The 141,324-nt window shown below is 32.6% G+C and overlaps 19 protein-coding genes and 1 long non-coding RNA gene across 24 annotated transcripts; 6 read left to right on the top strand and 14 right to left on the bottom strand.

Moving 5' to 3' along the window:
- Positions 1-2,560: 2,560 nt before the first annotated feature.
- Positions 2,561-6,344, bottom strand: LOC130654894 (A disintegrin and metalloproteinase with thrombospondin motifs adt-1-like). Its single transcript, XM_057457545.1, has 8 exons — positions 6,241-6,344; positions 5,970-6,077; positions 5,451-5,607; positions 4,525-4,781; positions 4,114-4,296; positions 3,610-3,756; positions 2,929-3,102; positions 2,561-2,666 (listed from the first exon to the last, which is right to left on the bottom strand). The coding sequence occupies exons 2-8, from the start codon at positions 6,043-6,045 to the stop codon at positions 2,653-2,655; spliced, it is 1,008 nt and encodes a 335-aa protein (XP_057313528.1). The 5' UTR covers positions 6,046-6,077; positions 6,241-6,344; the 3' UTR covers positions 2,561-2,652.
- Positions 6,345-10,124: 3,780 nt separating this feature from the next.
- LOC130655940 (uncharacterized) lies at positions 10,125-11,594 on the bottom strand. Its single transcript, XR_008984792.1, has 3 exons — positions 11,561-11,594; positions 11,400-11,447; positions 10,125-11,182 (listed from the first exon to the last, which is right to left on the bottom strand). It is a non-coding gene; the product is annotated as an uncharacterized LOC130655940 (long non-coding RNA).
- Positions 11,595-36,743: 25,149 nt separating this feature from the next.
- LOC130653609 (N(4)-(Beta-N-acetylglucosaminyl)-L-asparaginase-like) lies at positions 36,744-47,007 on the bottom strand. The gene is made up of 12 exons (XM_057456130.1): positions 46,739-47,007; positions 45,974-46,079; positions 45,717-45,764; positions 44,968-45,080; positions 43,232-43,292; positions 43,041-43,092; positions 42,833-42,885; positions 42,377-42,435; positions 42,173-42,248; positions 41,977-42,084; positions 41,239-41,372; positions 36,744-37,527 (listed from the first exon to the last, which is right to left on the bottom strand). Exons 1-12 carry the CDS (start codon positions 46,851-46,853, stop codon positions 37,433-37,435), a joined length of 1,020 nt encoding a protein of 339 aa, XP_057312113.1. The 5' UTR covers positions 46,854-47,007; the 3' UTR covers positions 36,744-37,432.
- LOC130653608 (uncharacterized) lies at positions 37,848-40,741 on the top strand. 2 transcript variants are annotated; one of them, XM_057456129.1, is made up of 4 exons: positions 37,848-38,014; positions 38,432-38,759; positions 39,164-39,438; positions 40,087-40,741. In XM_057456129.1, exons 1-4 carry the CDS (start codon positions 37,954-37,956, stop codon positions 40,734-40,736), a joined length of 1,314 nt encoding a protein of 437 aa, XP_057312112.1. In that variant the 5' UTR covers positions 37,848-37,953; the 3' UTR covers positions 40,737-40,741. The 2 variants fall into 2 exon arrangements, with proteins under 2 accessions (XP_057312112.1, XP_057312111.1); XM_057456128.1 differs by having other exon boundaries at positions 37,850-38,026.
- An 80-nt stretch (positions 47,008-47,087) lies between the features above and the next one.
- Positions 47,088-49,646, bottom strand: LOC130653607 (pyruvate dehydrogenase [acetyl-transferring]-phosphatase 2, mitochondrial-like). The gene is made up of 2 exons (XM_057456127.1): positions 48,779-49,646; positions 47,088-48,536 (listed from the first exon to the last, which is right to left on the bottom strand). Exons 1-2 carry the CDS (start codon positions 49,608-49,610, stop codon positions 47,914-47,916), a joined length of 1,455 nt encoding a protein of 484 aa, XP_057312110.1. The 5' UTR covers positions 49,611-49,646; the 3' UTR covers positions 47,088-47,913.
- Positions 49,647-50,123: 477 nt separating this feature from the next.
- LOC130653610 (synapse differentiation-inducing gene protein 1-like) lies at positions 50,124-56,926 on the bottom strand. Of its 2 annotated transcripts, none has more exons than XM_057456131.1 (4): positions 56,769-56,925; positions 56,356-56,492; positions 50,880-51,014; positions 50,124-50,717 (listed from the first exon to the last, which is right to left on the bottom strand). In XM_057456131.1, the coding sequence occupies exons 1-4, from the start codon at positions 56,794-56,796 to the stop codon at positions 50,553-50,555; spliced, it is 465 nt and encodes a 154-aa protein (XP_057312114.1). In that variant the 5' UTR covers positions 56,797-56,925; the 3' UTR covers positions 50,124-50,552. The 2 variants fall into 2 exon arrangements, with proteins under 2 accessions (XP_057312114.1, XP_057312115.1); XM_057456132.1 differs by lacking the exons at positions 50,124-50,717; positions 50,880-51,014 and adding exons at positions 51,686-53,444; positions 54,502-54,642 and having other exon boundaries at positions 56,769-56,926.
- A 9,448-nt stretch (positions 56,927-66,374) lies between these two features.
- LOC130655016 (uncharacterized) lies at positions 66,375-68,143 on the top strand. The gene is made up of 3 exons (XM_057457718.1): positions 66,375-66,522; positions 66,607-66,816; positions 68,020-68,143. Exons 1-3 carry the CDS (start codon positions 66,432-66,434, stop codon positions 68,058-68,060), a joined length of 342 nt encoding a protein of 113 aa, XP_057313701.1. The 5' UTR covers positions 66,375-66,431; the 3' UTR covers positions 68,061-68,143.
- Positions 68,144-69,747: 1,604 nt separating this feature from the next.
- On the top strand, positions 69,748-71,614 carry LOC130655017 (uncharacterized). The gene is made up of 3 exons (XM_057457719.1): positions 69,748-70,719; positions 70,927-70,968; positions 71,062-71,614. Exons 1-3 carry the CDS (start codon positions 70,621-70,623, stop codon positions 71,281-71,283), a joined length of 363 nt encoding a protein of 120 aa, XP_057313702.1. The 5' UTR covers positions 69,748-70,620; the 3' UTR covers positions 71,284-71,614.
- LOC130655004 (coiled-coil domain-containing protein 57-like) lies at positions 71,341-88,207 on the bottom strand. The gene is made up of 15 exons (XM_057457707.1): positions 87,790-88,207; positions 87,467-87,582; positions 87,238-87,373; positions 86,857-87,089; positions 85,267-85,467; positions 83,921-84,079; positions 83,620-83,782; positions 82,701-82,854; positions 82,367-82,510; positions 81,980-82,153; positions 81,091-81,392; positions 73,645-73,714; positions 73,287-73,418; positions 72,306-72,488; positions 71,341-71,869 (listed from the first exon to the last, which is right to left on the bottom strand). Exons 1-15 carry the CDS (start codon positions 88,159-88,161, stop codon positions 71,595-71,597), a joined length of 2,814 nt encoding a protein of 937 aa, XP_057313690.1. The 5' UTR covers positions 88,162-88,207; the 3' UTR covers positions 71,341-71,594.
- On the top strand, positions 74,565-80,516 carry LOC130655003 (atrial natriuretic peptide receptor 1-like). Of its 2 annotated transcripts, none has more exons than XM_057457706.1 (6): positions 74,565-75,357; positions 75,756-76,042; positions 76,378-76,792; positions 77,295-79,004; positions 79,458-79,594; positions 80,072-80,516. In XM_057457706.1, exons 1-6 carry the CDS (start codon positions 74,742-74,744, stop codon positions 80,342-80,344), a joined length of 3,438 nt encoding a protein of 1,145 aa, XP_057313689.1. In that variant the 5' UTR covers positions 74,565-74,741; the 3' UTR covers positions 80,345-80,516. The 2 variants fall into 2 exon arrangements, with proteins under 2 accessions (XP_057313689.1, XP_057313688.1); XM_057457705.1 differs by having other exon boundaries at positions 74,567-75,357; positions 79,404-79,594.
- A 116-nt stretch (positions 88,208-88,323) lies between the features above and the next one.
- LOC130655005 (histone-lysine N-methyltransferase SMYD3-like) lies at positions 88,324-92,351 on the bottom strand. Its single transcript, XM_057457708.1, has 4 exons — positions 91,616-92,351; positions 90,711-91,016; positions 90,215-90,565; positions 88,324-89,094 (listed from the first exon to the last, which is right to left on the bottom strand). The coding sequence occupies exons 1-4, from the start codon at positions 92,190-92,192 to the stop codon at positions 88,895-88,897; spliced, it is 1,434 nt and encodes a 477-aa protein (XP_057313691.1). The 5' UTR covers positions 92,193-92,351; the 3' UTR covers positions 88,324-88,894.
- Position 92,352: 1 nt separating this feature from the next.
- LOC130655013 (phosphomevalonate kinase-like) lies at positions 92,353-93,227 on the bottom strand. Its single transcript, XM_057457716.1, has one exon. It carries the CDS (start codon positions 92,959-92,961, stop codon positions 92,371-92,373), a length of 591 nt encoding a protein of 196 aa, XP_057313699.1. The 5' UTR covers positions 92,962-93,227; the 3' UTR covers positions 92,353-92,370.
- A 153-nt stretch (positions 93,228-93,380) lies between these two features.
- On the bottom strand, positions 93,381-94,893 carry LOC130655014 (phosphomevalonate kinase-like). Its single transcript, XM_057457717.1, has one exon. It carries the CDS (start codon positions 94,299-94,301, stop codon positions 93,714-93,716), a length of 588 nt encoding a protein of 195 aa, XP_057313700.1. The 5' UTR covers positions 94,302-94,893; the 3' UTR covers positions 93,381-93,713.
- Positions 94,894-95,542: 649 nt separating this feature from the next.
- On the bottom strand, positions 95,543-96,891 carry LOC130655009 (set1/Ash2 histone methyltransferase complex subunit ASH2-like). The gene has a single exon (XM_057457712.1). It carries the CDS (start codon positions 96,753-96,755, stop codon positions 95,649-95,651), a length of 1,107 nt encoding a protein of 368 aa, XP_057313695.1. The 5' UTR covers positions 96,756-96,891; the 3' UTR covers positions 95,543-95,648.
- Positions 96,892-97,026: 135 nt separating this feature from the next.
- On the bottom strand, positions 97,027-98,971 carry LOC130655010 (probable tRNA(His) guanylyltransferase). The gene is made up of 2 exons (XM_057457713.1): positions 98,842-98,971; positions 97,027-98,643 (listed from the first exon to the last, which is right to left on the bottom strand). The coding sequence occupies exon 2, from the start codon at positions 98,621-98,623 to the stop codon at positions 97,835-97,837; it is 789 nt and encodes a 262-aa protein (XP_057313696.1). The 5' UTR covers positions 98,624-98,643; positions 98,842-98,971; the 3' UTR covers positions 97,027-97,834.
- Positions 98,972-99,346: 375 nt separating this feature from the next.
- LOC130655012 (kinetochore protein Spc24-like) lies at positions 99,347-100,620 on the bottom strand. The gene has a single exon (XM_057457715.1). It carries the CDS (start codon positions 100,433-100,435, stop codon positions 99,824-99,826), a length of 612 nt encoding a protein of 203 aa, XP_057313698.1. The 5' UTR covers positions 100,436-100,620; the 3' UTR covers positions 99,347-99,823.
- Positions 100,621-101,229: 609 nt separating this feature from the next.
- LOC130655006 (uncharacterized) lies at positions 101,230-108,170 on the bottom strand. Of its 2 annotated transcripts, none has more exons than XM_057457709.1 (6): positions 107,385-108,170; positions 107,142-107,285; positions 106,773-106,906; positions 104,317-104,412; positions 103,876-104,022; positions 101,230-102,043 (listed from the first exon to the last, which is right to left on the bottom strand). In XM_057457709.1, exons 1-6 carry the CDS (start codon positions 107,470-107,472, stop codon positions 101,462-101,464), a joined length of 1,191 nt encoding a protein of 396 aa, XP_057313692.1. In that variant the 5' UTR covers positions 107,473-108,170; the 3' UTR covers positions 101,230-101,461. The 2 variants fall into 2 exon arrangements, with proteins under 2 accessions (XP_057313692.1, XP_057313693.1); XM_057457710.1 differs by having other exon boundaries at positions 107,142-107,279; positions 107,385-108,162.
- An 8,154-nt stretch (positions 108,171-116,324) lies between these two features.
- LOC130655011 (vesicle-associated membrane protein 7-like) lies at positions 116,325-121,297 on the top strand. Its single transcript, XM_057457714.1, has 8 exons — positions 116,325-116,520; positions 116,809-116,866; positions 117,489-117,538; positions 118,021-118,108; positions 118,182-118,278; positions 118,549-118,616; positions 119,331-119,423; positions 119,881-121,297. The coding sequence occupies exons 1-8, from the start codon at positions 116,375-116,377 to the stop codon at positions 119,944-119,946; spliced, it is 666 nt and encodes a 221-aa protein (XP_057313697.1). The 5' UTR covers positions 116,325-116,374; the 3' UTR covers positions 119,947-121,297.
- Positions 121,298-121,618: 321 nt separating this feature from the next.
- LOC130655018 (uncharacterized) lies at positions 121,619-124,697 on the top strand. The gene is made up of 2 exons (XM_057457720.1): positions 121,619-122,380; positions 123,668-124,697. Exons 1-2 carry the CDS (start codon positions 122,376-122,378, stop codon positions 124,011-124,013), a joined length of 351 nt encoding a protein of 116 aa, XP_057313703.1. The 5' UTR covers positions 121,619-122,375; the 3' UTR covers positions 124,014-124,697.
- A 1,180-nt stretch (positions 124,698-125,877) lies between these two features.
- LOC130655007 (uncharacterized) lies at positions 125,878-132,475 on the bottom strand. The gene is made up of 5 exons (XM_057457711.1): positions 132,317-132,475; positions 129,438-129,900; positions 127,484-127,636; positions 126,844-127,030; positions 125,878-126,165 (listed from the first exon to the last, which is right to left on the bottom strand). The coding sequence occupies exons 1-5, from the start codon at positions 132,443-132,445 to the stop codon at positions 125,952-125,954; spliced, it is 1,146 nt and encodes a 381-aa protein (XP_057313694.1). The 5' UTR covers positions 132,446-132,475; the 3' UTR covers positions 125,878-125,951.
- Positions 132,476-141,324: the final 8,849 nt, after the last annotated feature.

Below are 141,324 nucleotides of genomic sequence, written 5' to 3'. Positions count from 1 at the left end.
TGTAAAAAGTAAGTAGCCAGTTTCAATACCAAACAATCGAGCAAATTGATGATATGATTAAAAACTCTTTACCCGCGTCCACTGTGACGGCTGCACTGTTTTGAAATGGCACAAAAAAGTGCAGAATGAAAATAAATTGACGATTTAGTGCAAAGTTTCCGTATATTGTGCACTTTTGTAATATTAAGCACATCTTGAACAAAAGTGGCCATACACAAAGAAGGGTCGAAACTTTTAACATATTAGCTGCGATAGAAATGCGATAAGTTACGAGTATACATACTTTCCGGTGATAATGCGTTTTAAAAGCATAATTGAGCATTTTATAAAACGCAAATGCGAGTTTTTGTTTAGTTTTTTTGGTCCGTTGGTGGAGACATATTCTTTAGCTGGTAACATCAACTTAAGTTATTGATATAAGCACAGAAACATTGCAATATCCAAGAGAAAAAAGTGTTCTTCGTTGAACAAAGTTATCAGTAAAGCACACAGGAATTTTACAACATTTATTATCGCAAGATAAGGTGTTTTCTAACGAGGGTCAATTTGAGTATACCTTTATTAGTCACTTGCAGACGATTTAGGCTTTTTTACGGGCCATTTGCCGATTAATTATTCATATTCCTTGTTGAGTTTATAAAGTAGATACCAACTGGATATCTGGATATCTGTTTTGTGGCCTAACAAAAGTTTAATATCGAACGATCTTAAATTTTTACTTCCATGGTGACTTAGGAAGAGCAACTGAAGAAGAGCATGTCTCTAGCCGGGCAGCAAAAAAAAAAAAAAAAAGAGAATTGAAAAATCTCAACCACAAAGTTTGAACCAGGACCTCTTTGCTTTCTAAGCAGGAAATTTACCCATTCGGCCACCAATCACTCGCACCAGCGCGCTAAATTTAATGCTGTTTTTCTTTTTTTTAAATATCTAATTTTTTTAAATCCGTTACCCACAAAATTAATATAAGAAATCCTATCAAAATTGATTTGGACAATGCTCAAATGTAGGTGGTTTTTCTGTTTAATAGCCTTTTTATGCTTTAAGGATTTATTTTTGAAGAATTCTCCTTAGCGAAATCTGAAGCATGCATCAAGTACTCAAAGAGTTTTGATTTGTTTTCACAGCTTTAAGGGGGATTTTCACGAAGCGAATTGAACGGCGAATTCGACGGCGAATTGTATCTGAGCATGCGCAGTTTTGTTTGTTTTGATTTTGCATCGAACTGCGCATGCTCAGATACAATTCGCGGTCGAATTCGCCGTTCAATTTGCTTCGTGAAAATCTTTCTAATAATAAACCAAGTGAAGGTATGATCCGTGTTAGATTTGATTGTTAATATTTCTGAAAACACATACAAAAAAACGAGGTTTTTCAATACACATTTCTCAGAAAATTGATAAAAGTTCCGTAGTTTAAAAAAGGTTTTTATAAAATTCTTGTGCTTTGCAGATATAGTCCAAAAATTTGTAAATCTAACCTCTATTTATCTACTAAAAAAGGTATTGCCTTCAAATTTACAGGACCAAAAGCAAATTTTCAAAAACACCTAGCACCATTCGCCATTTTAAGATATCCAGGTTTTACACGATTGTCGGGATCTTGCGTCGAGTCACGACAATAATTAATCATATATAGTTCTATATAATCTTCTTCTTGTTTATAAACAACTTAATAAAGCTCACTATTTACTTCGCAAACGTAGAATCACTTCTTGTCTGACAGAAGGCGGCCTCGATCTCTATACGTCACCATTCGCTCACGTAATAACTGCACAGCAGCCGAGCTCACGCGGCAGATCACGTGATCAGCGAAATAACTCGCGACACGATAAGAATATCAAAGCAAAATAGACACCATAGAAAGTCTCATTTTTATAGTAATTATAAAATTGATATACTAAGTTATTAAAACTACTATCCATCAAAATTACAGCTTTTAGTATGTCATAAAAGAAAAAAAAACAGTAAACTATAAACTTGTGATAATCTCAGCACAAATTAATTGATTTTAAGTTGAAATCAAAAAGAATCAGGACATCGAATTAATCATGGGTCCAAAATTTATAGAATAATTTCCCTTGATGAAATATAGTTGTGTTGGGAGTTTAAAGTTCGGAGGATAATCCTAACGAAAGTTATTATATTTTCTAAATATAGGGATTTAATTAAAATTTAAGGGACTGTTTCGAGTTATGACTAACATCCAATGCTCTGAGAGCTATGGAACCTTAAATTTGCCATGCAAGACGTTACACTGAAATCTATATCCAGCAATACTAACAAACATAACCCTTGGTAGACGTAAGTATGACTCTTCTTTATTAATGTTTTATATTATTTTACTTAAGAAAATCCGCACTAATTTTTTTTCTACTAAAATCACGCATACACGCTTTTTTTGCAAGCAGCACAAAATTTTAAATGAGGATCAATGTTGCTTAACTTTCCATATTTTACAGGATCCACTCTTGCTTATTTGTTGCTTTGGACTATCTACTCCAGACGCCAAAACTTACTCAGTTAGGCTGGTGCTGGGACTTGCTGATGAATAAACACAAGAGTTATAACAAATTGCATGTTTTTGTGTAGTTGTATAGATTTAGTACAATTATTATTTCGTTAATGGTTCTGTACTGTGAAATGCATCATCTATTTACTGACCATTCACTAAAAATAACAGAATACATTACTATTTTTCACGTAGTGGGTTGAAATATAATTATCTTGTTAACCCCATTTATCTTAAAATTTCCTAGGTAAAGCTTGCGTGGCCAAATAATATCACATTGGCAGTATACAAAATTTTATCGGTCGGTAAGTTCACCGACAATATATCATTAGTTCTTTTAATAATATCTAATCTCGGTATCACACAATTAGAGATGTGTTAGAAAGCTGTGGGTATTTATAATATTTTACACGGTCCTACCTGGACAATCCTGTAAATTGCAGATCATCTCGTCCTGCTCATAATCTGCACATAGTTTTCCTTCCAATTTTAACCTATCAGAGTTGCAGAATCTTTTTCTATATCTTTTCCCATCGCCACATGATTGTGAACAAGCTGACCAGTTGGACCAATGTACTCCAATCGGGAAAACGTCTACAAGTATGAGACAACAACGTTAAACAATCAGTTAAAGTCATGTTAAAATCAATTTCATTTTCAATTTGCAGAAATGTATCAATTACATAGCTCTGGGTCCTGATAGGGTTTTTTCATTATATAGCCTTCGTATATATGTATTCAAGCATCAGTACATCAAATTCACCAAGAAAAGGAAACAAAATTTAAGCATCACTCCGGTACCATTTCGTGAAGTAGAAAAATAAAATTTGCAGGAAAGGCACTGTTAAACCGTGCTGGTAAAAGTTATATGATGTGACGAATTGATTAATAAAATACAAAAGGGACAATTGTAGCAAGTTGTTTTATAAATAACGAATCTCCATTACGTTTAATTTGGATTATTGAGTCTATTATTGGCTGAAATGGACCAATGTTATTGTGTAGTGTAAAAATAGATTCATTTAATTTTATATTTAAAAGAATGGTGAGAATCATAACTGGTACTAATTTGGGAATTAAAAAAACGTTAACATTCAATACCTGAGCAGTCATGAGTATTACATTCTCTAATTTCAGATTCTGACCCAACACATCGTGTTCTTGCTGAATTACAACCCATAGTTCTTATGGTAAATCCAGAATTACACGATTTTGAGCATGGTGTCCAGTTTGACCAAACTGTTGGTTCTAAAGTGCATTCGTAAAAAATGATAATGAATGTCTCTTAACCAGTGGATGGCGAAGTGGGGTGGAAAATTGATTGAAATTTTGTGAGGGTGGGAGTAAAGGTAGAAAAACGAAAACATGAATATTGTAAGGAAAAGCCTTTGTGGTAGCTTTTTCAGTCAGATGGCATATCACTGCGGTGCATCATCGTTTCTGATTCTCTTTCTCAGACTTCTGGCATTCCGATATGCTGTTTTATTTTCATTATAGCCAGACTAGTTGAAGAAGTTGAACACTCAGCTTATCTCAATAGTCTTCGAATCATGCGTGGAATAAAATTATATTTTATGGGTTTTCACAGGAAGAAATACAACTTACTATCACATTGAACCATTTTACATGGCCTACTTTCTGTGTAAGGACCAATTTCACTGCAATCTTTCGCTCCTTCTCCTTTAGGTTCAGGATTATTACATTTCCTTTCTCTAATCTCGACTCCAACATTACATTCCGACGAACAATCACCAAACTCAGACCATTCCGAAAATCCACCATCAACAACTAAAATAAGGAACTTTGCGAATTATATTTTCATTTTAGGGGGGAAATGACCACAATGAGTCAATGTGAATTTTATGTTTTAGGTACATCTCAATGTTACAGCTCAATGTTAATATTTTGCGTAGTAAAACGTAAGCATCATAAAAATCATAAAAGCAGCCTTGCATATAAACATCGATTTTCTTAGAGAAGTTCACTATATTGACAAGTTTCTCTTCTACAACGCACCTTTCTCTGATTCATAGGTAATCTCGTATACATATTCTCCAAGATGAGTACCAGCGCATTCTTTTTCAATGCTGTTACATTTGGCGTATTCTCCATTAATGCAATGGACATGACTTGATTTCTCCGTCATATCTTCTTCTCGCATTTGCTCATGTAGTGCGAGAATATCATTACCACCGTAACATTCTCCGTAAAAGCGTATACCAAAATATTTTAGGTTAAGTTTACGGGCCTTCTCTGAACAGCGACAAGCCAAACTAAACAATAAACTTTTATCTATATAAATCTAAAAAACGTTTATTTGTAATGAGACTATGAGACTGTAACTAATTTATTTTACCATTTCCATTTTAATCGGTAAAGCGATGTTTATCTGCATCCGAATGGAAATAACGACATTAAAATTAAAGGCCTTTTGCGTATAAGTTAATCTTTTAAGAACAACAACATATGCAGTTACTTTGACTTAGAAATTGGACATTCCGAATTATTTTTTAAAAGGAACCTGTAGCCGTTCCTTAACTCGCCCTATTTCTGGTCAGACGCGTTTCCATGTTAAAATTGTTTGATCAAAAGTGCTCTTCAAACACAAAACGCTTAAATAGTCAAAGAACTTTTATATCGAAATTTCGTAGACAAACCAAGTATAATGTTTATATTATAAAATGGTTTAATATCGTGATAGTTTGTGCGTAACATTATTCTCTTGACAATTTTCGTGTCTAACATCCAACAAAAAATTATGAAATTCAATTTTCGGGAATACTAACTAGCGGGCGTACTTTCTTGTCACGTGATTATTGTGGAAATCGTGAATCAATTCAGAGATTTGGCCTGAATGCGAAGAAATAAATACTATCGAGGCAGCATTAGGTCAATATAGACCATTTCATGCACTAACAAGCAGAAAATATATAGTAATGAACCTGTGTAGTGAGAGAGCATAGCTCCTCCAATCAATTAAATGACCAGTAGAATATTTTGATGCAATATCTCGATCACTGACCAGAAACTGTGTCAATAATTTATGCACGTTCTCATAGCAACCAATCTGAACGTAATCTCGTATACAGGTAACATGTTCTAAACAAATGCATAAATTATGAACGTTGCAACATGTTGGCCTGCTGCGATCTTTTAAACATTATAAGTAAATGGGTTGCACCAAAATATTAAAAAAAATCCATGTTGGAAAGAGCAAGCCTTATGAATCAAAGTTTGGCTAACATTTTCAATTTGCTTGACCAAGATGATGATGCTATTAAATGACGATAAGGTAGTTTTAGAAAAAATTATTTAATATAATTTTTACCTAACGCTATTTTAACATATGTGGAAATTTTAAAGGCATATCTTGGAAGTGCCATAATCTCCCACAATGAAACGAGGATCATGAAAATACGGCGGTAACAAAGATTTTGACTTAAATAAAATATGTGAAATACCTTTAGTTTTTCCATTAATAGCAACTGTTAATGACATCAGAACGGTATGATAACATATAATCTTAAACATTTTCATAACATTCTTCGAAGAAGCTCTGTCCTTATGAACTGCAAGAAAAGAAACATATCAAGATCATTTTCAATATATTTGGTTTGTTTAATGTTCCTATATATTGGAATGTTTCCACGTAGAAAATACAAAATATTTCTTTTTAATTACAGTGAAAGTATGTAAAATAATAAATAAAAACAATATCAAATCTCTACTTACCCTAAACGACTACTCTTCTTGAACTAAACTTTGTTTAATAGCTGAATTAAAACAGTTTTAAAAGCAACTGCCGTAACGCTCTTAGTTTTTACATTATGATCTCCTGAGATACTAACGAGCAAAGCTACGGCAGTTGACTCTACCGTATTATTGTTGTTTCTTGAAGTGATTTTCACATTTGCTTTGTTCAATAAAAAATGGGGTTTAATTTCTACGTAATCTCGAGTAGGCGTTTTTCGAGTATAAAATTTAGTGATTGGAATCATCTTCGGCATACTGTGAGCAGTCAACTTAAGTATTCGTACCTTTTTACAATTCCTAATACTATAAAATATTATATAATTGCAACTCAGTTTGCAACAACAATTTTCTTTCGAACTTCTATACTCCTTTATATTAACACAACTTTTAAGAAACATTCTTAGCACAGGGATCGTTTTTTCTGTTTAACTTCGACTGTTTAGTCGGCTGTGATGTAAACATTTTAAGACCTATGACCTTGCTAAGATTACATATTTGATTCTTATGCCGACTCCAGAATAAAAACATTGGGTTATCCCGGGCCAAAGGGGATAGAGTTTATCTATATTTCTAGAAGAAACCGTAAAGATAGGTAAAAGATTCTATGTCACTCAGGCAGTTTACAGGAAGGGTGGGCGGGTCTTCTGAAACGCACGAATAGAATTAACTTGTGAGAAGAAATAGGTTGAAAAGTTGTATTCAAGCATGCGCTATTAGGCGCATGCGTATTTTGCCTCGATTACTACGAAAATAAGTTACAATAACAAAATTATGGAACTCACCTTGGGCTTTCCTATATGTTCCCTCTCCATGTTTTTATTCTGTCAATAAATCCAAAAAATAAAATGGTAGGAACTGACAAATCCTTGGTTATCTTTTAGAACTGCTGAACAGAATCACTTGATGATGCTTCATAGCCCGAGTGCGAGTGACCGAATAATTAACACAGGAACATAATTAATAAAAAAATCAGATACTGTACTTGTTGCAATCAAAACACAGTATCGCAGCAGCCAAACAAACTTTTACACGGGATCCGTTTTTGCCCCACCTAGGAGATTTAAGTGTTATCTCTGCGCTATCATGGGGGACGCAGAATATCCGCAAAAGATAACTGAAATTTTTGCCAAATTTACTCTTTTCTCTACTAATTTTTTGTTGATATAGTTGTATGAAAAGGATAACTTTTATTTTAAACCGTGGTTTGTTTTAAAAATATATCTTTTCCGCTATTTTTTTATAAAAATAGTAGCCGACATAAAGTGACTATGTTGCTGAAGTCAGCAAAAAGTCACCAAATTTTGTGCAAGCGACTAATATTTCTTACGAATAAAAATATTTGCCAAGACGATCTTTTACCCCGTAATATATCCTTTGATAGTCCTCTTAAAAATTGCTACATGATATTTTATATAACAACATTTTTTCCTTTCAAATTCTTATTCTTCTAGAGAGGCAAGGGAAGGAGAAAAATTCGTTAAAAAATTTAGAAGTGTATCATTACGTCGTCTCTATAATAATAGCCGTCGTCTGTCTGTCTCTGCGCGGACCCCCCGCTGAGTTAGAAAATCATGTTACGGAAACACGAATATCAAATGCGATATATTTTTATCCATTTTGTGGCGACGGGTAAATATAAAGGACGGGCGAACCCGTGGATTTTTCACGGGCTTAACGACTAGTTATAAATAAAAGTCGCATACGACATAATCTTTATTAAAAGAAATCCCAGTAGAGCTCTGCCACAGTTCAATATGACCTCATACATAAGTCGGAAAACTATATGCAGAAAAAAATACAATTACATTATTTGCACGGTTATTAACAAAAACTTATTTCGTCAGAATTTCGATCTAGTTGGTACTTTAAATATAATGGCTTTACATACGTAATTATAAAGTCACTATGTCTAAAAAAAATTAGTTACGGTTTACTTTTGATTTGTTTTGGTTTTATATTCTTCCGCAGTGCAGTAAGTGTTTACAAAATTTGTAACAATTTCGTATCGACGATTTCCCATGCGACGTAATGATTTTGCATTGAGAATAATGGTCATGCCCGCGCATTCTGGTAGCTAAAAAGATAAACAACAGACCACACTAATTTACCGCAATCACTATTAAAGCCTCTTTGTCTCTGAAGATACATAAATAATTTATAAATTTAATAGTTATTTTACTCGATACGATCCTGCTATTTTACCTACCACTTAAAAATTTGTACTCTTTTCTCAACTAAATACTTATTTTTTGTTGATTTTTGATCATTCCCTTATTAATGTATTATGAACTAAAAGGCTTCAGAAATTTAGAGATTTTTTTTAGTTTACATTTTTAGTTTATATTGTATATGAAAAAGATAATATTTTTATCTTATACCCTGTTTACTTTGAATAATATTTTTTCCGATATTTTTTTTATAAAAATAGTAGTCGACATAAAGGATGAAGTTCAGTCGGCAAAAAAGTCACCTAATTTTAGGCAAGTGACTATTATTTCAAACGAGTAAAAATATTTGCAAACACGATCTTTTACCCGTAAGATATCCTTTGGTAGATCTCATTAAAATTGCTACATTATATTTTGTACAACGGCATTTTTTCCTTTCAAATTCTTATTCTTGTTCTTCTAGAGAGATCTATTTTCATGTAACCGAGTAAAATGTTCAAAGTATATTGGATTGACGGTAGAGTTTGTCTTCTAAATGAACTTGTTTCGAGGTGCACAGAAGATTAATGCTGCTAAACATAATGCAATGATAAACGGTCCTGTGGTAAAGGCCGGTTTCCATACAGCTACATTTTGCGCCCAGTCGTAAAATGCGCCGCAATTTTTATCACATATACCGAACCATTTCCATTTAGCGATTTTTGCTCACGTGTTTTTTGCAAAAAATGGCTGATGTAAACTGACGATATTTGTTGCTGCAAAATTTGAGAGTAGTCCTAGCAATATTTTTATGGCGTAGAAATAAACAACGTTGTAAAATACGTAAGAAAAACATGTGGATGAGACGACTTTCCATAGAAAGAAGAATCAAAGGACTATACAACGTTTTGCTTGTGGATTTAATGTCGTCAGATCACGAGTAGTCTTTTTAAGTTCGTTTACAATGGTGTTTCTTTGTGCCTCCACAGACTCATTAATGTTATTTTGTTTTTCATCTACTTCACTTGTTTGATATATATTCTGATTCTCTACATTCATTTGGCTTGACAAAAATTTAACACAGAAACGAGATGTTGCTAACCATATTGAAATGATCTAATTAAAAATTCTTTCGTAATTCATGTAGATTGCTACCATTTGATTGGCTGTTAAGCTGAAGCGCAAAATGTAGCTCGCCAAAAGTAGAGCCTGTTCAACTTTTTTTAAATCGCCCCAGCGCATGCAAAAGCGGCATTATTCTGATAATGCGCATGCGTAGATCAAAAGTCACGGCGCTTTTTACGACTGGGCGCAAAATGCAGTTGTATGGAAACCGGCCTTAAGGAAAGGAGAAAAATTATTTTAAAAAAAGTAGAAGTGCATCATTACTTAGTAATAATTAAAAGCCGCATACGACATAATTCTTAATAAAAGAAGTTCTAATAAAACTTTGCTATAGTTACAAAGTGACCTCATACATTAGTCGGAAATATTCATGCTGAGGAAAATACAAATAAATTATTTGCGTTGCACGGTTAAAAAGAATTTAATTCATTGTGGTTACCTTATACGTATTACCTTACAACGATTTTTCACTTGCGTCATTCCTTTCAAAACGAAACTTACTAAAACGGGAAAGTAGCAAAAATATTAATCTTTGTAAAGTAAAAATGACAGGCTGAATAAAGTAGTCATTTTTAACACATCATTCAGGAATGAAATGTACAATAAAAATTACTACAGTTAAAAACGTCAAAGTATTAAAAATTATTTCGAAAGTCAAATTACGTAAGCAATTTAAAAAAAAAAACTGTAAAAACCTACAAATTATATCAAAGATATGCAGAAACGGTAATGAGCAACTTCCTATAAAGTAAATTCTTCCTGTTCTCCTATGTGTCAGTTCTAGTTCAGTCACAGTCATTTTAAATGACCTTAGCCTTAACTTTTATGTTTTATACTTCTTTTATAGTTGAAAAGAGGCTCCCCATAAAACACGTTATTTCTTCATTAGATAGACGCACTTTGATATACTCGTCGTAGGTTTCAAGTATGTTAGTCGTTACTGGCGTCAGCATGAGCTTTTCTTGAATTCTTCGACCTGTACGTCGTTTGACAAAGGCTATTTCATATGGCAGATGGGTTGGAAAGTGCAACGTTCAAACACTTGGAAGTTGTGTACCTGATTGCGTATTTGCACTTATTGGTCATACATTAAAGCCTTTGTTAAAATTTAAGAAATAACCAAAGACGGTTATTCTCTCTACAGTTTTAAGCAGGATTGTAGTGAGGGTTGTTTTTTATATAAAGTTAAACTTTATGATTTTTTTTATCTTTAGCTAATAACAACATAAGAAAATCCTACAAAAATTAAACTAAGGTGTTCAGGGCGCTGGGGAAGACCCATAAAACTGATGGGAAAAGTACCCCAGAGCTTTTACTCCTAATTACACACCCTAACCAGAGTTATCGTGTGGATACAATTCTGTTAAGTTCTTGCATTTACTGAAAAAGAGATAGTCGAACTATTTTGTTATCCAAATAAATTGTACAATATTGACTTCAATACTCTCTTCAAATGTCCGACAAGTGTTTTCTCAAATAGTCAGAAAATTGTTGTTAGAATCGTGAAGCATAGACAACATTTTCTGACAGCAACACAAATTTGCACTTTTCTTCAACCAGTAACTTTTCAGTGACTCTTTCCCTTTTTGTATTGCTTAGTGGATATTTCTTACATATTCGTGCAGCTACCTTCTTTCTGGCTCCGTAACCTGAAACAATGAACAGCATCTAACTATATTTTGTGGAAGGGAAGAATTTTAAGTTTCCTTGCACTTGGAATTTAGCGAAAAATGAAATCCTTAAGGTCAAAGATATGTGAAAAAAAACAAGAATAAATGGAAAAGTAAGGAGCTGAATATCAGCTGCAAGTTCTGCTTGTCCTTATAAAGAAATATTTTTACTGACTAAAGATCTTTAATAACTTACTTGGCAGCGTTTTGCATTTTTTGAAAAAATCTTTCTGTTTTTGAAACTCTAAAACAAAGAAAAGAAAACCCTTTTGTGGTTATTGTACTTTTGTAGTTGTGTTTTTATTAACAGATAAATAAATTTTTTTTCTCAAAGAGAATAAACTTTCTGAAACTTACTTTGAAGTGTTTGTAACATAACCTCCAACTCGCATCGACCTGTAAAAAGTAACATAAACGCAGTTATTAAAGAATGAAACGACATAAATGAAATGACTGCTAAAAACTAAATTTACAGCAGATGACAAAGAAACTGGCATGTTAACATACCTTGTTATACAAATGTAATTATTTTGAGCACAGAAGCAAATTTAACTATTTTACCATGACATTTAAAGATGACATTTGATGCAACAGACGAGGGATACTACAGTTAAAAACGTCAAAGTATTAAAAATTATTTCGAAAGTCAAATTACGTAAGCAATTTAAAAAAAAACTGTAAAAACCTACAAATTATATCAAAGATATGCAGAAACGGTAATGAGCAACTTCCTATTAAGTAAATTCTTCCTGTTCTCATATGTGTCAGTTCTAGTTCAGTCACAGTCATTTTAAATGACCTTAGCCTTAACTTTTATGTTTTATACTTCTTTTATAGTTGAAAAGAGGCTCCCCATAAAACTCGCATCGACCTGTAAAAAGTAACATAAACGCAGTTATTAAAGAATGAAACGACATAAATGAAATGATTGCTAAAAACTAAATTTACAGCGGATGACAAAGAAACTAAGGCTGGCATGTTAACATACCTTGTTATACAAATGTAATTATTTTGAGCACAGAAGAACTTAACTATTTTAACAAGACATTTAAGGATGACATTTGATGCAACAGACGAGGGATAGATAAACACACTCACTTGGGGCCGAGGTGACTATACTCAAAGACTTTCCACTAGGTAACGATGTAACCGTAAATTATATTTAAAATCCAAGACGAAAATGAAAATATTTGGTAAACTCTTGGTCCTGACAGAGAAAAGAAATGTAGATAAATATATTTAGCGCGTCACTTTTTAAATATAGCTAGTCTATGTTGAAAAAAACATTGTTTTTGCGAGCATATTATTGCCAATTAAATCCCAAAATTTTAAAATTCGTCCAGTTAGTTAGTGTTATTATTCCTAATTAAAAGACAACACGATAATTACTTCTTTGTCGAAGTTAAAATACATGCTCTTTGTGCCCAAATCGTCTGTCAATCGCAGCTGGTATCCCCAACAACCTAAAAGAAACAAAATCCACAAATTTTTGTAGAAATGTTGTTATGTACAGTTTTCCAACATAAAAGGGTTTTTATATGCATGATAGACAGCTAATCCGAGGCCCGCAACGACCAACTATTTTATTTAGACTAAAAGCAGTTAAGATTAGTTAATTAAGTCAGTTAATTTCCTCATTCGAAGGGGTTGTCCTCCTTTTGTGCTCAAATAGTAAGATTCATAGCATACTTCATACTTGCCTTCACTGCAAAAAATGGCCAGGCTACAAATAAAACTTCCTTCAAGGAAACAAATTTAAGGGACTTTAAATTAATAAAGGAGATGAAAATAGTTTGACCGCACTTAGCATATAGAAATTAAATTTTTGTAAATCTTTAGGCTTGATTTACCATTATCATGATTCACAAAACACCGTCTCAATAATCTCTGTTTGAAGTCACTTCAGCTTTAACTCTATTCGGAGTGATTATCAAAATTTAGGAACTGCTAGACAGATGGAAATAACTTTTCAAAGCGGAAAGGATTGATCTTATTCTTTCGGTCTTGGTCAATGGCGTAGGTTTCGTTTCAACATCATAAAAAAGTGCATTAAAAACAAAATCGAGGAATACTTTAATCGTAAAATAATGGTATTACCTTCCAAACTATTTCAAACTAAATTAACAAATTTAATTACGGGTCTTCAAACTATTAAAGACACGTGAAATAATTTTAAAAGCCAAGAGCAACTGCATGTGGGAGAATTAAAAAGGTAGCATTTTAAAGAGAACTGATCTGTTTGAAAAAATACTTTTCTATCTAAAACTGTTTTTTAATAATCTCTACCCTTTTAAACCAATGGAAATAAATGAGCATCAAAAAACTCAACGCACATACGTGGATAAACACCCTTATGGACTTTATCATTGGACATTGCTTACTAAGAGCACAACACACAAAATATTCTCAACTATTTAAATTATTTTATTTCATCACGTAGTGTATTCTAGCCAATCAAATGTAAAAACGCACAAAACAACTTTTTGCTAATGGCCAATTCTTTGGGGAAAACGACATAAAAATTCTCTAGTCAAATTGGATTATGATTATGAGAAAAGAATCTTTTACGAGCTTATGTCACAATTTTTCTTTAGTTTTTGACTTTAATTAACAGCATCCCTATAAATTGATTATACTATTGTATAAATGTCTCATTAAAAACTGCGTTTCAGCATTTCCAGACTGTAATTTGAGTCTTTTATTTGAATATTTCGCATACTTATGCAGATTGTCAGTGCTGGCTGTTGATGATGGAGAGAATCAATTCATTGATTCTCCATCAACAAAAGTAACTAGTAATAATAACAACCTTACATATTCTTGATTACAATTACATTCCAATTTTTTCCATCACTATATATGGCATATATTCCCCACATTTTTTTTATTTCCTGTGCGCAGCTTAGATAATACATGCCACATTCTGCCAACTGTTTCAGCTCCTTAGGTGTTACTTCTTTTTCTTCACAAGAAAATTAAAGAAATATGTGGATGTAACGTAAGGAACATTACTTTGAGTGCAGAGACCTCTTCGAATGAACCATATTAACAGTTTCTACGGACATAATGCTCTTGAGATGATGAACGTGAATCATTTCAAGGATCGAACCTCACAACGTATTTTCTAATTTTTATTACCTGTTTCATAAAATTAAAATAAATTGAGAATAATTTTTTTACGCACATTAAGTGAGTTAAGAATTCATAAACTGTCGCGAATCAAGGCTCTTAGAGATTTCGCGAATTTAGTTAAAATTAAAAAAAAAGTTTAAAATAGCGAATTTTCAAAATTACCTGAGTTCACATGAGTCTCTAAGAACGAGCTCTTTCTGCATATTCTTGGTACATCAAATTCCAAAAATATGCGTAATAGAAATGCTTAACAGCCTTATCTAATAATGAAGTTCTAAATAGCTAAAGTATTTTTACTTTATGGAATGATACTATGGGCTCTATGCTATCATTCTATAAATTTCCTTACACCAAAAATATTATATTGGCAAAATTGAAATTTTATGCTGTATGATAGAGTTTAATGTGAGGTAATAAATTAATTGTATAAAAAAAATTAAACACCTTTGAATATTTTCTTCTCTGATATATCATGTCTTTCTTTACCCTAAATGTACATTGATTGGTATTAAACAGCTACACTGCAATCTCACCTACCTCTACAAGAATTGTGATGAATCATTAACCTATAATAGGATACATACTGAAATAAAAAGTTACTTACAATAAACCTAGGTGACGAAATTGCAATTTTAAGAAGAACAAGAAATATTTGAATCAGCTTGTTAGCCATCTTGTTTGATCTAAAGTATATAGTGAATGAATTGAACGTAAATTAGGTTATAAGATGTACATATAGAATGATCACACCGAACAGGAGAGAAACTAATATATTTTAAGGATAAGGATAATATTTTAGGAAAGTCAAAGAAATTAAAAGGCACTGGAATATACGTCAATAATCAATACTCTGCTGCAACGATTCAAATTAGAGAAGATTTCTGTAGAGAAATAAAAACCAAAAGATAAAATTGTAAATATGCTACCATTTTGCATTTCATTTGAAGGGATTTGTTGTTGCCGTGGATAATGTGCATTGTTTAATCAATAAAGCTGTTGACATTCACCGGTAAAAACAGTCATTTTTTGCTTTCTCCTTATATATTCCATATATGTCCTACATTTGTCCTTATATATCATTCTCCTAATTCATACAATATTTTTGAACATTTTAAGAATTATTCATTTTCCACACTACATCTCAACTCTAGAAGCATGCAAAATAATCTCAGTTGAACACTTTCTTCGCACACTAAGTATAAAAATACTACACAGCAAAGAACATCATTGTGACCGTAATATACAATTAATTTACAGGACCAATTAATAATTTTAGTTAATTGACCCTATTATGATAAGAAATAAGAACGCCAACAAACCAGTATATCTCGTAGAAGATCATAATCTAACACATTTGATTATGAAACAAACAAAAACATTCAGTTTTTTTTAACTTAATATTTTAGAGCGGGTATATTCCTCTTATAAATAAGCCAACCCAGATAACTAAACAAAATGCTACAGTAATTGACCACATCATAACAAATTCAATTTGCGACAAAAAACGTTATTCAGAAACATGTCATAACGCAACTACAAAGGAACGTTTGCGAATAAGGCATGTAAAAGTTTCTTAGAGATTTTCTTGACAATCTAAGAAGTAATTACTTTCCTTCGAAACTTGTAAATTGTAAAACCATCTTTGGTGGCTGAAGTATTTAACAATTTTTTACTGAAGCAGGACTAACCCTGTCATCAAAAATTGGTCATAGTGTCAAAACCTTTTAAATCGTGTTTCTCATGTCATAATAATAAAATGGGGAAAAAAGGTAAGTGAGGAGGGACTAGAAACCACCTTTTATTATCTGCAAGTCAATAGAAGTCCTCTCTTCTTTCCTTTTTTCAAACTTCTTTATCTCCTCCAATGTTCTCTTTCCCATTTGGTCACTGAGCTCCTTTATTGTTCTACCCGCGCTATAATTAGAGAAAAGTCCAACCTTTGCCGCGCTAAAATAGAGAAAAATCATTAACACGTAAAATAGAGGCCGCGTAGATAATTAAAGAAATGGCGGTAATCTTTTGTATAACAAACAATTTGGTTTCCAAGCTGGTTGTTCAACTGATCACGCAATCATTCAGTTGAATCGAGATATATTTCACGCTGATAATAAGAATAAATTTTCAATAGGGGTATTTCGCAGCAAGGTATTTGATACAGTCAACCATGTGATTCTATTAGATAAACTAAGATGTAATGGCATAAGAAGTACATGTCCCACATCGTTCAGGAACTGCTTTTTTAACAGAAAAAAATTTATGTTTTGGAATAAAAAAAGACTAACTACTTAATTAAGGTTAATTGCTAACTACAGGTTAATTACATGTCGAGACCTCAAGGATTGATTTTAGGACCACTGTCGTTTCTTATTTACACAAATGATGTGTTTAGAGCATCCAGAGTTTCAAATTCAATTTTATTTGTTGATGATACAAATTCATTCTTCACCCATAAAGATATAAAACTAACACTGTATTAACTGATTGGTTTAAAACGAGTAAATTATCCCTGAACAATTCAAAAACTGTTCATGCACTCAGTAAAAAAATGATATCCCTCCTACGTTACTTGAATTAGTTATTGAGTGTGTTAAACATGAAAACAAATACTTGATGCAATTTCTTGGAACTGGACAGAAATTTACCTTGAGAAGAACATATTAAACTAACTGAAAACAAACCAATTTTGCTTTATATAAAATTGTTTTAAGAAGCATATATTTTTCATTTTTACGTCATTATTTAAATTATGCAAACCATAGTTCATAAGAAAAAGAGATAGTCTGGTAATTCCGGGCCGTCCATAATGTGTTCCTATTGTTCACAAGCAGATATGTTTCTTAAATCGGGGTGGCCAGTTTAAAACTGCACGGAATTATCAATAATGGCTGCCCATGGGGGGGATTTCTTTGGTGAAGATGATTTTGATGCAATCTTGGCTGTTATTGATTAAGATTTATTAGAGAAAAATCGTGATTTAACTAAAGAATTATCCGAAATTGTTTAAGAAATAGTTGACGACCCTTCTGAAAGCTGTTTTTCCTGTGATATATGCTCCAAAACATGCAAAACACAACGGGGACTCACAAGACACCGAAATGCGAAACATCGTCAGCCACAAAACCAGTTAAATGACGACAGCCTCACTACTGCTGAAACCAAGCTCCATCCGTTATACTTTAAGAAGTACACCCAATTAAGTGCAAGTAAACTTTCTAAAGATGAATGCTATAGTGAGAAGACCAGAAATGAATTTGTCAATTATGTTATTACAAACAACGATACAAACTTTTCCTATAGTTTTGTCAGAGATGTGATTGGTAGTTTTAAAGGCGATGCTGAAAAGTTTTATCCGGCCTTCTATAAATCTGTGTCTGAAAATATTGTTTTCAGAAATTTATCAAATCGAAGCTCTATTCTCCTTGGTTTTGAAGTGGCTAATCACGTACTTGCTCATCTCACCAATTCAACTGTAAAAGAAAACACTGTAGAATTTCCTTCCCATGTGAATTTTTCACCCAAAGAAAGAAACATAATTCAATATCTAAGTGGTTATGTACTTAGTACCCTATATCGTCGCATTAGGAGATCAAAAAAATCAAGAAGTATGCTTGGAGTTCAAAGTTTGGACATCTTATTAGCTGGAAAGTCATGTCTTGTGGAAGACGATAAAAATTCTGATTTAGTAAATATGAAGGACAGAGGAGGGTTATGGTCAGTAACCGATGATGTTTTCAGAATTTTTTGTTGTGCAGAACTTGAAGTTCGTGCTGCAACTGCTAATTTTCACCATACAATTGATAGTAAGAAAATTGTTTCAGACCTGCTTGAGAACCCTGTTGTGCTTTGTAATTACAACAAAATAACATCACACTCAACCGAAAAAGTCACAAAAGAATTAGCAATGAACTTACTTGAGCATCTCATCATGCTTTATGTTCGTGTTCGTGTTTTTTCATTTGTGAAAGATAAATGTGAGCTGCACAAAATTGCATCAAAACAGAAAAAAGCTCGATCTCTACGCACTGAAATCAAGAAATCTTCAAGCAATCTTTCAGATGGACATTGACACTAAGAGTTCAGAACAGTGACTATAAACCTGTTGCAACTGCTATTTTTATAGCAACAAATTTTAAAACAATATTATTTTGGCACATGGTATAATAAATAATTATGGAAGTCTACAAAAAGGTCCAGGTAGTGTATATAGGTTTTAAGGTATTTCAAAATATTTTTTATTAATGTTTGTGTTAAGCAGAAATACAGTGCTTGTTCTTGCTTATTAAGCCAATTTAATGTTTTTTATAAATGTGTGGCTATAAAAATAACTGTTTTTAGTTTCTTCTTTCTTCCAAGTGTGTTTAATTGCTCTTACGGCATGGCACAGTTTCAATATCAATTTCATGACAGTTACCAGCTATGGGTCGGAAAATCTTTTGCGTTCTAATTGTGTTGTCGTTATAACCAAAATCACGGATTGATGGGTTATCTTTCCTATGACCAATTGCACGTTGACGACCAAAGTAGTTTTCAAGGGGATCTTGACAAAATCTTTCTGTCAGTACATATGGAACTCCATTATTAATTAAAAACTGGATTAATTCAACAGTAGAATGGACAGTGATTTTGATTCCTTGGTAGGTTTGCCGTGAATTAAACATATTTGCTCTAGCATTATCCGTAAAATTACCAGGCCTATCAGCAATTGAATCCTTCCATGTTTTGAAATATCCTAGAAATGTTTCGGTCAACCATAAGAATCTTTCATCATCAACAGATGTGTACGGTTTAAGAAATGGTTTACGTTTAATTGCTGTTCTTTGGTATTCTTGACGTTAAGACAGTCAAAAAATTGGTCGAACATATTACACCATTTGGCAGTTGCATTAGCTTCTGGTGGTCCATACAATTGAAGAGCGTTAAAGACAGATTCGCTTAACACTTGTGCTGCCAGACGTACATTCATGACTGAATATGGTGTGAGCTTGATATGGTCATTTGTTATTTTAGGAACAAGATGTAATCCACAGTCTAAGTCATCAAGGAATAACTTTGAAATATGGTTCCAGGTGATATAACTTCCATCATTCCACATACTTCTGGTACATCTTCCTGCAAGAGAATTACTCAGGCAATTGCGGGCTGTTAGTGTGGTGGATCTGAGATGAAGTAGATGTACCGTTCCTCATCCGCCATAACATTCAAAGTGCGGTATGTTACGTCCACTCCTGCATTAATGTCAGCTACATGGGTCATGTTTAGGTGCATATGGTACATTCGTCGGTTTGGAGATGCTCCATCACTTGTGACACCAACAACTTTTATGCCACATTTTTCCTCCAGTATGCCAACCGCTTTCCAAAAGAGAGGAAACAATTGAATTGATGTGACATTGGTAGTAGCAAAATTTGCAAATGAAAATTTGAAAGGATTTACATTGCTTCTCACAAGAAAAACTAAGACATGAGATGCAATTTCATCAACCTTTTTCAACGCAACATAATTTAGATCAATATCACCAAGGTCAACAAAACCGATAAGATCACCATTATGCTTATCCCACACAAGACTTTCTTGAATTTTCATTTCATCCATTAATAATATTGCATATTTCTCATGTGGTTGGAATTTGGAGACCATATTACACAATTCCTGGATAACGTCTTTGTTAAAACCTTGCTTTGGACGAATATAGTTCTTATAGTTCCTTAAACGACGTCTACTAGGGAGTACCAAGAAACCACTGTCTTTCTTATCGTCAACACGAATCTCATCATAAAAGGCGGGGAATTTTGCAGCTAAACTCAAGCAGTAACGAATGATCATAGGATGATAGCGAACACCAGTTTTCGATGATGATAAATATTTCTGCTGCTCTTCCCAAAAAAATTTCATGAATGGTGGTATCTTGCGATTAGTTGTTGACATAATTTTTATGAAATCATCACCAAGACTTTTTTGGACTGGAACTGCACAAGTGGAAATTTCATCTTGCATTTTCTTTAACTCTTCCTTTAATTCTTTATTTTCCAACCGGTGATTTTGAAGGGTTTTTATGATTCGGTCTGGAGAAGTCATGGAAATTGGTGCTTTAAGTTTGGCAGGTGAAATTGTCCCTTTTCCTTTTCAAACTTAGGCTTTCTTTTGACTCCGACCTAACACATTCCAAGCATTTTTCAGAAGAAGGTGGAATAAGAACTATGCAATTTGGAGATCGATACTATTTGCTTTGATGAAAAGGTTCACTAGTACTATCCTTGATGTTAAATACTTTTGGAACACAGTGCTCAAGACAGCTACCAGCAAAGTGGTTTGTCAAACCTGGGCATAATTTCAAATCCATAATTAATCTTGTTAAATATGTGATTGTAATAAGTTTTAGTGATTGAGAATAAATGTCGTGTTTTGCAGGAACAGACCATAATAAAACACGAACAGTAAAAACAAGATTATTATCAACATATATCTCATACTTTGGAACTGAGTGGATAGCATCATGACAGGCAAAAGAAGCACAATCACTTGTATAGGTAAAACTCCAACCGACTAATTTCAATAACTGAGTTTTAGAAATAAAATCTGTAAATGACTTGTACTGATCAGTAATGACATTTTCCACTGGTTCAATTTTTTTCTGCAAAATTGATTGTGCTGATTGACGAGGCTTAGAAGACGTGGAGGATGAAGGAAAACTTTTGATAGGAAGGTTTATTGTGGGGATAGCACCGGGAACAAGTGTGGTTCTGCTAGAGTGGTTACGATTCATTTGATCTTCGCTGAAGTGCTTTTCACAAATATATATTTTCTTTCTTTGAATTCTATCCCTTAGAGCATGATCAACTTCCCTATCTCTTATCACAACATCAACTAACTTTTCTCTCCACGACTTGTCAAATTGATTCTCACCAGCAGGAACTTTATAAATAGATAGACCTTTATATTTAGCCCTTCGTGAAACTGTGCAACCGTATATAGAGCAATTTTCGCCAGGCATGTTGAAAATAATTCTGTTTAAATGTTTGTTAATCCTATGTTGTTTACAGTAACTAACCACTTAAATGCGCCATTTTTCAACACGAGCGTGCAGTCAAAGCACTGGGTACGAGGTATATTCTGCTAACAAAAACATAAACAATAGAGCCGCGCGATTCACCAGACTATCTCTTTTTCTTATGACTATGTGCAAACGTTTCTTGAGGTAGCACTAATATACCAGTTTTTTAAAAAAACGCATAATCAGCAAAGACTTACCAGTAGAATTATGTTACGACAGAAAAAGTATTCCAATTCTACACCATTGCTAAAAGTAACTAGTTATTCCTAATATACGCCAGCAAAACATAATTGCAAGTCCTTATCTTTATGTATAAGATTGAAAATTTAATAGCACCAATATACTTACCACGCTGTTTGAGAAAGTTCAACATAAATATCCAACTAGATGATTTTCAAGTAATAATTTTGTTTGGTCAAAAATCATGATCTTTAACATTTCATTAATATTTTTAATTGTCAATTTCTAATTGAAAGTTCATTTAATGACGGCTATTTAAGATGGAATATGATAAGACTGCATAGTCTTCTACTTCTTTTTTTTATTGAATATAAATATATCTATTCATTAAAAATAATTACAATTTAATTAAAATATTTAAAATATAAATAGAGTAAGGTTAAAAAAAACTTTATTGTCAAAGGCTATGAGTCCCACGAGTGTTTGACTGAATAGAAGAGAAGTGCGCATTGGTGACTAAATAAAATAAAAACTTTACATTCTGGCATCTACACAGGCAAGATCAAAATCATTAACCACCTCTGTGTTCAACTTGGTATTCAAGGATCCAGAACCTCTAAGGCAAAGCAAAGCAGATTTCATTATTACGAAGGTGAGTTTACATCTCATCCAAGTCATTATTTTATCGTATTGTTCGCCGGATTTCTGTAAAAAATTTTCTGCAACAAATTTGTGAAATACAGAACATTCTTTGCCCATTCGCTCGTTTATGGAAAAGAAAAGTGGGGTGAATGTGCCATGTTCGTTATCTAATACACGCTGACTGTATTTACGTTTCTTTTCAGCTTCATGCTTCTTTTATATCTTACTAAGTCTTCTACTTGCCCCTTCTATTTCAATGTACAAGATACGTAACATTTTATACATAATTTTAATGCAGCCGTATGTCATTTTTGGCGAAAAAGAGAAGAAGAAAAAATTTTAATTTTTGCATTTATTAGCAGTAGTATTTAAAGTTTAGTCAATACAAAAAAGCAATTTTAAAGCTGAACTCCTGTTAAATGGACAAGGTAATTTCATATGAGAGAGCTTGGGTTGTTGGACTGGCTTTTTTTTGAAAAATTTTGGTCGATGATTTTGCATGAAGTCATGCAGTGGATATATGCGAGGTATCGTATTAAGTAGTTTTAATAAAACATGCAAGACGTATTTAGACCTTTAGCAATTCCGTTTGATGTTTTAAACATTAAAAATGGATATTAATAATTGGTCATTATGATTATTATTAATAACAGCAATTGTGTCTTATCACCTAGTTGATAAGGTCATATTTTTTGTACAATTAGAAGAATTTTTAATTTCTATAGTTTAAAAACCAATGGAAGTTTTTTTTAAAAAACAAAAAATAGTTAGCTAGACGACTTTTGAAGTTGCTTTACATAAAACCAATTTCATATAACATGCTTTTTCTGCAGGAGTAAAATTGCTAGAAGGCAAAAGTCTATTCTGAACAACGAAATGCCCAAATAAAAACACTGTCGCATATATTTGTCAGCAATTGGCATAATTAAACTTTAAAATCTATTATATTAATACGAAAATTATGTCTGTCCGTCTGTGAACGGCAAAGTCGATTATATTTTCTACAATTTTCTTTAAAAGCGCCTACAAAAGATCCTTTTTCAAAAAGTTCTGTTGACTAACACAAATCATGTGATATGAAATAAAGCAGTTTGAATAGGTGTGAATTGTATTCTTAAAAACCACAAGGAATGTAATTGCGCTGCTCTAAATAATAAATGCACGGACAATGTCACGGGCAATACACCAATTCGACATCTCCTAGGACTGTGTCAGAAAAAGTGTCCGGGAGAGTTACTTCCAGCGCCTTTAGTAGTTTTGCTCAAGCTGCGAAAAGTTGTTGTTATTTTTAGTTGCAGCTTTCATTTCAAGTTATCAGTTTGCCATGGATTACGAAATGGTTATCAAAATTAGCGTGGGTGAGTTAAAAATGTTTAAAAATTTGTGGTTTAAAGGTTTTAGGTAGAAAGCCTGGGTTGGCAGCTAGAGTATTTGTTGCTGCTTAGGCCTATATTTCACTTGTTAAAACAGCACGGGAGGTAGAAGATCAACTTATGCAAGAATCAAGCCAAATTCCTACATGGTGAGGTACAACCTCTTGATTCAAATTATTTATAATCTAGCTGGTTTTGTGAAACTGATGGTATTACTCAGTGGACTTGCATAACGTACCCTGTGGCTTCAATTCCAACGAGCTCAGCACTACGAATTTGAACGATTATAAGAACTCAGTTATTTTAATATGGGATGGTTTGTAAATGCTAATTATGACGCATTGATTGATCATCAGCAAATTGTGTTTTAAAAGCAGATTGTAGACAGTCAGAGAAAATAAATAATGCATCTCATAAACTTTGGATATGTGTCAAGAAAAGCACAACAGAACGGCATGTAATAACCATGTTTAGCGTCAATAATGCCCACTTTAGTCAATACGTAATCATTTATTTTATTTTAGCCAGAGTGACATTTTAGGTGTAGCTACATTTGCTTGAAACTTCATTTTCCTTCGGAATCATTTAGGATCACTTTTTTCGCTTATACGTGAAACTGACAATTTTAAGGAAAAATGAATAAAAAAATGATAAAATGGAAAGTTACATTACCAAGAGGCATGCAGATCTTCGAGTGCATTTACTTAGTTTATATCCTGACACCAAGACAAATGTTTTGAAATGATATGAAATATATCTGAGCAAATGAATTGATATAAACAATATAAATATTTTAAAAATTAGGCCACGAACACCATCACTAATTTGTAGTAAATACAATGAACTTTTCCTTGTTTATTTGGCAAAAATTATTTCTAATAAATTTGTAACTCGTTTACAAGCATTACACTACGTGTTGGAAACAATACGTAGACAGAAGATGAGCACTTTCTACTGAGAAATCTTATAGAAAGAAAACGCTATGCTATTTTTATAAACCTATCCTGTCCGACGTCCATGTTATTCTTGCTGTACGTTATTTGATCTCGAATAACAACGTGAGATTATTTCATGTGTCAGAGAATGCATCCTGTATATGATTGCAAGGAAATATTTTTTTACCAGCACTTTAATGTCTCGACTAATTCCAACAAAATTATTTTTATTTGCCTTAAATCGTAAAAGTTTCTTTCGTAAAAATTTGCTTTTCTATTTGAAATTCGCGAAAATATATCCCACAAAATTGCTTTTTCTACTATTACAACGCAAAATTATCTTCCGCGAAAATTGCTATCTTCAGGAACACGATTCGCAAAAATGTATTCCGTGAATTTTTTTTTTTTTTTTTTGTTTGATTGGATATGTTAATGACTTTCGACAATAGACCTGAACAAGATATTCTATTAATCTTTCCAATATGTGATAAAACAGAACAAGATTACAAAAAACTTCATCAGAAACAATCAATCAGTTGCTCAATGTTTTGCTTTGACTTTTTGCGTTGTGTCAATTCAAAACAGGTTGAAAATAATGAAGTATACAAGAGCATGTTGGAAATATCTTATTCTTTTTATTTCATATTTCTTCCATGTTTTTTTCTGTTTTAGCTGACGGTAGAGAAGTGGACGAGGTAGTAAATCGTTAAAGGCAATGTTAAAAAACCATTGACAAATACTCCTGTGCTTCATAGTTGAAGCAAAACTACTTTTCGTAGTCGTGATAAATCTTAACGTAGTTTTTCGTAGGCGAAGTAAAACATAACACGGTTTTTTGTAAGTGAGATAAAACGTACTAATATTTTTTGTAGGCGGTGCAAAATTGTTCTTTATAGGCGGGGTAAAAAAGAAGATGTGTTTTCATATGTGTTTTACTATTTTTAAAAACAGATGTTAATGCTTATAAGAGCAAGTTTCTTTACAAATTTGTTTTTAGTTGATTCTGCAAAAAAATCATTAGAACGGATCAGAGAGTACCATACATAAGATCGTAGCACCAAACATGTTTAACACTAGACTGAAGCTAAATTCAAAAGCATCATTTTCCGACGTCGCATCTTTAAACATTCGAAGAAACAGGTTTACTGATAGAGTAGATACACCAGTGACTCGATTTTCAAGGTATTACTGCCATGAACGGTTGCTAATGTTACCGATGTATCGCCGACATAGCACATGTCCACAGCCAATTAATGCACCTATTGGTAATGTCCGACGTCGACATTCCACCATGCACTTCTCAGATATACCATTGTACACAGATGCTTCTGATGAAAAGATATTGAAGATGAGAAAAGATACTAAGTTTGAAACTGCAGGTATACAAATTATTAATAAACAGAAAAGATATATTGACGTCACAACGATTGACATTGACGCACCAGTTAACCGTTTGAAACCTATACGCAGATAACATACTTGTTAGCTCCATAAATAACCTGGATGCTAAGAAAACATCTTTCAATCGAAATTAATTGTATTTACTGTATAAGATATATCTTGTCACAAGCAACATTAAATTTTAGCCGAGATAGCTAGACCTTGTAACTTTTAACCATTCAATAAAGCTGCAAAAATTGAATATGGTTTGAAGCAAAATTTTTACCTTGGTTTACAGATAATGTTAGAAACACAAGGAGATAACAAAAACAAACATTTGATCTTTGTTATACTTGTCTATGGTTGTTGACGGAAGTGTGTATTAATAGTTACAGCTTTGGTGTGTATTAATAATTACAATTATTATTGGAAAAATCAAGAAATAAATTCTTCATTGTTCCAAAAAATATATTTTTTCCACAGTTGATTCATAAGTTCGCTATCTGAAAATAATTTTCTTTGCAGAAAGTTTTACCCCTCACATCATCACAACACACAAGGATCAGAACGTATTAATCATGTCTCTACTATTCTTGACTTCTTCATTCTTTTCCTATATTCTGATATACTGATATACTGATATACTAAAACAATAAAAAAATACCAATTGGTTGAGGACTATTATTCGATACTGTAGATTACGGTTTTACCGCTAATGCGGTAATAACGTAAGAAAAATAACAATTAACGAAATATTTATTTATATTATCAACCAAAGTTTCACACTAACCTATCAGAACAAGAATACACATAAATTGATCTTCCAAAGTAGATACTCAACTATCGACTAGAAAGCAAGAGTTGAGCCTGTATAACCGAAACATATGCAACATTGGGCCTGAGACAAAATTTTGTGTTACAATTTCAGCTAGATATCCGTATACGTCTGTCCGTCTGTCTATCTGTCTGTCTCGCAAAATGGTAGCTTAGCTGCTCAAATAGCCAGACGCACGCGATGTGATATAAAAAGGACGGGCGAACCCGTGGATTTATACTAGTGAACTAAATATTTTCAATAAAAATCACAAAAGAACCAACATTGCAAAATCATTGTGAGTGGGCTGGAAATTCATTTTTTAAATGTTTTCCTCTTTATTGTATTTTTTATTTTTATTTCTTCTAAAAGCAGATGTTTTTTTTTTAATCAGTTGATATTGATCGCTTCTTCACAAGAAGGATCCACAAATTATCTTTTAATTTTTTTGGTCATTGAATTATAAGTCAACATTTGCTATATGAGCAAGTCCAATTGGCTACATTATCTGGATAGATAGACCTAAAAACTAACTAAAAAGTATTAATAGAATTGCGAAAATAATTCTTTGCAAAAAACAGTAAAATGGTTCATTTGCTACAAAAAAACTTTTAACACTGTGTAACTTTACACATTTGCAAGCAACTTTTAAAATCAAATGTTTCGCAATTTATTCCATGAATGAATCTACATGAAGGTAACAATTTGGTCGCCTTCGTGTTGCCAACTCACATTTTAACTCTATTGTGTAACGTGTTTTTCTAGAAGCATAGTAATCGTATAATGTTTTATAGCGCGAATGTCCACGTGGGAGAAAATCACGCCTTTCCATTTTATCTATAAATCTTTTAGCAATAACAAATTGAGATTTTGTGATGAATTCTGGAAAGTCTTGACGCATACTCTTCAACACCTGCAATGCATAAGCATAGAATAGATTCTCACGACTGATGGTTATTGCTGTGTACGCTCCAGATTTTGTAAACTTATCAGTAACGTTGTATCTTTTGCTGTGCATGACGGCGGAACGCATTTTATAAACTAGGGATGCCCTGTTTAACAAGAATTTTTTTATGCGGTTATCTTGAACGTTAATTGACTCGGTGAAGTAATTTTCTTTTTGTTCTTCAAGTAATCCTGAGAAAAAATAACATTTTTTAATAAAATTAGAATAACTTGATGAGAATGATTAAGAAAAGTTAGAAAAACCAAATAAAGATTCATACATCTGAACAGAAAAAGTATATCTGTTTTATTTAGGCTTTTTAGAACTAATTTGAACTTACGCAGCTTTATTTCGACTGGATAGTGGTCACTGATAGCCAATGTCTAATAAAAAGAAAAAAAGAGAAGTGGCTGAACATGTTAAGGACGTAAGGTAACAGTTCAATCTCTCATAAGTGTACGTATATGATTAAGGGATTGCTCATGCATCTTGTTTAGCTATTATAGCAAAACAAACGGTTGCAGAGAAAATTCAAAATAAATCAGAAAAAAAATCGCAAAAATACCCATAACATTTCACGGTTTAAATTACAGATTTTAAATGTAAAGGAAATTATCTTCATATCTATTACATTTACCTGTGACTTATTTAGGCCAAAATACTCATCAAAACGAAACACCTGCGCACTCTGTGGTAGCACTGCTTCTATTAACGTTTTTCCAGCCACTACCATACGGTCATAAGGGCAGTCTGTTTTTTCAGTCGTTGTATCTTTAGAATTATCATGCATCCAATAAAATTTAGAATCTGTTGCAAGTTTAATTTTTTCCCAGTCAGGAACGTATGAACAACCAGCATTAAAATCACCCATAATGATAACATCTTTTAATCCCCAATTTTTGACAATGTCATCATAAACAAGAGTCAAGTTACTTATTTCAGATTCTGCGGCACGAGGTGAGGTGTGAATTGCAGCAACGGCGAATTGTTGAGCAGCTGTAACAAAAAGAGGATATGAAAACAATTTTTCCCGACTTCCTACTTTTAGCCAGTTTTGGATCACTTAAACTTTGCCCCTATGCATCCTAGAATTTTTGGGGACTTAAGTACTAGATCCTCCTGCTGTAACGTTTAGTCAAGATGTTATAATGGAACTTTGTATTCTAGTCTTTTATTACATATTAGAATTAGGGAATGTTAGAGAAACGGCTGATATAGAAACAATGCGTAAACTAAATAACATTCAGTAGAATTTCTTTATGTTAAACAAACTTTTTAGTAACCTATGGTTGAATTCTCGTCCCATGTTAATTGTACTGCATGATATCGCAGTTTCATTTTGTCAAACAAAGACAAACACTTACCAGCAACTTTGTTTTGAAATCTTGAAATGAATGGCTCACGTTCAAACACATCATTTGGATCAGAATACGTATATGAAGACTTAAGCGATAGAGTGTCGTTCCTAAAAAAGTAAAAAATTACTATATTTCTGTTATTATAAACTAAGTAAAGTTCTATCGTACATCATTATGCGTAGAACGTGCATGTAGGACATTATGACGATAATTCTCATAATAGGAATAAATTCCTTCAAAAGCACATGTAGATTATGGAAAATCCTTTCCTTTAAGTGTTCTAGAATCGAGATAGAAATACATACGACTCGTAAAGGAACACTCAAACTGCGAATGAGATTCTCAAAGAGAGTAATTAACGACCTTACAAAACGGGTTCATCTACCACGGAGAAAATATTATTATTTTGTCAATGCACATGTGCAGATTAGGGAAAACCCGCAAAAACAAAATATCTATTTGATCCATGCAACTCGAAAAGAATCGGTTTTGGTTGTGGATGCAATGTCAATTTTTTTTAACGAAGTAAAAATGTCATATATAAAAATACTACTGATAAAACAGAAAAAGCGAATATTTTTTTGTTAAATTTTGTGTGCTCAACCGCTTTTTTTCTTCGTCAGTTTTACACTTTTTTTGCAGTCTAGACAGTAGCCATATTTGTTTTGATTTTATTTCTCGTTGTCGCTATCGTTTAATTTTTCGTAATCAATTTTGGCGCGCTTTTCATATCACGGGCTCTCATAAAACGTTATTGACAACGTCGCTGCAGACAATCCCCGTTTTTTCCCTACAGGCCCTTTCTGCTCCAGCTTCTGTCAAGCTTTACTACCTCACCTTGACACAAAACTGACAAAAGTGGGATAATGAGCATAACTATACAATTGACATTAGATTATTGACCAAGAGACCAAAAAACTAGAATCAGATAGAAGTATGAGAATCTAGTTTGTGTGGAAACCTTTGATATAACTCAATTTATGATTTCCTGTTTTTTAATTGAGTTTAAAAACTTTCGGGTATGTACGCAAGATAAGAAAAAAACCTTTTTTAATTTAGAAAATATGAAAAACCGTCATACCTATAAATAAAAGCGTATTCTTCCTTGCTAACAGTACGTCCCAATCTTGGACTTAACTTTAAGTTGTATGTACCCCTAAATAAGAAAAATTGACAGCAAAAGATAATTAAAAATAAGGTTTCACGTTAAAAGCGAGGCCATCTTTACGAATATGTTATCACTCCTTGATAGTCATTTAATATTTTTAGACTCGCTTCTATTTGGCTACAGGCGATAATAAAAAGTAAGCTTTTGCGGTAAAGAAGGAAATGCAGTCAACTAGAAACGAGTTTTTGGTCATAGCAGAAATTGGTTCTTATATTCCGCTTATTGCAATAAGAATCAAAGGATTTGGTAGAAGACATTGCATGTCTTCATAAATCTTCACAAAAATTATATTTTATCGTGTAACCTTTTTTTGTCCCTTGAACAAGCAAGTTGCAATTGTTTAAATAAAGATTGGATGGTTTTACCAGAACTGTCTCGAATTTCTTGAATCAAAATCAAATCATAACGTAAGATTATCTAAACGAAAGAAACAGGAGATAAATTTACTTCCAATGACAGAGTTTGCAGTTTCAATGACTGGTATCGGCTATGACAATGCGTTGATTATTTCTGTGAAACCATCAACGTAACTTCATTGAATTTTTCGTTTGCTGTACATAAATTTCAATAAAATAAATTTCTTCGGAAAAAGCTTGTCATGCCTACTATAAAAGGACGCGCCTGATTCAAATATTTATTTACTACAGAACAGATTTCTATGGTTTTAGAAGAAAGAGTGGGAACGTATGTAATAACTTATCGACGCAAATGATGATTTTGCCAGCGACAAGAATCTATTACGTAACCAAGTCAGAGTTGATTCATACAAATGTACAAACGGATATTCAGTCGTATTCTTTCCCTTCAATGCACTGTGAAAAATCAAGAGATAATATTCCATGTGTTAAAATCAAGAATGGAAATGTTAGAAAGTAATATCCTAAATTGAGTTCATTTAAAAGCATTGGTAAATTTATATTGAAGAAAATGACAGCTTACTTTTACAAGGCTTTGAATAACTTCATTCTTATCGATTTTTGAAAGACCGAAAACCCGAACATTAAATGCAGCAATATCTACAGCTCCTTCATCATTTTCGTCATTTGCGCTATAAAAGAATGTGTCAGTTGTCAGTATAGCTGCGGGCTAAGCAGAACAGTTTATATTTTTAATTCATTGAGAAAGTACTTTCGTGTGCACTCAAAGGAAAGAATGATGGTCGAGGAAACGATGCATACGAACGCAACAGAAAAGCTAAATTTGGCTTTAAACATGATCTTTAATTTTACATAGTAAACCTTCCTACCTTGTGCTAAACAAGAAAAATAGAAATATTATTATCCTCATGTTCTCACAGGACGTATCAATTTTCTTCTTTGCCGGTCCGTGGTAGCATTGAATTTAATTTCTTCTTCAAGTGGAATGCACAGCTTATTAAACAACACCTGTTCTCGTTCGTAGGAAGCAAACTAAGCGTTGGCAAATCGTGAATCTTAAGTGTGTAAGATAGCCACGATTGTGTAAAGTAAAATTCCTGCATAATTGCGGGGAGAAGCCTTTCTTCGCTTCTTTAAATGACTCTACAGTTCGCCTGCGATGCTGCTATTGTTGACATTATGCCCGTTTTTTCGCCGCCTTGCAAATTTAGCAAATTGTCAAAACTCTGCAGCCTACAGCGTGCCTGCTACAATATCGCTATATTTGCGCATGCGTAGTTCAGGTGGATAGAACATTTGCTAGTGAAATTCCCTAGTGCACACCGAAATAATCTACATCGTGTCACACAAGGGTTTATAAATTCGGGGGCAAATGATTGTACTGACGTTAGCAACAATTAGCACATTTCAAGAGTGGATTTAACCATTAGCCAAATTCATAGGCCGGAGGAATGGGCGCTAAGGTTTTGCTTGTGGGGAAAAAATCCATAATGGGGGGTTTGTTGGGCTTCTAAAGTGAAGCAAATGGAGTCAAAAACAAAACGTCTAGCTTTATATTATGTTATTACGTTATTATGAACATTTAGCTGCATAATCGTATAGTTTAACACTTGGTGAAGACCTTTCCGAAGATACAGGAGGGTGTCATTACAAACGTTAGCTAGCTAAAAACTACAACAAAAATGGTTAGGTGGTCTTGTGCATCAGCCTTGTGTTTCAACAACCATACAACTTTGGGTATTGATGGGAAACCTTTAAAATTTTATCGTTTACTAAGATTAGAATCTTTAAATCGCAATATCGGAAGATTTTAAAAACAGATGGTATTAACTGGAAAATGGGTACATTTGCTGTGAACACTGGAGCTCCAATAAGAGATTATCAGTGACAGACTTGCCAGATGTTGTCGTTTCAGAAAGAAATTTCCAAAAGCTTGAACAGAAATATGAGAATGCTAATAACTTGGTAAAAAAATCAGCCACAGAACTTTACAAAAAAAGATTAAGAATTGCTAAACAAAAGTTGGAAACTGCTAGAAATATGATGAACCAAAATATAAATACTCCATCCTCATTAAAAGCACGAAGAACCCTAACAAAATCTAGTACATATATCTCTTTTAAAAAACGTAACCCTTCAAAGTTACAATACAAAAAAAAATTGGAAAAAGCAAATGCTGACTAAATAAAGAGCTTATCGAATCCCAAGAAAAAATCGCCAGATAATTGAAGTGACATCTCTTTTAAAATAAGATTCACTTGGATCTGCAGCATTAAGAACGACTTTACCATTTTTCTTTTTTACATTTGCTGACTTAACTTTTATAGCCATTTTTGTAACTGTTGTGTGACAGTCAGTTCCAAAATTTGATTGCCAGTGTCGTGGAAATGTTTTAAAAATAACAAAACTGCAAGAACGTGACAGCATAAGCCACTTCCACCAACTGGACAACTGCAATGAGCTTTTGAGGGTACCCATTTTCAAAAACAAGCACTGTTGGCCTTGCTTCAGTACCATATGACTTTTTTACCATTGCTTTTACATATGTACACAAATTATCAACTAAAGTTACTATCTTTCTACTTTGTAACATTCTAATAGCTTTTTCTTGCTGGCCTAAACTACCATATGTTTTCATTTTGCAGTAGTTCTTAAATATATCTTCATTGATAAGTGGCAGATCCTCATCTTTTTTTACACCATTTAGCTGTAGTTGGAGGAATATCTCTGGGATCTAAGCTACAACTAAACTTGTAATTTTTATTTGCTTTGTCTTCTAGACGTTTTACTAAACGAGGATATCGCATAAACTTTCTAATTTTTATCTGCAGTTCTTGAACATTTCCTGTGGCACACTGACCTATACTTTTTAGCCATTTTGAACATTCTTCGCAGCTATAATTGCTAACATCCTTTGTATTGTCCATGCTTATAAACTTTAATAATTGATATCATAAATAAACTATATACTATTGCAATATACAAGGTTTTTCTTCGATTTATTATTATTTATATAGCCAAGTACACCAAAACAATCGCGGCCATTATGATTTTTCCCTACAAGTGAATTCAGACGAACTTGACCGCGCTGTATGATTTTGGCTAATGGATGACCTTTTATATCTTCATGAAATCTATCTGAAATCGCTCTGAACATTAGCAAGTGATCAAGTTCAAATTGCGCAAATCTAATAGAAACTAGCCGCGCATCCTTTATATAACGCATTTCCTGTGTTTCGATTCTGCGGTACCATTTTGCGCAGAGACAGACGACGGCTATTATCATAGAGATGCCCGTGAAAAACTCCACGGGTTCGCCCGTCCTTTATATTTACCCATCTCAGCAAAGTGGATAAAAATATATCGCATTTGATATTTGTGTTTCCGTAACATGATTTTATAACTCAAAGGGGGGTCCGCGCAGAGACAGACAAACGACGGCTGTTATTATAGAGACTAGTCGTTGCCCGTGGAAAAATTCACGGGTTCGCCCGTCCATTATATTTACCCGTCGCAACAAAGTAGATAAAAATATATCGCCTTTGATTTTCGTGTTTCCGCAACATCATTTTCTAACTCAGCGGGGGTCCGCGCAGAGACAGACAGACGACGGCTATTATTATAGAGACTAGACGTTACCCCTTGACAAAATCCACAGGGTCGCTCGTCCTTTATATATCCTAGCTAAATCGCATTTCATGTTGACGTAGCACCGCTTTTTCTCGCACTTTTTTTTACTTTGAACTTTTTTTTCCGGCATTACAAAGATAAATCCAGCGCTGGTATTTTAAAGCTTTCCTAAAAAATCCAAAAATACTTTCAGGTATTTTTTTAAAAAAAAAAAAGAAATCTTGGAATTCCATAATTTGAATTATGCAAGTGTGTCGGTGTAAAAGATGTACTATCTTTACTTTTCTAAATAACATGCATTTCAGAGCAAATATAAATTCTTGAGATACCTCTGACACTCTTTGAAGAGAAAAAAATTCTAAGTGTTGGCAAGGGAGTCCTGTAAATATCTCTGAAAAATACATGGAGATGCCTGGTTGATTACAGACCTGAAAAATCTAGGAACTTGAATTTCGTATTTTCTTGGAAACTCTATTATTGTAAAAAGTAACCTAGGGAAATAAATATTAAGAAACAAAAAAATATTGTTGAATTACGTAGTGTAAATGCGTCAGATAGGGCCATCTGCCCAAAGAAAAAATTTACCACATACTTCAAATATCTAATGTTTGACAAATATTAAATCTTGTTAAATTATAACATGAATACAGTGAAAAAGTGAAACCGGTCAGCTTGAGTCTTTTTTATGTGCGAAGAATTAATTATACATCTATACGATAGCAAATAGAAATCCAAAGGGCGAATGGCATTGTTCATCTATTTATCATGACATCAATGTCAATTGGCGTGACGTCAAGATGCCTTCTATTTTTATTAGCAACCTGAAACCCTGTACTTTCAAACTTAGTATATCTTCTTATCTTAAGTGTCTCTTCATGGGAAACGTCTGGGTACAATGGTTTGTTGAAAAAATTCGTGGACAAATGTCGTCGTCGAACATTGACCATAGGTGCATCATTTGGCTGTGGGTTTGTACTATGTTGGCGATATTTCGGTAACATTAGTAACCTTTCATGACGGTAATACCTTGAAAATCGAGACACTGGTGTATCTACTCTTTCAGTAAAGTTGTTTCTTCGAATGTTTAGAGATGTGCTGGCTGGAATTGATACTTTTGAATTTAGCTTCAGTTTAGTGTTTAACATGATGTTATGTAGTATAAACTCTGACTATCTGTAATACTTTCTTTTCGTGAACTAATCTCTCCATCCTTAGCTAAAAGAAATAGATAGATGAAGAAATTGTATTCTTTAAGAATTTTTCTTTTAAATTATTATTAAGGACATCTGCTATTATTAAGGACAGACTTTAATTTTTTCAATAAGTTACGTGGTACGTCGCCCACTTTTACCTTTCTTTGAGCTATAAATAATTTTTTTTTATTGTAGAAAGTTGCTGTGATAATACAAAACTCACAAAGGTGAATTTCCTTCAGTTCAAAAAGTTCTAAAGAAAACGTTTTGAACGGTACTCTCTCACCAGTAAGGAATGCACGAAATCTCTAAACATTTTTTTTACTAATCCCAGTCAAGTTCTTATATATGACTATAACCAAATTTTCATTTATATCAGGTAAGAAAAATGACTTGATCAAGATGTTTGAATAACCTATACCTCATTTCAATACCTCCTCGATAAGCTACCATACACATTTCACAAGATGGGAAAGTAAAAAAAGCTTATTGGCAACTGAAATTTAACAATTCGTGGTAAAATCCACGAGAATACGCCCATCGCTTCTCGCAGCTACCATTTTAGCTCACAAACAGGCTAGCTACAGGAACCACTTTTTTCCAACTTACGAACAAATATCTAAAATTTGAACTTAATTAAACCGGTACATACATAGCCTTCGTCACATTGATACGATTAAAGATGCAAGTTGGATGAAGCCAGTTGGATGACCGCACAAACGGTATGTATTTTCATCCATGTTGCTGCATATAATGTTGGATCAGTTTAACTCGTTTGGCAATATTTTACCAAAATTAAATTAACCAAAAAACGCAACTTGAAACTTGCATCATAGCACATAGGCCGTTCAAAATTTTTCAATGTATGATCGCTTAAATTTACGATTTTTTAACCCCGTTCATACCGACTGATGACCTTTTGTTAGAGCGTTCGCTTCCAGTGCGGGAGGTCTTGGGTTCAAACCCCGGTCGAGTCATGCCCGAGACTATAAAAGTGTGAATCTATCCTTTATGCTTAGCGCTTAGCATGAGAATAGGATTGATATTTTAGGCGGTGTCTAGTTGAATTTTAACTCTATTATCAATCAGTCCATTGATAATAAATAAAAATATAATTTTTTTTTGATAAACAGACAAAAAAAGAACAGAATTAAAGACAAACTAACAAGTTCTCACAAACCTTACACAAAAAATACACGGGTATTCATTTTGCAACTAATTTTTTTAGGATATTTAAGATTAGTGGGAAAAAGCACATACAAAAATTTAGGAGATTTCAGGAGAATTCGAATTAATGAAAATACGTAAGTTAGAATCGCAGGAAGAAAAAACTACCAAATGAATTAAAGATGAGAGATAAATTGGATTGATCACAGTTTATTTGCGCATAAGCTGACAAAGAATATAAATATTTTGAACTTACATTCCACAAAAGAAAAATCATTATAAAAATTAAGTGTAACAAATGTGTTCCCTAAATATTGCCATGGGAATACGATGGACAGCAAGTGCGACAGTACGAAGAACAACAGCATGCCCAGTTATCGTCACTGCTGCTGCAGCAACAACCATAAAGTTTTGTTAAATTAAAATTTTGGAGATTTGGGATGAGAGTTGTTTACAAATACGCCTATATCGTCGGTATCACCATCTTGTTTTTCTTCCTCTTCGGTTTCTGTAATCTCTGCATGGGGTGGTACTTATTGCTATCGCGTAAATAAATCCCCGGGTTTCACTCATATGTTTTGTGGCTTTTCTTAGAAAGGTAAAAACGGGATCATCTGATTTTATTGCATTTGTTTCTCTCATAAAAGCATACTGTAAGCATGATTGTGTTTTTCGCATAAGCATATCTGGATTCACTTACTTATAAAAAACATGTATTTCGCGTCAAAAGCGAAACAATATTCTCTATAAGTCCCATATACAATGGTTCGTTTATATATCAAGTATTAAGAATGCTAGCTAAAAACTCTGATTATTCCAGTCTTTTTTCATTTATTTTTTATTTTCCAATTTCTTGATACATTTTAGTCAGTTTTCAGTCCGTTCAACTTTTTATCGGTTCAACTTGTACAATGTGAACCGAGCCAAGAATCGGATTTACAACTGAATATTCAAATGTCCACCCATAGCAGGCTGCACCTGTGGAAAAAAAAATTCTAGTTCACATAAAATTAACCATGTTGCAAGTGGTAAATATGTTAAAACTATTGGATGGCTTCATTAAAAAATACAAAAACATATATTAAAACATTGGACTTAAGCTTAAAAATTTGTACACAAAATTTCCTTTCTAGTAAGTAATATTGTTATTAAACACGTGTTTTATAAAACAAGCAAATAAAAACCAAGAAAAAAACACGTGATGCTTTTATAACGTACCAAGATGTAAAAACACAGTTTCCATGGTGATACACCATATAACAACAAAGCATTTATTCTTCGCATTCGAATAAGAACACGTGAAAATTAAAGCTGAACAGACAAACTAACAAAGCAACTAATAAATTTCAAGCAAGAAATTGATTAACTTCTAGCAATTCAAGAACAGCGCACCAAACGCTGAACATGCAGGAATTCGACACGAGTAGTGATGAAGCTAACATTCGTTACAACAGAAGATTTTACGGTAAAAAAAGAGGTAGAGGTTTACCCTGTAAAGATTAAGCTCCATAAAAGCTTGTTTTAACACTCGGCACTTTTCCTTCGCTTTAATTAATCTACTATTGTTAACGACATCAAGGCGATACTATTTCAAACAATGTGTTCCTTTTTTTGCCGTGTTCTTATGAATTGGAAATGTCATATTGGCGACGACAGCAAAATAAATAATGCGGTGAACTTTGGCTCTTTCAGGTCAAAATCGCCATTTTCGCCAAATTTTGTACGAGTAAGGTTATACTTAGATTTTCGGTTGCAAAAACTTGGTTGGAATTTAAAGGGCATTATTATCAGGGAATTTAAAATTAAAAACTGTAAAAAACAATAAAAAGATATTGCTAAATGAATTAAAACCGAATTGTTAACATTACTAACATTTTTTTAGGTCAAAGCAAGTATTTTGTGGTCAAGAAATCACATTTGTACGTTTTGCTATTCATCGCAGCGCTTATCGTTGTGATACTCCTGAAAAACTCACTGACCAAGAAAAATGTAGTAAACAAAAAGAAGGAAATCGTGAGGGTGAATGCGCCCAAAAAATACTCAAAAAACTGTAACATTGTGGTTTACTGTCACGATGTGCTAAACACAGCAATCAAGGGTCGATGGGAAAAAACTTCATATAATCAAGTGTTTCCATGGAAACAAGAAAGTGTCGGTGAAATACGAAGAAAACTAAATTTGCCAGTGAACATGACGAGAACAGATGGAAGGTTTATATGAAAATAAAATTATTTATTTGTGTCTTTCCGCAACATACGTATAATTTCCTTTTTTTTCTTCTTAACCAAAAGCAGAGCTGTTATTAAGAGCATTACTATTCGTCGAGTAAAAGAGTCGAGTTTAAAATTTCGAGTAAAAACGCCGAGTATAAAACGTTCAGTAAAAACGTAGTACCTGCAGCATCTTTCAACAACAGCAGACGGTCAGAATTTTAAAAAAAGCAAACTCAATATTTTCTGAAGATTGCCAAGCACACAAGTAGAATAAAAAACGACTGAGAAAAGCAGTTAACGTTTGCCTTCATTTTATTTACCTTCTATTGAGTGTCAAGCAAAGGTAGTTTCCAAAAGTTCCTTACAAAATTGTAAATACAAAGTTATTTTCATTCTCTCAGGTGTGGCATCCACTTTCCAATACCCAACACACGGCTGGCTGCACATTGTGACGCAGCGCAGGATGCAGAATTACCCTGTTGTGCTGAAGCCAGCGGGTGGTGCGGTAGCACAAACGATCATTGCCAGCACGAGAAGTCATTTGATATGAGAAAGTACCTCCCACCACAAAGAGTGCAATGGAAACCCATGAATGAACAATGTAAAATTAGAACATTTGAAATGATGGACGCATGCAGTATTCTTGCTGATAAAGCAAAGAAGATAGTATTTTTGGGTTAGTACTTTCTACTTTACGTTCCAAGGTGTCAAAGATGGCGAGGTTCAAAGTTCCAATTCCTATTTATTTCAAATTGGTTCCTGATACATTACCAAGCCCTGTTCTCATTTTGAATTTCTCTATATATTAAACAAAATTCTAGTCGCCATCTTAATATTTAACCCATTGTCTTTTATTTTGCCTGTGCAATTTAAAAAGTTTGCATATTTTTTCTTCGATCGAGTAAACATTACTCAAGCAATGTTGCTTCCATGTAATATGAACTAAAGAGGGAAAATAAATTACAGATTAAAGCTTGAATATTCAAGACAGATTTCAAAGCATCAAACCACACATAGTCGTAGAATGCACCTCACACTGCACACATTTTAAAAAAATATATGCCAAGCAATTTGTACATTCAGAAAATGATCAGATTAGTATTTCCAAAAGAATAACTCCATGAAAAAAAGAGAATTCATCTTAAGACTCGTTTGTGTGATGACACTTCAACACAGACTTCTACGTTTGAAGACATCCCTACTTTGAAATAGATATCAAAATAGAATAGCGTCGAAAGATGACACAGCTAAAATACATCCCTTTTTGTTTGAAGAATCTTGGAAGTTTATAAAAACTAACCGTGTATGTTGCTGTTTTCTTTAGGTGACAGTCAAGCTCGACATTTTTTCACCGCGTTTGTACTATTTCTAACACACAATTATAATAATGGCGCTATTAACGCTAAACATCACCATGACGACGAAATCATGCAGAATTGTACACAAGAGTACCAACTACTAAACAACGACTGTCGACATTATTTAGTGACGTCATCAAAACAAGTCAACGGGCTATGTAATGGTCAAAAGTTTAAATTCCAATTAGAATATTTCGCAGACTACCAGTCCTTTGTAATGAAAAAGACAGCTCGAAAATACGAAAGCATGTACTTGTCGGAAGATTCGTACATAGTCATAGGAGCTGCCACGCATTTTAACTCCGATAAAAACAGTTACATGAATTATTTCCTGAAGTATATTATCGAAGAACAAAAAAAGACCTCCTATGTATGGCCAAAATATATAGTAGAGACTTTACACGATGTTTACTCGCCAGCTTCTACGAAGAAGAGACAAGAGCTTAACGAAGCCATAAGAACTTACGGAGAAGAGCGAGACACAGCCGTTCTCGATAATTCACGCTTAAGTAGAAACCTCGAAAGTTTTGACGGTAGAACGTACGGGCTAAAGTATAATTTATTAAAAGTGCAGATTTTGTTGAACTATTTTCATAATCAAAGAGAATGTACGTAGTTTAATTGTCTGCATGTATTAGAGAGTTTATTATCCAAATAAGCCCGAATTGACACCATAATGCCGTGCACGGTTAAATGTTTCAAAAATGCAACAATTATACACTAAATCCATTTTGGTAAAATATTCTGATATGTTGAAACGTTTTGTTAAAATACTAAATTGTTAACGAATTACTCTTCTTAAAACTGTATCTAATATTCTTTGGGTTTATTTCGAGTGCATTTTGGCCGAGGTTTTTGAAAATGAAATTGTATTTTTACGTTCTGAACAATTTTTATACTTAACATATATTTTAAAGAAGAAATCCGAATCTGTGTGGAATTTTCTAAGCTGGAAAAATTGATAAGACTCAGTTCTTAAGGTGTTTTTAATGTTATTATTTGGCAAAATGTCCGCATTGCTTTCATAAAATAAGGTATTCCGATGGTTTCTTACAAACTTCGTATCGAAAGTTTCTTTCATGTTGTCACTCAGTACGAATCTAAGTAGGTTTGCTTACCATAATCTCCCTTTTTATTGACGGCAATCAATGCACCTTCAAACTTGCTGTAATATTTGATTATTCTACGCAAAGCATCCTCAGCTGCCGCAGTTGGTGTCATACCATTACGCATGTTCTCCACGATTTGATAACTAAACAAGATTTTCTATCATCATCAATAACTTAGCACGCGTTATAATATGCTTCCCATCAACCTAGAAAGACATCATCAACATATCGTCAAGTCCTTTTGTAGCGTGTCGATTGATGAAAGTGTCAATCGACACAAACACTTAATAGGAGGTAGAACATAAGAATAAGTTAAAAATATATCTTTTGGAAGTCCTTTAACTAGCAACTAAAGCTGAAATAAAAAATGGATTTAAAAAAAAAAACGTGTCGTGCTTAATCTCAAAAGTATTATTTTAGCCTTTGTTCACTCTAGCGTCACAATGTTCACAAAATATACAACTTTCACTTTTTCTCAAATAATTATCTAAAAAGATGTTCAAAATTTTAGTTTAAAATCTAAAACGAACTATAGAATAACATAGCTAATTTAAGATTTCTTTCACTTAGTTGAAAAACGAGACGTAATAGAGCACGACTACCTAGCCATAAGTTACCACAGCTGTTACCACATATGTATCATTCGATATATTAACGAAAACTTTTAAATAGCACAAGGACAGTTGTATATTATCAGCATAGTAAAATGTTGACCCAGAAAAGCTGAAAGTTTATCACAACGCATACCTTGGTAGAAATCTCATCATGATATCACCATCACCTGTTCCAGACGCTGCCCCTACTTCGTTATCCACGTAAGCACCTGCACCTACTATGGGTGAATCACCAACACGCCTGTAATAAAGAGAACAAAGTATTTATTCTGGTGATTCGTATTATAATGCACACAGGAGCAGTGTTTCACAGGTAAATATTAAGTTACCCCGAAATTTTAAATTTTGCTCCATTCGTTGACGTCCCTGCAGCTATGTTGCCATTTTCACCAACTACTAACAAACCTAAAACACAAAAAAAGTAACAAAAACAAATAAACAAACAAAAAACGTTTAGAGAAAACTGCTTTCGTTTCCGTTCTTCTGTCTCATTTGTTAAACAGCGCGTATTCTAGCAACATAATTAACCTCACCTATTGTGTCATGATTATCTTCACTAAACTTCATTCCATTAGAAGAGCTTAAGGTTGCACTAAGAAAATGGTAAAATTTTATGTTTATGGAACTTAAAATGACATATATTGGAAATGAAGTGCACTAATACACGAAAACATGCAAAATGATGGAAATATAGCATTACAGCATTGAATGCCATTTAGGCCTCCCCATTCATCTTTATTTTCTTCTCACTCTTATTAGTTGTTTCGTAGTTCATATGTCCGTATTAATGTCTTCTATGGGGCCCCTTCTTAAGAATGTGATCCTAGCATACCTAACGCTTCTGAATTAATACCGGTACGCACACACACGCACGCACGCACAACACACGCGACCACTAAAACCGCCAGCTCGTACAAAAAGTCATATGTTATATTTTTTTGCGAATAAAACATCATTACTAAATTAATGCAGATGTGTAATTTACATACCTTGATAGCGGTGTGTACGGACCACATTGAGAACGTGGATCAGGAGACACATTCTAAAAGAAATCCGAATTATATTATATATTTCAAAAAACGAGAGACTATTTTTAAGCTCAATATTCTTCTTTACATCCAATAAAGGAATTGAGGTACATAACACAACGGAGATAAAGAGTACACTTCGTTTTAGTTACATATCCAACAACATTACCTGCCAAAAATTCGGTTGACAATTGTTTTGCTTCCACTTTTCCCATTCCTCACTAACACAAACAGAACAAAAACGTATACAGAATATCTCAATATTATATAAAGAAATTGATTTTTGTTGTATACAAAACGTAAAAAAGTTATAAAAACGAAATGTTATAAAAACGAAATGCAAAAACACTGTGTACCTACATTGATTCATCAGAACTTATATTTTCTAACTTAAACCCCATCTGTACAGCAAATTTTGTCGCTAGAACAAAGAAAATGGAATATAACATCGGGATCTGGCATGGATCATACTTCCACAACCCACTATGTTTCTTTAAAAAAAACTGTTTCGAAAACCACTATGTGAGATTAAAAAATACTGAATTCCAATTTATGGTGCGGAACCTAATTCAAATTAACTTAAAAAGGCCAAAACTTAACTGAGAATTACAGTACTTTAGTTGCTTGTAAATAATCTTGTACTACAAACCGGAAATAACTGGCAAAATAACCAAAAAAAGCTGCACGTTTTGTTGGCAAGAAATATTGCAATATTGGTTCATCGCATTTTACCAGTCAAGACTCGTTGGCTTTTTTCCTTTAAAATTATTTTGTCTTTAAAAACGACTTTTATTTACACAAGCATATCTCTCTTTAACATTTTTTAGTAAAGTCATCTTTGTTATCAAACATGTAAGGCGTTCTTAAAGATGTCAGTGACTAAATATGCTCCCTGTTTTTACAGCAAGCATTTCAAAACGCAAGAACGTAAGTAAAAACCGTAAATATAAACCACCAACACACGCATCCTTCTTTCTTGGCAAAGTGTTTTTCTCAAGTAACCGCTGTTTAACCCTATTTGGTCCAGTTTTTTTCGAACATACTATGATCGGGGGGAGGGGTGGAATCCATCCCCCCTCAATAACTTTTTATAGGGTTGTTCAAATTGAATCAAACTTGACACGCTTATAGCACGTCAAAAAAGGAACAAAATGGCAGCAATATATTTTTGCTTGCGTCAGCACATTTTCTGTGACGTCATCAGAAGCTTCAAATTTGTTAAAAATGCCACTATCTGCTTAAAATTTAATTAATTTTGTTCCAGAGCGAATTTTTGCATTCTGTTTGAAGTTTCTGAAAGTTAAAGAAAAGTTATTTAACATATTTTTCGGTTTATACGTGGATCTCATAAAAAATTGCCAAAAATTGCTCGAAAATCCGTTTTTTTTCGATTTTCGGTTAAAATCCGACAAAATCGGGAATTCGGAATAATCACGTGTCCAAATTATGCAAAATGATTCTTCTTAATAAAATAAAGTTGTGTTGCAAGTTTCAAGTTCTAAGAATAATCCTAACAGAAGTTATTATGTTTTCCCCATTATAAGGATTCATAAAGATTTTTAGGGGTAGTTTCGAGTAATAGCCAATATCAAAGCCTCTGAAAGGTACGGGACCTAAACATTTGGCATGCAGGTGACTAATAGATAAATATTGAAACTCAGTGTGTTTCATAGCCATATAACATAGCAATAAGGAGTTATTAACTAAAAACCGTCAGACCGAATAGGGTTAAGCCCAGGTTCTTATAAACATAATAGTCGACTAAGTATCTGCATACAAAAAAGCTATATGAATGGAATGAAATTCACGTTTTAAGAGCACAGTATAAAAAATTAGCTGGAGGTGAAAACAATTAAGTGAGTTTAGCCAGCCCTTTCTCTCAAGAACAAAAGGGTATAGTTAAAATGTGATTTATGGACCGCATGGTCAATTACATAAAAACAGATTCGTCTTTTTTCTTTATATGAAACTATGAATTTTGTATGAAACTGTAATACTTTACTGGACAGCTTTAGTCAAAGAAATACAGGGCATTACATTACAAAAGGAGACTCCCAAATTTAACAAGTAGAATTAATTATCAAATAATTTCTTACCATCGTCACCAACTAAAAAAGTATGTTGAGTATTCTCCAAAACATGTCGGGCAACTCCAATTGCATTTTTAATACTCTTCATGCTACCAACTGCACCAACATTATGTGTAACACTATAATTATTCAGAAACATTCTAAGTAACACTAAAATACAACATTATGTGTGACACTAATATACATTCCTCAACATTAAGAGTGACACTAATATACATTCATCAACATTATGAGTGACACTAATATACACTCATCAACATTTATGTGTGACACTAATATACAATCATCAACATTTATGTGTGACACTAACATACACTTATCAACATTATGGGTAACACTAAAATACATTCATCAACATTATGTGTAACACTAATATACAATCATCAACATTTACGTGTGACACTAACATACATTCATCAACATTATGGGTAACACTAAAATACATTCATCAACATTATGTGTAACACTAATATACAATCATCAACATTTATTTGTGACACTAACATACATTCATCAACATTATGGGTAACACTAAAATACATTCATCAACATTTATGTGTGACACTAAAATACATTCATCAACATTATATGTGACACTAAATTGTGGACATACATATAAGCATACAATTTATAATCTGGTCTCCAATGTCATTCACTTAATTTTAAAATTTGATGGCGTTTTGGAATAAGTAATTTCAACTTTGTTTGAAGGAATCTGAAATTTCACAATTTTTTTATTACAGATTTTTACTTACCCATCCATAACCATTGCATCCAGTGCTGTTTCACCGTTTTCTGACGGACTGTGAAAAAAAAAGACAAACAGAATTGCCTTAAATGCAGATAGTTTAAGTCTTTAAATGGTCAAATAAAGTTAATAGCTTGTGATTAGATAAAATACATTCTTCGTGATAGCATTACAATTACGACAAAGCATGGCAAAAATCGACATTAGTTCCTGCTTTGTGAATGGTAAGTCAAAAATACATAAATAGTAGCAACCCGTGCATACCTTCCACCCCAACCAACAGTTGGAATGCTTCTATCTTCTTCCGCTGCTGTGCACCCTGCTACGACAGCATCAATTAATGACAGATTCTGTTGCAAAGCTTTAAATGCTGAAACACAAAAATCAGTCGATACATTCACACACAAGCCTTTAAATAACTCAAGCAACGGACTTATGAAAAGAAAACTTTAGAATAGAAAGTCAGAATATTGAAATTTCCCCCTTAACACCAACAACCATTCTGGCACTTCAAAGAGCTTTAAAACTCAATCTTTTAACAAAAACACAGTAGCAGCTATGAATACTGAAATAATCCCTTATCATGAAAACAAATTTCATCTAATTTGAAGTTAAAAACAACAAAGTAATAATCAGCACAGTCAATGGCAAGTTCACAGTGCTCAAAGAGATTTCTGCATTGAAAATTATATTTTTTGATGTCATAGCAGATAAAAATTTGTTTATTAATTTTTTCGTTTTCAAGATATTTAGCTTCAAAGATTTCGTCTGACCTTATGACATCATCATTGATTTAAATATTGAATAAATTAAGAACAAAAAAGATTTTTAAAAAAAATCCACAATGATTTAATGAACAACATTTTATTCTTAAAAGCATATAAAAATATCATTTTCAATGCAGAAATCCTTTTAACAGCCCAATAGTTTTAAATGGTCCTAGCATCTTAGTATTAGATTTGTTAACTTATACACCAATGTAGTTTTGCCGAAAGGAGGGAAATCAAGGGAAATATAGAAAAAAGATACCTTGCAAAGTTGGTTTGGTCCAAGGCCATGTATTGATAACGACAGGCAATTTACTAGCTCTTGTATCAGCCATTAAAATGATATAGAATATGAAGGAAATAATTAATGCTTTCATCTAATAATAATTCAATCAACTAAAATCATAACGCAAGCCACTTGCATTGATGTGATCATGAGTTTTCAATAATAGTAGAACGTTTGTTTATGTTAATCACGTCAAACTTAAAATAATAATTAACAAAGGGTATGTATCAAATCATTTGGCTATTTTACATGTTTTTTTTCTGTTAATGCAAGTATAATACAACAAGGCCTTTTTAATATTTTATTTTAGTAAAAACTAGTAGCAAATAATGCTTTTAATATAATTACTTTGACAAATATTATATACATAAATTATACTACAACAGAATAATAAAATAAGGATAGAAAATACAAGTGCAACTACAGCCCTTTATTAAGCAGGAGAGTGTAGAATTTCATAGCCAAAAGTAATCAAGAATGTCGTTTGTATCTAAGTAACACACACATCAAACTTTTCAATGTTCACAGCGGACTTAGGCTCTTAGGTTAGATTAAAATATTATTGCTGATGAAAGCACGCCCCTATGTAATTCTATTTTAAGTTTAAATTTAACGTTTTAGGAACTAGAACTATATAGCTTTGTGCTTCTTTTTCTGATATTTCTAACTTCATGGTTGAGTCATGAACTTATAATGTGAACTTAAAGGTAAACAGAGGTAAGTGGATCTCTAGATATACTAAAAGAAATTGACAATATTTAAAACAGCAAATAAAGAAGGATTAATAATGCATCAATTAAGCACCAAAGAGCTTATTGAACTTCTGGGCTTATTTGCAACCTGGGTATGGGAAGCTTACACAAGAGGATCCAAAAAGTAATAATTGGAATTTTGCAAAATTATTTGATTTACAAAGATAAGGTTAGTGCACAATCTGCCCCTTCCTCATCCCACCTATAGCCCCCAACCCCTGAGGCACAAAAAGTTTAGTAGAGATAGAGTTAATTGATGTATTAGTAATATCTTTGTTGCTGCTGTGTACAAATACAAAGGATGGAATTTTGTTTAAAATATAAAAAACTCCTAACAGCTTGCTGGATGTACCTATTCTCATGACTGATTACTTTCTATTGTAATCTCTAAACAAGAAATTAAAGTTTAGATTTTAATTGTCTATAATCTTTGTCTAAGTAAATGACAGTTACAGTTATATCATCATGATAATCTCTTTTGCAATGCAAAGGTAGTTGTAACATATCTTCAACTTTCTGCTTGTTCCCTTGTCCTAAAGCGTATCGAATAAGTTTTGTTGCAGCATTTTCTTCTGGTTTGATTCCATGTCTTAAGTCATCAAGATATTTACCAACAATATTCACAGCTTTTTCGTTAGACACAACTTCCCAAAGTCCATCAGTTGCTAAGATAATAAAGCGATCGTCTTTGTCAATTTTTTTATGACTTACATCTGGTTGGGCGGTTAAGTACGGCGGAGTGTGGTAAATATGTTTGGCAACAACTGGTCGTCCATAGAGAATATCAAGAACCTCTTTATGCAGATCCTTAGTCCATTTATATGCAACATCGCCAAATGAACGCAACGGCTGCAGCTGACCAAGTAATCTCCCATTAAAAACAACAGTATCTTTTTCCTGCGGATGCTCCTCCTTTAGTCTCTTCACTTCATGAACGTTATTAACAGTGTGGTCCTCAGACATAGGAATATCAAACCATTTACCTGATGCAGACCGCATGCCGATTACAGCCCTACAATCTCCTAAAGAATATTAATGTTTTGATAACATTATTTTTAAAATATATCAGTGATTAAGACATAAGAAAAGATGACGACGCAGCTGAAACAAAAGTTGGTTTCTTGTTTTTTCATTACACAAAGTTGGTTCCTTGTGATTAGAAAAACAAACAAACAAACACAACAATACAATTAAAACAACCTAAAAGCAGTTTTTGCAAAAATAATTTGGAAAAACAATTAATTTAATTCAAAAAAATGCACACCTGTGTTAGCAATATAAAGATCATTTCCTTTTATATATGCTCCAACGACAACTGCACCAGAGAGTCCCGTCCATATTGGTTCATTGCATTTACCATCAGGTATAGCTTCTCTTGTGATATCTCTATCCAGTGACATAAATGTGTACTTGAGGGTATCACTAATATTTAATCGTGGAACCATGTCACAAGCCTTTTCTGCAAAAAATCTACTGCCACTTTTTAAACGTTTCTGCTTTTCAGGAAAATTGTCTGGAAAATTGAAAGTTGGGCAGTCATCATCAGGGTTGCCTAAAAACTCCATCATTTTGTTTGGACTAAGTTCCTTTGATAAAAACTTCCTTCTTTCTTCATTACTTCCAAAAGCCAAAGATAAATATAATGGTAGTCGAAGTCTTAAACTTTCAGAGCAATGCCAGCCGCTGTGTCCATCAAATATTCCAAAAAAGAACGAATCACTTAAATTAAATCGACATTCACAATGCCGATCCTCAATTGGATTATTTGCACTATAATGATTGGTTTCAAACCAAGAAATTGGATCAAATTTATCCTGGCCAAATTTCTTAGTAAATTCTTGTCTTCGTAAAATTGCAGTTACATTTAGATCACTTGAACTAGGGTTTGGGTAGGAGTCTCTTTTAGACAATAATGAACTGAACCATCCTGTATCATCATTTGGATTGGCATGCACAACAGAACTAGCAACATATTTCCGATATTGATTATATGAACATAATGTGCCTATCGTGGCAGCCACTGTTACAGCACTCCAACTTTTAATCGATCTTTTCAACATTATATTGTATAGTAATTTTTGCCTAAAGGTTTCCATGAAGCTAAAATCAAAAAAACATGTTTTACATAAGAGCTTTCAATAAAAAAAGGAACAAAAAGCAGTTCAATTTGTTATTCAAAGTGTTCAATTTTTTCGTAAAAACAATGTTTTTACCTTCAACTCCATCATGTATAAAACTGCACACAATTACATCAGTAATAATTAAAACTTGCTACTTAGGCAACTTTATGATCAGACATTAATATAAGATAATAGCCCATACATACGAAAATTGGTAATTAAGAACACAATAGATAAATTAGTTACAAAACAGAATGTTTTTGTAAGTACTCAAAGTGTTTAAGTTTGTTTGTTATTTAGAAATGGCAGGTATTAAAAATTCAAGGTCTGGCAGACATGCTGACATAATGGAAATCAATAGTAGTTAATTGTCATTCCAATATTAATGTTTTATTTATCCAATTATCATGTAAATTGTCTTATTATTTTTAGCCAAGATAACCCCTAAAGAGTTTAAAGTCTGTAGTAAATAAAGCACAAACAAGAATGTCCACTTTTCGACATGTCCAGTATATTTCATTTTTATCAATACAAATGTTTTGTTGAGGGTTATGTATATATAAAAATAAAGCAATAAACATCAAAATAAAAGACCATAAAAGTTTGTCAATAAAAATTAATAGAATATTAATTAAAAAAAATATGTTGGGACAAGTTTCACTTTGTAGTGTGCTTTATATGCCCAGGGGCAATTCAGATTTTAATTCTTCAAAAAGACACTTGATTTAAAAAGGCACTATAATACATTTTACTTTTTCCGCATGTATAGCAAAAATTGCAGGAAAATTGATACAATGATTGATACAACAATTTTTTCTAAAATATAGCAGCAAAGTGTTCTAATTATAGCGTAAGAAACATCTCCCAACAGCTAAAAAGATAAGAAAAAGGTTATATATTAGCTAATATATCTTTTTGTCATTCAAAATTATGTGTAACCTCTTTTGATATAAGGATGTAAAGTCCAATGGTTAAGATAATTAAAAGAATTCCATAAACTACAGCTAATGATGCAAGTTTTCTGGCCGCTTCAGAATGTATGCGTGCTTGCTCTAAATCACCACTACGTATCGATTGTAATACCTATAAATAATATATAAGTTTATAACCGTATCGGTTGTAATACCTATAAATAATACACAAGGAAGTTTATAACCATGCAATATCACACAGGTAATTAAAATATACTATATTTTGGCTTGAAAACAAATATATTTAATGATCCAGACAATTTTACACACATACCTTGTCTGATCTATACACAGCTGGAAGGGCTAATGGAAAACAACAGCATAGCATGGATAACCAGGCTTGTCCAGAATAATCATTTGGAACCCTAGGCTCATCATCAACTGACGCATCTTCATTTAACAGCTCAGCCTAATAAAAAATCACACCACTATACATATAAGGTTCTTTAATGCATTGATTAGTTGCTCTCACAAGTAAGAGCTTCCCACATGTTAGCATGGAATGAAAAGTTCAACAAACATTTCTCTCTATCAACTGCCCACCCTTAAGAAGCTTGTCTGGATAATCAAATTACCTGAGCAAATTATGACTTATCTGTGTTTATGGAGAAACTTAGAAAAAGCAGGAATCTTAACGCTATTTTTAAATCAACGAATAATAACCAAGGTAATTTTGAAGCTTGTGAACATTGTTTTTAATTCTCATCCCATTTTCATATTGACTTTTTCTTGCCAATCAACAAAGTTTAAACATCTTTTTACGACAACAACAAATTAAAGACAATTATGAATTGCAGTATTGGAAGTGGAAATAGGTAGCACTAATCGAATTCTTCAGCAACAAGTTTTAAAATCTATCACCAGGTAAACAAGAGTGAAATTTCTAAGTGCTAACTTAGAATCTGTCTGTAAGTCAAAGATGGTAGCTATAAGTAGCCATGGGTGAATTCCTGTGAATTTTGCGCAGGCTTACAACTACTTCATCCTAATCATTTCTGACTAAATTTAAAAAACCCAATAGATAATAAAATAAAAACATCAGGGTTTTTCATATTTTTTAAGGGAAGATAAAAAACACAATTTTCAGATAGTTGCATTATTTGTTACAAAAAACCATGTACAATGTTTTATAATAATAATAATAATATAATATAATATAAACCCAATGACATCAAAAACACATGTCAAGTAAAATAATGTAATACAATTTTTTTATTTTGTGACATGGTCGACAGCATGTTTAATCCCGGTTTGCACCTAATGCAATGTGTATTACAGACACAAAATGTTTTATAATATATATATATATATCACTATTTTGCTAAAATATGAACTGAATTTGTGAAAGCAACTAAACAATATCATGCACAATATTATATGCTAAATTAAGAGAACATAGGTCAAATTTCTTATTGCAGTAAAATAAATAAAAATTCTGTATTACTATTCCATATTATCATTCCTTAAAATGCTTGATTAGAATAATAAAATAATTTAAAAAATCAAATCTGTTTGAACACTTCCACCATAATTAAAAAAACCAACTGTACAAGAGATTTAAAAGTTACCAGACTGTATGTATTACTTTGAACAAATAACTGTCAACATCTTAAACAGTGGTGTTGTTTAAAAGATGTCAGTTAAAAATTGTCAGATTAAATACAAAAATTCTTGAAAAATGAAAATACGAATTGCAATAAAAAAATGGCATCGTTTACTGAATTCATGTTTTGTGTCATACATGGAAATATTACATCATGATTTGAATTTCAAAAGATGGAGTTAGCAAATCAGGTCCATAAAACGCCACACCAAAACTCCCTGGAATAGGCATTGATACTTCAACAGGGCTTGAAATCTGACAAGAGTTATTTTGAACATACACTGAGATTCAGGTATAAGTAATTTATATAAGAACTACTTGTGGTTGCACAAGAAGTTGTAAATTTAACAAAAAAAACTTGCCACAGCGCAAAAATTGGTATGACAATAGAAATTGTGAATGTGAAGCAAAATATTTCTTTAAGCCAGGTTTACATGGACAACAAAAAAGTCTTTACCCCTTTAAAATCGGCATGTTTTCTTGAAAAGAATTGACGTTTCAAGATGTTAAAACCACACATTTTTGAAAAAGTTATATTTCAGAAGAATTTATATTTCATTTTCACCATCCTTAATATTTTTTCTATTTTGTGCCATTACAAAAAATATATTTTCAAAACGAATCACTTTTGTTTGTTTACTTTTAAAACCAAAACCACTTTGGTTGAACAGTTGAAAAAAATGATTGATTGCTTGTAACGCTGATGAAAATAATAGGATGATGTTAAGGAAAAGACATCAGCTATTCCACTGGATTCTGAGTTACTTGGCCTTGAATTTATGGGTTAATGCAATGGCTACCCTACTAATTTTGGGTATTAACATCAAACTAATTTACTAACGTCAACAAAGAGATAATCAGCAAACAAGTGAAAGTAGATGGAAGTAGCATATTATAAGAAAAAGGTTACTGTACTTGCATGAATTTTTTATGTTAGTATTTCTTTAAAAAACTCGCAAAGTATTTAGTCACAGTCCAATGGGACGGGCCTAAACTGACGTTGGATTTTAAGCCCCATTTCAAAAGAATCTGGCTAAAAATTTTAAAAACAAGAAAGCTATAAAAATATTTTGTCTATTTATGTCATTATGAAAACTATGCAAATTTTGCTAGAAGGATCATCCCACAAATTAAAAACAATATGCCAAAAACTACAGCCAAAGATGAAAATTTTTTAGCAGCTATTGAATGGATATGTGCTTTATCGATTTCATTTCTCTCAATTGATATTTTAACCTAAAAATAAAATAAAATTACATAAATATCTTGCAGAACCTAGTAATTAACATATAAATCCTCCGTATAAGTCAGACTTTATGATTTAAGATTTAAAAAACGAAGATTCATTATCTCTGTTTTTGTTCATTTCTTAAATCATAACATAACATTACAACCGTTCGAATTAGCATTGGTAATTGGCAATTGCAATTGTTAATGACATATGCCAAATTTATAGGGTTTTTAAATTTACATAAAAGGCCTAAAATTTACCACCAATTTGATTTGAATGCAATAATGCATTCTTTTTACTGTAAAATGGAGGGAGGACAGGGTTGAGGGTAAAGTACTGGAACGTTAAGTAGAGCAAAACTTAGTAGCAGTAATGTTTGCAGAGATCTATATGTTTGGTTATGTAATTTTTCTTTTTTAATTGCCAACTGATATCACAAAAAGCGAACCTACTGTCATTACATTTATAATGACATATTTTAAGGCTAAGTTTGAGTGCTAAATTGTCAGTAAAACACCTGATTGTACCTATGACGACTTTTTGCAGGGCTCCATAAAAAACATTGTTACACACTTACTTTAATGGACTTTCTGCCTTTAAAAAACAGAAACAAACAAACAAAAAATATTGCAGGCCCATCAATAAGAAAAGTGTAGCTTGGTAAACTGGACATGCTGATCAATTTTGTGATTTCAAAATGTCAAAATTACAAGTAAAAGGAAGGTTTAAAGTAAATGGGAGTGATTTAGCCTACAAAAATACTAGAAGCTTCGCACTGAAAAGGTTTTTATCATGGTTTGTTTCATGACTTGTTATAATCTTTAAGGTTTCATGCAATTAGATTGACTGTTAACATAATAAAAAAGATTCACTCTTTATATTATAGTCTTTGGAAAAAAATATGGCGTTGCATAAACATCTCTAAATGATTACAATGGAAACAAATATGGTTTTTAATATATCACTTGGACACAATGAATTATCACACAAGCTACAGATTGTGTGGGCATGTGCATGTACCCATCTCTTATTGATAGCCTGCCCTGTTATTGTTCAACATACCTGGTTTGATTCATGGATTGCTAAAGCTGCAAGAGGAAAACAACAGAACAAAACTGACAGCCAAGCTGGTCCAGCATATTCATTTGGTAGTTCTTTTAAGTCTTCGCCATTAATATTAATTGTGGAAGAATGAAAGTGTTCCTAATATTTGTAAAGGAAGCATCGTTTAAACGATGTTAATTTTAGTCTATAAAAGTTTTCCTCACCTATTTTATCCATGCAAAACTATACATTAAAATAAACCTGCCTAATTAACAAAACTCTGTTAATTTTTACAACTAGATAGCACAACTTATACTAGCAGTTTGCAATCTGCAAGTCAAAAAGTCTTTTGTTAAAACATTTTTTTAAAAGGAATACTAGGTTTGTAATAAAAAAAGTTATTTTTGTTTCTTTATATTGGATACTCTATACTTTAAAATACGTTCATTGTCGTTTGCACGTTTGAAGCTTTATATAGAAATGTAAAATGGTACATAAAAAATGTTAGTTTTGTATCTTTTTTACCACCTGTCTTACTGTTCATTGAAAAACTTTTGAAGTGTCAAAACATGTCACATTTGCTTAGATATATACATGGTTTTTGTCTTGTCAAATTCAATTTAACGTTACTCCTATACCCACACATGCTTACAATTTTATAAGAACAAGTCACTGATTTGGCTGATTTCGCTATTCTCTATCAGGCTATCCATAATTGTTTTTGCTTGTGACTGTTTCTTTTCTATCCAACAGAGCAACTGTAATAATATTAATTTTGGTGTGATCGTTTATAGGCACAATAGAACTGCTTCAGCAACAAACACCTAATTTTCTCTAAAACACAAATTCCAAAGAACTAAAAAAAAAAAAAAATGAATTCTGGATTTGTGTTCTTACAATTTAATGAGAACAATTCAGGCTGAAAAAGATTTAAAATTAAGAACTGCCAAATTCAGGTCATATTTAGTAGTTCTCATGTATTGGTTGTTTAATGGTTCTCATTCTAAATGTAAATGTTTAAGGATATATTATATCAGTATATACATTTAAGATATCTTCTTTGCTAGTGATAGTAACCCCCCATCAAATCTTCATATTCTTAAAGCCAGAAAAATGATTATATTTCCATGACAAAAATCCCCTCAAAAAGAAAAAAAAATGATATAAATAATTTCAACCTTCAAGCTGTGTTCGTGAAAAACTCCCCTCAGTAAAATGTTTGTTTGTTGAAAATATTATGGTTGTGAAGCTCTTTTTCAGGTATAATTTTTTTTAAAACAAAACAACCACATGTACTAAAAATATATATTTTTTTATTAAAATAGTTGTTTTATGACTGAAATACATACACTTTTAAGCATTATTATGACAACTTGTTACTTCCTCTGCGTTAAAGAGCCAATTGTTAGCCTAAGATATATATTGCAAAAAATAGAGTGTAATTGTTTGACAAAAATATACACCTTTAAAAAAGCACAAAGATTTTTTCTTTTACCAGCCAAGAGGCTTGGTGGAGGAATGTTACATCCACTTTCAACTCTATATGAATATTTTATTAAAGATATATAAAGTACTTTCTCATACAAGTCTAGTTTATTGTTTACACAGGTATAACCGGTTAAGAACTAAAAATGATGCCTTATGCCTTCTACTTAACTCTCTTTAATTTTCATACAGAGTAGAAATATCCTAGGAATATTAAATGTTTTTAGCACGCTTTTAAAAAAGTGAAAGTGAAAGAAGTTTTTTTTACCATTTTTCCCTCTTTATTTTATTATGAAAAACAAAATGATTCGCAAGCAGGTCATTGTATCCTTAAGCCCAAATTTAAACCTTCAACAGGTGGTAATAAAAAATATATTAATAACTTACAGCTGCACCATAATTTTGTGTGATTAAAGGAGGATCAGTAGGTAATGGATCATAATCCCTCACAGTAGGCTGCTGTAATGCCCTCTGCTCTCGTTTTTGATAGTGTTCATTTTCTCTTTTACTGTCAAGTTGTGGACCTAAATTGTTGTCAAAAATATTATAATGCCGCAAATATTAAGCTGCATTTGTACTTTAGAGTAAAATGAAGACTTAAATTTTATTAGGTAGATAGCTGATATTTTTTTGTTTTTTATTATTATTTTTTTAACTCTCTGCAAAAAACATTGAAATAATCTCTCAACTTTCAAAAAATTTTATCAACCAATCAAAACCCAAAATTTCACAGTTCTTAGATCCGATCTTTATTTTTTTTGTTTTAAAAATAATTAAGCAAAAGAAACACAACAAATTACCTTTGGGTAGCAAATGTTCTCTTTCCATCACATGTCAATTAATTTTTTGGTTGTGATTGGAATCGAGTCTATATAATATTATATTAGAAGTATTAGAACATATAACAGAAGTCCTCATGGTTTTTGCAACTTCTGCAAGGAGATGACAGAAAAAGTTTTCAAATACATTATATATATTTTATCTTTGCTTGAAAGTAAGGCTTGTGAAAAAATTAGGGAGGAATTTAACGATAACAATGCCACTAAAACAGGACTAATGAAATAAGTTAAAAATTTATGCACTTGTTAATATAACTACTGTATTTTCCAGTATATAACTGGCAGGTTATAAGTTGATTTTTACGACTTCCACTGTTGGTGCGGGTTATAATGTGGTGTGGGTTATGTGATAAGTTTTATTTTCTGTCCTTTTTTGTGAAATTTAAAGTTTATACATGATTGAAGAAAATAATGGGATAAAATGCACATATTAATATAACTAACGCACGATCCTATACCTACGTAACTTTACTTCAACTACGTAATTTTAATTTTTTTTACACAGTAAAATTGCGTTAAATTTCTATTGCTTGCCAGTGCACCTATTACAAGCCCTCTCTAAAACACAATTCTGGACATCATTTTTCTTTTGTGTTAAATGTAATTCTAATATATTTATATAAATATACAATCACATTGAGCACATTGAAATGATTTGCTTCTGATAGTAGAGCAGTAAAGCAGGTATTATTTTAGGTGTTATTGACATGTATTTCACAACCTAGTGCCCAGGGCTTCATTTTTAATTCCTGTTGAAAATATTGGAAAATGTTAAAATTAAATGTATAGATGATAATTTTCTTTTTTTATCTTAAGCAACAGGTGACCATTGAAAATATCAAAAATAAATATAAAATACAATTAATAAGACACACACAACTATCTCCTCCCCATTGCTGCCATCTATTTTATCATGCACACTGTGATTGCTGAGATATAATTGGATAACAAAATTATAAAAACATTAGAAAAGAATGTTCCTTACATCGCTGTTTGTTTTTTGTTTAATTGAAGGAACCAAGAGTTATTACTGACTGAAACTAATGTTGTTCAAATTAATTTTAATTATTATTTCGGCAAATGGAGACAAGAAAGTTAAGTCTGAGAGCATCGCTAGTTCAGACACTCAATTCTCGTGTTTGGGGTTCACAAGTTTAAACGTCCCCCACTTATCTCCAGCATGGAAAAAATAATAATGGTAATGGGTGGTAAAAATATTTTGTATATTTTATCCTGAATAACAACCTCATTTAAAAATAATGTTCATGATTAGTATTTCTCCCCAATGAAAACTTCAATGATATGGGCCACATCTAGCTGCATGGTTTCCTTGCATAACAATTTGGCTACAAGAGATTTCAAGGTTTTTGTAGGGAAAATTGTTTGTTCTAATTCCTACAAGTGGCACATGGAAATGTCAAGCTTCATATGTCAGCCAAAAATTTGGACAGATGTGTGTGTGGCCTGTGTATTTTATTATTACTTGATATTGATATTACTTGATATCATTATGGTAAAACACACCCTTTTATGAATCCTGATATTATCATGTAGCAACATACTGAGCCAATACATGAAAAGGACCAGCTTGTACATGGCATCTTTAGGTCATGATAATTTGATAACATATTGTGTGCAAATATACACCATGTGATTATCTGTTTATAGTAACATAAGAGTGAACCTTCATGAATGAAGAGGAAAAAAATAACATCCATGAGAATAAATAATTATAGATGAGTCAATAAATAAATAAACAAATTGGAAGTGAAGATATTTGGGTAATGCCTTGGAAACCACTGACAATGTATGGTCCACAAAGACATAAATGGTGACTGAAACTACACAATATGTCCAGTTTCAAGTAAATAAACAAAGTTTCTATGAAAAATGCACAGCCCCTATTTAAGAAGAGCTGGCTGCATAAACAGTGCGTTTTCCCTCAAATTATAATGGCTACCTTAAAAAATACAGACTTTTAATTGGTTTAAAATATCACATAACATTTGCCAGGAGAACAATTTACCAGCAGCAGCACACTTTATCTGTCCTGCCTCACATCAATTACTGTTCTTGCCCAGCATCCTAATTCATTTTCCAAATTTACAAATTGCGTTCCATGCGAAATTTGTCGTATGCTACCAGTTACTTCATGATACAAATTTTCTATAATGTGTGTTTTTACACTACTGAGGAGGAACAAAGACAACTTTTTTTTTTGGAAATTTGCACAAAAAATTACATCACTTTTCTTCATGCCTTCTTGCCTTTTTAATTCATGACAGCTTACTTCATTTTCTCAATTTTCAATAAGAACATTGTAACAAAAGAAAGAGAGTGTCAGCTGGATTTTTGTTTTAATACTTCATTTTTTGGAATCACGCGCAAACGAAAGCGATGGTCACAAGACACTAATAAAATACATAACGCATTCTGATTTTTGCCGACCCGGCCCCTTTTGGCTGGAGGGCGTTACCCCCAAAATATAATGCAAACGTGTGGCGCTGGCGCATAGAATCTGCGTGAATTTTTTGCTGCGCATGCTAAAAAGAAAGGCAATGTATAAGTCAATCATTACTTTTCGAAATAAACTTAACAAGAAGCCCTGGGGGCTCTAAGAATTTCCGCTCGCTAGCAAAAAATTTGATGACAACCTGCTAATTTGTTGTGTCATGGCAAATCATGCCAAACATTCGAAGAGGTTTGGTGCATGAAGCTCTGAAGATAAAGCACACAAGTGACATTATATCTTACAACAAACGCAAACAAAACGAAATGTGTCATAATAAACTCACATTTTAAAAGAAATTGCTAACAAAAAATACAGCCTATCATTTATGGTTGAAAGTCTTTCGATTGAAACGTTTATGGTCTTAATTTTGATGTGACCATCATTTTCAGCATACTTTTTTATTAACTGTGCCAATTTTTGTCGAAAATAAAGTAGTTTTAATTTTTGGACAAATTTTGGCCTGAAATGACATTTAGGTGACAAAAAATTACATTTTTCTATAATCATCATTTTCAGCATACTTTATTTGTTAAGTGTGCCAAATTTGGTCGAAAATGAAGTGGTTTTAATTTTTGGACCAATTTTGGCCTATAATGGCATTTAGGTGACAAAAATCAAAATTTTGATGTCACCATTATGTTCAGCATACTTTTTTTGTTAACTTTGCCAATTTTTGTTAAAAATGAAGTAGTTTTAATTCTTGGACAAATTTTGGCCTGAAATGACATTTAGGTGACAAAAAATTACATTTTTCTATAATCATCATTTTCAGCATACTTTATTTGTTAACTGTGCCAAATTTGGTCGAAAATGAAGTGGTTTTAATTTTTGGACCAATTTTGGCCTATAATGCATTTAGGTGACAAAAATCAAAATTTTGATGTCACCATTATGTTCAGCATACTTTTTTTGTTAACTTTGCCAATTTTTGTTAAAAATGAAGTAGTTTTAATTTTTGGACCAATTTGGGCCTAAAATGACATTTAAGGTGGCAAAAAATCAAAATTTTGATCTCACCACCATGTTCAGCATACTTTATTTGTTTACTGTGCCAAATTTCGTCAAAAATAAAGTAGTTTTAAATTTTGGACCAATTTTTGCCTAAAATGACATTTAGGTGACAAGAACCAAAATTATGATGTCACCATTATGTTCAGCATACTTTTTTTGTTAACTGTGCCAAATTTTGTCAAAGACAAATACCAGTTTTGGCCTGAAACGTCATTTAGATGACTTCCCAGTACTTAGGGAGCTTGGGTACGAAGTTTAAATCTGTGACGTTGCAATTGACCATTTGGGACAGGGTTAGTTAGTTTAGTTATCTATCCTCCTCTCAGAGGAACGTGAAATCCCAGGGTCGATTTTTTTCTCAAAAAATGCTCCGAAAGAAAAAAAAGACGGTTTTAAAGAATTTCCTACGCCTTCGGGCGCGTAAATTCAATAAATAGCTTTATTATCACTCAAAACCGATAAAGCATTACGCGAAGAAGCTAGGCACGTTTATCAACAGTCTTTTTATATTTGGTCAGGCCGTCCAAATATAAAAAGCGTAACAAATCCTGGGGACGAGGATGCATTTTTACTACAAAGAAATGCCAGACAAAATATTCGTCAGGCAAAATATTTGTCACAGGAAACTCGTTATTTTTTCAATTTTTAAAAAACTCTCTTTTTATACTTTTTGCAGTCACTTTTCTGCTAGACTAAGTTATTAGGTAGATTTTAATACGAAAATAATTTTTAGCAAGAGAAAAATATTTTCTAAATTTCGTCACTTTTGTCCAATATTCAAAAACAATTATGATTCGCGTAAAGAGTACTTTTTGTTAAAAGAGCATCTTCATGAAAACTGTACATTCTTTTCAATTTTTTAACGAATTTGAAACTACACACGATCGCAAATTTAGAATGCACTCAGCATAAGCGCAAGAGTAGTTTGGCCGTATCATTGTAGGATTAAAAAGGACAGTATTAAAGTGTGTCGCATGCTGTGAAATATAGAAGTAGTTTATGACATTGTTTTAAAACTCCTCCTTTAAGCCACAAGAGGCATTAGAAAACAAAGATTATTGCTTGGTTTATATTGCACACTGTCCTCATCTTGAGACAATACTAATACCATAAAAGTAGAAAAGGAAATAAAACCGACCTCGTTCCCGAAACCACGAATCCAAAAGCCTGCCGAGGTTTAAATGCCCTGGGGACGAGGTTGTTTACGAAACTGAAACAAATTTAAAGTTTTCAGTATAAAAACGACAAGGAGCGTGAAAAAGGGTTCAAAGATTTTGAAAAATTTGTGAGATACCTAGGAAGTGGCAAAAACAAACGGAGACATTGTTCCCAGAAAACCTTTTCTTATCATCCATACGGTCGATACGCCATATACCGGTGTTGAAAAAATACAGGATGATCCTCTGTGGACGAGGTGGCAAGGCTGAAAAAATCATTTTCCGGCAATCTATGCAAAGTTTGTTCCTCTAGGGGTCAACCATGATAAGCCTCGCGGAGATAATGGCATAATCCAGTAGTGACTGTTGGACTACCTACTGCCCAACTTTAACTAAAAACCCCTTAAACTTATGAAAAACATTTGTCACAACCTCGAGAAAACAACCTGTGGTCTATTGCCATTTTAAAGGAAATTTTAACAATGAAACCAAATAATCTAAGTACGTAGCATCAAAAATAACAAGAACATTTTTCATCTAGATGACTCTTACCAACAGCACACTTTATCTGTCCTGCCTCAAATCGATTATTTTTCTTGCCCAGCATCCTAATTCCACACGGATTAACAAGGACCTGAATTATAATTATTCAATCGCTGCTTTTTTACACAACTAACCTCGTCCACAGGGTCTTACGGCCCCTAAGCCGTTATTAACGGAAGCGGCCAACAATTTTTGCTGCAACCGTATTTATTAACAATACCCTGGAAACAAGGTTGTACGCCGACGCCAATATATACAATGAAATATCCCTTTTTGTTTTTGCAACGAAGTTGTGTTATTCGTATTTATTTATCCGTACTTTTGATTGACGTCTTTGCTAGTGCCTCACAAATAGTTGCAACGACTTCACTTTCGACTCGTTCACGCGTGCTGGAAATTCTGTTTTTCGTGTAATATGTTTGAGCAGACAAGAAAGACCGAATGACCCAAGAATTTAACGATTTTAGAGCCAAATAACAGAGAATAATTACTAAAGAATCGCCCCGTTGACATTTATTTAAATGTCACAGAGAAGGACTTCGTGGTGCAGCGTAGAACAGCAAAATACCAGTAAGTGAACGTTCACTAAGACACATTGTTTTAACGCAAACGCTTGTGATCAACCTCGTTCCCAGGGCATCTTGTGTGTTTATGACCCATCGCCCATGCAAGATACCCCAGGGCTTGCGATTTATTGGTTACACTAAGTTTCCCAAACTACACAATGGCTTTTTTTTGTCTTTACATAACAGAAGTAGACTCTGGTCTCGCCACAATCTTGACCGCAGAGCTTTTCTTTCACTTTATTATTCAAGTGCAAAAAGAAGCTCCAAAAACGAGATTGATCTGGCCAGGCGTTGTGGCAAAAGTAGTTCCATGACAAACTTTTACAATGTAACATATAAAATTATCTCTTTGAATTAACAGCGCTGTTATCGCCATCCTACCTTGATTTTTAAACAGTCATTGTTTAATCTAGTCCTAAAGGCTTGACACAGAGGAGAGGTAAACTATTAAATGACAACACCAATATCAAAAAAACCTTGTGAAAATAAGGTGTGGTTCTTGCGGACGATGAGATAGACGCGAGGAAACATTAGTGGGGAGGAAATTCTGGCTAAGTAAAAGAATGCGTTTTACTTTATATTCTACCTGTTTTGATACTTTCTTGCCACTATTTTTTGGAAAATTTTCAAAATATGATTTTTTTTATAAAAAAAAATAAATATCCAATCGTAACTGCAATGCATTTGTTTCACAATGACAGCTGGATATTTTTACTTGACCAAAAGAATTCTTCTCGCTAAATCTTTTTGGCTTACTACAAGAAAGGAACAAAAAATATTATATATATGAAAACTTTCGTTATTAATTGTGGTCAAATCTGGCACTTTAACATTAAAAGTATCAAAATTAGTGTTAAAAACGTGTAACGACAGAAAAGGTATTTTCCAAAACGTAATAGCAGAATTTTCCTGGGGGCCGTCTGCAGTTTGCACCTTCAGTGACGAAGAAGTTACAAGGACCCTCTCCGTGCAGGGTTAAATAAATGGAAATTGGGGACGGTGTTAGGAAAGAGGGATTATTTGCTGATTTTCGTATCGTCCAGTGATTTATTTTTATTTTGCATATAGCTAAAAGTTTGATCTTACTGAAGATATTTTTGAGTGGGAAGTTTCCTTAACCTCTGTAATACTTGTAGATCTCTGTTTGCAATAAAGAATTTTGTATATATGTAACTCGCTTGCTAGCCCAGCCCAGGCCCAGCTGGTCATCAGCAGCCAGCTAGGCTAGTATATGTAGCTAGCTAGCTACAATACATGGAATCACAGTCCCAATATTCACTTGTGTGCATCTAAGTGATTACCTAATGCCTGATGAGGCGCAGAAATGGAGGTAAAAATGTAAACAAACCATAAGCGGACAAGTTACCTCCATTTCTGGCGCACACAGGAAAAACGGGGCACTATGATTAAGTGTATCTAGGACAAAAATATTGAAACAAAGGCAGATTTTTTCGTCAGAGGCAGCACTTAAAATCACTTAGAAAAAAATAAGCTAGCACCAAAACAACTAATAACTCTGTTGTTTTTTCCAAATTGTGTTATTACAGATCCTGGCTTTTAGTTTTGATCTAAAGAAGTTAAGCTTAGTTGTCTAAAAGTTGATTCACCCTAAATAAGGCAGCAAAAACGCATTCTTCCATCTTGGTCTTAATTTTGAGAATCACCTAATTACAGAATCACATTACATACACACAATTACATTACATACACACTTAGCCATTTTCCCTGACTGTTGTTTTATGAAAGATAGTGAATATTTTTAATTATCCAGTCTGTTTAGTTCATCTTTAACATGACTTCTTGCATGCACTCAAGGAAAACCACTAAATGCAAAATAAAATTGTAGAATGATTGAATGAATGAATGAATGAAATAAACATATATTTCAGTTGAAAATTATGCCCTAGTAAACCCCAAAACTTGCAAAGTTAGCAGAACTCGAAGTATGACAGTCACCGTGGACAATACAAAAGACATAACTTACACAGACAACACTACGAAACAAAACAGACAAGCAAAAAAAATTTAAAAATATTGCAATTGTAAATCCCAAGAACAAAAGTGGTGTGAAAGTGATTGTGAACAATAGTAGTTTTAGGTATATATAAATTAAACATAATTAGACAAGAATATATGCTTTATTAGAAATTTAAAGTGATGCATGGAGAGATCTAAAAGATCTAAAAGTCTTATTTCAGGTAAAGCATTCTGACAACTAGACCATGATAGGACAATTGATGCCTAATGGATTTCAAACCAAATGCACAAGTACGAACAGCATGCAAATTTATAAGGCCTAGGCTGCTAGCACGAGTATTATGAGAGTGAGAGAAGTCAATTGAATAGGTACCAATCAGAGAAACAGGTAGATTGTTGTAAAATAAATTATAAATAAAAAATAGATTTTGCAGTTTTACAGTATCTGTGAATTTAACAACAGAAACTGCTGTTGTTGGGTTTTTCTGACATTGGGTTTCCAACATACAGACAAACTATAGATGCCAAAGCAAATAATACAAGTACTATAGAACCAAATATAAATAAATAAACTAAAGAGATCATATGTACTCTAAAGATAATATACAGAACTTAACTCAACTAAAAGTAATGCATAATAATACAAAAAAAGAAAACCAAAGCTTCTGTATACGTGATAAGGCCTACTTATAGCCAATACAGAACAGGATAAGGAGGAGTTTGAACTTTTTTAAATTAGGGTCACTGGAATCACTTCTTGAAGTGTAAGAGGGGGAACATTCAAAATAGAGTCTTAGATTGCTGATTGCCCTTGTCTTTAAATTAACCCTCTAACCCTTTCCTTTTTTTCATAGCCCTGACAACATCGTTTGATCTTGCATTTTGCAGGTTCACATACGCAAATTTTCAAGAATTAATTATGTTGTGTGTTTTACTAATGAGGACGTTTACCAAGTGATGATCCTTTATTCAGAACTTAATACATAGATTTTTATATTTGTTTTATTAAAAACAAAAATTAATACAACTGATATCAAGGTGCATGGTGAGGTCCATGAATGGCGTACACGTTTGTGCCTTTGAAGTTTTCAGCACGAAAATCTGAGGAACAGGTTTTTGCACCTATCCAACCTACAAGTTTACAAAAAGGCGTGTACCAAGATTTTGAATTTTTACAGTCTTGTAAACTGTGTTTTTGACGAAAACAGTTAGGAGATATAAGGGTTTGAAAGTTTTGCTGACGTCATCAAAAACGTTTAAGCCCCATCTGTTCTGAAATGAATGGATTGACTCAGCTTTGGAAATTAATCTTATTTTGGTCCCAGGGGGTACCTACTTACCCACGCAGGAGATGAGGTCAGTTCTTTCCACTTATTTCCAAGTTATTTGGTCTAAAATAAAAGTGCAGTGTGCAGTGTTCAAACAAATTAATATTTCAAGTCATTTTTGGGATGAGACATCATCACACTCTATTAAGGAATCTGAACTTCCCACCCAAATATTTTGGTCAGAACATTAAATTTTGCAGGTTACGAATCAAGCAGAACATGTGAGAAAACTATCAAGCATATTCTCTCTGAGGGATGCGTCGTATTTTTGGTTTTCATGAGTTTCATTTAGTCAAATTTAGCTTATTTTAGGACAATGTTATGTTCTAGCAGAGCTAAGTACATTTAATGTTGGTGGTCTTAACACCAGTTCCCCTATAGGTGATGAGGCTCCAACTTTTTGGATGGCTACAGTTACGGATAACATTTCAAACCCTCTGTGCTAATTGGGATGATCAAATCCGTCAATGATTTTTAGACTAAAACTACATGGATGTATTTCAATTTATTACTGCTCATTTTTAGGAATAATGACAATTAAAACCATTCTCTGGTTCACATTTGGTGGAACGTTTTCTGCCTTGTATGCAAATAAAATACGTGGCTTTCATTTTTTAAGAAGTAAGTTAGTTTTGTGTGTTTCATATCTTTCTGACGCCTGTTTAATACCTTTGAAGTATTCACATAAATATTTTTATATTTCAGAACCTCAAGTACATGTTATAACTACCTTACTTGGTTTTGCGATTGGTTATAAGTTGCACTTGTTTGAAGAAAATTATGAAGATTTGTTACAGGAAGCAAGGAAAGCTAATCCTCTCTCAACGTTTTATCCGAGAGAATCACTATTGGCTTACCAAGCAATGGTAAGAAGGAAACAAGAACAAACTGTCATCTCTGACGTAGATAATGAAAGTATGAGTTGTTGTTTTGTTTCTGTCATTGCTGTTTTGTTGCTATTCATCATGACAAATTGACTGGATGTCTAGTTTTTTCTTTTCTGTTGAACAAATTCAAATTAAACGCTGCAGTTTCGTCATCCTCAAAAGAGAGTTTTCAGCATTTTTGTAGACGTGGAAGTCTTCTCTAATCAAGATATAATTATGCCTTTAGGTATACAGTTTTTATGCTTTAGTTTTTAAAAGTTAATTAATATCCTTTTGGTTTTAAATTGTACCGTATCTTTTTTCTATTTTAAGTTTTAACGATCGGGTCTCCATTTTTAAACGATTCGTTAATTGGAAATCTTGATTTATTACGGAATGGAGTCCAAAACGTAATCACAGCGTTTTCCGTAATGCCCCAATCCCTAAATTTTCATATTTTTTCCTTGTTATTTGTGTGGAAATTTGAACTTGCGCAAAATTTAATATTTGTGAAATACGTTCATTTTACTATTGCGCAAAAATTAATACTTTAGAGAAAAAAAATTAGTGGTTAAAAAACTTTAGCGGTAACCTCGTTCCGTAAAACATGCTTAATCAACCGTTAATGTTTGGAATTTTACTCCCGGGTAAAAAACCTTTCTCTCTCTCGTTTAAACAAATCAATATATTTTCACTTTAAAACTGCAATGTTTTTTTAACATGAATCGACTGTCTCAGCTAAAGAGCTTTTCACCAGTGTTCTGTGTTTTTTAATGGTTTGTTTAAGACAATTGGCTCTGTTATTACGCGATTTAATAAGGAACGAACGAATGCTTTGTTTTTTAGCTTCGTAAAATGTTCCTTCTTAAAAAAGAAACTTCGACGCAATAGAATTAAACGCTCAATCCCTCCTTCCATTAACCCCCTTGGGACCTTAATTATTGGATAAATTGAAAATTTCATAATACTGTTGTGTTATTTTCTATATTTTTCATAAATACAAAGCGTGTCGTAACGTTTTAATAAATATATTCCAATAACTTCACATCAAATTTTGATTTTTATTGTTAAAAACGGAAACCGCAAAAGTTTATTTCCGCGAGATTATATGAAACTCGTGAATCCACAGAAGTTAGTTCCAAGTTAGTGCAATTATTAACTCCAGAAAAATTTTTTTTTGATGCGATGATTGGACAAGTTTTCTTATAAATATTATACAGCGTAATCGAGTTCTGATATCTTTTTTGTTTAGGTTTTGAAATCAGTGAAGAAGAAGAGAATGGGGACAAGTAAACCAAATCAACCTGTCTCTACTTCAGCCTTCTCTTTAGTGTGTAACATACTGGTTTTGTATAGAAGAAATTTATCCTTTCCAATTCAGTTTTAAAATATATTTTTCTATTTACCCTTGTTGTTTAAACCAGAAAGGTAGAATCTCTGTTGTCATAAGATACCGTAATGATCCGAACAAGCGTCCTGGGCGCTTATAATTTTTTTCTAATTTGATGATTGATGAACAATTGTTGAAAATAAAAGAATAGTTTTCAACTTTGGAGTTAAAACATAGAAAGAAAGGATTTGCATAGGAAATTCCCTATTCAGGTAATATGGAAAAGATGTTCAAAACATATATATGACTTTTTTTCTTCTTCAGCGAGATCTGCTAAAATTGTATCCTTTAAGGTTATTCCGTGTGCATCAAATTTTCTTCCCGCCAAATATACGAAAAATTATTATTTTCGCGCATCTAAGTTTCCGAGAAGCACTTTGCGCGAAAATCAGATATGCGCGAAAATTTAAAATGAGCTGTGCGCCCGATCTACTTCATAAAATTTAATCGTCTAATATGCGAGGAAAGGTGAGACGACTCTTCATCTTTTAGAAACAAACAGCTTAATGTTTTTAGAACAACTACAGGCCATTCAAATACATTTGTGGTCAGGGCAGTGATATTTTTTGTTTCCTGTATTTCTGTTCAAGAGGTGGAAGTTGTTGATGTTGATTTCCTAAGTTTCTAGCTGCAGTGTTGTTATTTTGACTTGAATCACGACGTCTGGCTGGCACCAGTGAAGGAGTGCTGAAACGAGATGATGACACTCCACCTTTGTTATAAGTTTGTAGTTTGGGATTAGGACTATTTCTCTGCGATCTCTTCATTTTAGGTGATTCTTCAATAAGAGGAAGTCGTCGTTCACCAAAGCCTCTTTTACCCTTGATTTTCTCCAACACCTCTTTATTTTCTCTCGTATTACTTGATTTAAACCAGCCATCCCGAATCAAATTTAATACTCGATTCCAATTACTAGCCACTCTGTTATTTCTTGGAATGTTTTCAGCTTGTTTAGGTTTGGTGTCACGTTTTGCCTTGATATCTTGAACAACTGCTTTCAAATCAACTTTAGCATTCATTGCTGCTATGCTAATTTCTCGCTCTACTTTTCTGTACCTTGCTCGGGGTACTTCCGACGTTGTATGGCGTCTTTGGCGAATTGTAGGGTGCAATTGCACCGTTGTTGAATCTGGATCCGCTCTTCTTAAAGAAGGACTCTGAATTACATTAGCGTGGAGGTTTTGTTGTTGTTTGCGGCTATTGAGACTGTTGCTTATCGAGTCCTTTTTAGTTCGTTTTTCTATGACAACTTTTGGTTTATTGCTTTGTGTCTCATAGACGGTCAACTCTTGTGAGTTTGTGTCGGCGTGCTTTTCGTTTATGGTTGGTTCATTCTGCTGTAAACTTTCCCGCTTTTTCGACATTCCTACTTCAGTTATAAGAGGTTGTGATTCTTCGCTGTTCGTGTGAGTATCCAACGTTAAAATCTCATTCTCTGGATTGATGTTGATATTTTCCGCGGATTCTTCGTCCTCGCTTTTCTTCGTCCATAATTTTTTAAAAATTTCTTTCACTTCTTCTTCATGATTTTCTTCGGAGTGATTTGTTTTGTCTTTAATGTGTACGTCTTTTAAAAAAGAAATGTCGAGTTTCTCTTCGTTTCTTTGCAAATGCGGGGGCAGTCGTATGTACTTGCATTTGACAAGCTCCGCGAACTGTTCCCGCGTCATTTGCTTGTCGGCATAAGCGCTGGTTTGAAAAAAACCAACGGTAGATTCCATATTTTTCGCATCAAAAAATAACTACTGAAAAATCTAAGTATAAACAAACGAACTTTATTTTTAATATATTTCCACAATTGATTTAAAGTTTATGATTTTTTAAAAAAGAACTTTGATTTTATTAAAACAAAGGATACTGTATCCCTCAGGACCAGTGTTAGCCATGACGCATAATTGAACTAAATTTGTCAGCAAATGCTCTTTTGAAAATTTTCAAACCACAAATGCATGAATAAAAAATACAATTACCTCTGATATTGGATTAGGGACATGGATTTGCTTTGAGAATTTAAAATTTTTTTGTCGTTTATATTGTTAATAACTAAAATCTGAGAACTTATGATGTCATAAGTAATTTTTTGAAAAATGCTGACGTTACATTTCTACGTTCTATTAAAGATGATATTACTTTTAAGCTACGAAACTTTACAAATGTTAAGATATTAAACTATGCTTACTACCTTATTAAATCATCAATGATGATGCCAAAAGGTCAGATGGAAAATTTTGAAGCTAAATATCTCAAGAACGAAAAACGATTTTTAAAAATTAAAAGACTTGATAAAGAACTTTTTATCCTCTTAAACATACAAAAATATCATTTTCAATGTAGGAATCCCCCCTGTAGGAAAAACCTCGAAAATACAAACGCCTTTACACATCCAAAGTTGAATATCCGTTCGGACCTTGACGGAATGACGCAAAATTAGTTTATCCTCGCCAGGACGTATGCAGGGCGCAGATGCAAACACGTATCTGTAAATCATGTTGTTATACAAGAAAACCAAAGGAGCATAAAAAAGGAGAAAATAACTTTATAAGCTTATTTCAATATATACAGGTAAACGACGTGTTTTCAACTTTATTGCGATCTCAAAATGTACTATTATTGTTTATTTCGAATAAAAAAATCATTGTCAAATAAGCATACCATAAGAAGCCTGGAAATGAAAGATGATTTTAGCATAAACGAGTCTTTTTTTTAAATTTTGATATGCTTATAAACAAAAGGTACCATTTATCCCTTAATTTTTTCCTTCTTTTTCAGGTTAAAAACTTTAATCAATGCCAGTTACCTCAACAAAAAAGGGTAAATTAAAAAATGGAATAATTTTTATGTGAAACGGTCGGATTAATTTAATTTAATCAGCACAAACGTTCGACAAACTGTATTTCATTTTAGAGAATTGAAGAATTTTGTCTAATGGGATCCGGCGGCCGTGTAAAGTCTTCAAGTAGGGTGACACACCGGTGCGACCGCCAAGCAACTTCTTCTTTGTTTAAAAAGATTAAGTTATTATGCCAAATCAATAGCAACCTACGCGAGTGGGTGGACCTGCTTCACTACTGTTACTTTCGTCGATACAAATTAGCCATCACCAGCCCCTACGTATCCCCACCCTAACCGACTGTTGACGAACCACCCTCGGGCGGTAGAAGAATATTGTATACAACAGAAGTATTCAGGCAAAATGTCAGTTTATTTTTCGTTTCAGTATTGAATGAAACAGTTAAAATAGTTATACCCGTAGTTTACTTAAAAGTTTGTTACACGCGAAATAATTTATTTATTTACAATAATTTTATATACAACATTAATTTATATAAATATGTTCTCCACCTCAGTGCTTAAAAACACCATACTAAATGCACAGGTCACAAAAAATGTGGAAAATATAACGGGTAAAAAAGTAAATGCAAAGCGAAAAAATAAACCTATTTACGATCATCTTTAACGTTGTAATTTCGTATTTTAGTTTTGTTTTTCTTTTGTGGAAATCTTCTTGTCGCGAGCACAGGTTTTGGTTTGCTTTCCTTTGGTAACGGTACTGCTTTCACACCAACAACTGCTATTGCATCGTCATCAACAGTGCCGGCAGTCGAAATCGTGTCTTCGTTTTCAAGTAGTTTCCAAACTTCTTTTATAGAAGAATGATCCGATGACGAGTGTTGTAGCGATACCATGGTATCCTCGCTACGCACAGTATTATCTAACAAATACAACAGGTGTTACATAAACCTTTCTTAAAGTCAACAAATCACAAGTGTTGATTATTGAAGTAATATTTGAAATAAGTTAAAGACATTTCAATTAGCTAGATGTCTTCAAATCTACGTCTTATGAAATAACAAATGTAAAAATAAAAACGAAGGCAACACCATACTAACATGGAACTAGTATACAAGATTTGGTAAAGCGAACAAACAATTTAAGTAAAAATTTGGAGAAAATCCCCATATTTCCCTTGGTTCCAGTTTCACTGTACAGAAAACGGAATAAAAAAGCCAAACCTATTCTTTTAAATTGAACGGCTGAAAACGTGTATCATTTCCCTTTAAATTGTGACAAAATTTCCGAAATCCCCTACCTAGGTTTCCCTTGAAGCAATTTCTAACCAATTTCGTATAGGCATATGCCCAACTTACCTTCCTTCGGAACAAGCAAGTCGATAGATACCGGCGAGATTACATGTCGAGTTGCTGGGTTTTTCACTTCATTCTTTGCTGTTTGCAGGTTGGTTGTCGTTTTTTCGTACTCCGTCTTTTCAACACGATCCAAATGTGAAGGTAAATTGACTCCATTAGATTCTTTTACTTCATTTTTGCTATCTAAATTAATGCCATACTCGATCAACGGAGGAGAAATGAGATCAGGAGGAGTGCATAGTTCCGTTGTCCGGCGGACGTTGTATTCTCCATTTTGCATATGTCCATACTATGCTTGGCAGCTATACTGGTGTGGTGGGCATTTCAGAATGATGCTACCTTTCGCTAGCTAGCACACAATTTAAGGCTTATTCTTACGACATGGACAATATATTCGCACATTCCTAAACACTACAAAATTATTATTATTTAAAGAAAACCATTTAAATCATTTTTTAAATTTATTCCGCCACGATACACAGGGAAAATCAATACACTTTTCTATAAACGTACTAGTGTAACGACGATGTATAAATTTTATGTAACACTTATTAAGCGCGAAAATTAGTTCCATAGTAACCATAAAAGGGAACCTCTTTAAATGTTCCCGCTTTTAAAGAGGTGCCCACTTTTAAATAAGTGTCCACTTTTAAAGAGGTGTCCATCCAGTTGTTTATGTTAGAAACGGGGTAAAAAGAAGTTATATAATTCTGTAAAAAACAACAACTACTACAATCATACAATATATAATGAAACAGGACGGCTTTACTTCGAGTTTTACCGCCACAAGTGATTACATTGGTTGCTTCTATTTTAGACTCGCATTTTTTGAACTTGTCAAAGTTTATTTGCCAATGTTTACACACCGGACTTTTAGGTTATTTGGTACATTTGAAACATGCTAATTGTTACTGACGTCACAAGACCATTTTCCCCCAATTTTGCGACCTTAATTAAAAATAGTCTGAACAAAAAACTCACCTTTGATGTTGACCAGCTCAGCTCGAAGTTTATTTCCAGCATTGATAAGCTGTGATCTCTCCCTGGTAAGTTCTTTTATGCGACTTACTGCCAGTTTTAACTTTTCTTTAACCTTTTCTTTGCCAGGGTCATCTAAAGAATAAATACTTTCCATGAATACGACATAGCGCAACGCCGCGTACTGTTAGAGTACGTTTTTCTATCGCAAAGCAAGTTATTTTTAGCCAAATTAGAAATATCTACTTTTTTTCCAAAAAAAAGTAGCAACACAAATTTAAAGACAAGTCAGAAATGAATATTTAAGGAGTTAGGTCTTCCCTCACGTCCTCAAAAAGTTATGGGAAAAAGTAATACGTACCATTGATATGTAATGGAGTAAAAGATGACACATTTTTACATGACAACTGATCAAGCTTTAGTTGTGACAGCTAAAAATAAAAAAGTCATCACATTACATTCAAACCAAATAAACATGGTTTCTCTAAAATAATCTACAAAAAGAACGCTGACTGACAGAAAATCTTTTATTTCAGGGATTATTTTTATTTTCACAATAGCGTCATTACAAACAAAGTAGACACTTTTAACGACTCTTTAAATTGCCAGCATTGTTTTCAAATGCGAGCAACTAAACCTGTATACCTAAGCCAGCTCCCTCTCACTGTCTTGCAGGAATTAACCCTATTACTACTCTTTATTTGAAAGCTAAATAATATGCTCACTTTTTTAACCCAAATTTCTCTTTACACATTTTGTTGCGTCGGAATATTGGGTCGAAACGGAGATATTTCTACGTATGCGAGAAGACATTTTTTAAACACGACTCAGAAATTCCCTTATCTTTTCCGTTACGTTCCGAGTTAAAGTTGAATTGAACTCAATTATTTCCAATTTTTTCCGAGAGACATCAGAGAATATGAAAAAAAGAAATAGCCGACTAAGTTAATCAAGCATTTAATTTTTCAATCCGATCCTTTCCAAGGCAAAATATATGGAGTGGAAACACGGCTTTATTTAAGTAAAATACACGTCTTGATAACTCTCCATTTAAGGGGACAAGGAGCAGCATCCCACAAAATTGATGACTTGGTGCAAATAATTAATCTTTTTATTTATTCATACTTCAATTAACATAAAAAAAAAGTTAATTAAGGATATAAATACGAAGTCATAAATGTTTAATTTTTGGTTGAAAGAACAACTGTTTCAATTTGCCTGTTCAAAAGCGATGTCTTGTATGCCACTGCTGTGAATGCATTTGTTCTACGTCTTTGAAAAGTTTTTTACTCGTCACCATAGTGACACAAGATACATCGATAACAAGTTTGTTAAACGAGACATAAAAATTAAGAAGGTAGATAGGAAGATAGAAAGACAGAAAGAAATAGGTGAAAAATGGAACAAGTACTTTAAAAAATAAAAACATTGACATAGCGAAAAGCAAACCACACGAAAATGAAAACAAATATTCTGGTGTTGCTGTGTTGTACTCTATCACTCACGCACTGTGATATTCCCTTAGGAATACTATCACCAAACAAGGATAAGTATGAAGAGTATATATACAACAAGACTGTCCAACTCGCGACAGAAGAAAACGCTCCCCCGGATGTCAAGGTCACGTACAGAGTTGAAACAACTATGTGTGATGCCATTCTTACGTCCGGCAAAACGTCCGACTTGATATACACCTACAATGTGTCGGCTGTTTTTGGGCCAAGATGCGGCTCTTGCAACGCGGCAATACAAGGGACTACATACTCAAACAAACTGCTTATCTCCCACAATTGCATCGAGGTTACTTCAAGCGCAGCTTTTCCATATTTTATCAGAACGAGACCATTTGCGAGAGAACATAGTACACAAATAGCCAACATTTACAGCATAATGGCACGTAAATTCGATTGGCAACGACTAGGTATCGTTTTTTCGACCGTATCAGGATGGTCCACAGCAAAAAACGGCGTCGAAACAGAATTAAGAAAAAAAGATCTGAACGTTGTAACATTCGCAGTAGAAGCTTACAACAGTTTAGAACTAATTCTTAGCGACGTCAAAAAAAGAGCGCGAAGTAAGCATGGCCTGATCTTATCTTGTTTAACTATTAATTTTAGTATTAATTTTTCGCGTAAATAAAATTTCGTCATAACAAAACCCTAAAAAATTTTAATTCTCTTAAAATAAATTTTTTCGGTTGACAAATTTCGAAAGATTTCACGGACACTTTCTAATTTTAAATATTTTACGATTATAACGAATTTTTTCATCGCGGTTAAACATTTTTTTACATGTTCGCTAAATGAAATTTCGCGGTAAAGGACTTTTTTAAAAAAATTTTCAGGATATGTATATTATAAAATAACCATGATATTTTGCAGAATATAATTTCCCGAATTTTTGTAAGAAAAAAATGCAAATTTTTTTTGACGCAAAAATTTCTAACATTAAGGTCCAGCATTCTCTTTTTAGTTGTTCTGTTTCTATGTTCGGAGACGACGACCATAGACATTCTCGTTGCTGCATACACCGCAGGTTTCTATGACGCACATCAATATGCGTTCATTACCATCGACTTGGATTTACTCGTTCTGGAGGAAAAGAATTTAGGCCAGACTGAAGCCGAAATACTGAATGGAATTATTAATATTAAAGCACGATCTCCAAAGGATGTTCCCACGACAAAGTACACCTCGTTTCTGAACAAAATGAATGAATCCTTCTTCGATGAATTCGACACGTACAATCCTTATACAGAGGTGGGCAAATTATCATGCAGGATACATATTCAGCTTTTTATTTCGGCTTAATAAAACCAATTTTTATTGCCTTCTTTTTTCGCATTGTTTTTAAAGTGCTTGGGTATGCAACCTCACACAGAAGTAAATATGGCTAAAAAGGCTTTACCAGCAATGATTTACCTTTTGAAAATAGTTTTACAATCCTTCTTCCACTACTCCTTCTTAAATGGACGGTCTCGCTAGATAGTTCACATATGCATGCGTCAAAAAAAAAAACTCGAGTAATATTCCTCCTAAAAACTATGAGTACACCGATTCATACTGTCACTGGCTATACCCTGTGTGCTTTCTAGATTGGGCATATGGAACACGTTTATGAATCTGCTTCTTACCTCTACGACGCAGTGCTTGTGTACCTACAAAGCGTGAAAGATGCGCTTGATGATCACATGCCAGTGCCAGTAACACCAAGTACTATCGCCACTATCAACACCACAGATCCATGGAACACCACCGCGCCTACAGCGAACACTACAGAGGCTGTTAATTCCCCACAGAGTTCAATAAATACAACAAATTCTGCTAACACTACGACAGTTTTGAGTGCCAACATGGTCAATGCAACAATGCCAAGTAACGTATCCATGACGACAAATGCAAAAAATGAAACAGCTTCTACAACTCACACACCAAATTATCGTGCACATCGAGATGTTGTCTACAACACAACGCTTATTAAGAGATACATAAAAAGTGGAACGTTTGATGGTAAGTAAAGAAGAGGTTTTCCGTACAAAATTAAAAACATTTGAATACTACAAGAAACTGCTTTCCCATAATGTACCGGCTAAAAAGGTCGGAAAAATTTTTAATCGTTATAAAATTTGTGACCTGCACAAAATTTAGTGACTTTTTATCGACTGCATTTTACCAATTTACGAAAAATGATATTTTTAAACGAACACTATTTCAAAAAAAAAATCTTTTTTATAGCAAACTCAAAATATCGACTGAAAATATCTAATGTTTGTATTCTCTTAATGTTGAGGCATTTTGGTCCTTAATGGAATTAAAAAATGAAGAATGATAATTGGCTCAAAAACCTAACTGGCAAAAAAATTAAGTCACCAAAAATGGGCGGTTGGTGAAAGACTTTAGTTAGCAAAATTAATCGGTAAAAAATATTAGTTACTTAGCAAAAATTTGGCCACTTTTTATTTCATCATATAAAATGTGATGAAAATTATATCACCTTTCACTTCATTGACAGGTTTAACGGGTAAAATCGATATTAAAGAATTGGGCACACGTGATCCAGATCTAATGATAATCAACTTATTACGAAACGGGACACAGCTCCTATTTCATGGCACCTGGACCAATGCGGAAATTGTATGGCTTGGCGGATCCGAAAACGTTCCAGCAGACGAGCCTCAATGTGGATTTTCTAACATTTGCCCAAGTGATAACTCGACATGGATAATAGTAGCGATTGTTGCACCCGTGGCGCTTCTTCTTCTTTTTATCATCTACAAGCTGATCAAATTGCAACGATACGAAAACGATATAAACAACAAGGAAAGCATAAAAAGTTTCGCAGACGTGAAGATCAATCCGCTTCTCCAGGGGAAGTTATCACAAGAGCAAGCTATCAACAAACACGGCACACTAAACGAGGTCAGCGGAAATATACGCATGCGCGTTTATTACAATGGAAAGAAAACCATGCTAAAGAAATTGCCAAAGAAAGCTGTTTTAATGACCAGGGAAATTATGACTGATTTGAAAGTGCTGCGAGACTTGAACCACGAAAACATAAACAAATACATCGGGGTGATATCCAAGTCGCCTGTTATTTGCATCTTACAGGAATGGTGCAAAAAAGGAAGTTTATATGACATCTTAAACAACGAAGATATACAATTAGATTGGGTTTTCAAGAATACCTTCATATCTGATATCCTAAATGGCATGGTAGCTATTCATGACAGTCCATTAAAACTGCACGGCCATTTGACATCCAAAAACTGCTTGATCAATCATAGATGGGTTGTGCAGATATCAGACTATGGAATGAGAGAATTTAAGAAAATCAAGAACCAAAAAGATGTTCCAGTACCTAACGATGAACAGCTCAAATATGAAAATCTGCTATGGACATCCCCAGAGAATATCAACTTTCCACATAACCTAATGACGCGTCAAGGAGACGTGTACAGTTTTGGAATAATAATATCAGAGATTATTAATCGCCAACCCCCATACGCTGCGTTTGACGATATGAGACCTAGTGACATCATACATTACGTCAACAAACGATGCATACCCCCGTTTCGACCACACGTCACATTACAAACCGGTCTTGATCCAAGGTTGGTAGACTTAATGAAAACGTGCTGGGAAGAATGGCCTGAAGACCGTCCATTGTTTAAGGAACTTAAACCGCAAATGAAAACCATTCGAGGAGAGAGTGTTGACATCTTGGACAATATGATCGAGATGATGGAACGATACAGCAGGGACCTCGACAAGACTGCGAAAGAAAGAACCGAGATGTACAAAAAAGAAAAAATCAAATCAAATCAGTTACTATACCGATGTATTCCGAAACCAATCGTGACGGAACTACTAGAAGGTAACCTGATTGAACCGGACAACATCAATCCTGCAACTATAATGATCGTAAAAATTGAAGGCTTTTCCTCACTCATGAAATGGTTGAAACCTCAACAAATAATCGATGTTTTGAATGACTTCCACAGAATGATTGAGCAAGTCACTGAACCAGTTAAAAATGTATTTAAGTCTCTCGTAGACAGGGAAGAATGCATATTTTGCGGAAACATACCATGTTACAAAGAAAGATCGTCACCGCACCTAATGGCGAATCTTGCACTAAAAATTGCAAAAGCACGACCGAGGTTCAGATGGAGACATCTTGGTGAGGAAGTTCTGCGACTTAAAATCACCTTGCATTCAGGTAATAAGCTTTTATTTTCCTTAGGAATGCTTTTCCTAAACCAATTCGTATAAGCTACACCAAGGTGATCAGTATACCCCCTTTTTTCAGACTAATAACAGCACCTTTTTTCTGACCAATAACAGCACAGAAGTAAGAAAGTTTCTCATACATAAATTATTGAAAAAAGTTAAAATAAGAAAAAATATTAAACAATTTGTTGCCTTAAAGTAAAAAAATCAAATCAAACTTCGATATAATCTCTCAGTAGTTTCTGAATTATTCACAACTGTTTACAATATTTTGGGCTATTTCCCCAATTTTCTAAATAATATACAACGGTAACTCAGTTGGTTTTTTTTAACGATGGTTAACTTACTATAACTCAGTTGGTTTTTTTAACGATGGTTAACTTACTAGGACCTGCAACTGGAGTGATGGTTGGTAATAAAATACCCGTGTACAACATATTAGGTACAACCATGGATTATGTCCGTGCTTTAACTCACTACACGCCTCACGATAAAATTGTTGTTTCAAACGACTGTTATGAGTTGTTAAAAGACGATGAAGACTTCATTTGGCAAAGCATAGGCGAGGTACAATCTGAGGTAAAAAATTACTTACTGCTCTTATAGGAATTCATAATGTTAAGGACGGTGAACCTGATAATCGGCGCATGCGCTCTGATTGCTAATAAAAATACACTACCTAACTAGAACGAAATTATAAAGGTATACAGTCCTGTTAAGAGCAGTGTTACGCCTAATTTCCATTCGTCGAATTTCCTTTGGCGATCAATTTTTATTGTGGAATGAAAAAAACCGAGAACTCTTGATCTGGTCGGTCTATCAAGTTAGCTAGCCCGCGATCTACAGGTTTGAAAACAGTTTTAACCTTTTTTTGCGATCACCAACAATTTCCAGCTTGCGAAGAATTTGCGATGCGCATGTTTAAACCACAGATCTTAAACAACTGATGGGTGGAGGAAATTTAATGAAGGGAAATTAGGCTTTATTCTGAATGCGCAAAGTATTTAAATTAAAAGTTTAAGTTACTTTTATTTCTTACTCTTCCTCGTCTTACAGGACATTGAGTTGACAGAACCACAATATCTCATTGGCTCCAAAGTTATTGGTATGGTTTTTCCAGAAGATCCAACAGTGGTAGTCGATGAAGAAGAGGAAGTTGAAGAGATGGAAGAAAAAGAAGAGTTCGTGGATATTAAACCATTAGTGAAGGAAAAACCACCGTATATGGACGTGTCTGCGGTAGTACAAACTGCGTTCAAACAATGGTTCGAAAAGAAAGAAATGAACGCTGTTCCTATGAGAGCATTGAACAAAGAAGCAGATATATAAAATTGTAGGAATACGCCCAGGCCATTCTAAATGACTTTCTCAGCTTATTGTGAGAAACTACGAACCAAAGGATATCAAAAAACAATATTTACACGTGAAATATCAAAAAATGTTACGTTGGATCAAATATTGTATATTACATATGAATTTTCCAAAGACCAAAATTACAAAATGGATAAATTTTGAGGTGAAAGTTTAAATATATTATATTTGATAAAAACGCTCAAGAAAACGTTCTTCTATCGCTGATAAACTGTATTTAAGGTAAATGTTTTAACTCAAAATCCCACGATAAAACTGCGAAATATCTAACATACAGGAGATTCAAAATATTTAACAAAGAGATCAGGGGAGTCAAAATATAGTATGTTATCATGCTGTCAAAATCTTAGGTTTGAAATCCACATGCTATACTACCATCCATGTTTTCAATGTTATTCACATCACACGTATGTGCCTACGTATATTGATCTGATTTTTAGAAATAAAGCAACTTCATATATTAAAAATACCTCACTTAGGGTAGTTGTATAGACATCACACAACTACAGACTTTAAAATTAAAAAGGCACATTTTCCAACTTTTTTGGAATAACAAAAGCATCGCCTTCACAGCCTCTAATAGACTTAACAAAGTCAAGCCCAAACAGTGTCTAGCAGCTTTTCGTAAAACAGTTTCTCTGAAATTTTTTAAAATAACATCAAAACAAGTTACAAAAGCTGCAGAGCTAACTTTAAATGCTAACCTTATTGGAGACTTGAGTAGCATCCAGGTTTCTTTCGACAACATTTTTGTAGTAGATTCCGGCTTCTGATCTAGCTTGTTGAAGTTGTAATTCCAACTCGGATATTCTATGTTTCATTGATTGAACGTTTTGATCGTACGTTTTAGTTTTTGAAGACAGGTCATACTTTAAGCTTTCTATGACAACATCCAATTGCGACTTGTCTTGTTCAAGTGTTACCATCTTATCCATCAAGTGTTTGATGTTCGCTTGCTTGGAAGTAACTAACGCAGTTAATTGAACTTTTTCGTTACGTAGATGCCCTGAATGAAGGTGAAAAGAACTACACAGCAAAAAAATCGTAAATCACAGTCAGTTTTATACGAAATTTCTCAAGATTTGCAAAAAAGTTTTTCATCCAGGTTTCATATCCCCTGGCTTTCGAGATCGCTGGCTACCTTGCAATTAGGAGCAGTTAACATCGAACATGACTTAAACTTACTATAAATGAGCAACTTTTATTTCAGCCCAACGACTTAAACAATGCTGGGTTAAGCCGACCCTAGGAGTGGTTTTACTATAATGATCCTAAATCAGCAAATTCAAGTTGAAGCACATAAAAACTACGCTGAAAACTAAATGCTGGCTACACTAAATTTTTGTCCTTTCATGGTGAAGGACTTGTTTATGTTATGACAGGTAACCGTGGTTACTAACATTGGGGAAGTGCAAAAGAACGAAAACAAAAACAAACAAAACAAGCGAAAGAAATAAAACATAGTGACTTCAGGTAATGTTTGCTATGAATAAAGTTTGTTAGACATTTCAAGGAAACAATGGTAAGATATTTCTCTTCGTCAAAATATCTAGAAAAGTTTTACGATTGAAATCAACAACAAAATATGCTCACCTATGGTATCATTAAGTTCCTTTACATGGCTTTTCACACCAGGATCAGATAGAGTTGGCGTAGACCTTCCATGTGGTGGCTTAGTTTCCTTCGCAACATCCTCTAACTTATTACGCAGCTCGCGATTTGAAGTTTTTAGTTGTTGGATTTCGTTTTCAAGATCTCTTGTGTAATCTAAGAAAAAAAATTCATAAAACATGCTCAAAAGAGAAAAAGAAAAATCTAATTGCAAAACAAAAACAAAAAACGCATTACACAAAAGTTAGATTTGATTCGGTTTTTTTTAAGAATACCTTATTGTCTAATTTACAGGAAGAAAAATCAATAGTTTGTAAAAGCAACTCTCGTTCAGAGATTATCAGAAAAATATGAAAAAGTCATTCTTACCAGTATTTTTTGATTTACTTTGTGGATCCGGAGTAGAAGTGCGACTATTCATCTGCTGAGTCAGCATTTCCATTTCCGTCCTCATTTCTTTTATAACTTCTTTTAGTTGTTTATTTTGCATTTGCATATCACTTTCTGTAGAATCTAAATCAAAAAAGTCTAAAATGACAAACTATTGCCTTCTAAACGTTTTTTTTAAAACAATATGTCCTTATAATTATAACAAAGTTAGCATGGTTTTGTAGAAAGCCAGGAATTACTTGACTCCATGTAACACTACTCATCAATAAGCTTCAAGAACTTGCTAAATGTTAATAATTGAAAAAAGTCTTACCTTCGTCTGTTAGACTATTCATAAACAAGCCTTTGTAATTTATTTTGTTATTTTCGAAGAACTTTACAGCTTTATTTTTATCTGCTTGCAACAATCTGATTAGCTGATCTCTCTGCGCCAGCTCAACATCTTTTTGTTTCACTTGAGATAACGCCTAACAGTAAAAAACATAATTCTTAAAAAGTAAAAAGAATTTGATATAATCTTTTAGTTCTAAAACTAAAATTCCCAGTCTGTCCTTTTTACCGCCTGTCTTGTTTTTCTCGGTCTACTTCTGGACTTTCTCCTAAAAACTGTAAAATTTTGCTCCCTTGCCCAATTAAGGGAGGAATGTCATTAATATGCCCGCTTAACTGATGCTAGTATGGAAAACGAACGTTAAGTCGAGAATGATGATGAAAAATGAAAATGGAAAAAAAATTGCACCGCATGAAAACACTTAGGGGGTGTTTCAACTTCAAGTGTGTACCAAGAACAACGACTTTACATTTTCAGCATTACGGAAACTATGGGAACGTCGACAATATACCAAAAGTTTTGTGCGTAAATACAAATATCACATGGGATAGGCTTTCGATACTATAAACAATGTTTTCTGCATGATCTCTATACTAAATACCTATCGCTTAAAATCGGTAAGCTGTATTAGATACGTTTCTATAACGCAATGTTATGTAGTATGAATGATAAAAAAGCGAGGTTCTAATCATTAAAATGAAAAAATGTTTTGCCACTGTCTGAAATAATATAGAATGCGCAATAGACTGTGAAGCTGTTGAGTCATTTTTCACTGCAGAATAGCCAACAGAATCTCAATTAATACACGAGAAAAGACAAAATATATGACTATTGAATATATTATTGAAGTATCAAGCAAACGATTAATAAGATCACACAGAAATAACTTCAACAGACATACCTCTGTTTTGCTGTTTGTTAAGTTCCGTATCAAATCTTCGTTTCTTTGATACAGTTCACTCTCTTTATTTTCAAAACGTTTTCTCCAATCCATCTCCAACTGAGTCTTTGCGCTCTCGAGAAGTTTTTCACGTTCCATGCCAGCAGCCAAATCATTTTTATATCTAAAATAAAAACTTGTTATAATAAGTTTTTACACAGTCATTGTAGAAAAAGATATATGGAAAATCAAAAACAAAATCAAAGAAATTTATAACTTTGGTTTAGCATTTTATGACTGTCACATGTTCATCCATATTTACCTATCAACATCGCCCTTTAGCCTGGCTATTTCTCGACGAAACTGGTCCTCAGAGGAACGTAAGGTTTCAACTTCTAAATCACGGGCAACAATTGTTTTACTGATTGATTCGTGCTCTTGCTTCAGTTTCAATTCCAATTCAGAAACAGCTTCTTTACATCTATGGAACGTCAAAATAAATGCAAAATAAACAATGGAAATACGTAAAAGTTAAAAAGCTACATCTGACAACCACAGTCAATGCGATTGCTGTCTGCCAAAACCTAATGTCATTTAATGAATCCATGTTACTACTTTTCAGGGGGTAAACTATCAGAAATCTCATTCTTTATCTCATAACACGCCATTATAAATTTTTATATATAACTTGAATCTTTGGTGAAATGTATAAAGTATTTATTAATTGGTGCAAGAAACAGGCCAGACCAAAATTTGAGAAATGTAACGCCTTTCATCTGCTGAAAGCGATGACGTCATAGCGGATTCTTTTTTTACAATTTTTTTTGAGGTAAGATGAAACTAACTACTGACCAAGTTTTACGTTCTAACTCTCAGCTGTTCTCCAAAAAACCATAATGACCTTTACTAAGCCAAAAAATATTTTCTTGAAAATGAAGAAGTTTCAACACCATTACAATTACTTTCTGTTCGTGTGCCTAAAGTGACAAAACATCTCCCCAAGGTGAAAAAAATTCAGCCAATGAAAATCTATTGTTGGTGGAATACTTCATTATGGTTGCCAAAAAAATTCTTATTATGGAGAAATGAACTCCTTGCCTACCAAGATCTCAAGCATATGCACTTCAGATCTCGGTAGACAAAAAAATACTTATTTACTGAGATTTTGCCCCCAAATTTTTTCTTAAAGACTGAGCAAGTTTTATTTAAATATAAAAGAACATGCTTAACACCTAATAAACTAGCAATTAATAGCAGCAAAATTGGAAATTCAAGTGAGAACAAAGGCAAGAACACTAGGTTTGAATCGGTAGGTAATTGAATTTTTATTTGTGCAGTTGTCATCATTTTGTTTTATATGGTACACTAGTTTTTAGTCCATGGAAAAAATCCACAGGTTCGAACATATTCTGGTTATCAGATATTTACCGTCAGACATATCCGACTATTTTATGCATCCATCGAACAGAGTACGAATTTGGCTGCCATTTTGAAAAAAATACGGGTATCAATAAAGAAGATGTAACTAATTTTGACCATTGCCAGAAATGTGAAACGTTTTTTAAATACTAGCGTATCAGAAAAATGCATGATCTAATTCAATAAGACACAATCAATACGCAACTACCATAAAATACATGTATGATATAAAAGAACAGGTTTCTATACCTGTTAACCTCATCATTTTTTGTCTTTAATTGGTCTGTAGTATTCCACTGTAATCTTTTGAGGCTTATATCTTTCTCTTCAAGCTTTTGTTGTAGCAGTACCACTTCTTTACGTAATTTATTTTCAGACTCACTTGCGGCTATTTTCAAAGATTCCATGATACTTTCTCGCTCATTCAAATGTCGCTCAAATTCATGCATCCTGGAATAAAAAATATATGTACATTTAAAAAAATAAAAACAACGATAACAATGGCACAAAACAATAAGATTTAGGTGTATACAACTTCCTTTTTTTTGCGAGGGGAATAGCCTAGGACACCATGGTATACCGTTTCATGTTAAATACTTATTTTCTAATATGGTGTCTGGTAATTTTTTTAAACAATTTCAAGGTTTTCAAGGTTTTTCACCATTTTCCACATGTTTTTGTGATACGTCAAGGTTTCAAGCATGCAGACACATAAAAAATAAGTAGGCACGTAGCAAGAAAAACCAATGTTTAACATTTAAACTTATGGGAAGTTAATTATTTATAAAAATGCAAATACAACATTTTCTATGAGGAAATGTTTCATTAACAAGAAAGAACTATTTTCGGAAGTATTCATATTTTAGGGTTTTTAAGATTTTCGTGGTGGATAGGTCAGGAACTTTTTCAAAGAAATGCAGGCACCCTGTCAAATGAAAATGTTAAATTGCAGTCCCTACTTTTTTTACATCCTCTTTTTCAACTACATTATCTCCAAGTTTAAAATAATTATGACTAAATCCAGATGGGATTAGACTATAGATTTCTGCAGCATAAAATACTGCTTTTTCTATCAGTTGCAAAGAAGAAAAGAAAGACTTTTGTAAATCCGATGATTACAAATATAAATGAAGCACCATGCCTTTTGGCAACTTAACATTACTAGGATCATATCACCTACAAATCAAACCCTGGCTAATATTTTTAAATCTTATTTCGAATTTATAAAACAAAGTGATATATAATTATGTCTGTAATCCTATGCCCCAAAGTAAAATCCATATGTTTCTTATCATGCTCATTTTTTCTTGAGGTACTTTTATTGTTACAATTTCGAAAAGCTTGCCTACATAACATAAATCTCGCCCACACTTTTAACATAACCTTGATTCAATAACTTTCAGTGCAGGTTTAATCTTGCGCATCTTTTTCTTTTCGCAAATTTAATATTCACATTAAGGTTTAGTGCACATTTAATTTTTATGTATTCTTTATAGGCTGTACACCACAATTCATTGCACACTTTTTAAAATTAAATAGTTTTTATCATTTTATATTTTTAAAAACGGATTACATTGCACAACTGATTGACGCTCAAAAGCTTCAACAATGATAAAAATCAAAATTGAACGTCTAAATCTCATTACTTATTTTTTTTAAGTTTCGCTGAATCTCATTTTCACGCATCTTTTGGAGAGAAATATTCCAACCGATTTTCGTGCAGGGCTTCGGTCAAAAAATATATGTCTGTGAACATTTCATGAATTAAGATAAACGTTATTATTATAACAACAAAAGATTGATAAATTAAAAATGGTCAGAGACAAAACAGCAACATACTTGCGATTATACTCCTCTTCTTTAATACACGCTTGCTTTTCGAATTCTTTGAGTTGTACTCTTAGTTCTTGAATTTCGATATCTTTCATATTTTTAACATCGGTTAATTCCCACTCCATCTCTTTCATTTTCTTTTGTAGTGTCAAGGCTGATTTTTTGTTACTGTCAAGATTTTCAACTGCTTGTGTACTAGCTGCTTGAACTATCTCAAGTTCCTTGGACAGCATTTTAACCTGAAACAATAAGAAAGAAAGTTTTTGTAAGGTGATAAGGTAAGTAAAATAACAAATTTATTCTCACAGTTCCTGCAACTTAGTTTTGAAGCAAAGTTATCAAAATCCCTTTATGCCGGTCTAATTCAGCTAACAATTTGGTAGTTACCTTAAGTTGATAGGAATGTACTTCAGTATCCTTTTTATCTAAATTGAGTTGATATTCTTGCTCTCTCTGCTTGAATTTATCATTGAGTTCATTCATCGCCATTTGCTTTTCATAACTGTTATTATCTTCGACTTCTCTGTTTTAAAAAACAAAAAAGGGAAAGTACATCATACATTATTTCGGTTGAAGAAACCAACACACAGAAATGAAACAGAAGGAGAGAACCAACCTGAGTTCTTGTTGAAGTTTCCGCTTTAAGTCCTGATATTCATTTCTTTCAACTTCAACTTCAGAATTTTTTTTTGACATATAATTATTCATTTCATTCTGGTATTCTTTTAACCTCTGAAATAAACAGTTTTTTTTTATAATTAATACTTTGTGTCTTGATTTTAATATATTTAAAATACACTTTCTGCCTGAAAGCCGAAGATTGCAGCTGCGAGCAATGATGAAATTTCCGAGGATTTCTCCACTGGCTAATGAATAATATTTCAGGAATTTGTCCTTGCATTGCAAGCATTACCACAGATATTTATGATAAAAACTTACCCACTGATAATGTTTCTGTGTTTCAACATGTTCCATCTCCAATTGTTTATACTTTGACTCAGCATCCGCCACTTTTATTTTCATCTCGCTAACTTCCGCTTCACGAAACAAATCACGCGCTTTTAACTGCTGAAAAAGTTCATCATAGCGTGCCAGTTCTTTGTCACGCTCTGCCAATAAATTCAAGTTGTATTCAAAATCCTCTTTTAATTTTCGAAAACGCAGCTTTTCAAGATTCACTTTCTCGTCCTTCTCAGCCAATTCCTTTGTTAACGATTCCATTTGTTGCTGCAACAAAACCCTCCATTCCTGCTCTTTTTCAGTGATAAGTAGATTCAGCTTACTTCGGTTGGTTTTGTCATTGGTATTCATATGAAAAACATAATTATAATAAACTATAACATAAAAATATTACACAAAATATTTATATAAATAGACTGCAGCTTGAAACAGAAGTGAAACAAACGCTTCATCCTAAAATCAAGGTGGTAGAATTGTAGCAAAAATTTTAGCATTTATGGGAGTTATTTGGGATCTTGATTTTAGTAAGCTAACGAGGAAATAAAATTTTCTATTTTAGTAAGTTAATAATCAATATTTTTTACTATTCCTATTTACTATTCTGATTGGTTTGTCATTCATAAAAAATCAGCTCATCGACAATTTGTTACAAAATACAGTGGCTAACTATTTCCATAAATTGTAAAGAAACAGAAAACTCTCTAACCAAAAAAAAAGAATTATCTAAAAAACAAAAAATATTTACAAAATTTCCTAGATAGTAAATCATGACAAAAAAATAACGAAATATTCTATTCTAAGCAAAATCAAAGCTTATGAAACCTGAAATAACATCACTTAGAGTTCATAGCACATAAAGTATCTAATTTTTTTTTTGCAATGAATAAAAAAAATATACTACAAACAAGGAACATAACATAAGAAGCTTTTTTCCAAAAGGAAATATTTGTTTTGGAAAAAGTAAAAAGATACGAAAAGTCAATCTTTAAGAATTTAAACTGTCAGTTGCATTTACAATGTCACAAAAAAACTTCTTAGCGTTAACTTCAAAAATATACACACTTTTTTTACATAAGTTACAAATCTACTCTTCTCCATTGTACATCCGCTCAATGATCTCATAATTTTGACGCTCAACCATTTCTTGAGATGCTTCTGCAAGAGATGTACGCAACATCTGCAACAACTCATGATTACTTCCATGTGAAATTTTTAAAACCTTTTCTGCTTTCTGAAAGCTTGCAATGGCTTCTCTAACATTATCGATTTGCATTTCAAGTTTTCCTAGAATTATAATCACAATTGAATCAGAATTATTTTTAACACTAAAAAAAGATATGTAAGGGTAAATAAAACTAATAAAAGGCAAAAAGAAAGTATATCAAAGAGGACAAAAATCTATAAAACTACAGTATTATTTTTTGTCCTTTTGCTGACTTATTATGTTGTTTGGAAGGCAATAAAGGCCAAGCATGTTTAACAGAAACACACGCAGTAATGACAGAATCAAAGGTATACTAAAATAGTAAAAAAGAATGTTAAAGACAATTTCGATTTGTTCACATCAGCTTTAAACTGTTTTTTTGAAGAGGGAGTATTATTATTCTTTTACATTTCTTTCCAAAAAAAATTAATGCAATCTATGAAAAACTGTACATAATTTTTTCATGCATGAACTTATTATGTGCGCGATTAAGTACACATGGAAATTAGTACAAATAAGCTATACTTATCAGATAAAATGTTATGCTATTATGTGGTAGTTCTCGTTTACATATTTTACGAACAGTGAAATATAGAAGAATTATTAAACAAAAAAGATATGACAATACTTTTTCAGAACAAACGAGATAACTCATTTATGATATAAACAATAAATCATTGTACTTGACATACTCGGTAGATTTTTGTTGAATTTCAGTCATGGTTCTGAAGTTGCAAAAGATAATGTAGTGATCGTGTAATTTAATTCATGATAAATTTCCTCATCTTGAATAATCAAATTAAACCCAAGACTCCTCAATGTGTTATAAATCTCTCCTAAGTCACACGTGAATTAAACTGGTAGAGAGCACTGGCTCCTTAATGACTCTTTAATGACTATATCTGAACAAAAGGATAATTGAACTGTGAATTTATGTTTGTTTTATAAAAATAATGTTTTTCTTGGAAAATTTCCAATTTTTCAAGAAAACAATAACTCTTCTCAACAAATCAGGAAAAAACATAAGAGTTTTGCAAGGCATTTCCACCAACCCTAGAAAAATAACAGCTTTTCGCACTGTATAATTAAAAAATTGCATTTGTTTCTTGGTAGAACATTAACATATATGTATTTCGTGAAGATTAACTAAACAGAGTGTGAGAAAAACTTAGCTATGTGATAAGTATAAATAAATCACACCTTGTTTGAAACAGTGCAATCCGATGGTTGGGTGATATTTGGACAAATACATTTGATATGGCTTTTCTAGCTTTTTGCTGTAATCTAAAGCTTTTTGCCACAATCCTTGTTCCAAACAGCCGTCCATTGCTACTTCATAACAACGAACCAATGATATATTTAATGGACCAAGTAACTTTTCTCCTCTTTTGATCAATGTCTCAAGTTTTTTCTGTTGCTCATGGGTGGGTATAACTTTGATATCATTGTATAAAGCTTCTAGCTCATCAGAGCAAATGCTAGCAACTTTTATAAAATCTTCATCAGAAATACAATTTTTTTTGCAGGAACACACTTTCGGTGAAGGAGAACCTAATATAAAACAGATATACGTTGGCCCTAAAATGCTTTTTCTTAGAAGTAGTTTTTTTGACATTCAAGAAGCAAATTGCAACTGGAGAAAATTATAGACAAGCTTGCGAGAAAAAAAAGCATTAAAAATAACAAAAATAACAACCTGATATTTCAACTAATGACTGATAACATGTACACGGTGATTGACATTTTATACTCTTCATCAAGAAGTCATTTAACTGTTTACCAGAACAAACATCACAGGTACAAGTAAACATGTATCCTTCTAAGAGTTCCGCCTTTCGTAACTCTGTTGGCGCCAAAGTGTTGACATATCCCATTAAAAGCTCTTCTCCAGATGCAATGTTTTTAATACATCGAATAGATATATCAGGACCATTGAATAAAGCAATGCAGTTAGGATCACAGGAATGATTGATAAAAGAAGCAGTCTTGTAAACACCAGTGCCTAAAATGAATTATTATAACGTGGTTATTTACCTATAAAAGTCTGAATAAAAGGGAGAACTGATGACAATAATGCCATACATTTCAGATAATAGCTGTATATTACACTAGCCCATGTTAGAGCAATGAAGTTTAATTAGTCATAAAAAAATTAAAATTTTGAAATTTTGAACACTGAAATCGTATACCAAAGGTTATAATGGGTAATCTCTATAATAATAGCCGTATTTTGTCTGTTGGCAAAAAGCAAGTCATGCTAACCACACACAAAATCTTTAAACTACAAATAACAAATGTGATAGGTATATTTATATCAACTTTGCCACAATGTGTGAATTCCATGGATTTTCTATAGGCTAACAACTAGTTATAAAATATTTTCGACCAATGTCACTTCTCACCCAGATATTTGGAAAACCTAAGTTTTTTTTCTTTTTTGAGAAAAGAGAAATCCACATAGGAACAAGATATTTTGAGAATGTATGTTGTTACAAATAAATATATATATATAATGTTATGGTTGGGTAACCATGCATGTTTTCCTGCAGTATTTATTTTACATTTGACTATGAGGTAATTAAATTAAGAAAGCTACATTACCTAAAGAGTTTAGTTCTGAATTAGTAATAGTAAAGCTGTTACAGGATATTCTGCACAACAACCCATAAATATCAGCTTCCTTAAGTTTTAACGGACAATCTTTCAAATACTCAAACAAAACTGCACCAAATGTAAAGAAAGCTTCCTTCCTTGAATTAGTTATATGATCTCGATTTCCTATCAAGTTTTCAATGTCACTGCGACCTGACACATCATTTTCACCTTTATTCCAATAGTACTTAAAGCATATATGGCTGACAAGTCTACATATATCTGGAGGTTGTTTGGGTGACACCTTCAACAAACATTTGCACTCTTTTTTATGGACTGGCCAATCTCCAAGTTGGCAATTGCGACCACAGTAGAATACAAATTTACATTTCGAGCATTTTTGTAACTCTTCTGGCTCAGCAAAACAAAAATCGCACCTGCGACCTCTGTAATTATGACCTGTCAATGTATAGACTAGAGGCTTTTCAACAAACACTTCTTCACCAGCTGTTAAATCGTGTGTTGCTCTTATACCTCTCCCTTTGTCAGGAGAAGTAAACAGCTCAAACTTTTCAATATGAACCATGTTTTCTTACATCAGTAATATCTAAAAAAGTGAAGGAATTAATATGTGAAGTATTTTATGCTCCCTGGATGCACAGTAAAATAAAGTTACAGAAAATTCAGAAAATATATATCTAAATTCTTCTGTTTTTTGCAGTAAAAAAGAATGCAAAATACTAAGATTGTCACAATATATATGCTTAAGATATTTTCTCAGAAATAAAATTGCACAATGTCTTAATATCCCCCATGAAATTATTATTTGTACTATTACTATACACAAAATCCCATTGGTTGTAAGTATCAAGTCCACATTCCGATTCAGCATTATCAACACCGCTAGTAAACTTCCAGTTACGCTGTGTTCTCGTTTCATTATTTGCAAATAATCTTACACAATAACACTTTACATTGTTTTCAGTTGCATAACTTCGGAAATATTCTACATCTGAAAGGCGTCTTGCATCACTAACAATCCAAACTTTATTTTGTGATAATAAGGCTTCCTCTGTAATCATTCTGCAAAATACACCAGGATCCACTTTGCGTTGTTCTTCACCCCATGCAATCATTTCTTTTCGAATAGTTTCTTTGTAAGTGGATGAGCTTAGCATTTTGGTCAACTCCATGTTATATTTTACGGAAAAGTGTTGTTTTATTGGAGACGATAGACGAATAATTGTACATTTATCCGATCCTAGTGTATTAATGATGTTGTCAGCTAAGAAATCTTTTCCACTCTTTCGTTTACCACTTATCACAATGATAACTTTGACTTTGATAGATTCCATTCTTTCTTATGGTTTTAAAACTAAACAAGGAGATTTACTAACAACATTGACAGCATAAACACGGCACAAAAAGCCACAAGATGGCACCTATGAAAAGTATATCTACATGTACGACATAATATAAAGTAAAAATCAGTTTGGATCGAGATTCTACAAAAATGTAAATAAAGGACAATCAGAGTGAAAAATGTTGTGACGTACCAGACACCATTGAAAATAACAACAAACCTACTCTCGTCAGCAAGTCTGGCATGACCAGTTGACATATTCACTTATGTATCACTCTTTTTTCAAGTTATTTTCAAGAAACAATTATATCAAGTCAAACAACAGTTTCCATGAAACTGCTTTAATTTTAACCCTGAATTGATGAAAAAAACACCTCCAACTAAAATACAAAGACAAGAACAACAATGCAATAAATACTAAAGCTTTGCTGAAGCAGATTTAATACAGTTACAAACTTCTACATTACAACTTAGTTAAAACTCCACTCCAACAGAGAGCACATCTACAACATCTTTGAAATGACTAAAAGGACTTTTTGGTAAGTCATTATATATCAATCGAACATGCCAGTCGACCATAACAAGTCTCAATTAATGTATGACTGCTTGATTAAATTTTCTTTTAACTTCATCTGATGAAAAATATGAAAAGTTGCTAGCCACGAGAGTTAGTGAAAATCCATGATAACTTACTTAATGGCATTAATACTAATCATAGTTTCAATTCATAAGTGTTCTAATAATTTAAAGATATTGTGAGATCACATCACATAATTGTTTAATATCTTTCGCAATATTATCTGTTTTAGAATTCCTAAATTGAAAATTCCAGTCATTATAATAGTCTAATCCACATTCAGAAGTAACATCATCAATGCCTTCAGTAAACCTCCAACCTCTTAGCCTTCTAGTTTCATCATCTGCAAACAGTCTAATGCTGTAGAATTTCAAATCCCTCTCAATCGCATATGTTTTAAAATATTCTATATCATATATTCTTCTAGCATCACTCACAATCCAAATCCTCTTTTTGGATAACTTAGCCTCACTTGTGATTGTTCTGCAAAATATTCCTGGATCTTGATCACGTTGCTCTTTATCCCATTGTATCATTTCTCTGCGGATTTTCTCTTTATAATTTGAAGGTGTTAATAGTTTGGTAAGGTTCATGTTATACTTGGTGCAAAAGTATTGTTTTACTGGTAATGCAAGCCTGACAATAATACAATTATGTACACCCAAATTGTCAACAATACTGTCGGCTAAGAAATCTTTTCCCGATTTTCTTTTGCCACTTATGGCAATAATTACTTTTGTTTGTTCACAATCCATTTACTACAATTCTTTGATAGCTGCTTATGCGCCATAAAAAAAATCATAAAACAACCATACAGAATAGAAACAAGTTCCCAATGCATGTCCAATGAAGTTAGCATTTTCAAAAAGAACACCATGAAACTAGAAGTTGCAGATTTCCCATTAAATTTTTTGAACTTAACTTCCCATTAAATTTTTTGAACAAACTGTTGATTGAATTTTATACCAGCAACTAATGTTTTTCCATCATTATTTTGAATTTCACCAGCCCAAATATATTAGTTGTGGAAAGAAAATATCAAAATTAAATAGGCACATATTTTTTGTACAAGAAACCTAGTTGCTAAGAACTGAGGCCAAAATTTAGTTCAATAACTAAGCAAACACTAAAGGACTGGCATTGCTGAACATTAAAAAAAAATTAATAATCTAACAAGCAACCTAAAAACAGTTACAAGAGAAATAAACCAGCCCTAAATTTTGAGAAAGATTATTATAAGTACCCAGAAGTTTTAATTTATTTGAGATTTAATTTGAGAAAGGTAAATATCTTTCCAGTTTTTTTTAGTTCAACTAAATTAACACAACATACTAAAATACAGCCAGAAAAAGTCTATATCTACATAATGATTGGTAGTCCACAGGCCCTTTTTTCAATTACAAAAGTTTAATTTATTTCGAGTGCATTGAAGTTGCTTAAGGTGTTTTTATGCCTCATAAATGAAAAACAGTGCCAAAAAGTAGTCAATTTAAGGATGCGTTAAAATTAAACTCTCACAGAAATATCATTACTACAAATATTGGTACTAAACCATGTGACCACCTGTAAATTAGGTCCGCATGATAATAAAAACAGTCCTTATACAGCCTTCCTAATATGTATCAACATTTAGCAATTGCCAAGGCAAATCACAACATTTTATTAAAAATTCTTGTTTATGTTGGCAAGTATTTGCCGACATGGTTTTTCTTTATATGTTACTTGACATTACGAAATATTTTCCACAAAATTTAACTGTTGTTTATGCACGAGAGTGCGCAATTGTAATATAAATTGAATTAGAAAGGCTGTTGTAAGATATTTATATTAGAAACCTAATAAAAAACAATATCAAATTGACCTGAAAAGTTATGTAATAAACCACATAAAAAATATTAAATCTGTTGCTAACTGAGATTTTTTGCATAGACTAATAATAATTTACCAGTTAAAAACAATATTAATATAGTGGCTAGGATAATGCAGCTAATGGAAATCCTGAATAAGGCCTACTTTATTTACAAAATTCAAACACAATAATTAACCAATGTGAATTTTATTTATTACAAATTTTTTATATTTTGTTAATTATGATGTTCTAATCACTTTTCTCTTCTTTTGCTAGATTTCCTTTTCTCCCTCCACTTCTCATCCTCGTGGCATGTCAAATATAAGAGATCAGCTAGCGACTGTTCAACAGCCATTTCTTCAACACGATCAGACAGTGGTTGGTAGGTTAAATCTTTGGGTGGGTATCTGAAACTTGGTCCAAAATTGAATGTTACTGTAGCATTCTTATATAGAGAACCACAAGGAAAGTAAGTACCTTCATAAATATCCTCAAAAGCTGTACCTTGGTTTATACCGTTTTTATAAAATGTAATTACAGTCTTTTTCAGAGGCTTCATTGTTTTTTCAACTTGTTCCGACATGTCTTTCTCTTCGTAATGTAAATGGTGTTTAAATTTTATTAATGCTTTATCTTTATGTGTTGATGGTAAAGACACCCCTACATTTTGGTCTAGCTTAGGAAGAGAAATATGCAAGCCAATAACATCCCCTTCACCATAGCCTTCACCATAATGTTTTCCTTTACTTTGATGAAACCTGGTGCCTTTTCTACTTCTATAAGAATAACTAAACTTGTCATATCCTATTGGCGCCTGCAAATTACCATACGGTTGACACCATCCCAAACGGGAAGCAGTAGTATCAGGCATGTTGGTTATAGTGATTTCGTAATACCAATTTCCTTTGGAAACTCCATAATTGCCTCGTATAGAAGAATATCCTTTTTCACCAGTAACAGTCAATCTATCATCGGAAACTTTCAGCTGTGTGGCACGGTCATGCAGACACAAGTAAACATTTGGTTGCAAAGCAACACGATAAATTTCACCTGGAATAGGCTTCCCGGCAAAAGAGTCAAGTTCAAAGTCTCGCTTGTCTGCATTTGGATCAGGTTCAGCTAAAATATACCCATACCCATCCTTGTTGAAGGGGTGCTCTAAAGGATAACCGTGACTAGGAAGCACAGCAGAAGAATTATTGTCACTTCTTGCTCTTTTAGAAGAATTTACTGTCTTGTCGTTGTCAGCTGTTCTTCGCTTGCCTCGATTTGACTTTTTTGACTTGGTTGTGGGTTCCACACTTTGGCTGTCACTTGACATAACACCGTCATCTTCTAAGTCAAACTTTTCTAGAGTCATTTTGACTTTCTGTTTTAAATCTTACTAGAAAGAAATAGAAAAATAGTCACAAGACATTTAACAAAACATTACTATCGTGGCTGAAGGCACTAAAGATTATCAAAACCAAATGTACTTTGACAATAACATGTACAGACAAGAGAACCTAAAGATCACACACAACTAGCATAGTAAATTGTATATTAAAATGCAAAGTAAAAGCTTTTAAAGAAATAAGTATTTAATATGCTTAAAACGTTCTATCTTAACCTTCAAACACTAGGACAACAAGTGCACACCATTATTATATTTTCTATTTGGTAGATGATAAACAAATAAACAATAAAGACTTAAAAAATATAAAAAATATTTTCATATTATTTGGTCCATAATAATAATAAAATAAAAAAGCATAGTACTGGGAAAGACCAACTAAGGTAAAAAAATTTCAATTTTGAAAATTTATGTAATTTGAAAAATGCATGAAATATGAAGAACCTCATTCACAAAATTCAACTTTTAAATCTTTTTTTTTTTTTTTTAATTTAGACAGGTTTGCCACTCTGTATATAGAGATAAATTTCAGAAGATTTGATGATTTTTGTTTTTTTCAGCCACTTTTGGGACATTTTCATATTTTTTTTACAGAAATTGAAAATATTTTTGCTGCACCCATGTAGAATTTCTAGAATTTTTCAATATAAGTTTATAAAGCTACAATTAAAGTGTTCCGTAGAGAAAGTTGTTAAAAAATCTAATGTTGGAGGAGATTTGAGAAGTTTTGTTTATGGAAATTATTTAGCCAGGATAGCCTCTTCAGTCCCTATCGAGGTCCTAGTGCGTTTAAAGCTCTTATTTGAGCTACCAAATAAGCAAGCAAGGCAATCACTTAACTTGACAACCTCCTAACATAGCAATCCTATTCTCATGCTGAACGCTAAGCAGAATAGAACTTTTCAAAACTGAGGAAAATTACAATTTACATGTTTAAAAGCGCTTCTGTTATTTCAAATTTTAATTTAGCTGGAAGTTGTTTCAGTTAAGAAAACAGATAAATTTTACTTTTAAAATTTTACTCCCTTTAGCATATACAATAACATTTAAAAAAGAACAGGATAATCTTTCCAAAATTGTTCTCCAATCAAATCAACATGCAGCTCTTTAATTTTTCTCCTTTCTCGAATAACCAAATCATTAAAATCTTTTAAAATACCATCACTTCTTGGAACTCTTTCTAGCATTTTTTCTCGAATTAGTATTGTTCCCTTTTTAAACATACTCTCTTCATTATTATAGTTCATACCAAACTCTGAGAATAACAACTCGTTTTTATCACCAGATAAAGTACCCTTTAACCTTGATTCAGCCTCAGTTGTCGTTAATCCCCCTTTGTTTACTAGTGTCCAAAAACATGTGTTGTATAAATTATTAATATGACAATCAGCCTGCCTCCAACTCAAATAATCCTTGATATTTTCTAGTGAAGGGTAAACAACGGTTCGTGCATCAAACATAGGAGGATATTTCAATTTAACATTTGCAAAAAACTCTGTCCAGTAAAAAACAAAACTTGACGAAAACAAAGAGACTATATTGCTCATCAGTTTATTTTCACGGCGGCTAAATTGAGTTGACTTTTTATGAAACACAAAACTATACTCGTCACTTTCTCCAAAAGATATTACAATATCATGAAATTGATTCATTACTTCGGCAGCACATTTGTTCATCAGTGATAATCCTCTGATATCATTAGGTTTTTCAAAATCATGTTCTTGTGAGAATTTATGAAACCCTCTACCATCTATCCGTACCACAATCCAACAATTAGGTAAACAAGTGCTGTTGGTTTCAAATTTTTTCACATATTCAAACTTACTTTTGGCCATAGCTCTTTATTTTAAACACACTAAGAAAAATAAAGTCAAGTCACAAAAATAAAAGTAACTTATAATACAAATAATTAAAGATAATTACTGAGCAAATAAATGAAATTCTATCCATAGCAAATTTTTGTGGTGTAGGCAAAATTTAGCACAGAAACAAATATATGCAGAAGTTACCCTAAATTAATGTTCTTCGTTTTAGGAATATTCCTTAAAGTTACCTTATTGTTAGCCCATGGAAAATTCCACTGTGAATTGCCTGTTGTACATATTTTTCGTATTGCCATTTCGTGCATCCTTGCTGCCTGTTTACATGAAGTAACACAATTTGCTTGGACGAGAATTATTACTATAATTATAGGTACAATTCCAATGACGTTTTTTATTATAAAAATTCCAGTTTTTAATTTTGCTCACAGGCAGACAGCGAGTATAATTATATCATTGGTCCTGCAAATTAAAACGTATGAAAGTATTCCAAATCCTTATTGTACAAAAAATACACAAGTAAAGCAAGTGTAATTACTACATTCTATGCCAACATCGAACCTCAGTATTCGCAAAATAATAATTACACTCCACATTGTCATGTTCACATACAATTTTTCGAATCAAATTAACTCTTGTAATATGGGGGAAAAGGATTTATAAACCACGTGGTTGTGGCAAGAGCAGGGAAAAGAACAATATTCCTCAAAACAACATCCCAGCAATTACTAATCAAAATACTAAGAAACATGATAATAATAATATATGTATATACAGACAAGATTAAAAGTATGTACAGGCTAAAATTAAATTTGGAAGAGGGCACAAAAAACTGAATTTAGATCAATTAAGGTTAATCTTGGCACAAGAAATCAAATTTTTAGTCCATCTAAATTGCTAAATGCAGCTTTTCTGCATACTGAAATAAGTTTCAAAAAAGGGTAGGGGAATTCTCAAAATGGTAAAAAGATTCAAACATGACAAAAAGGGGAAAATTTTTTTGACTTTTACAAAAAAATTTGTTTGCATCTAGAATTACTTAAGTCAATGCCAAAATACCACACATTGACACACAGATGATATTACCTTAAAGAATATAAATAAATTTCCAACACAAAAACACTAATTAACACGTGGTAATGTTGTTGAAAAAACTATGAGAAAATCAGTACACATATTTTAAAAATATGCCATAACAGTGATAGTACCGAATTGTTAGGATAATTCTAACAGATCCCATAAAAAATTGGCTGTGTAGTGACTATCGTGTTGATCTTTGTTCAAGGAAAATGGAACTAAGTCATTTTTTGTGGATATACACCCCTTTACTTCATTTTTTTGACTTTGATAATCCCATCGAATGTTGAAGGTACTTGTAAGCAATGCAAATGTAGCTTGGTTCCTTACTACATTATCAGACTCTTTCTTTTCCAAATTCTCCTTTTTCTTGTTCAGTACGTTTGAATCCTTAAGAATGTTATCCTTTTTATTAGTGATTTCTTCCAAGACTGCTCTACCCTTTTTTAGTTTTATCTCTTGCTGCTCTTTTTCTTCTTGAAGTTTTTTGACATTAGCTTTGAAATTTTTGGAATTTATAAGCTCTTTTTGTTCAGTTTTCTCTTTAACAGCCTGCAAATCTTTCTCCAGTTTGGACAAAACGTGAGCACAGCGTTCTCGAGTTTCTGCATTGATATTAATCAAAGAATCAATAAGTGTCTTTGATACATTCAAGTCATTTAACGTGTTTGAATTTAATGGGCTTTCTATCATTTCATTGCATAGCTCAATAGCTCTGTTAGCTATGTCACTTTTCATCATTGTTCCCATAATTTTCTAATCTAGGAAAAAAAACAGTTTTTTCAACAATATTATAAACTTTTAACCCATATTGAAAACTTTTATTCAAGATGTATTCAAGATTATACTTCTATAAGTTGAAAAAGAAATATTTCTGAATCAGCATTGGACTCACATTAACATTATTGTCTACCAATAGAATAGTCAAGCAAGCAGATGTGCTAATATGTGCTTTAGCAACCTCATTCTGGTGGCTGTAAAGTGGCATTTAAACAGATGAACTTACTTTTTAAATACTTTTTGACTACAATTTCATAATTTTGAAAAAAACATTTGAATATGTTGCATGTCACTTTATTAAATGAAAACTAAAAAATTGTTTTGGGAAAGATTTACAATAAAAAATGAGGTGATTGTGATTTTTAGTCAAGCCTCTCCAATTGGAGTAACTGATTTTGGTATGACACATTTTTCACAAGATAACAACTAGTTTATCAGTCTTGCTAATAAAGAAAAGGTTAAGTTAAGACTTGTCTAAACTTGTGATTGCGAATTCTCTAATTAGTCATCCTACAAAAAATAAACTTCTGCATGTGTGATCTTGGTTTTGCACATGCAATTGAGACCTCAAAGTAGCACACCCAATTCTTCCTACACACTCCAAAATGACAAGACTGGTTTATACTACAATACACACTGTCTTTCAAAAAGATAATTGAAAAACCAGGGGAAAATGCCACCCTAAACACATCTATAGTCATAATTATAACAGTTATCCAAGTAAATTTTATTACTTTATGCTAGAAGTTGGAAAACGAAACGCGAAAGAACGATGCATATCTTAGAATTATCTTTTTAAGAAAATCATTACCTACTGTATGTATTTTTCTTAAGCATGCATGTACAAAAATATATATATAGTATCTAAATGTCCCTTTAATACATTGTTATAAAACATTATATGCTGTAACCTCAGAAATTACAATTTAGATTCAGTTTATTTGATAGAACTATAATAAACAGTAAGTAAGAAAAAAATTTTGTTTCAAAAAGGTGTTACTTTTGTCTACATCGTTTCTTCTTTTCTTCTGTCTTATATTCTACTGTAAGGCCACAACTCTTCTGAACCGTATTGGATAACAGGCTTTTCATATCTTCCAAAGACTTCAGGAATTTTTTCATAACCACAATATTACCCTCCGTCAAATACGATAATCCTTTAAGTTCATCTAAAATCTCCCTACTAGCTGGACCATATGAATTTTGAACAGCTTGTTTCTTAAGAACAGGTTCGTGTACTTCTTCTTCAACATTTTCTGTATAACATGTTTCACCATGATCCAATATATTATATTCGCCGACAGTTGTTTCATATGTATCTTCATAATTATTTCCATCTTTTAATGGTAAATAACCATACTTTTGCCTAGCTGTATATATTTGGCTACGTATATTCTTTTCTTCTGGGTAAAATCTTTTGTTGCTTTTAGGTGGTAGATCCTTTCCATAAAACAACTCATTTTGTACAAAAGCATCCAAGTGCAATCGCATTTCACTAACACTTGTCACTCCAGCAAATACTAATTCATGAATTCTTTTAATGACCAAACTATCTATTGATTGACTAACGCCAGCAGCCTAAAAGTAAAATCCAATAATTTTTGTAATAGTAATTCTTAATAAAGACATGGTCATGATGCTTATGCATTTCCTACTCACTCTCCTGGCAAAAAACTTTCCTGCGCAAATATTTGTGTGTCTGAAGACAGTAGCAGAGCACTGTATTCTATAAAAAAATCTATCTTTATCTCTACAGTTACACTAAAAGGCGAAAGCAATTTAATTAGCTGTTCTACGGGCCCAATCAACAGCATTCTCCCAAAAAAAACTACAAAAGTTTTTAAGCTAAAAACATATGGCAATATATAAATTTTTGCATGTTTACTTATGATGATTTCCCAAAAGTATGCCTATAGTATTTTTAAAAAATATGAGAATATTTATTCTTTGTATGGTCAACTTTTAAAAATAAAAAGATTCAAGAATTATACAGGATCATTTTAAGGGAGCCTGAGGCATAAAATGATGTTTAAGTTGTTTAACAAGTTTTTTAAAATTTTTTTAAAAGCTCTTTTCGTTCTCAAGATATTTACATTTAAAGAATTTCAGATTTAATTATGCTGCATAAATTATGACGTCATATTTAAGTAATAGCATATTTTGATATTTTCTGTCATCAGTCATTTTAGACCTGTTAAGGGATGTGTATTCAAACTTTGTCAATGCATAGATTTTACAAAAGTGAATTGATTTACATAATTTTTTTTGCCAAAATGTTTGCTCGTCCCAGGCCTCTTATTTTTTAATTTTTTTTAAAATAAAATAAAAGCTATAGAAAATCTTCAACAATAATGGATTATTATAATTTTACGTCATGATTTCCATCACCCATTATTATCCTTGTACAGTACAAGGCTAATATTAAATATCACATTAGCAGTTACTTAATTTTTTTTAAATTTAATTTAATTTGAAAATTTGTGTCCCACAAGTAGTTACAATGTTTAATTAAAGACTTCTTCCTTTAGAGGTTAAAATTTCCAGCCGTGAACATTGCTGCAACTTGCATTATGTTTGTTTCTCACACCAAGACAGAATTTGCTGTGCTGCGTACAGGGGTAAACAAATTCTGTTACTTCATTATATTGTCCGGGTCTGTAAATTTGAATTTTTCAAGATAGCACGCTAAGATATAATTCTGTGCTTCAAGCTATATTTTTGTTTTTATAATTATTTATTTTGTCAACCGATCGCCCCAAAAAAATTAACCTTGTTGCCTATAGCAAACTAATTGAGTTCCCTTTACCTAACAAAATGTAATGATAAAAGCTTATAATATGCTACCAAGATGGATAGTTGCAGTACAAAACTTGAAAATTGATATTTTCACCACAAATCTGTTTAAGAAAAATAGTATAGCTAAATTTTTAAACCACAAATTTTTTACATGTTTACATTTGTAAACATTTTCACATATGCTGCCATCTTTTGTTCTGAAAAGCCTGTTGTATAGATTATTTTCCAACGCTGGAAATATAATGACAAAAAAGCTGTAAATCCTAAACTGTAATGATCAGCATGAATCATTAGGTTTGTTTGCATTAATTATTTTTCACACTTATTTATCACTACACCTTCGAGTTGGAATAGTAAATTTACTTCATTTACTATATTTTTGACCTCAATGTTGGTTCCCAAGGAAAAGCTATTTTGACTTCAGAAATATATAAGCAAAAAATACCTTTTATTGTTCACAATTTATTGCTTACACTTTTTTTGAACTAATGACTCAATTTTCTAATCACACAAATCTTTATAAAAACTACTAGTTATTACAATTACACTTCTAAATTATTGATTGGTGACAAATTTAAAGCCCTGTTTTAACTAAAAAAAAACAAACATTTTACCTCTCCTAGTTCATGATTAACATGAGATGATAAATCTGGCAACGTTATAATGAATTTCGTGATCATGTTTGTTATGTTTCCCCCTTCAAAAGCAAGTCTCACCTTCCTTGACATATCGTTTTTTTTCCATTTAGTATTTTCATCTATCTGGAAGAAAAAACAATAATATTAATACTTATAAGTTGATTGTTACTGCATTTGATTATTTTTTTTGTCATTTTTTACAATGGTGCAGATTGGAAATATTAATTTCTTACACTTTCAAGCACACTAAGACTTCGGATCTTAAGTTAGTTAGAAATTATCCATCTTTTTAGATTAGAACACAACTTTTTAGACATTTAAAAAAACACAAACAATTTTTTATTGTTTCTGAAAAAAGAGAAAAACTTCATTCTAACACCTGTTTGAATCTCAAATTTACTACAATTCAAGCCGTACCTTGAATTGGGGAAATAGAATAATTTCTTTTAGCTTTATTTGTGCGCCACAGCCAACCTTTTTTGTAGTGATATATTTTCTTTTGCAATTGCCAACCTTAAAAGGAAATGCATTTAGAGGTTGATATCAGACATAAAACTAGCTAATTACAGTATTGAAATGAGGACAGTATTGAATTGTGGGTACTGAAAGCTGCGATCTTTGACTTACAGACTTGCAATAGGTATCATAACAAATCTATGGTGTTATTTTTCAAGTCTTTTTGTTTTTATATAAGTAAAATTTCCAAAATATGTTAGTGTGCTTGTGACTGCTTGTTTGTATTTTGTCTTGAAATGGTGGCTTTATCATTATGGGCTAACGCTCACCTGTGTGTTATCATGTAACACTTATATAAGGGAAAAGACATTCTCAAAATACACACATTGAAAATAAATAAATTAGCAAGCAAGCAAAGCATAGCAAGCACAGCAAATAAAAAGTGTATGATCACCCAAAACTCTGAGCAAACAATCAATATTTACATCAAGATTCAAATGCATCATTTTAAAGAATTATAAATAACTTGTTGTTAAAATTAAATTGTGACAAAATGGGAATTTTTTTGTAATATGCCTTCTTCTCGCCAATGGTTAAACTAAATTTTATTTTTTATCTATTTTCAAAATATTTTTTTATAAAGTAAAATAAAGGTAAGTTGATATTTTCAATGAAAGTTTAAAAAAATTTATTCCACTTCCTTGATTTCGTTTAAAATTCAGGGTTTAGCCAAAGCAAAAAATATTACATTTCGCAAAAAAAAGTAAATAAACATAAATTACTTCTATTATTAAATTCACGTTTGAAGAAGAATGTGATAAGGTTTTGCCATTCTTGGACGTTTGCGTCATGCGTGAAGGTGATTCTTTTGTCACCAACGTATATAGGAAACCAACATTTAGTGGAGTTTATACTAACTTTTCTAGTGTCATACCCATGGAATATAAACACGGCTTGATTTTTTCTTTACTTTATCGTTGTTACCATCTGTGTTCAGATCTTAATAAATTTCATGTAGAAATATCTCAGTTGAAGACTATTCTTGGAAGGAATGGATACCCTTCAAAGGTTTTTGAATTCTGTCTCAGAATTTTCAAGAGCAGAAATTACGAACCGAAGGAACAAGTGTCCCTTGCTCCTAAGAAAGAGTTAGTCCTTGTTTTACCTTTTTTAGGAAAGATTACCTTACAATTAGAACACGTTTGCACCGTTTGTTTAAGCAGAAACTGGCACATTGTAATGTTAAACTTATATTTTTTTCTAAGAGGAGGCTACGTAGCTGCTTTGCCTTTAAGGACAGAATACCCGAATCGTTACGCTCCGGACTCGTTTACTGTTTTAAGTGTAGTGGCTGCAACGCCACTTATTATGGCAAAACAAAACGCCATTTTAAAGTCCGTATGTCTGAGCATTTAGGTATTTCTGCACTTACAAGTAAACGCGTTAAACTTGGTCCCCAGGCCAGTGCAGTTCTCGAACATTTAATGTTTTGTAATTACTCTCCAGCATCGTTTCACAACTTCTCAGTACTTGCGGAAGCGTCTAAAGATTTTAAACTTACTCTGATGGAGAGCTTATTAATTGAGCGTGACCGTCCCATTTTAAATAACACGGTAAAATCTATGCCTTTAGAATTATTATAATAGCTCTATTTTCTTCCTATTATATCCTATTATGTTTAGTATTTTATCTCTAACTTGTAAAATAAAATTTAGAAGCAGTGTGAACATGCCAACCTGGGCGTTGGCGAAAGCTTGCTGAAAGATATATTTGGATATGTCGTAGATTTTGTCGTTCTTATTTTTTAATAAATTACTTCTCAAATTTTAAGGAGAAACATTAAATTTTGACGCCATAATCAAAGTCAGTTTACTCCATCATGCAAATTTTTAATAAAGTAATACTGGTATATTATCAGTGCGTTTAATACATTGTCCCATTGAATACTCCTGTTTTTAATACCTTAAAATCCTGATCACTTACAGTATTTCTCTGCAATAATTCTAATTTTTTTGACAGCGAAAAAAATTGACTTGACCATTTATATAATTTTAAGTGCTAATCATGTATTTAATTCTATTTAGATCAATCTTAATTAATTGTGCATGCAATGCAATACAAATTTCCTGAAGCTGCATTATTTTCAGATTTGACAAGTTAATGAATTCATTAAAGAAACTTTCATATCTTTCTAACTGTTCATCAAGAGGCTGTGATGCTATCCATTCTCATCACAATTTTAAACTCTACACGAGACAGATATTAATTACAAACGCTATTAAAGAAAATATTCTTGAATGTGAATTGAAACAGGACATCAAATTTTTTGGTCTGTCTTTAAATTTTTATGCCTGTTTTTATTTACTTCCCATATCGAATGAATTCTTTAAGTTGTACAAGTCGTACTAAATGATTACCTTTTCTTGTTTATGCCTTCTTTTTTTACCATGCTGACAATCCAAAACTTTTGTACTAAGTATAAAGTAAGGCATACCAAAAAAATGTATATGGGTGTCAGACCAATACACTTTATGCTTCTTTTTAAATACATCTGAAACAAAAGTTCTTTATAAATTATAATTTTACTGGAACACACAGAATCTCATTCTTATCTTACTGAAACAGATCGTTTGGAAATCTAAGTTAACCATCTTATTTTTGTACAGCACTTGTATAAAATACTAGGTCGACTTAACCTATTCCACCTTTTCCAGCTACATTCACAACAACTTTAAAACTGTTAATTCTATAGCAGCAGAACCCTGAAGTCTTTGCAAACTACTCACCAGCATTTCCAAAACCAGCACAACTTGTGTATATTGAAAACTTCAATGTGTTTTCTATTTCATGCTGTTTTATTATTTCATGAACCTCAGTAATAGAATTTGCAACTAAGGAGTTTTCCTCAACACCAATAACCACATCTATAACTGAAAAGAGCAAACCTGATTTGAAACACTTGGTTTTGTCCTGAGCTATAAGTACATGTATTTAAAACACAACAAAAATAAAAAAAGTTTAAAAAATACCCTTTTCCTTATTAACATTTGTATCATCTGTGGCCACCGCAGCTTGTAATTCACCAGCTAAATTTGTCAAGCATGTATTTTCCTCCATCTTTTTCAGGTAAAAATAATATACTTAATTTGTTCTTTATGTTCACGCAATGATTTTTATTTTATTTTTATTTTAAATTTTTTTTAATGATTTTCTAAAAGTTTGACATATACTTTGCTATCTTTATACAAACGGCAGTTATGAATCATTTTAAACAAATGTCATACAAAATACTCTTAATTACAAATTATAAACAAATTTCATGCAAACCTTTAAAAAAAATTTTTAAAAAAGAATTTAAATGACACCATTCATTAAAACATAAAAAATACTGTACAAACTGCAAATAAATACAGTAAATTGCTATACAATCCTTTTTAAAACAAGACAAACTGTAAAAGCGTAACTTTAATGTAAACCCAGAAACAAACCAGATAGAAGATTGAGTTGATTGGGGACTGGAACCCAGAGGTAGACCAAGAAAGACATGGTTGGAGGTAATAACAGACTTAATGCAGCATTTGAGTTTATAGTAACACAGTGTAGATCAAATTAGAAGGTGATTACATGTGAACATGGATGCTAATAAGATGTTACTAGCACTTATTTAAAATTACTGTTTAAATACAGTTATTTTTACTGCTGTTGTAAATTAAATTTAATGTGTATATATACATATAATTAAGGGATCGCAATTGCGTTTGGTGATCTATTTTCACAAACTCGCAACATCAAAGTGAATAGAATACACAAATTCACAATCTGTTTCTTGTATTTTATACCTTGATATTTATTTTACTGATAATAAAATAGTTTTAAAGAAACAACTATCACAAAACGTGGTTTCTTTTTATTTTTTTATAAAAAGTTAATTAGTTTCACATGTTTTATACTTTGTGAAGTACAGACATTTTTCGTTCGTTAGTTCTTCTCCTCGTTATACCGTGTGTTTTTAAGATATTTTTTGTTTTTTAAGAAATGAAAAAAATATCAATAACAAATAAACTTTGTTTAATTACATATAATATAATAATAAATATATTTGCAAGCTAATTAATCCACTTTGTGCACTCTTCTGCTTTGGTGAATGACTTCGACAAAAATAAATAACAACAACAAAGCCAGTCTTAAAACTGTCCCAAAGTGGACAAAGAGTTTTGTTGCACATTTAACTGGACATGATGTCACCTGTTTGCTTTGCAAAGTTTGAGAATTAATTTGCTAAATTTTTGTATTGTTTCTTTTTTTTTTAAAAAACCTTTTTCACAACAATGTGACTTAGATTTAACCACAAATGTTTTTGATAAATTTCTTTTTCAATTCAACGTTAGATTCAATTCAAAGAAAAATTATGTATGTATGTGTCTCACACCCATCTCTCCAATAAACTGGTTGCCATACTGGCATGGGCGCATGTTTCACTCAAAGTAATCAGCATTGGTGATGGATAGTAAGGAACTCGTAGCATGGTTTTAAATGGTAAACTCCTATCTGACTAAGCTTTTTTTATTTACACCGATCGAGCATTTAGAACGTCAGCGTGTAGTGAATCGAGCCTACTTTAATTTTTCAGAAAAAAGGAAATATGAGGTTGATTTTTTTCTTAACTTAACTACAGGTCATGAAGCCTGAGAAAATTAAAGATGATATTTAGCCTGTCAGTATCTAAAAATGCATTGCATAGTGACTGCAGGGGTATATGTTACAATAAAGAGTAACGCCCTTTAGTCTAAAATAGCTGCAACACCATTGCAAAACTAAAAAATCGTGCAATAAGGACCCACACAAAAACGTAAAAAATATATAGCTAACATAATTTCTTTAATTACATATAATTTCTTAATCTTAATTTCAAGCCCACTACGAAAAGATAATTTACATACGAATTTACAGATTAGGCAACCTAAATAGCATTAATAATGGTCTATCATTGAGAAAACAAGACTTTTGACATACAAGGCCGGGTGTGATTAATAAACAGTCCACCACTAGGAAAGGTATGTTGGCTCATGCAGTTCTTGTTGATAGATTAAGTTGATGACATAAATTCTGTATGTTCAAGAGACAATGTTGGTGCTGTACTACAACCAGAAATAAAATGGATGTAAGCTTTTATGGGAAAGCCTTAAATTTTGTCGAAAATGTTGTTGAAAACCCCCTGCACCTTTTATGACATATGCAGCTTATCGGCACCCTGGTAAACAGGTCTTACATGAACTAGACATGTTAGAAAATAAAAATTTTTTTTTGTGAAATTGGCTCTCTTCACAGATCCTTCTTGTTAATTTCCTTTACTAAGTTCTAATCAGCTGTCAGATCTTTGACTAACAAAGAAAAAGATATATAATTGTGATTTGATGTTTGAAGCAACCAGGGAATAGAAGCCATATATTAGCACTGAAAGTATAACAGCATAGTTAAGTTGTGATTTGCTTATTAAATTTGAAGGTATTGAAAGTCATAAGAATACCTTTGTGTGACAAAATGGACTGATATTTACTTTGCTTCACCTAGCGTCCCAATCTTTTTTCCTGTCACAGATGCCAGAGCCTAAAGAGCTTACGTCTGGAAATGCAAACAACGGAATTTGTCTATAAAAAGCTAGCTCAGGTGAATTTTTAATAAAATTTCTGATTTTTTTGGATACCTTAAGGATAGTGTTAGTGTTAACCCTAACTGCGAAATTCTCTAAGAAGTCTTTCTTTTCTTGAAAGTAAAAACATCATGTGAAAGTCAAATAACAGTCCATTCCACTAGCTGAAAATGGTAACTTCCTAATCAAGCAGTACTTCCTGATAGGAAGGTTTTTCTATTTGCGTTATCTGTAACTTCCTCCATTGAGAAGTTTCATTAATTGGAGAATATCAAACTTCCCAATCTGGAAGTTATGCCACTATGTTGACCAAACTTCCCAATTGAGAAGCCTCAATAACATTAAAAATATTTTCCTCACATGCCTGTCTTAATTTAAATGAGAAAGGAAGTAAGCATTAGGCCACCATCAAAAATATGTTGTGTTCGCGTCCTGAAGACCTCGCAAAAATGAGTCAGTCCGGCGTATTTTATCCCGGATTTTTAGATTAGAGCAAGCAAATTCGTTCCCAGGGACAAGACAGCATTTTTCGCCGCCCTGTAAACTGTCAGTAGCCACAGAAGTGCCCTAAAGGAATTAATTTTGACCAAAATAAATTTACGCGAGTTTTTGTCAATTCTGCATAAATTAGTTCTGGAGAAAAAAAATTTATTTTTAAAAAATATTTCGCGAAATTTTTTCCCGTTTTTTTTCCGACTTACTGACTCAAGTTTTTAATACCAAAAGTTAGTCGGTCAGAGGACGCGAACACAACATATTTTTGATGAAGGCCTTATTAGCCATGAAGAATGGGAGACAAGGATTATATGAAAAACATACTAGGTAGTTGCACAACCTCTTTGTTGTTGTTTTTCGTGTTGTCCTCCGTGTTGTAGCGGGAATAGCTTGATAGTGACTTACGGCCATGGTAAAAAAAATTCACTTGGTGGTAAAACCAGGGTATTTTTTCAAGAGGCGCCGTAGAGAAGGGCCGTAGCGCCGTAGATTAGATGTGGCGCCGTAGATTAGTGGTTATAGCTCTTGTACTCTGTGCGGGAGACCGGGGTTTGATTCCTCTTGACGGCGATTCAACATGGGCGAGTGAATGTTACCATAGCCCCGGGTTAACCCAAGCCATGTAAGGGAAATTGGGAAGATGGCACACTGTGTGGGCCGTTGGATGTTGCCGGGAGTTGTCTAGTAGAGCGCGGGCTCTAATTGGGTCTGCGTAGCATTAAATACTCTAGGACTCTCCATCTACGCCATGGCCCCTCCTGGAAATAATAGACAGGGTATATCCCTCGATATTTGTGAGGCTAGCCATGTAAAATATGCACATCTATCTATCTAAAATATATTGCACAATGTTAACATCAAATGCGCACAAGCTGTTCCACGATTCTTAACCTCCCAATGGAGATATTACTTCCAAATAAGGCAATTAAAAAAACTTCCCAATGAGGAAGTATTGCTCGATTGGGAAGTTACTTCCATTTTGAAAGTGCAGCAAGTAACTTCCCTATCTAGCTAGCTAGCTGGTGGTCCAAAAAATGCGGGTAAATTGGCAGGTAGTTATGGCCTTAGTTTAGTGTGAAAAACTTCCTGTATTCCCAATTCCAATAGCCATATTAAATCTCTAAAACGACGAAACGATATACAATAAGACAAAATGATATACACAATATCATAAAAAATAACAAATCGAATAGTGATCAGAAAGAACCGCGCAGTTGTAAATCTTCCTTGCTCAATAATATTCCTTGTTCTACATGGAAGCAACTTCCGACTTTAGTAAATATCGTTCTGCACAATATACCAGCATAGCCATGACGTCACGCGAATATAATTTCGTGAGAACGAAAGTGATTAATTGTATTGAATGGGAGGCAATCTCCAAAATATTTAACTTACAGACCTTTTACCTATCAGGTTCTTGCACTCTTTACAGTTCCAATGCAATAACAACTACTATTAACCCTATAAGTGATGCAGAAAAGCAAACGAAATTATTATAAATAGCTGTAATTTTTGCTAAATGCACCTCAACCAGATCTATCATCTGACAATGAATATAAATAGTCTTTTTTTTTCATTTAGTTAGTGAATTTTCTAAGGACTAAAAATGAGGTATAGTTAGCAATACGACTCTTCACACAGTCGAATTTGAATGATCATTTGTACTGCTTTTGTTTCCTCCTTGCCAAAAGTGATTGACTGCTGGTTTTCTGTGATTTAAGGATTGGTTTTGGGATAGTGGTGGTTACTTGTTTAAGTTCTTATGAGTAAGTTTACCAAATTAAAAGAAGTGCTAAATAAGAGGAGAGAAATAAAATATCCCAAAAGTTTATGTGTTTACAATAAAACTTATTCAAAATCAAAAATCAAGTGTGATACCACCTTCCATACATTCTTCATCTAAATCATATAAATCAATAAACCATAAGAATCATAAGTGTAGCTATACGTCACACTACTAATCCACAAGGTAATTATTAATTGTTTTTTTTAATATTTTTAATAACAGGTTAATATTTTTAACAATTATGTGTCTGTCCTTCCCGAATTATGAACGTTCCCCAAATTATGTACGGCTTGCCTCGTTTATAAACAGGGCAGAAAATACATATTCTGGGCAACATAATCAGAACAGACCCACTTATGTACAACACTTAAAAATATTATTTGGCAGTTATGTATGACAGTTAAAAATATTATTCACTTATATAACAAACATAATCTGCGCAGGTCGCCTTATGTATGGCAGTCTAATATTATTTGAAACTTATAGAACAATCATAATCAGGGCAGGTCGGCTTATGTACAACACTTTATATTATTTCTCACTTATAGAACAAACATAATTGGGGCAGGCTGGCTTATGTGCGACACTTTTACGTCATTCTCACTTATAGAACAAACATAATCGGAGCCAACAAGCTTCTATATCAATTGTTATCACTTCTGGCAAGCAAATAGCTCTTGTGGCAAAGTTGTTGTTCTCAAATAAAACGAAATTTTGTAGGAACTAAATTTGGGATTCGCAAGTTTAATAACTTTTCACCAAACTTAATTCTTGCAAAACAAATAATTTGGTCATCCCCGAAATTCAATTTCCGGGGAAAATAAAAAAGAGTGAAAAAAGTGAAAATTAGTTACTTTAATGTATATTATGTTGAAATGTACTCACAAGAGGAGTTTATATTTTTAGTTATGCCTAGTTTTCAAGGATACAGTAACCCCCTGAGACACATACTCAGTATATTTAAAATATCCCCTCTGCTCGCTATATTAACCCTAGCAAATGTATATATTCTGAAAACCGAATAAATTACCTCTAGAATGATGATAAAATATTTTCATAAAAAAAATCCAAAAAGTAGAAAAAAAATTATATACAAAAATTCACCCTTCCAGTTCATTTTGTCGAACACTCCCCTCAGTAAAGTTTTTGTTCGTTGAAAAAAATATCATTGCGAAGCTCTTATTTAGCTCTAAAAAAACTTTGCTTTTTTTACTCGTGGTTCACGTGGTTCTAAAAATATAGCATATTTTGTGTCACAATAGCTCTTTTATGACAGATTTATCTATTTTAAACATGATAGATCAATAACTCGATATTTCCTCACTTTCTGTGTTAAAAAAGCAAAGTTTTGTAGCCAAAGATATAATTCTCCCAACAAACTTGTTTTCGTACAATTTCGACAAGATGGAGGCGAGTGTTCGACAAAAATATATACTGTTACGACTGAAAGTTTTATTTTTGAGAAAAAGCAAATCAAAGACCTTTTCTTTTACCTGCAAGAATCATGGTTACACCCACTTAAACGTTATGAATAATTAATAATTCATGAATATTTTATTTAAAATTAAAGGTAAAGTGTTTTCGCAGAACTTTGGGTCTAGTTATTGTTAAACAGACAACAGGATAACATAACATAACATAACAGGATAAAAACGAAAAAAATAAAGAAATAAATTAAAAAGGTATAGATGATAAATAATAATATATTTGTATAGATTAGAAAGTGTCAATGTTTCCTATGTTATATATATGTAGGGATGCAATTTTTTATTCGTTCTGCACAACTCTCTTTAATTATTATACAGATTAAATATATTTAAGAAATTTTTAACTTTGAGCACACTATTGAAAACACTAAAAGATAAAGAAGATTTTTCTTCATTTTATCACTCTTAACAATAAATATTTTTGATTCTTTTTTAAAAAATATCAGGAAATTATGCCAAGGAATTAAAATTAAAAAAAATATTTTTTTTTAAAAAAAATGACCCTGAAGGGGGTTACCATATCCTTAATGGTTTTTTATCCTGCAGGGAAAAAAACACAAAATGAATCTTTCTATAACAATAATCTGTCAATGTTTCATTCACAAAAGTTTGAAAAAATGCCAATCACAGCCTGCCTGTCCATCCATTATATCAGCGTTCATAATCCAGTCACCATGACATAATAATTTAAGCAAGAAAATATGGGTATGCATACATAATCCAGCTCTTTTTTTAAAAAAAACAGGCCGTTTTCGCAATCTGGGTAGAACATGTCTACCTAAGCTAGGTGTTGTGCTATTTATATATGTCTCTTGATTACAGGGTAGTGGGTCCTAGGTCTCAGGTCACCATAAGATGTTAATTCATGATTTTTCCATATGCCTTAAACAGTTTTCAACAGATTTTTGCTGCCATGTTACATTTTTTCTGTATTCCTGTTAAAATAGTTGTTTCTGTGTTCATAACAATTATTTGGAGGGGGGGGGGCTGATTTCAGTGCCTACCCACTATTGTTGTTTAATATTTCAACAATTTGTTTAATTATTTGTTGAAATGAGTAAAGATTATGTTAAATTTGGGATTTGTAAAATATTTGTATACATATATAATTGCTTTATTTACTCACACTGATGTTACAATATTTACTCAACTCAAAAAATTGATAGCCATAGCAACACATTTTCCAAAAAATTAATGGAAAATTAATGCGAAGTAAAAGTTAGGAACAGTAACAATGTATGTAACTATAAGTCGATAAAAATGAGTGGGAAAAAGTTGAAGATTGGAAGGGGTTGAAAAATTTATACATCCTGAATTGCTTTTGGCAAAGTTTAAACTAGGATTGTTTTGAAAACAATCATTACATTATTACAAGCTCGTGAGCTTGTATTAAAACGCAAATGTGTCCTAGAAGAATGGAAATTTTTGGCTTTCTGGGCACCGACACGGGAATAGTCGTGTGTTCGAATCTCATCTTGGTAACTATTTTTACTTTTGTTTTTCTTTTTACTATCTCGCCTGCGAGGATAGGTTTCCAACTCGTAATTGGTCCGAAAATTAAAACTGCTTTATTTTCGGCAAAACTTGGCACAGTTAACAAAAAAGTATGCTGAACATGATGGTGACATCAAAATTTTGATTTTTTGTCACCTAAATGCCGTTTAAGACCATAAACGTTTCAATCGCGCAACTTTCAACCATGAATGATAGGCTGTATTTTTTGCTAGCAGAAATTGTAGAATTGGGTCGCAATGTGGATGTTTCATAGTTGTGCATTTTTAATAGCGAGATAGTTTATGCAGCGCCTGCATCTTGTTTATTTTTTAAAAAGATAAGTGTTCGAAAGCTTTATTTAACTAACTGGTAAAGTAAAGTTGTTTTCACCAAAGTTTTCAAAAGTAAATGTAGGCAGAATTAAGGTCTCCCGAAATGCCTGAAAAGTAGTCTGCGAAAAATAAAATTTCCACAACACTGCGTAAGAGAAAAACAAAGACGCTCCACCATATATAAATAATGACGAGAACGAAATTTTTTTCGCTACGCTAATGACACGCCAACATAGAGAAATATGATTTTGGTAACACTCCGAAAAAACAAAATTTTCTGATTCCCTGCTTGTTATTTGCCTCCGTGCCATAAGTGTACAGGATTCTTTTTATCGAAGTTTGCTGTTTGTGACAGTTCTGGTAATATATATTTTCTAATTTGCTTTTTCTAACTGAGTGACTTTCTTATACCTTTTTTTTTTTAGGGGGGGGGGGGATTACTGAATTTCGCAAATTTCAGGTGGGGTTTGTGGTCTTTCCTCTTACTGTCAGTCAGTTTACCCCAGATTGACCCAACGAAATTTCCCGTTCAAGAAGATCTCACAAATCAATTTTGAAAAATAACTGCGTAGTGCGTAACAAATATTATTGCCTATCTGAATAGCAAAAAAATATGTCGTGTCTAACTTCATAACAGAAATCACAATTTAATAGACAGCTTTTTGTAAACTTTATTCGCGAGGTTGTTTGCGTATATTATACGTCTTGTTTTTGTTTATATAAAGCCTTTTTTCTACTTACATTTTTAATTTAAATTTTAGTGTCTTAAAAAGTTATGCCTTTGTTGTACAGTACAGTTGCTCGTGGGACAACAGTCCTTGCTAAACATGCTTCATGTTCTGGAAACTTTCAAGAAATTACAGAGCATATTTTATTAAAAATTGACCCAGGAAATGAAAAGATGACATTTACTCAGCCTGGGTAAGTGTATTTTATATGCATTCATAATTCCTGTTTAATTAAGGTATGAAACATAAAAATATGTATATATTGTGGCAACACGTATTGAGTAACATTAATATATTGTACTGCACTGAAGATGTTGTAAATAAAACGAAAAGCTTATCCATTAAATAATTTGTTAAAATGTTTTTTTAAATTTATAAATTTATCTGGCAAACATACAATTATAATAAATTGATTGGCCATAAAACTATATATATATATATTTATTGTTTTACTTGATCACTATATTTTTATTGATTTTAGATATTTATTTCATTATATTTCTGAATCTGGAATAATCTACCTTTGCATATCAGACGATGTAAGTGATTAATTTTTGGTCATTTTGCGGTTAAACATAATCAAACTTAAATGTGAACTTCTATATAATGTTTTGTTTTAATTAAGGGGCATAGTATCTTAATGTCAAGACATATTTTTATGAATATTATCATTCAGTATATCGTAAAAAAATATTATGAAATTGCTCCAGGATAGTTTGCTTTTTTTAGCTCTCAAGTTTTTTAATGGAAAGAGTTTTTCATAATAAAAAATATGTGTTGCTTTGGACATGATGTAGAAAATGGCTATCAGAAGCTACAACATTTAATATATAGTATTTTACTTAGTCATTGCTAGCCCATCAATTAAATTCATAGTTAGTCTAAATTTTATAATTTGGCACAATACATTGATTACAGGGACATAATAAAAACATGGTACAGAAAAATAAATGTGGCATGACCAAAATCGCACATAGAGTCAACTATAATCCCTGCCCTCTCGTTTATCACTGTATTATGTATAAATTTTGTCACCTTTCGTAATTCATTTTTTGGCTTAAAAAAAAAGAATTTCAATAACATTTATATATTGTAATCACTTTTCTTTTTTATTAAGAACTATGCTTGTAGTAGTGTATATGGTGTACTTGTTATTTTTAGACATTCGATAGAACTCAGTCATTTTTGTTTCTGGCTGAAGTGAAAAGAAGGTATATAATATGTTTTAAAAGCTCTTTCTTATTTAAATTACTTATTTAAATATTGAGCATATTATGTAATTTTAACAAGGCAAATTGAGCTGCTTCAGCAATATATAGTAAAGATCATTCTTCTGCCTTTTGCATCATATGAAAATTGTCTCAAAGCAAGTCTGAAAAACGATTAACTAATGCTAGTTTTTTTTGTGATTCAAAGGTTAAAGTTTTCATAGATTTATTTTTGGGAAGTTAAAGTTTTCATAGATTTATTTTTGGGAATAGGGTCCCTAGGATTATACAGGATCTATTTCTTTGAATCTCGTATCAAAATCATCCAACTCTGTCCATGTTTTTGCAAACTAGAGGTTTTAGGGAAGGCCAGAAGGATATAAAAATTAATTTCACGAAATCTAATCATTATTATCTAAGCATTATTAATTCTCCTACAGGTATACAGAATTATTTATTTGATATTTATTCTAACTTTTTCACAGATTTACGAAGACATATCAACAGCGTGCTGCTACAGCTTTACCTTATGCCATGCAAAGTGAATTTTCAAGGGTACTTGCATCAGAAATGGTCTGTATTTCCTAAATACAATAATATGGACGTTGTTTGTTAAATGTGCTTATTTTTTATGTGTCTTCCTTAGCGTCATTTTTCAAATCCATCAGACAGTGAGAGAACTAAAATGCAACGTGTGGAAGAAGAAATTGATGAACTTAAAGGAATAATGATAAATAATATAGGTAATGAATTACTTTGTTTATACCTTTAATTGGATTAATTGGAATCGTTATAAAATATTTCAGAAATTAAGGAATAAATTTTTATGGTCATCAAGGAAGTTATTACTGTAGTACAGAATAAACAGGTTGGGACCGTTGTCCTTATTTACTTGTGCAATTGATTTAGATTTTAAATCTAAATCAATACTGTGGAATTTCAACAACAATGATAGAAGCATTTAGCAAAATTCGGTTTTAATAATCCATTCTATGGGATTGTTATTAATTTAGATAGCATTGCACAGAGAGGTGAGAAACTGGAGTTGCTTGTGGAAAAAACAGATGACCTAAATGCTACAGTAAGTGTTTCCTGCAAACTTTATACCAAATCTGTATGATATTGCGCAAAATATTGATTTCGAATGTTTAACAATGATTAAGATTTTGTACACACTTTGTATAAACTTTTTAAGAAAAAAATAATTTTTTTAAAAAATATGCAAACTTTTAATGTAGCTTAAGGGAATTAATTTTCTCGAAAACTAATTTTTTTTCGCGAGAAATTTTTTTGAAAATAAAATTTAATTTTCGCAGGAACTAATTTCCGTGACATTAGCAAGTACTACTATTTCGCGAATTTTGCGTAAAAAGAACTTAATGTTTTGTTTCTCAAGGATACCGTTGTGCGAAGGTTTTTATGTAGATAGGTAGGAGATATAAAATGAAAACTGTCGAAGTTGAAGCTGACATTTAAATTTTATGTAGTTTATTTAATGATGTAGTTGTAAATCGTTTATCAAAAAAATTATTCAAATTTCGCAGTAATTAATTTTCGCGAATTGCGCAAATAGCAAGTTTTCCATTGATTTTTGCGAGAACTAATTTTCGCAAAATTAACAAAAACTCGCGAAATTCACGAAAATTATATTGCGCGAAGTGGTCTTTTTGTAAAACGATTTTTTTTCTTCGGATTTGCCTAGAATTTTAACTTAGCAGTGTTTAATAAAATTAATTCTGTTAAAGTGAACAATCTTATTTGTAAAATACGACGAATATGTATATTTTTTATTTAGTCAATGACATTCAAGAAATCAAGTAAAAGTCTTGCGCGTGCTATGTTTATGAAGAACTTAAAATTGATTATCGCTGTTATTGTCGTGTTATTTGTAAGTTTAGCATTTCTTAAATCAAACAATTTTCAGCTTATCTTGTTTCTAAGTCAGGGGTGGCGCTAATAAGAAGGCCCTTCCCTACTTTTTTGCTAAGTAATAATTTCTTATTTTCTGCCAATAAGTGTCTCTATCACTGCATGAAAATTGATGTTATCCAAGTCCAAGTTATCCAAGTCTGAAGTTCTAGGTATAGCCGTTTTACGTGCTTCAGGATTCTAAAAATGTGTTGGCCTCTCGGGGCTTCGCTCCTAGACCCCACTAGGGGACCCCAGCTGTTTCGGCAACTCGCTTGACTTGTTGATTGTCACTAAAATCTCCCCCTATGCCGAAGCCCTCCCCTTCCCCTGTGGAAATTGTGGTGCCGCCCCTGTTAGTAGTTTTGTTGTTTCGATTTCATCTGACATTCAGGGAAGAGAATAGAACTTTAAGAATAGCTATGTTTCTATTATAGGTTCTTATTCTGATCATCGTATTTGCGTCCTGTGGTACGGACTGGAGTCATTGTGGCAAAAATTAAATGAAATTAGTTTTTTAAAAATATCTATTTTTAATTTTTTCTTCTTTTTTTCTTTAACTTATTAAAAATTTTGAAATATTACTAAACTATGGTCATACTCCGCTTGGTCCACATTTTTTCGTGCACGTTTTTTTTTCTATATGGATTTTTAAACTGCAGACCATTGTCTCACTTTTCTTATCATTTGATCAAATGCTTGTACTGTCTCCCTGAAATGAAGAGTGAAAAATGTAAAAAGCCTTAATCTACAAATTAGAGGAGACGCAGTGCTTTATTATAAATTTCGGTCCCGTATTTTCACGAATAAATGCCCAAACACAGGGATAGCTTTAAAAATAAAATATTTCAAAAGGATGCTTGTTTGAGGGGGGCATTTATTATGTATGTTAGTATGTTAAGATGATATGTTTAGTAAGTTATGGAAATCTGTATGATTAGTCTATTTTATACAAGAATGCATTATTTGTAGTCCTCCCTGTTTTTTCAACCACCGAGTAAGATAATTAATTGTACATCATAAGGATAGAAGGAATGGAATATCTATAAATGGAAGTAATGTAAAAAATTGACATAAAATCAAAAATTATTGCTAACAACTTGCTTTAATTCTGGTTGATCTTCTTTTTAGATAGAAAAAAGCAAAAACATGTCCAATCAGATTAGAAATCTGTCAATACAGTTAAAAAGTAATTTTCTTATCCAATCTTATACGTACTGTTAAGAATCTCTGCTTAAGTTCTGGGTTTCTGAGTACTTAATTATTATCGGCTGACCAATTTCTTTATGCAAGAAATGTTTCAGAACTGTGCAAACCAGTTTAGCTCTTTGTGTTGAGATTCTTGAGTAATGGCTATTAGAGTAGTTTTCCAATCTTGCCTCTAAAACTCAGTATCTCTTATTCAGTCTTGCAAAATTTTAACATTATAATTTTTATATGTTAACTTATCAGCTTATATTCTAGCTGGATTGTGAAAACGTCTTTTTGTATATATAACATATTCATTGTTCTTACTTCTCGTTTTTCTTAAATTTTATGAGGCGTTTTTTTATGACAAGTTGGAATTAGCTAGTTGTGTTGTTGTCTTGATTCATTCTAATTACAAAAAATCACTTTCGGCATAATTTTTCTCATCAAGTCTGTTTTAAAACACGTTCTCAAATTTCAACTATAATTTTTGTAGTCACGTATTGCTGTGGGTTTTTTTGTGTGTGTGCTATGTGATATAATCAGAAATCAGATATCTCGACACATCGCTATATCTCCTTTCCTCCCCAATGCCTCCCTTCACATTTCCACCCTTCTCATTGTAAAAAGTGTATAGCTAATGATACTTAGCTTGCTTCTCTTAAACTGATTAATTTTTGTGAAATTTGTTTTCTTGCAACAAAAAAAATGTCCAGAAAATCAAGTTGAGTTTTAAAGAACCGTTAAAAAATGTTTAAACTGAAATTTTATCTATGTTATAATTCTGACACTTGTAGGGGGAGATGATAACCAAGTAGCCACTTAAAAAAGATTTTTAGATGTTGTTTTCTCTTTTTTATTAAATTTGCAATTGCAAAAATTACCGTAGACCAATAACGTAAAGCACAATTTTACCTTTATTTTGTATATTTTTTTTTAAATTCAGCGAGTAAATAACAAATTTTTTACACTAGTGTTTCGTTTCACCATCGGTTGGTTTCAAATGTCTAAAAATCCGAACTCTTTGAGCAGGAACTTTTCGATTTTTTCTTGTGAAAATGTTTGTGATTTAGCTAAATATAGAGCTAAACATATCTGCATGGGAAGCTGAAATTCATGAACTATTTTCATTAACATTTTCCAATGAAGTCTAAAAAGGTTTTTTTTAAATGAATCTTGTGCAGGTGCGCAAAAAAAAAAAAAAAAATAAAGATAAATATAACAAGAATTAATGAATTAAAAAATGAACAGTATTAAAAAACAGCCAAAGTAATTTATTCGCGCGTATCAAAGCATCATATCGCGTCTTTTTACAACATGTTTGAACTTTCGCAGCAGGCGACGAAATAAAATGAATTGAGTATCTCAGCTTGACCTGATCTTAACAAACGAACAGAAGGCTTGAAATGCTCGACTTTCGGCAGCATTTTCTACTCACTGAATACACGGGAAACTAACTTCGCTTATTATTGGTAATTTTTTGTATATATAGTTCCAAATATTTGATGGAGTTTTGAAGTGGTGTTGTTTAGGCAAAGTCTAACTATTTAGCGAGCTTCGTTAATGAAGTGTAGCGGGAGTTAATTAAAAAAAGAAATAAGTTGTTTCAAAAAAACCACTAATTAGACACGCATTAGTGAGTTTTCGAACGTTCACTGATTTTAAGTTTGTGTTAAACAAACGAAACATACGAGAGGAGATTCCGTTTGAGGAAACATCGAGCTGAAGGAACAAGCAAAGCAAGATGAGGTTGAATTTTTACTCGTTTATTTTCTTCTATTTTTATTATTTTTTCTCTTTGTTTTGTTTTTGTCTCTTTTTAATTTTTCAGGATCATTGCACTTAGATCAAGTTATTTTTGTCTTGTTTTAATGAATTGAATGTGCGGTTTGTATAGCATTTTTTGTTGCTTGAGTGGGAAACAATTCAAAAAGAAATTCGGTTGGTATATATAACCCACCATGATAAATAAGTGCAGTCATTCTGTGATGCAAAATTAATTCGGGAAATATTTTTATCCCTTTATTGAACCCTGGCGAAAATGCAGAACGTCTGAGTGTAAATACATTAATAATGAAGTCCTTATAAGGGACAAAATGAAGTATAATTTTAAATCCTTTATTTTAAATGTTTTATAAATGGTTAGTCAATAATTCTATTTGAAAAGAATGCTCACTCAAAAATGATCTTTTGAAAAAATTCTCCTTTTTGTTCTAAATTGTTTAGGTATGGTAGTTAGAAGAGGGGGACTCCATTTAGATGTTGGGAAAGAATTTGATCAGATTTTACAGTTGATAAGTTAGAGATAGAAAAAAAGAAAGGTCTTTTATATAGACAAGTTAAAAGGTTGGGGTTGAAATATGGTTGTAACGCCAACTCACTATAAGTTTACTAAATCGAATGTTAAAAATGCATGTAAATAAAATGGGTACTCCAGTGGGAAACTAAAAAACGGGGTAAATAATGACTCACAGAGATCTTTTTCTTTTTTAAAAAATTAAGCGAAATGTTCAGTTCGTGATTATGTTCTGTCCGTATTCTGTTGTTATTTATACAATGTAGCTTAGTGTGCTTAAAAGTATTTTATGGAACAAATTCGACATTTACAATATTTGTTATAACGAGGGTGAGATTGTAATTTTTTCGAAACAGTTTAAATTTTCACCTGGAAACTTGTATCGAAAACGAATTAGATTTAACAAAAGGAGGTAGAGGACACATATGGTTCTTCAAAAGTCACTCAAGGTATTAATGTTATTCACTCAATACATGAAAGGGTGACACACTGTTTGTTATACAAACATTTTGATCAGTTATTGGTAACAATTGGTATGAACTGTTGATGAATAAATTTTTTGCCTTTAAAAAATAAAAAAAAACGCGAAAATTTCGTGAATTATGGTATTGGCTTCCTTATGAAATTTTAAGTCACACATTGATTTCTTTCTTCCCAATATTTATCTATCCGCTGTAATTAGGTTACAAAGGATACTACATTTTTTAAATATATTTTTCACTGTTACTCCTTCATTTTAGAGTTATTAATCCACCAGGTGGTAAATGTAACATTAATTTATTTGAAGAGGAGCCAGAGCCTCCGAATATAATCCCCATCAACAAATGCCAGGAAGCCAGAATGAAATCACAAGTATTTTGCAGCGTTAAGAACGAGGAGTCTGAATCGACGAAATCTGTAAACAACAACGAACGCATAATTGATAGAAGTGAATCAAATGGCGCCTCAACGCCACCAAAGGAGACCGACATAGCAACTGAACCGTTATCTGGTATATTTCCTTGTGCACCGTGGTCACCAATGAAAGTTCAACAGAAACGGCAATCTCCATTTGCACTACGAAACAACCAGTCACATATCTTTTGAACACAAAATCATCCGGTTTATGTAAATAAAAACATTTTTTTTATTCTTATTTATATGACGACATTTTCAGCATTTGTTTTGTGAAGGATGCATTTTTAACGTTCTGCAAAATAAACAACGAGTAGAAAGTAACTTACGGAACTGTCCCATCAGAATATTATAAGCGTGGAAATGCCTGGGGCGAGGTCACAAATAGCCTAAAAATTTTGCAAGGAATTGACATTTTTTCTGACTGTGTTCCTCCCACTATTCTTTACCCCGATATTTTATATTTGCAAGATTCCACCATAAAAAAAAAACCAAAAAAATTTCTGTCAATTTCTTTGGAATAAGTTGAAGTATCCGATTTGTGCTAGTGATTCTTCATGACTTTGAGTTAGCATTGGGACCTAATCCCCAATCTGACGTTAAAAAATTTTTTTAGCAGTCAATCCTGGACAAAAGTCGGAACAGTCACTACACACCATTCAATGCTATACAACATTTGTAAAGTCGCATTTCGACTATTATGTATTTTCTTTTCAAGCCCATTTACACATTTAGTCGTTTTTAAGATATTTCTACCGTTTCAATTTTTGCCGATTTTATGATATTTTAAATTATATTTCGTGTGTAATTTCGATACCTGCTTTTGCGATGATCAACAAGTCTCAAATTAAATAGCTAATTTTAAGAAATTTTCTTCCACTACTCTGATGAATTTAAAATCCTTAATTAGAACTTGATAAACTATGAATTTTTTGGATTCATATAATATATATATTAAGACTTATTATCTCTTATTCCTGCAAATTACGCAAAAAAATACTCCAAAAAAATATCATCTATTTACTTTCGTTTTTATATGTATTTTTGCACATTGACTTTTCTTAATCAAAATCCGTCCGAAAAATAAAAAATTTGCACGAATTAGGTAATTTTTCTAGGATAAAACAATATTTGACTTCTTTGATAACATATATTTACTGTCAACAAACAACGTCTATGTCTTTGGTTTTTTTATGTAAGCATGTTATCCATATCTGCTCATTTTTGCAGCATTTTTACTTGTAACTTTTTTCAGCATATTGAAGAACAAAATTAACAAATACTTGAATATGTTTTAATTGAAAAATACATATTCATGAAAATTGTGGACGCGTAAAATAAAGGGTTTTTAACCCTTTGATTATTCTTCTTATTATTATTATTTTTATTCCGAATATTTATACAGGATATAGCCACTTCAGTGTAGGAAACACTGTTATCAATGTAGGTCCTGTGTTCGGAATGCATACATTAAGTATACACCGGTAATACCTACCCAATTTCCCTCACATGGCATGGGTTGACCCTTAGCTGTGGTAAAGGCACTTGCTAAACGTTCTCGCGCTGAGGACTGCACCACGGACCTTGTGAGTGCGAAGCGAGCTCCATAACCACAAAGCCACGCGCCATAAAATGGGTTTTTCTCAAAGACAGAAAATTGAAAGAACTTAGAAAGATGGAAGTATTTATGTGACGTCACAAAAATAAGATTTTGGGACTTCTAACCTAAGTAGAGCGTGTTGGGTTTTTTTTTCAATTTCAGATAAATACACATTTTTTATATAATTTATAAGCAACTCTATTGTTTTATCCCAACCTTTCTAGGAGCAAAATTTTAATTTCGGCCTCAAAGTTGCTAAGTAACATTTGAATTTTACAGGATTTCAACTTTTACTTTCTGCACTTCGTTGCTATCAACTAAAAAGCCAGAAAAAAATAGAATTTTCGTTTTTAAATAACAGTCTTGTTGGTTTCTTGTTAGATTATCAAGGATAACGTCTGGTTAAATGAAACTTTTAGCCTGGCTAGTTGTTTAACACAAATCTCAAAACGTAAATTAAGTCAAAACAAAAAGTATTTAAACACAATTCTTCGTGATATAAAATTACACTCGATTAAATAAAAATGTTTTTAAATAGCAGAAGACACCATCATGTCATGTGACAGTTTTCTCCAAACATTCGACTCAGTCACCGTGTGATCACTAAGCCCTTCGCACTGTTTTCTCACAAACGCTTCGACCTGCATTTCGCATTCAAGATTCGTTTGTGAGAGTGTTTGTAACAAGTTATGAAAAAGAAAATAGTAATACTTGCACATCTGTTCATTGGGCGAGCAATCGGATCTAAACACAGAACAGATACTTAATGACCATATTGTATCCAATTACTTATCCTACCCAGTTTCGGCTCTCGTCAAATCTATTGTGCCCGGACCTGAAACTTTAAAACTTATTTGTTTCCAAAGTCACTTGGTGCGCAGAATAATTTTCGTAAACTTAAATGGCAGCTTTTCTGGTCAAATGATAAGCTGCTGATAAAAATTTGAACAATGATAATTTCTGGTTGTGACAACAAAAGGATTAACTTGCATCAAATTTATTTTATTCAAAAAGCAAAACAAGGGTGAGATTACACGTTTACGGTTAAAAGTGTATTCCGCTAACAATACCCCATCCGCATCTAAAGTTATAACTTAACGTGTTTTAATGTTGTATGTATTGCATGTATACCCGTTTATACTACAGTAACCCAGTTTAACAAACCTTGTTTTCATAAACAATATTGCGAGCACATGCAATGCTTCCAAAATTTATACGTTAAGGTCATATCTATATTATAATACCCGCATACGTGTGTCCGTCACGCAAAATGGTAGCTTAGCTGCGCAAGTAACGAGACGCACGCAATTAGGTATAAAAGGACGGGCGAACCCGTGGATTTTTCCACGGGCTAACGACTAGTTTTATAAGAATACACACAAATTTATTTCAGGGAGTTTCAACACAAACAATAGAACTTACTTCTCCATAAGTAACACAAAATCGTGTTTTTCAATTTCTTCTTGCAATTTTTTGCCACAATGTTGCATCAAATCAAAGTACACCCTCTTGAAGTCTGAATACACAACAAAACACTGAGAGAAAAGCTTTGATAGAGGTAACTGCAAAAACCCTTTCCAGTTCTCTTTCCATTTTGGCACCAAAATATCTAAAAGTAAAAAAGATGAACTAACTGCTTTGTCTGCAACTGGAATGTGAATTTCAACTTCAGCAATTATTTTATTTCGCCTACATAAATCAAAAAAATAAAAATTTAATTAAATCCTTTTCTCGCGGAATTCGTAAAATTTAACTTTTGCGAAATATTAGGGCTTGTTAAAATTAGTTCTCGCGAAAATTAAATTTGATTTTTAAAAAATTCCTTGCTAAAATTAATTCTTTAAGGTATGAAAAAAATACCTCGTAAATTTTGTGTGGACTTAAAACTGAAAATTTTCACAAAATTCGCAAAACTTAATGTACGCAAAAATTTATCCTTTTAAATGTGCATTTCAAAAAAAAATAATACCAATGACTCCTTACGTAATAAGTAATTTATAGAGGAGCAGGATAGAATCATATCAAGCATAACCCCCGTGACAAACAACTGTTCTCTACTCACCTTCGATAAATGACAACAGATAATTCGATACTTCAGCATCTTTGTCATCACAAATCAAAGACAGCAACAGCACGTCAACACCTCTCTCATGTCTTATCATATTCTCAAGTTTATTGTGCAACTGGAATTTCCTTTCATTGCATAACGAAGGGGCTGGAAACATAAACATGATTAATTTTATTGTGAAATTATTCTATACTTAGGGAAGGGAGTTTTGAAAATTGTTGGGTGCCCTAATGGCAGTCATTGCTGTTATAATGGAATAAAGTTGCTTGGTCAGTCAACGTAAAAGCTCACTAAATTTCTTAACCAGGCGTTTTGTCTGACTATGATACTCCATATTACTGATGACTAAGGCTAAAATACACGGTAAGTTTAAACGAACCGTTTAAATGTAAAATAAAAAACTTACTGTGTAAACAGGGAAGATGTACAACTTTTTTTCGTTTTATAAGTTTTTTTAAAAGTTGGACATGTTCATCTTTTGCTAAGTTTTTGAATTCCGCGCCCGAAGGCGTAGGAAATTCTTTAAAACCGTCGATGTTTCTTTCGGAGCATTTTTTGAGAAAAAAGCGACCCTGGGATTTCACGTTTCTCTGAGAGAAGGATAGTATTGGTATAACTGACTAACTAACCCTGTCCTAAATAGTCAATTGCAACGTCACAGATTTAAACTTCGTAAATTAAGATTTAAGATTCTTTCCCAAACTCCCTAAGTTTCAGGCCAAATTGGTATTTGTTTTCGACAAAATTTGGCACTGTTAACAAAAAAGTATGCTGAACATGATGGTGACATTAAAATTTTAATTTTTTTCCCACCTTAAATGACATTTTAGGCCAAAATTGGCACAGTTAACAAATGAAGTATGTTGAATATGATGGTGATACAAAAATTTGATTTTTTGCCACCTTAAATGTCATTTTAGGCTAAAATTGGTCCAAAAATTAAAACTACTTTATTTTCAACAAAACTTGCCACAGTTAACAAATAAAGTATGCTGAACATGATGGTGACATTAAAATTTTAATTTTTTGCCACCTTAAATGTCATTTTAGGCTAAAATTGGTCCAAAAATTAAAACTACTTTATTTTCAACAAAATTTGCCACAGTTAACAAATAAAGTATGCTGAACATGATGGTGACATTAAAATTTTAATTTTTTGCCACCTTAAATGTCATTTTAGGCCAAAATTGTTCCAAAAATTAAAACTACTTTATTTTCAACAAAATTTGCCACAGTTAACAAATAAAGTATGCTGAACATGATGGTCACATCAAAATTTTGATTTTTTGCCACCTTAAATGTCATTTTAAGCCAAAATTGGTCCAAAAATTAAAACCACTTCATTTTTGGCCAAATTTGGCACAGTTAACAAATGAAGTATGCTGAATATGATGGTGATACAAAAATTTGATTTTTTGTCACCTAAATGTCATTTCAGGCCAAAATTTGTCCAAAAATTAAAACTACTTTATTTTCGACAAAAATTGGCACAGTTAATAAAAAGGTATGCTGAACATGATGGTCACATCAAAATTTTGATTTTTTGTCAACTAAATGCCGTTTAAGACCATAAACGTTTCAATCGCAAGACTTTCAACCATGAATGATAGGCTGTTTTTTTGTTAGCAATTTGTTTCAAAATGTGAGTTTATTATGACATGCTTCGTTTTGTTTGCGTTTGTTGTAACATATAATGTCACTTGTGTGCTTTATCTTCAGAGCTTCATGCACCAAACCTCTTCGAATGTTTGGCACGATAACACAACGAATAAGCAGGTTGTCATCAAATGTTACTATGGAAACTATGGGTGTTTTTAATTCCTTTTTTGTCATTTTTTCACTTTCTTGCTTTAGGCTATTCCGAACCAGTTGATTCGTTTTTAAAAAGCACCTGGTTGCTTATAAAAAAGTGTTATCTCTCCTTCTTTTTTTAAAAAAAACGCATTACCTTGTTTAATAACATTTAAAAGACATTTCCTCAGTAAAACTGCATTGGCGGTAATTTGTCCTTTGGTCACAGCTAACTCTCCCATTTTTAGTTCAGTAGTGTCATCATCTGCAATACCACTGTCTTTGTCTCGCTCACTTACAGCACAATCTTCAAAACGTTTTTGTATCAGTTGCAATATTTGTAAAGTTGCTTTCAGCTTTGATAAAGAATGTAGTTGGCTTTTAAAGTTTTCCTTTTCTTCTGGTTGTGAGTGAAATTGACTGACTAACTCCAAATAGAAATCATTACTCAAATAAGGATTCTCCAAGAGATTTTTCCGTAAAATAGCTGAGGCGCTTGGCAGGTCAGTATAGGACAGTGGTGAGAGACCAATTTTACTATCAATTTGACTACAAGCGTCTGTTAAATGTTTCGAAATCTTCTCTACAACATGACTTTTTGATTTAGTTTTTTTGTGCACCTGTAAAAATAAAAAGGAATAAAAATAAAAAATTCTACTTTGTGTAGCGCTAACATTTTGCCTGATAGTGAGCAGGATTCGATCCATGGTAGTCATGGTGCTAATGCTAAGGGGTCGTCTACAAATTTCGTATGATATTTTATACGAATATATACGAATTTAATTGCTTTTAATTCGTATAAAAATCGTATACAATTCGTATAGTGTTAAATAGTTATACGATTTTTAAAAAATCTAATACGAATTTTATACGATTTTCATACGAATTGTCATACGAATTATATTCTCTTTTATACGATTTTCATACGAATTTTCATACAAATTATATTCTCTTTCATACGAATTGTCATTCGAATTATATTCTCTTTTATACGAATTTTTATACGAATTATATTTCGTTTTTAAACTTTTTAAAATGCGATCTAAAAAAACATTTCTATCGCCGTTTTTCGTTTTTCAACTTTTAAAAATGCGATCTAAAAAAACATTTCTATCGCCGTTTTTCGTTTTTCAACTTTTAAAAATGCGATCTAAAAAAACATTTCTATCGCCGTTTTTCGTTTTTCAACTTTTAAAAATGCGATCTAAAAAACATTTCTATCGCCGTTTTTCGTTTTTCAACTTTTAAAAATGCGATCTAAAAAAACATTTCTATCGCCGTTTTTCGTTTTTCAACTTTTAAAAATGCGATCTAAAAAAACATTTTTATCGCCGTTTTTCGTTTTTAAACTTTTAAAAATGCGATCTAAAAAACATTTCTATCGCCGTTTTTCGTTTTTCAACTTTTAAAAATGCGATCTAAAAAAACATTTCTATCGCCGTTTTTCGTTTTTCAACTTTTAAAAATGCGATCTAAAAAAACATTTCTATCGCCGTTTTTCGTTTTTCAACTTTTAACATGCGATCTAAAAAAACATTTCTATCGCCGTTTTTCGTTTTTCAACTTTTAAAAATGCGATCTAAAAAAACATTTCTATCGCCGTTTTTCGTTTTTCAACTTTTAAAAATGCGATCTAAAAAAACATTTCTATCGCCGTTTTTCGTTTTTCAACTTTTAACATGCGATCTAAAAAAACATTTTTATCGCCGTTTTTCGTTTTTAAACTTTTAAAAATGCGATCTAAAAAAACATTTCTATCGCCGTTTTTCGTTTTTATACTTTTAAAAATGCGATCTAAAAAAACATTTCTATCGCCGTTTTTCGTTTTTAAACTTTTAAAAATGCGATCTAAAAAAAACATTTCTATCGCCGTTTTTCGTTTTTAAACTTTTAAAAATGCGATCTATAAAAACATTTCTATCGCCGTTTTTCGTTTTTCAACTTTTAACATGCGATCTAAAAAAACATTTCTATCGCCGTTTTTCGTTTTTAAACTTTTAAAATGCGATCTAAAAAATATTTTATTTTGAAACTCATATACGAATTTAATACAATGTCAAACGATTTTCTTTTTTTTAAAACCATACGCATCTAATTAAAATCTCATACGAATTTTTTGTTAAACTCGTACGAATTTAACTCATACGAATTTAATTTAAAACTTATACGAATTTAATTTAAAACTCATACGAATTTTTTTAAACTCATACGAATTTAATTTAAAACTCATACGAATTTAATTTAAAACTCATACGAATTTAATTTAAAACTCATACGAATTTAATTAAAAACTCATACGAATTTTATACGAATTTAGAAAAATTTCATACGAATTTAATTACTGTATGGCAAAAGAAAATTCGTATAGCATATACGAATTTTTTTGATACGAATTGCTACGAATTTTGTAGATGACCCCTAAACTAAGTGCTGCAATATTAATTATAAACTTGGCAGCTTAATGTCTTTTTATATCAGATGTTTTTAATTACTTATAGTGATCACATGATTAGCCACAGTTCAAAATGCAAAAAAGGAAAAATGTAAGCAAACATTTACAAAAATTGTTGTTTTTGTTACGAAATTTAATAAGCAATTGTTCATATTACCATAAGACATTACCCAAGACATCATTTTCCACAAGCTTTCATCGATTAGTATAAAACTTTATTTTCTATGATATTTTACCTTGTTCAATTTTTATAAATGTTTGTTTACGTTTTCTCCTTTTTTACATTTTATACTGCGACTGGTCATGTGATTACTTAAGTCAATAAAATTGTCTGATATAAAAAGACATTAGACTACCAACTTCTAACATATTGCATAATGGCTGTATTTCATGGAGGTAACAAAACAACAACAACAACAACAACAATAATATTAATAATAAATATTTAAAGTAGCTAGTCCAGAAAATCACGAAAACCTATAGTTAGTTGATGGTTTCCAATGGGGCCACTAAACAACCTGGAAACTAAATTTATAATTTGCTGTTGATTCAAAAAGACTACTTCAGATACATTATAAGCTCACCTGTTCAAAATAATGAGCCCATCTGAATGCTCGTTGAAATGCTTCTCGATCCCATTTTTGAACAGCAGAAGTTCTGGACATACCCAAGATGTTAACAAAAAGTTCTGTATTTTTAACTATATCATTCATATTGCTAAAACAAAAAGTAGTTTATGCTGGTATAACTGTAATGTAATAATTACTATCAAGACAAGTTTAGCCACCATGATGCAAAAGGAAAATTGCCACAAATGGAGAAGTGGATAAACCAACTAAACTAAATATTCTACATTGCTACTGGAATGTAGATCAAGGCTGCCTACGAGACTGAAATCTAGGTTAGAATTGCCATCCTAGAATGATTAGGACTGACATATAATTCCAGCTATTTTTAATATTAAATTTAGAAGATGCCACAAAAAACAGTCCTCGTCTTTTGAGTGCGCAATCGCGCCCCCGCACCTCCGCACGCTACTGCAACAATGGAGCAGTGTCTTCAATCACGCACCAAAAACACTTTAGTCACTTCAATAATGCGCACCTGAAATGTCTTTTGTATAAAATAATTATTTACTATACTAATAATCAAAGAAAAAAATTACTTAAAGTTCGGAATTTGAATGAAATACATGCGCGTTATGTTTCAAGATGAATTCATTAGGTTAGGGCATCATTAGGTTGTATATCGCAGGAGTCACCAGTGACATGCTTCGAAAATGCTTGTCACTGGCACAGCTTAACATGATGCAAAACTGTGCAGGAGACTCAATTGTTAGAGTTTTCGCAGAAAATCTCTTCTCACAAAACCGATGGCAGGGATAACTTATTGCCTGCTGTGGGAGACAGAACTTCTGCACTTCTTTTTAATTCAATATACAATTTTTTCGATTATTATTACTAAACATATTTGATTTCTCTTTTCCCTTTTAAAAAGATTTTTGAAACTTTATTCAACATGTTTTTTCATTAATATTACATAACGAGAACATTCGTCCGAAAGCTGTATTAAGGTACAGGACACCTAACCTCTCCCATGTTCTGGTTATATTTAACATGCATGGGTGCGCACTCTTCTCGCAGTATGCTCTGTGACGATGAAGGTCGGACTGACTTGTAACATGGTTCCAAATGGTCTTCCGTCTTTCGTTCGAGTCTCAGTGTAATGCACCAGCCAAGCATAAGAGTGTCAGCATGAAGGAATGGGCTGACTTTAATGTTCTCTATACCTTACGTTCTTCATAATAACGCCAATCGTTTTTGCAGACACAACTACAGTATCTTCATATTTTATGTCGGCAATTACGTCGGCAGTGCCGAATGCCGACGCTAATTAGGGGTGATCATTAATACGAAGTTTTGATACGAATTGTACGAATTATGTACGGAAACTTTGAGACGGTCCTTTAATAAAGACTCAAATACATTCAATTACTCAGTAGGCCTACCAGACGACCACACTTTTCATATGTGTTATCACGTACTTCAAATTATGAAAACTGAATAATCACTCTCCTCAATTACGGCAAGACACGTGAAATTCATCATGCACCTACAACAATCTAGGCGAGTGAAGTATCACTTGGCTGCTAAAATTCATATGACCAGGACTGAAAAAAGTCTCAACCTTACTTTAGGGAAATACATGTTGTGGGAATTATATAATGCATATTTTTACCTTTTGCATTGTGTACATAAAATCTGTTTCTGGTTTATTATTCTACATTAATTTTGAAATAATTTTGCTTCTTGACACTGTTTAATATTGATGAGGATTTCATGAAAGTTTGAAATAAGGCATTTAGCAAAATGTGGAACTCCTGAATAAGGAAGCAAATATATGTGGGCAGACTATCATCACCCTCGTGTGTGCAAAACGTCAAAAGGGCACATTAGTGAAGCATGGCAAACAATATTCCTTGCAGTCAGAAATAACGCATATAGGGGTTCCCTTATTTAAAGTAGATTTCCCTGAAAAGGTATAATTGTGGCCGTGCAGTCTTTATTTTTAGCAAACTTCAATTGAGGGATTCACTGATTATGTGTTACTCTAGTTTCTCTCACACAAGCTTAGACGGAAACGAATGTGTCAGAGCCCTAATCCTATTTACAATGAATCAATTTTTGGAGAAGCTAGTTCAAACTCTTTAGTCAAAACAGAGCCACAAAATTGATTTACCTTCAAAAATGAAGCCAGGGTCTGTATATATATGATTATATATGCATGCAATTTGGAAAAATCGCAGGAGTTGTTTCAAACCATATACTTCTTTAACACCTATTTTAGTTATTTTTTACCTAATTATGCTTGTCAAGTTTTTGTGGAGCTTAATTAGGTGTTTATTACTAGTTCAGCTAACCATTGTTTAAATAAATCTTTCTTTTGTTACAACACTCTTATTGAGAATTGAAAAAGGAGGTAAGCTTTAATGAATTAAGAAGGCTCTGACCATAAAGAAAAGTGAAAAAAAATTGTGAAATGTTTTTAAAAAAAAAGTTAGAATTCCTTCCCATGTTTTAAGTAGGATTATTGATTGGCAATAACATACTAAATTTTCATGCTGTGAGAAATATTTATAATGCCTACGGTCAAATCCTTATTAAACTCACTCAGTTTACTTCCTTCTTTTAATACAAAAAATGAGTAAACAACTTAAACTGTCACAGACAGTTTAAGTTGTTGTACACTACACCATTTTAAGGTGTAATAGTTTTTCCAAAGTTGACAATATTTAAATAAAACCCCACAAATTTTGAATCATTACACTAAAAATTCTCTCGTTCCCTTGCACACAATTGTGAACCCTTTTTTGTGTAAAATTATTTAGGACCCGAACCAGAAACACAACACGAATAAAAATGAAATGGGAATGTTTTCCACATGCTTCGCCATTTTGTTGTGCGTAGCCAGTAACGAAGCGAAGCAGTTTGCAATGCAGATATGCAGATATGAAAAAATTCCCTCCTTTTTTGCTTGTAGTGAGGGCTGCTATGTTCTGATATAAAGCTTCGTGTGCACATGTGTGTTAAAAGTGATTTTTTGATTTAAAGTTGTTCCTTAGGTCCCAAATTACCAAAAAAATATGGGTGGCAAAATTTTTTGTCCCATCGGACCAAATTAGATGACGTCATCACTTTTACAGTCAGCAAAAAAATAATTTCACATTTATATGTCATATATATATCGTTGGAAAGAGGAGATCGAGTGGATCAAAAAAAATGTAAGAACCATGTCTTCAAAACGTAACGTTCGAAAGATATTACTATTCAAACTTTGTAGAAATTACAGACCGGTAATTTACTGACCCAGCACAAAAATGACTATAACCTGCTCAATAGCGAAGTTTTTTTGTTGAATTTTAGTATGGTATTGGGTCACCCTAATGTCTTTCTGTTTGATCAAAATTTATTGTTCAAATCACTTCAAGGGATAATTTACAGACCAGTAATTTACAGACCAAAGCACGTGTTTAGTTGTTTACTTTAGTTTTGAAAAGCAAGTAGCGAATTTCACTTAGACATTTTGTATGTATTAGTATCAGTATAATAACAAGTTTTGTTTTATAATTGTTCGATTTCATAGACATAAACATAGAATTCGAATGTTCTATTTCTAGAAAACATTCTATTGTTCAATTTCATAGCTAGACTGTTTAATTTCGAAGTGTTAGTGAAGTGTAATGTGAAGTTTATAGTATAGACATACATGCATAATAATAAAATGAATAGACCGAATTAAAATGGATGTTAACTGTGTAAAAACAATAAAGGTGCTGGATTTTGGGAAATGTATAGTGTGTCAGAAAGATACATCAAAAAAGGTACCGCCTTACTTAAACATTTTTGAGAGTTCTGAGAGTTTTGAGAGAAAGATTTTTGTTTGATACTTTGACCAAGATGTCGTATTTTGTTTAGAATGTTGGCAACCCAAAAGAGCAGTATTGGAAAAAGTTATTATCATGTCTGGAGGAAAGAGTTAGTTGTGGTGATTCGAAGTATCTAGATTGTTGGGAAAAACTGAAGTCATATGATATTGTACAGCTTGTTGAAGGAAAGTCTTCATACCATTCTGATTGTTACAAAATGGCCACAAATAAAACAGAGATAGACAGGTTAAAGAAACGGCCAGTATCAAAAGAGTCTTCGGACAGTTTTAGCCCATCATTTGTTGTATCTGTGAAACAAAATGAAAAAAAAACATTGCGCTCAAGTGGAATTATGTTTCAAAAACACCTTTGCATTATTTGTCAAGAAAGGGGAGGAAAGATACATAAAGTTATGTCCAAGACGGTAGCAACTAAGATGCTGGAGGTCTCGAAGCTTATAGCAAATAAATCATTTTTCATCCGTATGAACAATATTCCTAACGCTGATGCTATAGCAAATGATGCCCAATATCATTTAGCATGTTGGGTGAAGGTTCAGAGAGAGGCTTCAGCATTACATCAAGACATATCACAGCTACAAAATATGGAATATACAGACCGCGCACTTGCAGATGTTGAAATAATTAACATAATCAAACATTTATTGGGGGAATCACACGACAACGTAATAAGTATGAACGATGTTAACTATACATACAACAACTTAATGAGAAACTCCGAAAGCAACCAAATCAATTACAAGCGATATTTAAAGCACTTGTTAACAGAAAATATTGAGGACATAGTGTTTTCAAGAACTCCATCAAGAACAGAATCAGAAAGAATTTGTACAACCCAGACGCAATCAAAAGCAATCGAGTTGAACTTTCAAAACCCCGTAGATGATGTCGCTACAATATTCGAGTGCGCAAAACTAGTGCGTGAACAACTTCTCAAACAACAACCATGGCAATTTAATGGCAGTTATGACGGATTTGTTGTACTAAAGTTGTTGCAGTCACTCATCAGATGGTTGATAATTGGTCCAAGAAAAAGCATTGACACTTCAAACAGAAGAGCATCTTCGATCGACAACTCTGTTAGTAACATATGTCAAGTCATTATTAATTGTTTGAAAACAAATAGGCAAAGCAATCACAAGCCAAAAATAGGAACCAGTGATGGAGGATTCAGAAATAATTGTGAAACACCCTTCACGGTCGGATTAGGTCTTCATATCTATAAAGAGACTAGGAGTAAAAAGGTGTTAGATTGTTTATCTGATCTTAACTTAACTGTTAGCTACGATAAAATCGTGAAAATTGAAACAGAATTAGCTAATGCAGTTTCAGAGAAAATGAAAGAAAATGACGGGATATATGTTCCCCCAAATATCAAAAAAGGAGTGCCAATTCACTTTGCAGTTGATAATACTGATTTCAAAAATGACACTGCAGATGGTAAAAATGAATTTCATGGAACTGGTCAAATCATTTTTCAAAAGGGTATAAAGAGCATCGAACATCTTGAAATTCCACGCCATAGTGATACAAAAATGAAATTCATCCATAATCAATTCTACCAAACATTGTCATGTGAGAAACCAATTCTTCCTGATAAAAAGTTCCCAAAGTTCGAAATATTAGGCAATGATCTCGAAGCTAAGCACTATATCAAAGAAGATCTAGCATGGTCATTCTATCAGACAGTGGATGACGAAAGAATTGGAAGCTTGCCAACTTGGGCTGCTTATAATTCACTGGTTACAGACAAAGTTGAAATATCAACCTGCCAGGGTCTTCCTCTCTATCCTGGCACTCCCACAGATTGGTCAAATCTTTACACAGCGCTACAAATTGTGCAAGGGATCAATGTCAAAGTCACAGGAGAAAACAAAACGATTGTAACACTTGATCTCCAGTTGTATAGTAAGTGTATGCAGCTTCGAAAAAAAAAGCACATCAGTGAAAATTTCGTATTCCGTTTGGGTGAATTGCACATTGTTTTTGCAGCTTTAAAAACGATTGGAAAATACATTGATGGAAGTGGAATTGACAAATTATTTGTTGAGGCAGGCATATACGGCGAAACAACTTTAACGCAGATAATAAATGGGAAGCATATGAAGAGATGTATGGATGTATGGAGTCTGCTTGGCTGAAGATTTTTTTACAGGCAGATAATGAGGTGGTTCTGGCATTATCGACACTTGGAAGTACTGTCGAACTTCCTAATCTGAAAACACTGGAAAGCTTAGAACGTTTCGTGGTTTCAATGTATAAGGGGAATAAATGTCCTGCAGACGTGGTATCACTATCTCAATTGCGTTGGCATTTATTCTCCAAATTCCAGTGTGATGCTGATATGTTGCCACCAACATTAGCTGCATTGAAGTACAAAATATTCAGGTGTCATTTTAATGGTTTTACGAAGCTCGCATATCCTCATTCAACAACTTCCGAATGCAGTCAATTATGGTTGGGATACAGATGAAGTCGGTAACTTATCCCCCATAATGACTGATGAACTTCCTGCACCGTTGGCACTCATCGAGTTAAGTTCTTGTAATTGCAAAACAAGTTGCATATCCAACCGATGTAAATGCCGTAAAAATGGTTTTTTGTGCACTGACATGTGTAAATGTACGACGTGTCAAAACAGTGGTGGCGCAAGCGATGAATCCGAGTCAGATGAATATAGTTCTAGTGATGATGAGTGAATGAAACATTGTACAAGCATTGCTGAAGTTGTTTTTTGTCATTATTTTCAGCAATTTTTTTAACTTTGTGAAATTGCCAGAAAGAAAGTAAACAACTAAACACGTGCTTTGGTCTGTAAATTACTGGTCTGTAAATTATCCCTTGAAGTGATTTGAACAATAAATTTTGATCAAACAGAAAGACATTAGGGTGACCCAATACCATACTAAAATTCAACAAAAAAACTTCGCTATTGAGCAGGTTATAGTCATTTTTGTGCTGGGTCAGTAAATTACCGGTCTGTAATTTCTACAAAGTTTGAATAGTAATATCTTTCGAACGTTACGTTTTGAAGACATGGTTCTTACATTTTTTTTGATCCACTCGATCTCCTCTTTCCAACGATATATAATATGACATATAAATGTGAAATTATTTTTTTGCTGACTGTAAAAGTGATGACGTCATCTAATTTGGTCCCATGGGACAAAAAAATTTGCCACCCATATTTTTTTGGTAATTTGGGACCTAAGGAACAACTTTAAATCAAAAAATCACTTTTAACACACATGTGCACACAAAATTACATAGTGGCCCTCACTATTGAGGGTTTAGATTTTGTCCAGGAGGTAAAAACAAATACTGTAAATGATTTTGAGCAACGTCATCTCCTAGGTCTATTTGCTTCTACAACGCCGCGCTTTTTAATAAAGGCGCAGAGAATATCATAGTCACAAGAAAAAGAATGATGTTGTCGTTCGATGAAGTTAGTAAGGCAAAAGAACAACCTCGTTCCCAAGGCAATTTTTCGCTTTTTTGATATCCGAGACGGCGCGAAGAAATTTCTTCTCGCCGTCCGAGATTGTCAAAAAGAGAAAAATGGGCCTGGGGGACGAGGTTGGCAGAAGAAGTGAAAAATTGGAAAAGTCACTCCATCGTAGTGTGTAAGGTTTGTTATGGCTTTAAAATTGATTATAACTTGTTACATTTTGGACCGAAGTTTTTCGGCCTTGTGCGACAAATGTAATTCGTTTTTAGGGTGGACGGGGGGAAGGCAAATTTGTGTCTCGTCTCGGCCGGGCGAGGTATAACGATCAGAGGGAAATATTTTAAAAAATTAAATTCATTTATATTCAATAAATTCTGTTTAATGGACTTTTAAACCAGTATAACCACGCAGCACTTTCTACGGCATTGTAACAATCTTGTTCACAATCTTGTAATTGATCGTCCGTTGTTAAAGATGTTAAGTACAACCTCGTTTCCAGGACATTGTGATAACAGTTCAGAGACCTTGGGCAGAGGATAGATTACCAATGCAGTCAGTGCAGCTGTACCTGCTTTTGCAACGAGGATTGCGTGGAGCTAGGTTAGGAAGGCCATACATTGTTATGCCAATCCATTTACAGTTTGCAGAAGGAAAAGGAGAAGTGTTGTGAGCGAACGTGTGTTCAATCTATTGGAGCAAGTCCTAGAGAGAACGTTAAACTAGCAAATCTAATTGGTGGCAGATGCATCATTAAATGTGATTTAGATCACAAGCCATCAGAAGTTCTCCTAGACACCAGTGCCTAGGTTTCAATGGTGAGTCATCATTATATAAGCAGTGAGCATCCCGATGTACAGATTAATCCAATTTCTGAAATCCTGGAAATCGTTCAAAAATACCATATCTTAGATAAGTCAGAATGAAAATTACGATTGAGGGAAAAGATTGTCGTTTAGCAGTTAATGTGCTGTTCTTGGTAACAACAGGACAAGTCTGGACAACCCTCTTTTAGGATTCAATGCAGTAAAACGTCTGTACAGCTGAACTAAAATAGTATACCAAGACCACTGTATATTGAGTTAAAGAGCTATGTGTATATTAAGTATATTTCGCATAAAAAGGTATAGTTACAAAAGTTTCCATAGACTCCACGGTTTCTGTTTTTGAGAGGGCAGCTATTTACTGTTTAACGTTACAAACAAGTTTATTAATAACAAATATATTCTAATCAATATAGTGTAATAAGTGTAATACATAGTGTAATGAAATGAAAAAAAATGAAATTGAAATTAAAATTAAAGAAGAAGAATTCTAATTAGAAAAAGACGTTTCGCTTTTCAATTCAAATAAAAGCAGATTTTTCACTTTACATCGAAATATGTTCTCCGAAGCAGACACATTGACTTCTTAATTTTGTTAAAACTATTCCAATGTGTAGACCTCGGTACGAAATGGAGAATTGGCTGTGGCAGACCTGTTAAATCGTGGGTGGGTCACTCATTCTGAATCAGCGTATTCATCACCTGTGGTGGCTGTAAAAAAAGAGATAATACTATGAGATCTATCGTAAGTTAAATGTAAGGACTGTTCCGGACAGGCATCATGTGCCACGGATTGACAACATCATTTGTATCCTAGGTGGAAACAAGTATTTCGGTCTACTGGACCAACTGCATTTTGCTGAAAACAGTAGAAATT

The sequence above is a fragment of the Hydractinia symbiolongicarpus genome, chromosome 8 (assembly GCF_029227915.1).
Source record: "Hydractinia symbiolongicarpus strain clone_291-10 chromosome 8, HSymV2.1, whole genome shotgun sequence".
NCBI classification, from domain to species: Eukaryota; Metazoa; Cnidaria; class Hydrozoa; order Anthoathecata; family Hydractiniidae; genus Hydractinia; species Hydractinia symbiolongicarpus.
This window is presented reverse-complemented; position numbering and strand designations above follow the sequence as displayed.

Coding starts and splice junctions, on each gene's coding strand:
- LOC130655006 (XM_057457709.1), bottom strand. CDS start 107,472: ATGGAGGAAAATACATGCTTGACAAATTTAGCTGGTGAATTACAAGCT. Junction 106,907..107,141: donor TGCTGGTTTTGGAAATGCTG/GTGAGTAGTTTG, acceptor CTTTTGTTTCAG/ATGTATTTAAAAAGAAGCAT. Junction 102,044..103,875: donor TTAATCATGAACTAGGAGAG/GTAAAATGTTTG, acceptor TTTTACTTTTAG/GCTGCTGGCGTTAGTCAATC.
- LOC130653610 (XM_057456131.1), bottom strand. CDS start 56,796: ATGGAAAGAGAACATTTGCTACCCAAAG. Junction 56,493..56,768: donor AGAACATTTGCTACCCAAAG/GTAATTTGTTGT, acceptor ACAACAATTTAG/GTCCACAACTTGACAGTAAA. Junction 50,718..50,879: donor CTGTGTATAGATCAGACAAG/GTATGTGTGTAA, acceptor TATTATTTATAG/GTATTACAATCGATACGTAG.
- LOC130655016 (XM_057457718.1), top strand. CDS start 66,432: ATGACAATTAAAACCATTCTCTGGTTCACATTTGGTGGAACGTTTTCT. Junction 66,523..66,606: donor TGGCTTTCATTTTTTAAGAA/GTAAGTTAGTTT, acceptor TTTATATTTCAG/AACCTCAAGTACATGTTATA. Junction 66,817..68,019: donor CTCTGACGTAGATAATGAAA/GTATGAGTTGTT, acceptor TTTTTTGTTTAG/GTTTTGAAATCAGTGAAGAA.
- LOC130655003 (XM_057457705.1), top strand. CDS start 74,742: ATGAAAACAAATATTCTGGTGTTGCTGTGTTGTACTCTATCACTCACG. Junction 76,043..76,377: donor CGTACAATCCTTATACAGAG/GTGGGCAAATTA, acceptor TGTGCTTTCTAG/ATTGGGCATATGGAACACGT. Junction 79,005..79,403: donor TAAAATCACCTTGCATTCAG/GTAATAAGCTTT, acceptor TTAACTTACTAG/GACCTGCAACTGGAGTGATG.
- LOC130654894 (XM_057457545.1), bottom strand. CDS start 6,045: ATGAAAATGTTTAAGATTATATGTTATCATACCGTTCTGATGTCATTA. Junction 3,757..4,113: donor TAAAATGGTTCAATGTGATA/GTAAGTTGTATT, acceptor AATGCACTTTAG/AACCAACAGTTTGGTCAAAC. Junction 3,103..3,609: donor TAATACTCATGACTGCTCAG/GTATTGAATGTT, acceptor TCATACTTGTAG/ACGTTTTCCCGATTGGAGTA.
- LOC130653609 (XM_057456130.1), bottom strand. CDS start 46,853: ATGAAAGCATTAATTATTTCCTTCATATTCTATATCATTTTAATGGCT. Junction 43,293..44,967: donor TTTTTTAGTTGGTGACGATG/GTAAGAAATTAT, acceptor TCTTTGTTCTAG/CGACAAAATTTGCTGTACAG. Junction 42,886..43,040: donor GTCAACCGAATTTTTGGCAG/GTAATGTTGTTG, acceptor GATTTCTTTTAG/AATGTGTCTCCTGATCCACG.
- LOC130655012 (XM_057457715.1), bottom strand. CDS start 100,435: ATGGGAACAATGATGAAAAGTGACATAGCTAACAGAGCTATTGAGCTA.
- LOC130655009 (XM_057457712.1), bottom strand. CDS start 96,755: ATGACTCTAGAAAAGTTTGACTTAGAAGATGACGGTGTTATGTCAAGT.
- LOC130655011 (XM_057457714.1), top strand. CDS start 116,375: ATGCCTTTGTTGTACAGTACAGTTGCTCGTGGGACAACAGTCCTTGCT. Junction 116,521..116,808: donor ATGACATTTACTCAGCCTGG/GTAAGTGTATTT, acceptor TATTGATTTTAG/ATATTTATTTCATTATATTT. Junction 118,279..118,548: donor AATAATGATAAATAATATAG/GTAATGAATTAC, acceptor TTATTAATTTAG/ATAGCATTGCACAGAGAGGT.
- LOC130655004 (XM_057457707.1), bottom strand. CDS start 88,161: ATGAATACCAATGACAAAACCAACCGAAGTAAGCTGAATCTACTTATC. Junction 83,783..83,920: donor CTAAAGGGCGATGTTGATAG/GTAAATATGGAT, acceptor TTTTTATTTTAG/ATATAAAAATGATTTGGCTG. Junction 82,154..82,366: donor AAGTAAATCAAAAAATACTG/GTAAGAATGACT, acceptor TTTTTTTCTTAG/ATTACACAAGAGATCTTGAA.
- LOC130653608 (XM_057456128.1), top strand. CDS start 37,954: ATGCAGGAATTCGACACGAGTAGTGATGAAGCTAACATTCGTTACAAC. Junction 38,760..39,163: donor ATGACGAGAACAGATGGAAG/GTTTATATGAAA, acceptor TCATTCTCTCAG/GTGTGGCATCCACTTTCCAA. Junction 39,439..40,086: donor AAAGAAGATAGTATTTTTGG/GTTAGTACTTTC, acceptor TGTTTTCTTTAG/GTGACAGTCAAGCTCGACAT.
- LOC130655007 (XM_057457711.1), bottom strand. CDS start 132,445: ATGAATGATATAGTTAAAAATACAGAACTTTTTGTTAACATCTTGGGT. Junction 127,637..129,437: donor TTTAAATGTTATTAAACAAG/GTAATGCGTTTT, acceptor TTATGTTTCCAG/CCCCTTCGTTATGCAATGAA. Junction 127,031..127,483: donor TCTGTTGTCATTTATCGAAG/GTGAGTAGAGAA, acceptor TTTTACTTTTAG/ATATTTTGGTGCCAAAATGG.
- LOC130653607 (XM_057456127.1), bottom strand. CDS start 49,610: ATGGAAACCTTTAGGCAAAAATTACTATACAATATAATGTTGAAAAGA. Junction 48,537..48,778: donor TCTTTATATTGCTAACACAG/GTGTGCATTTTT, acceptor AATATTCTTTAG/GAGATTGTAGGGCTGTAATC.
- LOC130655014 (XM_057457717.1), bottom strand. CDS start 94,301: ATGGATTGTGAACAAACAAAAGTAATTATTGCCATAAGTGGCAAAAGA.
- LOC130655013 (XM_057457716.1), bottom strand. CDS start 92,961: ATGGAATCTATCAAAGTCAAAGTTATCATTGTGATAAGTGGTAAACGA.
- LOC130655010 (XM_057457713.1), bottom strand. CDS start 98,623: ATGGCCAAAAGTAAGTTTGAATATGTGAAAAAATTTGAAACCAACAGC.
- LOC130655017 (XM_057457719.1), top strand. CDS start 70,621: ATGCAAACACGTATCTGTAAATCATGTTGTTATACAAGAAAACCAAAG. Junction 70,720..70,926: donor GCTTATTTCAATATATACAG/GTAAACGACGTG, acceptor CTTCTTTTTCAG/GTTAAAAACTTTAATCAATG. Junction 70,969..71,061: donor AGTTACCTCAACAAAAAAGG/GTAAATTAAAAA, acceptor ATTTCATTTTAG/AGAATTGAAGAATTTTGTCT.
- LOC130655005 (XM_057457708.1), bottom strand. CDS start 92,192: ATGGTTCATATTGAAAAGTTTGAGCTGTTTACTTCTCCTGACAAAGGG. Junction 90,566..90,710: donor GTCATTAGTTGAAATATCAG/GTTGTTATTTTT, acceptor GTTTTATATTAG/GTTCTCCTTCACCGAAAGTG. Junction 89,095..90,214: donor ATTGCACTGTTTCAAACAAG/GTGTGATTTATT, acceptor TTATAATTCTAG/GAAAACTTGAAATGCAAATC.